The sequence below is a fragment of the Lytechinus variegatus genome, chromosome 5, assembly GCF_018143015.1.
Source record: "Lytechinus variegatus isolate NC3 chromosome 5, Lvar_3.0, whole genome shotgun sequence".
NCBI lineage: Eukaryota > Metazoa > Echinodermata > Echinoidea > Temnopleuroida > Toxopneustidae > Lytechinus > Lytechinus variegatus.
This window is the reverse complement of record NC_054744.1, coordinates 30,983,748-31,127,926: the sequence shown is the minus strand read 5'-3', so window position 1 is coordinate 31,127,926 and position 144,179 is coordinate 30,983,748. Positions and strand designations below refer to the sequence as shown.

Sequence of the window (144,179 nt, the reverse complement as noted above, 5' to 3'; positions counted from 1 at the left end):
ATTTGGAATTGAATGTTTTTATTTTTTACTGAAAGACCAATGTTGGTGCCAACTTTTATGAGCACTGGCCAAAACCTGAGGTAGTATTTTCATCCCAAGGAGTTTTCCTGCATTTTGGCCATGATATACAGTAGGCCTACAGTTTAACCATGGCATTAAAAAAAAGTGTCAAAAATTAATATTTATTTCTGGGGCTAGTTTTGAGCTCAACAGCCCAAATTTGCTACATTGTATAATGATTAACATAGGATCCTATGAGAAATTCAGGGCCTCTTTATCAGTTTTTAGGTTTAGGACTAATAGGGTGTTTTGGGGGGCACATAAGCCAGAGCCCCTATGAAAATTTTTCCTGCTTCCTTCTACATGTAATAATGTTGGCCCCTGGGATATCTTTCCCATTCCATCTGAGAGAAGAATTGATGCCCTCCTGCCCTTTAGCAGATGTGACCCTAATAAATGATGGCAGGAAATATGATATTTCCATTGTGAACAAATAATGTGTTTGCACAGGTGGTCTCATAAATATCATCAGTGAACTGTAAATCCAATTCTGTAATACATTGCCACAGCACTGGCCATTTTCAGAAAACAAATTCACATGTTTGAATTCCATTTTGTGTACATGTACATGTATGTCAATAGGCCTACAGTTTTAAAGGTCAAGTCCACCTCAGAAAAATGTTAATTTGAATCAATAGAGAAAAATCAGACAAGCACAATGCTGAAGATGTCATCAAAATCGGATGTAAAATAAGAAAGTTATGACATTTCAAAGTTTCCCTTGTTTTTAACAAAATAGTTACATGAACGAGCCAGTTACATCCAAATAAGAGAGTCGATGATGTCACTCACTATTTCTTTTGTTTTTTATTGTTTGAATTATACAATATTTCAATTTTTACGAATTTGATGATTAGGACCCCCTTGCCTGAAGGACAAAATGTTAAAATAATGGAATTCCACGTGTTCAGGGTGGAATGAAACTTCATTTCACATGACAATGACAAGAAAATCAAAATATTTCATATTTCAAACAATAAAAAAAAAGAAATAGTGAGTGAGTGACATCATCAACTCTCTCATTTCGATGTAACTGGCTCGTTCGTATATTTGTTTTGTGAAATAAAGCGAAACTTTATCATGTCATAACTTTCTTATTTTACATCTGATTTTGATGAAATTTTCAGTGTTATGCTTGTTGAATTTTTCTCTTTTTATTCAAATCAAGTTTTTGTTGGGGTGGACTTGTCCTTTAATAGGCCATTAAAAAACAGGCTAGGCCTTAGCACAAGGGGGTGACAGGTGATTTGCCAAAGTGAAAATTGAAGTGTGACAAAAATATTCAGTCAATTGCATGAAATGGTCTTTCATACCCCTTTTATAAACCCAATTATGCGGCTAATAGCAGCATAATTTGGTCGTAAAATTAGAGGAGGACCAGAGTTATCCGCATTATTTTGATGCTGCTATTATCCGCACAATAGCAGCATCGGGACAAGAATTTGAGTTTATGAACGCATTTCCAAATAATGCGGATAATTGCCATGGTGTGGTCACAAGGTCACCCTTTTCCAATACAACCGCATCGGAGGGGGCGTGTCCAGTTGTCATGACGATTATCCGCCTTTTTCAGGACGGGCGCTCGTAAAAATAATGCGGCTTATTTTCTGAGTTTGTGAACGCAATTTTTATTGAATTATCCGCATTACTCTTAGGCGGCTAATTGGAGGATGGGTTTATGAAAAGGGTATGAAATGACCGTCTTTTCGGAAACTGATTCCTTATGATCACGATGCCTCGTACAAATGCCTTCTGAAAATATGTTTCAACTATTCACTTTAAATCCAGAACTACAATGGGGCAACATCATTCGGCAAGTAACAAGGTTTCAATTTTAAAATTTGAATAAAATTCATGTACATGTGGGTTTGGTAAAAAATTCTTTAAAAGCCATCTCATATGATTTATACATCAACAGTAACATTCAAAGAGGGTAGACGGCCCTTGCAAATACCATTTAATACCATGAAAAATCTCCCTACCATATTCCCAGGGAATCATTAAATAACTAAATGCACTGCCATACTGTCTATAAAAGCATGGATGTGAAGGTAATGATCACAAGAATAAGATTTTCTATTTCAATGCATGACCTCTTTCATTCAAAATGGATGAGGTCACCCTTCCATTACATAGAATCCCATAGCCTACTACATGTATTGAAAGAATTGAAAAGCATCACTACCAATGAATAAGCTCTGTTCAAAGTAATCCATGGAGAGACACTGAACAGATTTTCAATATGCAACAAGCTTTTTTTAAAGAGTACATACATGTACATGACACAACTAGGGCCTACACTGCCCGTTACGCAGCGTTGAGAGATTACATGCCAGAGAACATACAGGGTCTACATCCTTGTAAATGTCAGCAGCCTACGTCATCGATATATGTCTCATGAAGACACAAAGACTACACTTTATATTGTACATGTTCATGTATATTCATGTACATGTAGGATGTAGAAGTTGAATTTACAATTTTACTTTTGTGCCCTGTGGTACTCATTGGAAATTCAACCATGGTTCAACCCCAGTGGGGGGGGGGGGGGGGGGCACTTGCTACCTACAACCTACATGTACATGTGATGTAGTTTCTGTTTATGGTAGGTAACTCCCAAATCCGCAGGACAGCGTTTTGCTAGTAAACGGCAAGCTGGTACAGGTATACCAAGTACATATAGGAAACATTTTTAATACGTCTAGTTAACAGGGCTCCACACTAACCTTTTTTTCTACTGGTCCAACCTGTCCATGTCGGACCAGTATATAACCAGTTTTTCAATTTTTTACTGGTCCAAACTTAAAATTTACTGGTCCCTCCAAAAATTGAGGTTATTTAGCTTTCTTTTATTGCCCCATCCCCCCCCCAAAAAAAAAACATAAAAACAAACAGTACACAAACACACACAAAACATAATTTGTGAGAGCCATTTTTTAAGATGCCAAAGTAGTCCAGGATAGGAGAGGCATAACCTCGTTTTTTTTAATATATATTTTGATGGTTTCTTGTCAATTCGAGGGTGCTGATTACGAATCTGGATGATGCCACTCGTGTAACCTTGAGCATTTTCCTCAAATTGGCAAAATCCAATATGGCCGCCAAAATATGCAATTACCCATGAAACTCATAAAATTGTCCGCACATTGGCTGTGAAATGCATGAAATTGTGTGGCAGGAGTGAAATACAATCTTAAAAAAATAATTTTTAACAAAATATTTATTTTCCTGATATTCAAAATGGCTGCCATAGGTCATTGTATACCTTATTATGTACAATATGAATAGGGAAAACTAATTTTCACAAAAATGAGCACTAAACTACAAAAAATCGCGATGTATGAACGAAGTAATATATGAAATCATCATTGCTAACGAGATATATCATTTATAATGTCATATATGGGAACATTGCTGTATTTTGAAATATAAAATAGCCGCCACTGGCCCAAACAGTATTGTGTACAATGGCAATGGGGGCCAAAAAGTTCACAAGAGTGATAACTAAAATGTTTATTATGAAGATTAAACAGGTGGAATACTGACTATAAACATAATTATCAACGACATATATTATTAATATGCTATGTATGTGACGAGTGTTGTATTTTGATATTCAAAATGGCTGCCAAAGGCCCTAAAAGTATTATGCACAATGAGAAATTGGAGAAAAGAAATCACAAGAGCGCTAAAATGCATATTATTGGATACTCTCTAAAAACGTATTTTCTAAATTTTCTGAATATATCATTCAGGTTTCAAGTTTGTGTTAAATACTGTATTTCGACTTTCAAAATGGCCGCCATCGACATTCAACTGTATTATGTACAATGCAAAGTGGGAAACCAATATTCACAGGAGTGAACACCATAAATGTACTTAATAGTGATCTATGAGTAAAATATTGTCTGAAAGCATAATTTCTATTAAGATATATCATTTATTCTGCCGTTATTTTAATGTCTAAATGGCCGCTACAGTCCCCTACGGTATGATGCACGATATGAATGGGAACAAATTATTTCAACAGACTTTGGCTTTGCTTGGTCAAATGGTGATGTATGGGTGGAATGTTGTCTGAAAACATGATTTATAACAAAATGTATCATATCTTATGTAATTTAGGTGATAAATACTGTATTTCAACATTCAAAATGGCTGCCATAGCCCTTTTTTGTGAACATTATTTGTCTCCATCCAAATTGCATATTATACGATAAGTGCCTATGGTGGCCATTTTCAATTCTAAAATGCAGCATTTATCACCTTAATTACACAACATTATGATATATCTCATTAGAAACCATGGATTTAGACAATAATTCACCCTTACAGTTACATGTACATCACAATTCACAATTATATGCAATATTTAGAGTCAAGCAAAGCCAAATTCTGTCAAAATTATATGTCCCATGTTACAATGAACACAATACATGTACTTTAGGACCTACAACATGTATGGCAGCCATTTTGGATTTCAAAGTACAGCATTTATTACCTCCACCATGTCCACGACCAATATGTGATGTATTATCTTTACTCGAACATCACAGTTATCATTTTATGATTCTCACTCTTGTGAAAATTAGTTTCCCTGTTCGCAGGTTACATAATTTAGTAAGAGCTTGTAGAGGTTATTTTGAATGTCAACTTAGGGACGGCGTCCAAACTATCATGGCCGGGATCCTGCAGGATCCCGCTGGCGCCGATCTAGATACGCGCTTGTCTGGAAAATCAGCCCGCTGCGGGATCCTGATCACATCGCGCGCGCTTAAAAGTGCCTTGAAGTGGTTTTCGTCGCGACGCTGCCCGCCGCAAGGCGGTACGCCCCAGGATCCCGAATCTTGGATTTTACCGTCCGCGCGAGCTGGCCTATTACTTTTGCACATGTGTGCTGCACTGTTGATAAACTGAATGCAATATGCATACAACCAATTACACGGTCTGCCTCTTAAAAGTTATGGCTGTGTTGCCTGGTCATGTTGATTTTAGCGGACGAGTCCGAGCCTTGACTTAACGAACTAAAAACGTTCTAACTTCTATCCTTAAACTAAGACGAGGGATCTTTTAGGCTCTAGCTAGGCTACAATATTTTTTAAATAAAACAAAGAAATTGGGTTGCTCGCATATATCTTTGAAACCAAACCTGTTTTCTGGCAATATCTAGTCTAGCTATGTCTTCGTACTGTACTTAAACGTTAAAGTATATTTCTGTCTGGGCCTGGGATCTCTCAGCTCTCAAGATGCGATGCGCAGGTACTAGTAGGTGCGGTGATTATGCTGTGAAGTTAAATCGCCACCACGTGCACGGCAATTTCTTTGTCTAAACTCACTCCCTTGTCACATTTTTTTTACTCTTCATACATGTTATATATCGTGTGGTAATCCAAGCTCGAGTTTGCGGGAGTGAACAACATATCAGAAGATCGTAGATAAACAAATTTGTGTGGTCTCGATCTCGCGGTGTCGATTGCATAATCGTTGATGGGGTGTGACCATGACACAAATGACGTTCTCTGTGACGGTTGCTTGTTTTTCCTTAGAACGAGTCTAAAATGTTTAGATGTTCATACATGTCGCAAATCATTTTTTCATGATACCCCTTTTATACACTGATAATTTCAATTTTCATTCCTTTAGAATTTCTTCACATATTGTACATCCGACCCTGAACCAATTTTTCATGATACCCCTTTTATACACTGATAATTTCAATTTTCATTCCTTTTGAATTTCTTCACATATTGTACATCCGACCCTGAATCAAGAAAACTAAACATAAATGAATTGACGTTCAAGATGATTGAACGCTGGTGTAAAGTTAACAGGAAATTTCCCTGTTGGTTGCGGGTTGACCCCCCCCCCCAAAAAAAAAAAAAAATTGACAAGCCAAAAATAAAGAAAAAAGGTCCTCGGTCGCTCGCCCGTTGTTGGCTCTAAATATATCAATAGACAAATCATTCCACACAATTCTAAAGAGACAAAACAAATAATTACGAACCATTAAAAGTTGAATTTTATGTATTTTATGTCATCAAGCTTTTGCTTTTAGGGGCACCCTAATCATTTAATCTATACGGTACATTCAAGTATGATTTTGTATATATTTTGGTTTGTATATTGATTTTTTAAATGATTGAATAAAATGAATTGAATTGAAAAAATAAATATTTAATTTACATAACATATGGAACGAAGTTTTTCAGGGTGAATTTCCCCCTTTAATTGACAAATGGATATGACCATGGACCTACCATGATTGAAGTCAAATATGTGCAGGACTCCGGACACTAAATAGGACAAAACGTCTTTGCAGGTATTGGCTCATCGAAAAATGCATGCTTCAAACTTCAGAAATAATTAAGAATATATGACATTCATTTCAAACAATAACCTAATCCAGGCCTATACTAAGATCCGGTGAACTTGTAGTTTAAAACCCCCAAGACAATCTACGTGTCTACAATCAGACCAGGAATTGCAGATGTGGGGCAAATCGACAAGCACATACATTTTTAACCTCATAATAGTTCCAATATGCCCGTTTCCACGACACCGTCTATAATAAGGGACCGTATTTTTATTATTTAAGAGGTAAAAAGAGCGAAAGAGATGAAGGGGAGAGGTGTATGGGAGATGGATTGAAAGGGTGAAGATGGAGTAAAGCGGGCCAATCTTATTAGCAATCCTTTTATTACATTACTTTCATACATATTTTTTCACAACCAGAATAATTTCATTTTTAATCATCATCCGACTGCATTATTACTATAGTACCTCACATCATTTTGCCATTATTACGATTGATACCTCGATCACATTATTTTGGAATAGCTACACATGTGGTATGAATAAAAATGCCGTGAACGGCCGCCGTAGAGCAAAATAATGTGACCGAGGTGTATGAGGGAGAATAAACCAAATGCCACGCTTCCCTCAATTTTGCAGTTTTATTTTTGCAGTTTATAGGCCGTCGTGATTAAAGGGATGCTCCGGGCTGGAGATGTTTATGTATCACTAAAAACAATAAAATTCAAATAGCAAAATGCTGAAAATTTGATCAAAATCCGATGAAAAATAAAATTATTATTAAATATTTGCATTATCCTGGTGAAACAGCTCTAGGCTCGTCTTCATGAATATTCATTAGGTGGGCTGATGATGCCACATCCCCACTGTCTTGTTCTTTTGTATTTTATATTATGAAAATTAGGTTTATAAATTCAAAAGTTTTCTACCAAGGACTTAAAAAAACTGATTGTGCACATTAGGTTTTTCATGCTGCAACCATAGAGCTAGCTCCATGCTGCAACGGATTTCATAATAATTGAGACACATCATTTACATATTTATGAAAAATGAAACAATTATGATTTCGTGTAATGACATAAGAAAAAAGAAATTATGTGACATCATCAGCCCACCCAATGTATATTCATGAAAACATGCCTAGAACTGTTCACCAGAATACCGGGGGGGGGGGTAATGCAAATCTTTGACGTTCAATAACTTAGTTATTTGTTATCCGATTCTAATGAAATTTTCAGCATTTTGCTCTGAACTTTATTCTATTCATCTAAATCTAAATATTTTCAGCCTACCAGCGATAAACAGCTAAGCCTTGTACATGATTTTTTTCTAGCGGATGTTGTCCACTATCCAATGGTAGTGACCTCCGCTTAGTACTTTTAAGATAATTTACCAGAATTATACTTGGCTTGAACTCAGGCCCTACGATGGATCATTAATTTTTTGTCTTAACCGGGGACGTGAGACCAGGGACGTCCCTGGTTCGACGATGGGGACTGACCAGGCATGCACAGATTCCACAAAAAATGGACATTCTAAGGTAAGAAACAACACGAAGGCCTATCATGAAAATCATCGGACAGGCCTTTGCAAGGTCACTTTTTATTCTTTCTACATCTTTTTGCCCTAGATTAAAAATTCCATTGCAGGAATGGATCAAAGGAAGGGGGTCACACCCCTTAATTTTGAAGGAAAAATTATACTCCCATTCGAGTGCAAAACTGCGTTCACTTGGGACGGAGGACGTTGCCCCTCCCTTCTCTCTATGTTGAACTTGTCATTTTTTAAGGGATTTTTTTCGGGAGACGAAAATAAAAATGATCTTTATCTTAAGGACAAGTCCACCACAACAAAAGTTGATATGAATAAAAAGAGAAAATTTAAACAAGCATAGCACAGAAAATTTCATCGAAATCGGATGTAGAAAGAAAGTTGTGGCATTTTATAGTTTCACTTAATTTTACGAAACAATTATCTTGGTCGATATGCAAATGAGAAGACTGATGACGTCATCCACTCACTATTTTTTGTATATCATTGTATGAAAATTGAAATATTTAATTTTCCTCATTGTCAACTGAAACAATCAATTCCTCTCTGAAGATGTATTGTCAATACTATATGGTTGGTCCTTATTGTCAAATCTGTTTTAAAATAAAATATTGTATAATTCAAACAAAAAACAATGATGAACATCATCGACTGTCTCATTTGTATGTTACTGAGTTGTGCATGATCACTTTTTCATGTTTTTTTTTGTGACAAACAAGCGAAACTTGAAAATGACATAACTTATTCAACATATATTTTGATGAAATTTTCAGCGTTTTCCTAGTTTGATTTTTCTATATTTATTCAAATCAACAATTTTCTTGGGTGGTCTTGACCTTAAACATCTATTGCAGTACCCTCTTCAAAATCCTCTAACCGTACCTGCGTTGCCCGCATATAGGTTAGAATACTTTAATGGGGTATAGCCCGCCGGTATGACCGCTAGTCATAATGCCCCGCTGCATGGCCAAAGGGTCAGCTATTCATAACGTGTAAGTTACTTTATAACCCAATTTTTGCTAGCCAAAAAGGGAAAGTGGGTCATAGTAATAAGGAGCATAAGTAATAAGGTCTGATATTCATAATGCAAAATGAATCATTTATAATCGACCATGAGGGCCACCACTCTTAAGAATAATCAATAAAGAGGGTCACTGCTCATAATACTAAAAGAGGGGCGCTAAGGAATTTTTATTTAGTCCAACTAATTCGTCAAATTACCAACTCGTCTAATATAAATTTTTCTACCATCAGTTCGTCCAATATCCGCATAGTATAATTGCCATTTCGTCTAATAACCAGTTGGTCCAAAAGCCATTCAGTCTTTATACCAATTGGTCTAAAGTGTTTATTGGGCAAAACGAATGGAAATCAAACGAGTATTATACCAACTGGTCATGAGACGTAATGGTGATTAGACGAAGTTTTGATAGCACATAATCGTTATTTGACCTATAGGCCTAATGCTTGTTGGAAGTAATGTTGATGGACGTGAGTAGATGTGTTGGCAGTGGACGAATCGGCAATTTACCTTTTTTTATTTACCTCCTTTGAAAACTCGATTTCATGACCTGACAAACCGGACATTCTAAACACTTAGTTTTGGTCGTAAATTCTTATTCACATCTAATATATGAGTGGAAATCGTGTGCTATTTTCAAAGGTTTAGACCCCAAAACAGGAACATTCTATATACTTACTGTAAAATATGAATAGGATTGATATCTTGATGCAAGTGGGAAGCCTATAAGCTGACTTTTTTAAAATGTCATGAAAATTTGAGAGTTAAAAGCGCCTTTAGATAAGGAACACACTGAGTAATCCCCCTCCTCCCAAAATATGCTCAAATAAATAATGCGAGCGCGAAGCACGAGCAGAAATTATTGAATCTGTTGACTTGACAATTGTTTCTTAAGAGCAGATTCTTCTAAGGGACGCACCTTAGATACCGGGGGGGGGGGGGCTGGAAGTTTGGGTTCAAGCATTTCTTTTCCTTTGAGTAATTTTCTTATTCCGTTGCGACAATTTGTTTTTGCCACTTTCAGATGATTGATCAGTGGATCATTTTTTTTTTCTTCTACTCTGATGGTGAGTCAAGATTTTTTTTTGCTCATAACAAGAATTTTTTTTTGAAAAAAAAATCCCAGCCCCCCCCCCCGGATATCTACTGGTGTGTCCCTAATTATTCTTCATGCTCACATCAATGGCCAAGTTATCCTCTTCATAATGTCTTTTAAGTATGTGAATAAGAATTTACGGCCAATTGCGTTGTTTAAAATTTTCAGCTAGGTCTGAATAATGAAGTATCCAAAAAGAGCTCACACTTCGACCTTGCATTTATAATTAAAACCTTTTTCGAAATTATATAAAAAACATGTTCAAAGGAAAAAGATATGATGCGAATTCTTTATGGATTGAATTCAAGCTTACTATGATTATGTATTTGGAAGGTTTATGTAAACAATAAGCAAGTTCGGAATTTTGAAAAAAATGTGATATTCAAAAAGTTATTGCATTATTGAATTGAATTCGATTTTTAAAAAAATTGTTTGTATATATTATTTACATGTTATTGTGGATAAATACCTCGATTAAGAGGATAAAAAACTTAGACCTTTTGAGATGTCTTCTTTGGGGGAAATATAAATATAGTTTAAAGGGATGGTCCTAGTTGAACATATTTTTATCGCAATACATAGAGTAGAATTCACTGATCAAAATGCTGAAAATTTCATCAAAATCGGATAACAAATAATTAAGTTATAGAGGTTTAAATTTTAGCAATATTTTGAAAACAGTCCTCACGAATACTCATCAGGTGATCTGATGATGTCACATCATTCTTCACTTTCCGTTTTCTTATGTTATTACATAAAATTATATATTTTTTCATCATTTCATACTTGTGTGAATATGTCTCCCTTATAATTAAATAAATTGCAGCAATAAATATCTAATGCACCAAATCAGTTGTCAAACCAATTTTTCTAGTTCTTGGAGGAAAAAAGTTGAATAAACCTAATTTCATATAATAAAATACAAAAGAACATGTGGAGATGTGACATCAGCCCACATAATGAACATTCATGACGACTGTTTTCACAAAATATGCTAAACTTTAAAATTCAATAACTTTGTTGTCTTATCCGATTTTGATGAAATTTTCGGCATTTTGCTCAGTGAATTTTAATCTATTTATTAGGATATACATACTTTTAGCCCGGACCATCCCTTTAATAGCAATACGACCCCCTACTTTTGCAACTAGCGACCCTTCGATCTAATGGGGACGGAGGAAGGCCTGCGTTATCATACCGCCCCCCCCCCATTATAATTTACCGTCGATCGTGAATCATTTATTTATATATAAACTAATAGATCATGATGATGTTCATGATCGCGCGCTCCAAGCTTCTAGATTTTGCCCTTTATATGCCATCTTGCCCCCTAAAACGTACGTGAATTCTACAAATGTCACCCCATCAGCCCCCTGTATATGTACTTTATCAATGCAAATCTGATCCTTCGTCAGGCCTTCAGACCAACGATCCTTCGTCGACGGGCCTTAGTTATCAATGATCCATCGTAGGGTCTTAGTGAAGACCAATATTGGATGGTGTAATAATGGCAACAATGATAATGGTATGAAATGAGATCTCACAAAAATCGAAAATAAAATAAAATCAATAATAACAAGCATACAAATAAAGATAGGGCCTAAATAAGGCAGTATGGAAGACAATTATGTTTCATATTAAGCACTAAATATATCAGCGATAATATTAGTATTATAGCGGGGTTGCCCTTAATTTTAATTTTACATCTGTTAAAATTACAACTGAACCATTTGGCATATTTTCCAAGTATATGCAAAATAGGAGTGACGATGTAGATGGACTGTGCAACATTCCTGATTAATGGAAAATCATTTCAAAAATCATCTTTATTCACATGCAAAAAGGCAAACATGAATAAGGTGCAAACATTTGACATAAAAGAGGCAAAATGTGTATATAAAGGAAGTCTAAGAAAAATAAATTATTGATCAAGTAGGAAGCATCCAAGGCGATTTTTTTATGTCATTATGAAATAAGGAACATTGAGTAACTCCCCTTCCCAAAAATAATAATAGGTTCAAATAAATAAATAATGCGAGCGCGAAGCACGAGCAGAATGTACAAATTAGTGTCAGTTTGTAGGGGTAATAAAACTTGCATTTAGCGAGTTCAATGAATGTTAAGAAGCGAATAAAGGGCGAATATTATATAACAAAGGTCTTATATAATGAAATGGCACATCTTGGTCATTGCAAAACTAGGAATGTAGTGTACGAGGGTAACAAAAATAGAATACATGATTAAATTTAGGGCGAATTCATGCAGGCCATGCCCAAATCGTGCATGGGCACTAAAATCAAACCCCTCCATCTATGTCTACGTACGTACGTCTGTGCACTTCAGCTGTGTACGTATAGCATGCACGTACACGGTGTACATTCTAATACGCGCATACGATTTCACCTAATTAGTATTCATATTTTCTATTTATAGATAGAGCGCGTATACACAGCTTCGCATGCTTGATGCATACCAGATGCATACACACACGATACACTCGATAGAAAAAACACTATACGTGTAATACATACTAGTAGTATTGCATGTGGAGCACACTCGCAGGGGTCAAGTTGTCGTTGATACTCGATCTCACGTACCCCCCCCCCCTTCCTCATTATGATCACTCGGGTTTTGTCGCCTTTTGAATATTATTTCAAAGTTTTAGATTCATTTGACAGAATATGATCAATTCTATAACTGACTTTACGACGTATTTCGGACACAACGGAATGGGTATCTCCCCCCCCCCCCCGGCTGCTGCTGTCATATTTGAGCGACGCTTTGTTACTTTTGTTTCATTTGCATGCATTTCTTCGATATGATTTGATATTTTGTTAAAATGTTTGCTATGCTTATTTATGGTCTGACCGATCGGCCGAATAGTCCGAAATGTTGATTTTTGTTTTGTTTCATTCGACACAAACCTACTATGATTGATTCTCTTTTTCATGACGGAATGTGGAATTATATAGATGGATATTAAGAATTTTGCGTCGATATATATATACACACCCCAGCCGTACTCCAACTAGCTGAAAATGTATTAAAGAGAGAGAGAGGGGGGGGGGGGGTATATAGAGTGTGCAATATCTTACTATCCTTTTGTTCTCATTTCTTTCTTTATTCTCCTTAATTTCCTTCGTTGTTTTCTTTTTCTATCCCTTTCAACTTTTTAAACTCGTTTTCTCGTCTCCCTATATTTCTCCGAATCGACCTCTTTCTGTCTTTTCGTTATCGTTCCTTCCTTTTCTTTCTCTTCTCCCCCTTTCCAGATTTCTCATCCTTCTTTTTCTATCCCACTTCTTCCCTTTCCTATGTGTCTATCCATTATCCAAATTTACTATGAACTATCTCGTTTGACCATTGATCGTAAACCATTCATACCTCATAATAGTCTGCTTTTTGATAAAGAAACACGGTTCATGTTGTTTGCCTCCCCTCCCCCCCCCCTCCTGTTTCCTGTGAGTATTTTGTCAATTTTTGGAATATATAATCACCGTCATGCAGGTCCTTAGATATTCTATGTACATCAATTTGTATTTTCCCCCTTCCCTGTTTCTTCATATCCCTTTTCCCCCTTATTACGTACGGCTTCCCTGGTCTTCCTATCATTTCCCTGTTTGTCTTGATATGGTAATACGTACGTATTTCCCACTAGTCTTTCAGTATTTATTTGATATATAATTGTGATTTTAATTGTACAATATCTATTTTTATATTCTCAATAATCATGATAATCCAACTGTTATGGTTGCAATGAGTTAATAATTCAATTGAAATTCCAAATGAATTACGTGTATAGGAAAATACATGCAGCAGGCTGAAAAGAACAACATTTAAATACGGAATTAAAGAAAATAAGAAAATCGAATGATGAAGTCATGGAAGGGGCGGGGGAGAGGAGTGCGGGTGCTGTTGTGTATTATTTGATTTTTTTTATACACAACTCTCCCTGGTAAGTATAAAGTGAAAGAAATGTGACATTTCGAAAGTCAAATTTACTTCAGCAGCCCCAGTAAAAAAAAAATCGTTCCCAGGGCCCTGGGAAGAGTAAACCATGTCTGCAATCTTTGAGAAAAGTTGAAAGTAATATAAAATAATATAATTTTTAAGGCATTCCAATTAACAAAATAAAAGAAAAACATGACTGAAACTACACACTAGCACAAATGATCGAAAAATTTGCTGAACAAATTAATGTAAATCAATTATACTAGGCGTTTAAAATGAATGATATAGGCCTAAAACACACGCATGTGAAAAAAGCAGAAAAAACAAAACATGAAGGTGAAAATTGAAACGATGAAAAACTGAGTATGAGTGAAGAATAAACTATCTCTCTGCATAAGAATTATGAGAGAATATTAAAGTAAAATTAAACAATTTAATTTAAAAAAGCAATTCCAAAATAATGATCGAAAACGGTACTTGAAATGAGAAAAAAAAAATACTGAAAATGAAAAACAAAGACCTACCTTGTGAATGAAAGAAAAAAACACATGCATCGGAAAAGAAAAATAAATTTGCAAATACATTTCTGGGAAATATAGGAGAGGGAATAATGTACTATACCAGCGGATTCTGAAAAATGATTAAAGAAAAATAAGATACTTCGGTTAAGGATTTCTAAATTAACAATATAAAAAGGAAAGAAAAATACTGAATACCGTAATGTAAACAGACAATGGTTCATCCAATTGTAATATTTCTTCAAGATCAATACATTTAAAATAAAGGTATACCCAGTGGTTGTGTGTCCGGACAAGTTGGGTGTCAGGACACGTGACTTTTACTCCCAATTTTGAAAAGTTTACAAGCAATGTCTTTGATTTTTTTAAACACAGAGTGTAAGAAAATAATATAGAGAACAAACATTTATGGAGATAAGCACTACTCAACCTATATTTTCGGCTTATTCTTGAGATAAAAAACAAGTCTTCATTTTTGTCAGGTGTTCGGACACCCAACCTCCCATCCTAATGCAAATCATATTGGGTGAAGGAATTGAATTTAAGTTAGGAAACATCGTATAATATTCAAGATATGCGAATCTTAACATAATCATAAACAAAAATATCAATGCTATAATAAAACACAAATATGATATTCAATGTTCGGGAAAGAAAATAGCTGAGTGGAAACGAAATTCTATACATGAATAAAAATAAAAAGAAAATAACAATGCAAACAAATCACGTACGGTACTTATATATTTATCAGGTAATGCAGAAAATAACAGAAAGATCAGACAAATATACACGTATTTATGTTTGGGGAGTAAAAATAATACGAGCAAATCAATTTCATATCGAAAACGATACACTACGAAAATGTTTCAAATCAAAATGGCTATAGAGCGAGCGCACATTTTACTTTTACGCGCGCACATCCAACAAGGGCCGGCGATGCAGATTCAGGATCCTGCGGGAAGACGCTAGCGTCTTCCCGCGGCGCGCCGCTCAAGACGATCTGAGAAGACAGAATCAGCTTCCCGCAGGATCCTGCACCACTTTTTGTGATACGCGCAAACTGATAGCGCGCAATCAGGATCAAGCGGGATGGATGCGGGATCCTGCAGGATCCCGGCCATGATAGTTTGGACGCCGTCCCTCACCTATATGGAAGAAGAAATGCGATGATTAAAAAAAATGTTTTCAAATAGCGTTTTGATGTCATAATACACATATATCACATAAATGACATACGGTATGTACAATTATGTTTTTGTCAGTATTCCACTCGTTTATCTTGATAAATGCATTTTAGCGCTCAATCTTGTCATTTTTGGGGCCCCGGCCATTGCCATTGTACATAATACTCTTTGGGCCAGTGGCGGCTATGTTAGATATCAAATTACAGCAATGTTCCCATATTTGACATAATAAATAATATATCTCATTGGTCATGATGATTTGCATATATATTACTTCGTTCATTACATTGCGATTTTTGCAGTTTAGTGCTTTTTTTTGTAAAAATTAGTTTTCTCTATTCATATTGTACATGATAGTGTTTACAATGGCCTATGGCGGCCATTTTGAATATCAGGAAAATAAATATTTGGTAAAAAATTATTTTTTAAGATTTTATTTCATTCCTGCCACACAATTTCATGCATTTCACAGCCAATGTGCGGACAATTTTATGAGTTTCATGAATAATTTGCATATTTTGGCGGCCATATTGGATTTTGCCAATTTGCGGAAAATGCTCAAGGTTACACGAGTGGCATCATCTAGATTTGTAATCAGCACCCTCAAATTGACAAGAAACTGTCAAAAAATATTGTATAATAAATATAAAAAACAAGGTTTGGTCAATTTTCTATGGGGCCTATCCTGGACTAAAGCCATTTACAATGTATGATTTACAAAAGAGAGTTTGATGTTTTTTACTGGTCCTGTTGGACCAGTAATTCTGACTAGTTCTGAAAAGTTACTGGCCCAACAGCAATTTTTACTGGTCTGGGACTGTCGGGCCGGTGCCAGTGTCACACGCTGAAGTTTATCAGTCTCACCTTTAATATAGAGGACAGATATTACTCAGCTGTCCTTTTTTGGAGACAATGGCAGAGTGGGGATCCAAACCCACAGCCCAGCGATTATGAGTCCTAACTACTGGACCACACATCTTAAAGGTCAAGTCCACCTCAGAAAAATGTTGATTTGAATCAATAGAGAAAAATCAGACAAGCACAATGCTGAAAATTTCATCAAAATCGGATGTAAAATAAGAAAGTTATGACATTTCAAAGTTTCACTTTAACTGGCTCGTTCATATAACTTTTTTTTGAAAATAAGCGAAACTGCAAAATGCCATAACTTTCTTATTTTACATCCGATTTTGATGAAATTTTCAGTGTTATGTTTGTTGAATTTTTCTCTTTTTATTCAAATCAAGTTTTTGTTGGGGTGGACTTGTCCTTTAAGTAACACCTTGCATGTAGTCTGCAAGCACTGACTCATGTCTTGAGTAAAAACTAGACTCCAAAGTCTTGCTTTGGTAGAGCCAGCCACATTACATAGTGAATCTAGTCTCACTACATGTAGTTCAGACCCTGCATTATGAACTACATCATGTGTATGTATGTGAAATTGTGAAAACCATGGGTCTGTGCCTGTAGACTACAATGTAGGAACAACCAGGGAGGAATAGCCTAAATCTTACTGCCAACTTACGTGTCTAGACCTCAATTTCAATTATTTTGGTTCAGTCTTTCTTTTCCCTGATATTGATAATGACATTAAAGAATAAAGGTTACGTTTGACACAGGGACATAATGCTGAATTCGAAAGTAGCTCTCCCCCCTTCTTTTTTTTCTTTTCCTCTCTTTGTTCCTGAATTCATACTTTTTGGTTTGGAATTAGATGACCTTCAGTATTTTATAATCCTCTCATATCTTTTTATAATACATTTTATTGTATTAAAGGGTTGACAACTCTGAATATCCCAGCTATAAAGACTACATGAGGACTGCGTATGTATGTACAGTAAGTCCTGAAGGGCAGTGTCACAATAAAAACAAAACAACAATGCTTTCCTGTCCCATGAACATGTAGGCCTATTGCATTGTTTATTCTAATCTGCAAACAGTTCAGAGCAAAGAAAGACAATGCCCATGAACTGATAAAGGCAGGAAGATGGGTGTAGTATTGTCTGGCCTTGGGTAACCTGGCAAAGCCCAAACTTTGTCTGTAGGCCTACCAAACAATGAAGGACAAAATCGTATTAAACTCTACATACTACTGTACATATCTACCTGTATTTATGTAGGCCTAGGCCTGGCCAACATGTAACTGTACATGTACATGTACATGCATGTCAAAAGGGAATCCAAGGTGGGGTAGTGAAAAAAAAAATTGTAACCAATTTTCTGGTGTAAAACTCAGTTCACAGTCTGTAGTAGGAAAGGAAGATCGATCCCCACGGATGTGGAGGTAAAGTTCCGCTCTCTCCTTCCCTGGCAGCCATATATAGGCAATTAATTTCTCTCAACAATTACATCTTCAAGTATTCTGAAATTGCCAAATAATTATGTACATGCAGGTCAACATGAATGATGTAGAGTGATTCACAAACTTCACTAATGCAACTTCATGGGTGCCATTGCCATACAAGTACATGTACCTTGGCTTCAGGAAGCCTACATGTACATGTACATGTAGTCCTTTGAATCCATAATTATGTCTGTGAATACTGTGAATCATATGATAATTGGAGCATAGTTATTCATATATTTACTGGAACCATTCAATGGCTTCAATTCAACCTGTATTAATCATCACTGGGCACATATGTGAGGCAAATATACTGTACATTGTACATGTAAGTATTTAATTTAGTGTGGTCCAGTGGTTAGAGCATTGGACTCATAATCGCAAGGTTGTGAGTTCGAATCCCAACTCTGCCATTGTCTCCACTTTGATAAAAAGGCCCAAGAGTGATATCTGTCATCTATAACGTCAGCCACTATGACTGATTAACCTAGACGTAAAATGTTTCCAAGGTAATTGGTTATATACCAGCTTGGCGTTTACCAGCAAAAAATGCTGTCCTGCCGAGTTCCTACGGGAGTTACCACAAACAGAAACAGAATTTACATTTTTGTGTCATAGAAGAGTATTATTTCATAATTTTGAAGTGAAAAATTACACAAGTTGAAGGATCATAGTAAAATATGTTTTAAAGTGTAGAGAGCATGGCAAAATCATAAGTGTTCCTGGATTTCATTTCTGTGATTGACAACATAAAGCGCATGGAATTAAGGGTTTATATTTGGCTAATTCAACCCATATACTCATCCATGAATCACTTCATCATCATGTTATCTTAAAACCTGAACTTGTAAAATGTCAACTGATATGCGACCAATACAAGTAGTCTGCATTGCACATACTGTACAGTTAAACGACTATTTTATTTGGCATGTAATCTTCATAAAAGCATTGCGTAAATGGACTTTGAAAGTACAATACTAGTATTTTATTTCATTAAATATTATTTTTATCTAATTTAAACTTAATTTTAATAAATTCTATTCCTGGTGTCAACCATGTCCATGAACAGTGTGATGTTTCCATTGTCCTTCTTTAATCTTGCTCGGAGTGTATGTGTGTCCCCCTCCTCTCCCCTAGCAAAAAAGCAGTTTCGTTTTTACTTTTCCCTTTAAATTCTTCTCTCTTTTTTTCTCCTTTTCAGCAAAAATATGTTACATTTAGCTGTTCAACCATCGCTTCACCCAGGACCCCAGGGTAGGAAGTAAATTATATTTTTTAAGGGCTCTCATTTTTTTCCACATTGGGGTCATTGCAGAATTTTAGGGGCTTTTTCTTTCATTTTAAGGTCTACTTTTTAGGGGTAACTGGCAATTATGCAGTGAAAGCATACCACCATTCTGCCATAGTTGTTTATTGATTTTCTAAACAATCTTGAATATTGTTTGTCACAGATCTTTGGGTGACTCTTGTAAGAATGGTGAACCCAAACATACAATTTGGGGGAATTCTAGTGGCGATTAGGGCTGTCATGAAGGCAAATTTGCACGTCACGTTCACCCTCATGTATTTTTTTGCTGACTTCACACCTCTGAGTATTCCCGGGGGGGGGGGGGCACTTTAGAGTGGATACCATTACAAAAACATGTAAAAAGGATGTCATTTTATAAAGATAGGGTATGTTATGTACTTAACATAATAAGGGTAGACAAAAATGCTTAAAACATGAAAAAGGGTATCTTCATGTATTTCGCTAGGAAAGCTACGGGTTTGGGTCAAATTTGCGAGGGTATAAAAAAGACTAAAATGTTTTCATGATAAAAGGATGTACTTTTTGTCCCAACAGTCAATATTACATGTACATGTTTAGAGTACGATTTGTCCGAGGTGTGGGAGGTGGGGCCGCTGTACTAAACCCAATGATGTAGGTAAAGGTAAAACCGACTACCGACGTCTGTGACATACATGTACATGTAACAATTGATATATCACTGTACTTGTTTAGGGGTTCAATTCAGACAATTCAGGGAATACTTGCCAACAGTATCCTTTTTGTATCCCATATGCCAATACTTGTTAAGGGGCGCATTTTCAGAATAAAGAAAATATGTTAGTTTTGGGTGCTTTTCAAGACCCCATGGTCGCGCATGGTATCCACTCGTCAATGGAAGTGCCCCCCCCCCGATTATTCGCTTGTGTATTCCATCAGGCACCGCACAGACGTTAAATCTACATGTAAAGTCATGCCTTATCAGAATTTCAGTTTATGCCTTTAATTTCTTCAATCTGCAACAACAACTTTCCTGATTTGATATGTTCAATCATTTAACAAAACATAGCATTGAGTTTAGAGATTGGATTCGATAAAATCATTTTTCAATGGAACATCTGTGCCATGAATTATGATGAGTTGCAATAAATTACTGTAATTTGTAAAACTCAAATTACTCTTGATCTACATGTACATTGTTGTATCTACATAAAAGAAAGGAACTTCAAAACAGATCAATCAATCACAACTGGTGTTTGATTGATTTGAATTCGATCTGAACTCTGAGACGGGGTCCTAATATTCACCATTTTAGAATGGCAATTTTACTACAAAAGTACCAACAGTTGTCAGTACACATGTGAACTACACTGTACATACAGTTACAACACATACATGTACATGTACAATGTAACACATAAAACCTTGGATGATGCCAACTGAATCTCATTCATTTCATGTGTACCCAAATACCAAATCAAATGCACAATTCAAATACATCCACTTGTGAACCAAACTTGCATTCAGTGTCAACTAATCTACAATATATGCCAGTAAATACTTCTATAACCTTCTTACCATGGATCAGTCAACCCATGACTTTCAAGGCACCATACATATATTTTTTGGCCCACATTCACAAAGGTGGTAAACTTCAATTTTACCTTGGTAAAAACCACATAATGGAATACAAATTTTGTGTAGGCCCTACATAATTTACCTTTATGTTAGAAAATTTGTTTTTAGTACATAAAAATAAACCTTTTAATATTCATTCCTCAATAGAAATCGGTTATCATTTTACTACATGTAGATCACTATCATTCCATCAACATTCAAGCTGCCCTGTGCCCACATTATCATCAATCATCATCTACATGTACCATCATCGTCATCACCATCATCATTATCATCACCATCATCATCATCATCATCATCTTCTTCTTCTTCTTCAACATCTTCTTCTTCTTCTTCTTCTTCAACATCTTCATCATCATCATCATCATCTTCATCATCATCATCATCATCATCTTCATCATCATCATCATCATCATCATCTTCATCACCATCATCATCATCATCATCATCATCATCATCATCATCATCATCACCCTAATAATCATCATTTTCAATTTTTCATCAGATCAACCAACAATGAAAACCAGTTTGAAATTTATCAACTAAACTTATCATCCAGTTCCCCCTCTGGGTCATTCCATGCCAATTCACCCAATGAATGTGCAATTTTGCACCTGACCGTCTCAGAATTCATTGTAATTTGGTATACATAAAATTCAGCATGGCCCAAGCACAAAACAAAAAAAATTAGTCCAATCGGTCCGTCGGTTCTCGCGCTACGGCCCGCCCTTTTCTCCTTGTTTTGACAAAAATGGGCGTGACCTTCAACTTTCAATGGCCACTGCGTCGTTACGTGTTGACCAATTTTCATGGAACTGGTACCATTTGATAGGAAATTCAGAGAGGAATCCAAAACATGCATCGAATAATGTATTGGAGCAATTTATAAGGTCATGACCTTTGACCTTAACTTTGACCTTGAGTTTGACCCCCGGACAAATAATTTTTTAACTTGATTTTCATGTATGTTAATTATTGGTATGATATTGACAAAATATGTTAAAATCAATGATGATATTTTATTTCTTCACCTTTAAAAACTCTTCCAAAGATACCATGAAATTTCACTCTAGTCCCACACACTGATATTCATGTTAGTAAAGTGTTTACCAGTTACATGATTTCTTCCAATCTTCAGTTACTGCATGCAAACACATGAAAAGAAATTAAGCTTAATCAGTTTACAAATAAAACATTAAACCTTTATGCTCATGAATAGGTATCTGTTTAGGCATTTTATGATTCAGCAATATATATCATACACATATATATATACATGTATATATTTTGATGATAGAAGTGAAGACTTTACTACCATGAATATATATGATATATATTGCTGAACATCAAAATGAATATATATTGATGAACATCAAAAACCGACGGACCGATTGGACTAATTTTTTTTGTTTTGTGCTTGGGCCATGCTGAATTTTATGTATACCAAATTACAACGAATTCTGAGACGGTCGGGTGCAACCACTGGGTGAATCCAGATGGAATGACCCCTCTACATCTTTTGCATGAATAAAAAAAAACGATCTCTGTAAAACTAATAAACATTATCATTATGGAAAGAAAATCATAAAGGTGCCTTGAAATGACAGCTCTACATGTACAAACATGACTCCTTAAACCCATATTCTCAATCTTACCTGTATTATTGCCATCTCCCATATTGTTGACTGGATTTATTGTGAACAAAATAAGAAATATCAGTTCTAAAACTAAAACTTACAAATAAAATGTTTGAGCCATTAATCCATGTGCAAAAAAAGTTATTAAGGACAGAGTCTAATATTTTAAGGACAAGTGCACCCCAACAAAAAAGTTGATTTGAATAAAAGAGAATTTGAAATCCAACAGTTGACTGAAAATATCATCAAAATCGGATGTAAAATAAGAAATTTATGACATTTTAGAATTTCACAAAACATGCACATCCTTGTCCGTATGCAAATGAAGAGACTGATGACGTCATCCACTCACTATTTCTTTGTATTTATTATATGAAATACGAAATATTCTAATTCTTCTCATTGTCAAGTGAAACAATGATTGATTCCTCCCTGAACATATGGAATTTAATAGTACTGTATTGTTTATTGTATGGTTCAGTCAAGTTGGTCCTTATTGTCAAATCTGCAAAAAAAATGATATATTGTAAAATTCAAATAATAAAACACAAAAGAAATAGTGATTGATGGACATCATCACCTGACTCATTTGAATGTCACTGAGTTATGCACATCATTATTTGTGAAAAATAAGCAAGAAAATGCTTAAACTTTCTTATTTTACATTCGATCTTGATGAGATTTTCAGTGCTATGTTAGTTTGATTTTTCTCTTTTTATTCAAAGCAACATTTTTCTGGGGTGGACTTGACATTCAACGACATTAAATGACCTATATACATTTGGGCCATCCAAACAAGCCTGATGAGCTTTCATTTGGTCCACCAATATTTTAAAATGTATATTGCTTTGTATATATTTTGATTTTGTGGAAATAAATGAAATGAAACATTGCTATGCAAAAAATGCAAGTTACTGTACGGGTATCAATCGCTTGACTGTACATCATACACATTTTAAACAAGTGGAACACCTCTGGCGGTCTCGCCTGCATTACGCGATTCTATACATGTACACTCTAACAGCTATTGAATAATTATTCACAAAAGAAAACATTATCAAAATGACCTTTGAACATAATCATGTGACCTACATGTGCAAATAAAACATTCATACTTGATTACCCTTGTCTATTAACTTTCTTAAGTTATGATGCCAATTCAACAAATACCCCCAACACAGCTCAGCCAGAGTTCATTGACCTTAAATTACCTTCAATATTGGTCATGCTACTGAAACGCGCACAGGGTATTCAGTTGGTCAGGTATTGGTGAATGAAAACATTTTTTACAACTACCATACATGTACAAGCCAAGGATGAAGTTGTGTAAAACTATATTAATGTTATTTGGTTTTGGCAGATTCATCATAGGCCTACCGTACTTTGAGGTTAAACACGAAACTAAAAATAGAAGGGATTGTAAAAATACTTATATCTAGGGAACTACATACATGTACCCAAGATTTTCATTTATACTTTCTTAGAACCTTTCATTGACATTCTAAAGCACCATAAATTTAATTTAAATTGGATGAAAATTATGGTGTTTTGTACTGCACTTTCACACTATTGCCTAATCTAATGAAACAGCACTGACATTCTAAGTTGAAGTACAAGAAGAAGCAGATCTGACTTGGCTGGCCATAGCCGACGCGACTACGAAACCAGCAAGCGCGAAGCACGAGCTGGTTCATCTTGGAACACCGACAGGCAACACACTCACACAGATAGTCAAGATGTGTCTTTTTGCATTTTGTTGTAATAGTAGGATGGGGGGTCGGGTGTCCGGACACTTTATATTTTTTAAGCCTTCTTTTTTTGTCATTGGATTAGATCTACACTAAATATATGAAATCAATAGTTGTAATCATCTTCTATTTTGTTCTCTATAATATTTCTGAAGGTTTTGGACTAATAATTGATGAAACTTTGCCAGTACATTTTTCCAAATGACTTTTAGAACTAAAATTGATTGTCCGGACACACGACTGGGTAGCATTTAACCCAGGGAACTCCTGCTCGCATGTACATGTGATTGACCATACTCACCTGACTAGCGTGAAGTATGGTCAAAATAATTCTCTGAATTAATAGTTAAAACAGAAATTAAAGGGGAATGAAACCTTTGAAACAAATAGGCTTGTGTAGAAAAAGAAAATTAAAGAATAAGAATGAAGAAAGTTTGAGATAAATCAGACAAATAATGAGAAAGTTATGAGCATTTGAATATTGCAATCACTAATGCTATGGAGATCCTCCAATTGGCAATGCGACAAGGATGTGTGATGTCACTGATGAACAACTTTCCCTGTGGTGGACTATAAAATACCCTCAAAATGTGTCTTTTTCCTTTTTCTTTATGATGATACAAACTCTTTCCATGATGAATTCTTAAAATATATGTATTACATGTCCTCATGTAGAAAGAACACATGATCTATGTGATAAAAGAGGCAATTCAAGTGAAATATGTACGAAAGTAATGGGGAGAGTGGTTCACAAGTGACATCACACATCTTTGTCGCATTGCCAATTCACTATCTCCATAGCAATAGTGATCGCAATATTCAAATGCTCATATTTTCTCATTATTTGTCAGATTTTTCTCAAACTTTCTCATTTTTTTTTTCTCAAACTTTCTCATTATTTGTCAGATTTTTTGCTCATAACTTTCTCATTATTTGTCAGATTTTTCTCAAACTGAAATACCGGGTATATACTAAAGTAATGGGGAGAGTTGTTCACAAGTGACATCACACATCTTTGTCGCATTGCCAATTTGCTATCTCCATAGCAATAGTGATCGCAATATTCAAATGCTCATAACTTTCTCATTATTTGTCAGATTTTTCTCAAACTTTTGTTGATGTTTCTTTGATTTTTCTGTTTTCACACAAGCTATCTTGTTCCAATGGTTTCATTCTCCTTTAAGCACTTACCACGATTATATGGATGAAGGTCTCCTTCTACCCGTCTCGATTGGCCATTTTTGTTATGAATCGTAACAAAATGGCCGATCGAGACTGGGGTAGAAGGAGAGAACTTTTGAGGTTCCAGTTTGTGCCCAGAATGCCAGATGTCAGGAAACTGCCACTCGTTAGACCTTCATCCATATCGTGGTAAGTGCTTGATTTTTGTTTTAACTATTTATTCGGAGAATTATTTTGACCATACTTCACGCTAGTCAGGTGAGTATGAATTTACACGTATGGTCCTGGGCTCTGGGTTAGGTAGACAGCTGGCAGCCGTCTGTTTCGAGGAGTTTTTTAACATTTTTTAAAAATTTCTCCTCGTACACAGACGGCTCGCTATCGTGCAGCCACCATTAGGGGACTTGCAATGCAAAATCCCCCCGTCGGGGCTTTTCAATTTTTGTCTTTAATGAATAAAAATTTCGAAAATTATAGTGACCAGAGTGCAAATTTATATTCCCTCTTGGCATCAATTGCCAAAAAACGGAGAAAAATGAAGTTAAAAGGAACAAAAACAGTGACTTACCTCGGCTGTCGCGCAAATTCACTTCCCCGTTTTATCCGATCTTAAGTACATAAACATATGGCCATTGAGTCCCCTGTACAGATCGCGCTTGAACTTCGGTCTCTGTATTTGGTGAGTGAAGCCAACGAAGTTCAGCTGAACAACCAACAAAACAGAGACCGAAGCTTTTGGTCTATGTGTTAGGTAGCATTGTGAAAGTGTAGTCCAGACAGTTACATCATGTACGAACTACTTGAACAGGCAACATTGTATGAAAAGAGCATGGATATTGAGGCTGGCAAAGAAAATGAACTGGCAGTCTGGCACCCCATCCTTACAACAATAATACACAGACCAAGACAGAACATTATTTGTCAGACAAAAACATCACCATACAAATGCACCAGCCACCACCAACATTTCTTTTTACTCACTCGTCTGTGTTTGTGCACTGGAAAAGTGGAGAAGGGAGACCGCAATCAAGCAGATAGCAAGAGCGGAGAGAGGCTTCAAATTCAACATTTTTGACGAGTTTATGTATTGCTCTTCTCAGTAAAAATCGGTCGTAATGTTCGAAAATCCAATGATAGAAATATTGCCAGCAAAAGGTGGAAATGTAGGGCAAAATTGCAACTTTCCACGGACAGACTAGCGAGAACGACGATTGCTCAGAAAGAAGGATCGCCCAATAAATCTAGTCTATAAACCAGGCCAGGGCGAGTATTCGAGTTCGTAGGTTCAAATATGACTTTGAGATATAAACTCGGTTAGCAATAATATTTTTCTGATTCTACACATTGGATATAATAATTCTGATAATATTAAGTATTTAAATTTTATTTTGGGTAAATTCAAATGATTTGTATAGTATTCCGTTGAAAAATAAATTAAAGCATCCTCTTTTGAATATCTGTAAAGGTCTCTGAAGTACAACAATATTTTAGCGTGATGACGTCATATTGTAGGTACTTGTAGCCTAGATGACGCTATTGCACATTGACTTCTGTGATTGACTTCAAAGTCATCATAATTTCGCAGCCACTTTGCCAGACTATCCGAAAATCACAAAATACAGTTGTAATAAATGAACTGCAGACCAGTTAGGTCTTCGACATGTAATAATGAGCCAAATGGTGTTATTTACACACTGACAACAATTGATTATGAAACATGGAAAGGAAAAGTGCAAGAAAAAATGAGAAATAAGAATATAAGAATGGGATTGTGGGAATATGAGATGAAAGTTAACAGAACAGTCACTTGCATGGGCAGCGAAAAGAAGATGGTCTCTGTATCATTCTTCCCTTTAATTATTTTCCTTTTGACCTTCTACTTCTACTTCTTCTTTGTTTTCTTTCTTTGTCTTCATCTTCTTTTATTCTGGAGTTTGGAGTCTGGATTAATCTCCCTTTTACAGTAATGGCACTCGGAATTTTAAACTATGTAGCAAAAGGGCAAAAGAACATTTTTTGCGGGGGGGGGGGGAAGGATACAATTTTTTGTGCCCATTTCACAAAATTGAACGCCTAGCTCAAGCTAACATTTTCAATATTCGCCCTACTGACTTGAAAACAGTATTGAAGGACTCTTGTTTGTAGCCGCCCTTAAAAGCTAATTAATTGTTTCATCAAAGAAAATGATGCATGAAGTGCGAGTTGAAAAATTATCCTGAAATGATAACTGGACGTTCTATGCACTTTTTGATGGACAACATGGGTATTTAACGATTGATGCGAGCGAGTAGTGCGAGCTGATTTTCTCTAGCACTTTTTTTTGTAATTTGTATAATGCATGATGTGCATCTCGCTAAAAAAAAATAACGAAAACTCAATTATCATACGAAAAATGATTTGTGCATATTGACATAAACACTTGATTTTTTAAGGCCCAAGCATGGAGATGACGATGATGGGCCCAAGCCAATCTTATTGAACAGAATTGATGTCAGTTAACAGCCACTGCAAGCGCGAAACGCGAGCAAATTTTTGAATTTTTTAAATTTTAGGAGGGGACCACAAACATTTCAGGGGGCGGTCCACGCAGAAAAAAATTGACAAGCAAAAAAAAAAGGTTATCAACCACAAATTTAGGGGGGGGGGACACGCCCCCCCCCCTCCCCGCTTCCGCCGCCTATGCAGCTAGACTGCCGTGCATGCCCTTTAGTTTTATCACTTTCCATTTTCATGGATTTCGTCCGTCTTTGACTGATGCATAGAGATATATATTGACAATAATATACTTCTCTATGGACTGATGCCGTCCGCGCGGCCCGGTAGTGTCAATTTTTTTTTACTTTAAAATTAAACAACCATTCTTTATTCCAAATGAATGAAAATATGGGCAGCTTGAATAAATTAAAGGGGAATCCAACCCAAATAAAAACTTGTTTTTATAAGGAAAAGAAAAATCAGACAAGTTGATAGGTGAAAGTTTGAACAATATTGGACAAACAACAAGAAAGTTATGAATTTTTAAAAGTTGTAAATATTGGTAATCACTATACCCATGGAGACTTCAAATTGGCAGCATATGGGATGTCATAGTGATGTAAGGCAAGGACTACTCTTCCATGTACTCCAATACATATTATGGCTAAAATGTCATTTTTCCCAAAAGTTTTATTTCAAATTATATTTTTCTTTCATGAGGACATAAAACAATATACTACCTGGGTTATATTTAGATTACTGGCCCAGGGGAATGGGTACTTAGGAGAAAACCACAAATCCCTGATAATAAAGTACATGGCCTATGGGAAAGTTGTCCTTGCCCCTTGTCATAATTTACTTACACAGTTGCCAATTTGAAATCTACATAGTTTTAGTGATCTCAATTTTAAAGCAGCTATAACTTTCTCATTGCTTGTCCGATTTCTTTCAAACTTTCACCGTTCTGTTTGATTTATTTTTCTCTTTCCCAACATGACATTTTATGGCCAAGGCTGGATTCCCCTTTAAGCTGCTGGATATAGCCACAGACTTTTTTTTGGCAGCGTGGGTACAAATTACCCCGGCGCGGCATGCACGTTATGAAATGATGATTGCATCATCGATCGATCTAAGGTTCTTTCTTTCGCGTATTCGCGAACAAACGTGCGAGAGGAGCTAGCCAAGGGCAAGGGACACAGTTACAGCTCAGCCTCAGTACAGGCGAGATTGTAGTATAAAGTGCTGTTTTTTAGTTTTTCCGTGTATTTGTGTGATTGATCAAGATGTCTTACTGCAAGTTTAAAGCCTTCCGACTTCGTGATGTCTCTAACAGATTGCAGTGCTGTTCATGGAGGAATTTATTTGTCGCTGATCATCCGACAAAATCATTAATCCATCGAACCACTCTTGTCCGCCACGCCAGCGGAGTCGGCGTGAACGTGAGGACCTCTCCGCTGTTTGCAGGAAGAATGAAACATGACACGAAATCTCATATTTCAAGACGTTTAACGAGCCAAACTAGGACAAATTTTTTCAGTGGACATTTAACAAGTCTTGGTGCACTTGAGCCGAATATAAAGCAGAATGAAAATTCTGTGTGTCCTTCCACTTCCAGATCAAGTAGAGTTTTATCGAGATCGATTTGGAAATGGAATGGTGAGAGGGGGAACAATGGATTGGGAGGAGGAAGATCTGGGAATGGAAATGGGGAGGCATCCAGTGGAGAGGGCTCCGATGGAGACAATGGAAGCCCTGCAGGAGGAGATGGAGCAGAAGATGGAGGGGAGTACCCACCTCCTCCACCAATCGTCTCCTTGACTCCGATGACGATCCCAGAAGACCTTTCTCCAGTGCCACTGATTGCTGTCCCGAGAAATCCAGTCTTTCCTAAATTTATCAAAATAATTGAGGTTTGTATCAGCTTTTGTTTTGATGAGGAGTTCAGACAGTGACTGTGAGTGTAAACATAGTTTAACATCATCTTGAACTGTTTTAGTATGTGTATTTTTGGATGGAAACAAAAGTTCACTTAGTATTCCGCTAACCGGGCTAACCCCTTTTTTTATTTTATTTAATATAATATTTTACAAATGTGGAAAATTTCTTAGAATTTCCTAGAGGCACATATTAAAGTGACAAAAGGTCTCTTGCAGAGAATAGTTGTACTTCATATTTTATTTCAGTCATTACAAACAGAGAAAATACAGTTGAAGTCATAATCACAATAATTTCTTATGATGATGCCTCCTGAAATCAGATCAAGATCTAGACTTTTGGTTGACCAATGTGAAAGAAGAAAGTAAAAAAACTGAAGCTGATGTGCTTCTGACTGATGGCTAGATTTGATTTTTCTTGAACTTTTATATTTACGATAGTAAAGGGATGGTCTGGGCTGAAAATATTTACATCTAGATAAATAGAGTAAAATTCACAGAGCAAAGTGCTGAAATTTTCATCAAAATCGGATAAAGAATAACGAAGTCATTGAATTTTAAAGTGTATCAATATTTTGTGAAAACAGTTATGCACATCGACATGAATATTCATTAAGTGGGCTGATTATATCACATCCCCACTTTCCTATTTCTTAAGTTATTTATACATGAAATCATAATTGTTTCATTTTTTCATAAAGTGATGTGTCTCCATTATGATGAAATAAGTTGTGTTAGTTGAATAATTTGTATAATCAAATTTCATATAATAAAATACAAAAGAACAAGTGGGATATGACATCATCAGCCCACCTAATGAATATCCATGGAGACGTGCCTAGAACTGTTGCACCGGATTAATGAAAATCTTTAAATTTAAATAATTTTGCTATCTGTTGTCTGATTTTGATCAAATTTTCAGCATTTTGCTCTGTGAATTTTACTCTACATGTATTTATTGAGATATAATTATCTCCAGCCTGGACCATCCCTTTAAGTTGTTTATTTTTCTATTTTCTGTCTTGTAGGTGACAAATAAACCTCTGATGGAAATATTGAGGAGAAAGTTAAGATTAGCTCAACCCTATGCAGGAGTTTTTCTGAGAAAAGATGACAAGTGAGTGCCTTCGAATAATGAAAATATATCTTAAATAATTTGGTGCATGATCTATAATCAACAAATTGCATTCTTCTGTTTGATATTGGAAATGGTGATGTGAATCCTGATCAAATTATTGACTGAAATCTGGAACATGACCTGTCATTTATTTTTAGCTATAAACAGAAAAAAATAAATTACCGTTACAAATGACCACCGGCCAGCAGTTCTCTGGACTGGTCATGGTTTTGAGATAAGGATGGATTATCTAAAATTTAGCAAGAATCCAAATCACCATCTTGCCTCATAAACATTTTGCTCAGGCATTAGGATAATAATAAACAAAACGCCCTTGGCTATGCCTGGGGCTTGAAAGCATTTCAAATAAAAGGTACTGTGTGCAGGTAATCCTTACCAATGCCCTAAAAATTGTGCATTATTGAATATCTTTATTTTACTCGACTTGGAAGGAGAGAAGTAAAGCTTGCAGCTTATTGGGGTAAATGTATTAGGCAGACTATGACATGCTAAAAATTATTATATTGTCATCCGATGCTTGTTGTTTCAATAAGTGGTATGAATCACGTTTAGAATGCTTTGTTTAGTATGTTAAATGAAAGAGACCTTTGGATTGTTTTCTGGGGATGGTATAAATGAAACTGAAATAAAATGGCATTGTCTATGGATAAACCATTCGATATTTATGCAAAAGTTTTGATAAGATTTTGTTATTAATAACAAGCTCCAAATTATTCACTTCATTCAGAGACGAGACAGAGATTATTCCCGATCTGGACTCGGTTTATGGTGTCGGAACGTTTGTACAGATTCATGAGATGCAAGACCTTGGGGATCGTCTTCGTTTAGTGCTCATGGGCCATCGTAGGTTTGTACAGTTACCTATTGGTTTGAAAAATATTTTATCAATGAAAGGAAAAGTTTGCCCTGTAGTTAAGTTGGTTTAATCAAAGAAAATTCAGAGAAAATAGTATGGTTGAAGTATGGGCGTAAATCTGAGTTGGGAAGCTATTGTTTCATCCCCCCCCCCCACTTGAATAGCAAGACATCACATAGGGACAGTGATTTTCCGTTTCTAAAAATTGCCTTTTCCGTTTCAGAAAATCTCAAAGTCCGTTTCAGCATGTCTGAAAACGGAAATTCCGTTTCCCCATAGACTTTGTGTACAAGAAAAATTGACAATTCCGTTTACATAGAAAACCAATACGCAACGAGTAGCGATGTCAAAATGCTAGCGCTGCTCAAAATTTGCATCTACCAATGTACTAACATCGCTTTAAAATCCATATTAATCGAAGAGATTCGAGCTCATAAAATATTTAGGGAAACATAATCAACATGAATATATTCTCACCTTTCATATTATTAGCATTATTTTATTGTTAATTGGGATTTTATCGCTGATTTCGGGACTTTCTGGACATCGTTTTGAGCAGTCGACGACTTCCGAATATCCGCCATTTTGGATTTGATGAATCACCATGATCATTATATTATGACCGAACGTAGAGGGCAGCAACACACGGCCGGATTTTGCCTTTTATGCGGACGTAAGTGTAAACTTATTTGGATACGATCGAGTGATGGAGAGGCTCGAGTGTAGTTACGATGTGTTGATTGTCATGATTGTTGTTGCAAAGTGAGATCGTGTTTTTTCAGTTGATATTCGTATTTTGTTGAGGATTTGGGATTAATTTCTGTTGCTATTTTGTGCATTTTGAGAAAAACATGTTTTCCGTGATTTTCCGTTTGAAAAGCCACTTTCCGTTTCAAACAGCCGATTCCGTGAATTCCGTCCGTTTTCCGCGATCGTGGAAAATCACTGTCCCTAATCACAGATATCTGCCGATGTGTTGAAGGTTTGGTTAAATTCATCAAAGAATTATTGTAGTGAATTTTTACACTTTAGTTTAAATTGGTTCTTATTTTTGGTTGTCAAAAAATCACTGTACCTTCATTTACTTCAGCGCAATAAAGCATCACTATTCATGCATAAAGACCTGATTAAATTGGTATACTTACAAACAGCTATGAAATGGATTTTCATTTGTCTGTTTTAGGATTAAGATACTTGGTGTGGCAGAGGAGGTTCAGGAGGCCGCCCCGAAGGCCGCTCCGGAAGCCGCCCCAGGAGTGGATGGTGAGACTCAAGTTGACAAGGCACAGCCATTGGATGAAACCGTTACAGCTTCTGAGGAGGAAGAGCAGACTGAGTTACACCTTGACCAAGTACTCATGGTTGAGGTGGAGAACGTGAAGCATCAGACGTTCAAGACAACAGAGGAAGTCAAGGTAGGATAGAACATGCAATGTCATAATATGATGTTGAAATTTTGTGAACGCTGTGTCCTACGTGCAGCGGAAATCACCCCAATACTCTTCCAAAAGTCAGTCAGAAAATCTATTTTGTTTTAATTGATCCATGGTGTGCTATCTCTTCCATATTCTCTTGGTGGGTGGTGTTGGGAAAGAGGCATAAGAATAACAATGGATTCAAGGGTATTAACCCGTCTTTTGGTGGTGTGGCGGGGGTTGGAGGTATAAAAATAACAATTGATGTAGGTTACTGACCCGACTTTTGGTGGGTGGTGTGTGGGGAGGGGTATAAAAATAACATTGGGTTTAGGGTATCGACCCAACTAGCAGGGGGGGGGATGGAGGACGTTCCTGTATGCTCTCATCCAGAGAGGAGCTTGGAGAAGCCCAGCATGGTATAGAGGTTTTTTTAAAGAAAATATTAATTTTAATAATTTCAAAATCAATTGCATTCTTCAACTGTCTTTTTTCCTCTCAAGGCCCTAACAGCTGAGGTAGTGAAAACCATACGTGACATCATTGCATTGAATCCTCTCTACAGGTGAGTGCTTCTTTCCCCTTGCCTGAGCTTTCTCTGCTAAATTCACTAAGTTGGTTTTTAATATCTGTTTGCAAACCATGGTTTATATAAATTTACGGTAATTTTTGGTCCCGTGTGTGACCAAAATTATGACAAATCTTGACTTTAATTAGTTAGAAATCTCTAAATTTTTAATTTGTATCTAAAGTCAACATTTGTTATATTTTGGGTCACACACATGACGAGGAATGGCCCTCATGCGTTAACGATGAAAGCATGTTTTTACCATGGGGAGCTAAATTGACACTTGTTGCCTAGGTTACCGTATTGATGTGTCCAATGTTTATGTAAATACATGTATATCAAAACAAACAGTGGACTAAATGTTGTAACCAGTAGTGTTATGATAAAATCATGTGCATTCATTGACAGATCTTTTTAAAACTCACATAATTTTTGTATATCATTTCGTTGTTATTTTAGGGAATCTGTCGCCCAGATGATCCAAGCCGGTCAGAGAGTTATAGACAATCCAGTGTATTTGAGTGATCTTGGTAAGTTAAGCTTGATATTGTTAAAGAACAATCTCTCTGTTTATTTGGTTTCATGAAACTTATTTGTTCTTTTAAAATAAAAATAGACTTATGAATAACAGAATCCTGGACTTGGTGTGTGTTTCCACTGTAGATGGTTCCCAGAGCCATTGACCCAAATTGACAAAGGTCATTTTGAATCTGTGGTTTCAAACCATGGTTTATACATATTTCATGCATTGATTGTGCTTAATTCTGCATGTACATTGAGCAACTGTCTAATAATGAGTGCATGCTTTTATCACAGCGCCTAGATTGATGCCTGTTACTTAGGTCACAACATTAATGAGCCCATTAATAATTCTGCTGTTTATGTAGATTAATTTACATAAACATTGGACACATTAGTGCAGCAGCCCTTATTAACAACTGTCAGTGTAGAACCCTGTTGCAAAACTGTGTATTCATTATTGGACTCTTTCTGCATGTAAACTGATTTATTTTACAAAATGTTGAGGGGAGCTGGGGTGCCCCCATTCCCTTTGCCTATTAGGTTAAAACTTGGTGTAAAATTTTCTTACATATACAGTTTAGGCCAGAAGATAGCATACATACAGGAAATTCAAAGTAAAGTTTACACCTGCTAAACATCTTAAAATATACTGTATATGTGCTATATTTGTGCTATCATGAACAAATTAATATCAAACAAATCAGTATGTCATGCCCCTTCATCACATTGCTTTGTCATCAGGAGCTGGAAAATAGTAAGGTGTAATTTTTTTCCCAAAATCTTTATATTCTTGAAAAATTGAAAATAAAAACTTGACAAAAACATTTCATATTTTTGCTAGTTACTTCTCAACACAGACATTTCAGATTACACTTTTTTGTTCAGTGGTGACATATCATGATAGAAAATGTTATATTAATGATAGATTTGGCATTTATATGTTTCTATGAATCAATGTTTGAAATATAATATCAAACAATAGAATATATTTGGCATGAATATTACTTTTTTTTCTTCAAAGAAATTTCAATTTAAATATACTTGAATCCCAACGGCATCCCAATCATGCAAAAGAGCTTCATACGCTTTTTTATTTGATATCAAATTTGTCATGGTAGTATTTATATTTCTGAAAATAGAGTAAAATTTTACGATATTTGGCTAGCGAACAAATTTCACTGAATTCCATGGGTGTATGTAAACTTTTGGCCTAAACTGTATTTATAGGCATCTGGGAGTAACAGTGATGGGTTCAGAGGTAAAAGGCGTTGGAGAACTAGCTGTAGCATTGAGCTTATTGTTCAGTGAGAAAGTTTTGAAGGGAATAGAACCATTAGATTAAACTGTACTTATTTTGGCTGTTCATTTTATTTAACTCTAGGAGCTGCACTGACTGGAGCTGAGCCAGAAGACCTGCAAGAAGTTCTTGAGGAAACTGATGTGAGTGTTGTTTATTTGATCTCACATTTCAATCCGTTCAAGTCCACAATTTATTTATTGTAGTCTGACTCTTCTCTTTTCATCAGAAGGTTGTTGTTTTAATCACAGCCATGACATATTTTTCTTCAACAAGAAGTTTATCCTCATTGTGCTGCACTTGACCGAGGTGAGGTGAATGGGTTCCTGGCAGGATTATTTTCTCCAAGTGCTGGAAGCAGTAGCTGGAGCTAAAGATGGTGTGATATATTATAGGAATAACGCATTCCGCGGAGTTGTTTAGCGAATATGCAGTGTATGCACGAGAGGTTTCTTCTGAGCATGCGCACTCCACACGAGCCGGAGGCGAGTGTGGAGTGTGCATGCGAAGAAGAAACCTCGAGTGCACTGCATATCGCTGAAAAACGACGGGTAAACTGCGTTATTCCTTTTATAAGATGGCTAAGTAATTTCGATCGCAATTTTAAGCACCTTATATGAGAAAGAAATAATGAAATAGATCTAAATCAAATATCAAAAATGTTGAAATTGCACTTAATACCGTGGGTTAGGCAATTTGGGTGCGCGAAATTTGCACGGGCGTGCAGGGATAGACACTTTTCGCGAATGATCAGTTGGTACGCTTTGACCAATCAGCAAGCTGCAAATTATTTAGCCATCTTATAATATACATCATTGAATATGAAACTAGATAAACAGCAATAAAAAATATTAGTATTACAGACAGCCAGCCAATTACACTGTATGCCCTTTGATATCTTTGAGTCAAAAGATGAACTGAGTACTTGTGGCTTTTCCTTTCTTGCAGATTCCAAAACGTCTTCTTCTAGCTCTCAATCTTCTGAAGAAGGAATATGAACTAAGCAAGCTACAGCAAAGACTAGGCAAAGAGGTATAATATAAGCTCTATCATTTGGGAGGGGGGATGTTTGGCAAAGAGTTATGTGTGACTCATGGGGCGTTGCAAGAAACTTTTGATCAATCGCAAGTCTATTTTCAGTCCCTAAATCAATAACATGTCTTGCAATTAATTGTGAATTTATGATTGATTGGTAATGTGCTTCTTAAAACAAGGAGTGTAATCTGATTTGCTACAGCTAGAATTGATCTATTGATAGTAAAATTGCAACATAAAATTTGCATTTGATTGCAAATATTTTCTTGCAGCACCCCCCTTAGAGTCATGCTTAAATGTCAACGGGCTTATGACGTGTTATGCACGATCTTGATTAACATGCAGTACTGCGTGTCTTCATGATAATATGATTTGATTAATGCTTTCACCATATGACTAATAAAAAATGAGTGGTCAGGCACACATCTGCTATATTTGAAAATATATTGAATTCTGTTCATTGTCGTATGTTTTTTTTTTAATACTACTTGCCGTTATCTTGTAACAGGTGGAAGACAAAGTGAAATCAGCTCATAGGAAATACATGTTGCAAGAACAACTGAAGATTATTAAGAAAGAACTTGGTCTGGAGAAGGATGACAAGGACGCTATTGAGGAGAAATTCAGGGAAAGGTTAAAGGTCAGTGCACCATCCTTCTGTTTTCTATGGACAAACATTATTACAAAAACATCTAATAGATTAGGTCATAAGTGCCTTCCGCACATGAGCAGAATAGGTTATTTAAGATGAACCTTCACAGTTGTATTCAACTTCACTGATTAAAATATCGGTTATTTGATGATAAATTTATTCCTTTTAAAATATTCTGTTTTAAATCTAATGGAGAGCAACAAAGTGTTCATAATTGTTGGTATTTTACAGTAGACAAAATAATAGCTGATATGCCAAAAGAAGACAATTCAACAGAAAATTTCTGAAATATATCACTGATGTATTATTCTATTCACTTGGTTGATGCCATGTCTTTCTTCTTCAGAATTTGAATTCCTCATGATATATTTGGAAAGCATTTGCAACTCTTCATGGGAATGTTTATTCGAGAAAAGTTGCTCATGAGCTAACTGTGAAATGACTTATTCTTAGTTCCCAGGAATGGATAGTGAACAAAAGTTTGTGAGAGAAAAGAATAGCTACGATGTTTCTATATTTTTCGTGATTGAAAATGCCTTTTATTGATCATATTATTCTCAATGTGTGTGTTCTTTTATTAGGAAAAGACAGTACCTAAAGTTGTGATGGATGTGATTGAAGAGGAAATGAATAAACTTTCTTTCTTGGATAATCATTCGTCTGAATTCAGGTTTGTTTATTATAGCCTGTTCCATTACTAATCCGATTTTGGGGAAATGAAATTAATAGGATTGTTATAAACATTCCAACTTGTAAAATCTTGAAGGTCAAAGGTCTAAAATAGTGGTATGATTATTAGAATAAAAATTCGAGGCCATATTAAGCCTCCCTGTAGGAATAAAATTGAATTCAATACCAAATTGTATAGATGTCAAAGCAATCTTCTATTGGCTGTGATTTTGAACTGATTAGGACTTTAATCCAAACAAATAGCTTTCAGTAAAGCAGAATTTTGAATTTATTTTTACTCGCATTGTTCTGTAATTTGAATCAGACAATGTTACTTTTGTGAACTTTCATATTTGAATGCAGAATGTGATTTGTTTTAATATCAGGGCCTCGTCTTACAAAGAGTTAGGATAGATCTAATCAATCGCTGGCTCTCCATAGTTACGATTGATCAGATCAATCAAAGGTGCAGGAGAGCTACCTTTGTCCTTTCTCCCTGTAAGTTAGATTTATACCTCTTTTGGCATTTTTCTGAATCATTTCTCCCTATTTTTATTATGCCTCCAGCTGCCAAATAATGGTAGGTGACAGAGGCATTATATTTTCAGGTGTTGTCCAACTTGTCATCCCTTTGCTATTCTCCAATAACTGATAAACTTTAAGCGCATCAGCTTCATTCTTGGCTGTATGTTTATAGAAAGGTCTGAGGGTGTTTCACAAAGAGTTCAGTATGACTTAGAGTCGCACTTCAATTCCAAATGCTCAGAGGACGTGTACTACTGCGTATTATTGAATGAGATAGTGTGATCAGTATCAAGTTTGTGTCGGCTGCGCAAATTTTTTTGACCGCGTCACTTGCTGACTTTTTACTTTCAAGTCTCTCGCAACTTTTGAGACCAAAATTGTGACCCCAAGGTACGCAACATATCATAAGTGCATGCAGACCCAAAATTTCTCAAAACGTGAATTTGTGTACAAATCCAATGCAAGTAGTGTTTTTAGCCAAAATTAATAAAATGTATCATATTTTTTCTTTTGCTGCTGAAAATCAATTAATTTTATCCTGTTTATGGTAAAAATAAAGTCTGACAATTTCCATTCAAAAACAAAAAACAAAAAGTTGAAAAACAAAGAAATGCATAAGTAATTTAGAAAACAATGAAATACATAAAAAATAAATGTGATGTTGACATTTTTTTAAATAGGTTTAATCAGATGCCTATAAAGAGTATGTGAAACAAAAATTAGCATTCTATGGGCATTATTTTTTTAATTAGAGCAAACTTATGATTTTATGCATAAATTAACATAATTAATGAGCAATGAGATTTTTCGCAGAATTTGATATTATTGTTTTGTAGATAATGCCATGGGTAACGTGCATGTCAATTTTTGTCGAGATCACACTGTTGACAGCCGATATCATAAGGGGAAGCTGAATCAGCCCCCCCCCCCCAGTCTTCTTAGGCGTCGAAATAGCCCAGTCTATTTAGGGTTAAATCTTTGTGAAACGTCCCCTGGAGTACTACTTTTCTGCATAGTATTTTTTTTTACCATAATTGTCAAAGTTACCCTAATAGTATGATCTTACTTTAGATCAGTGAGATTATGGACTATCAGTACCCAAATGAATGCTGATTTCCAGATTTTATCAAAATTATCCATTTCTATATTATTCAGGTTAATTTTCAAACAAGGAAAGACAGTCCGAAGGCCGATACATGTCCTTTTCTACAGATGATAGAAATCATGAACTGTCAAAATCAGTCACCAAATAAATTGTACATAAAAAAAAAACGTGCAAGGACTCGTCTAATGACTTGGCTATATACAGTATAATGGAGTTCTTGACACCCCCTTCTCCGAGAAAATTCAAACAAACAAGTAAACAGACAACTCATTAAAGATAACTTTTGTGATTTTCTCTTGTGTTCAGTGTAACAAGGAACTACTTGGATTGGTTAACCACGTTGCCATGGGGACTGTTCAGTGAGGAGAATGTGGATCTAAAGAGAGCAAGGGAAGTTCTGGAGGAGGACCATTATGGGATGGATGATGTAAAGAATAGGATACTGGTATGTATCAGGGAGGGGGTGCAAAATTCATGGTTAGCAGATGAGCTTCTCTCGATGTTTCATGGGGTCAAATAATGTTTGCGATTGTAAAAAATGTCAAAAAATCCCAATATTTACATGTGTGCGCCATAAGTATGCCAAATGTGCGCTTAAGTTCAAAAGCTTTGCCAATTGTTCACAGAGTTTTTTTTTAGTTCTTTGCAAGTTGTAGACAAATGAAAAATGGGTTAAAGGAGGTGAGGGTATGGATGTGGATAAGAGGTTTCCATGGGATGCATAATTACAAGGAAAGGATTTTTTTTTAATATGATCTAAGAATAGCCCTGAGGGCATTTCATCAACAATTTATTGGATCTGACAACTTCTTTCCCAGATTTTGATTGGCTGTTGCTATGGTAACTGTCAGATCATGAAATGCTCCCATGAGCATAAGTATGTGACTGGGAAAGAAGGGGGGGGGGGTAGAATAAGTAATTCACTGTATTACATTATACATGTACTTATAGGCCTATAGTCAACTCCATTGATGTTGCAATTCTGCAAAATGGTCAGTGGAAAAAATCTTTTAAAAAGTGTTGTAAGAGTGATGGAAATGATGATTTTTTTTCTAAGAGCGGTAATACTTATTCACTCGTATTGCACCAATTTTTTTCACTCCTATTTTTGCAGGAATTTGTAGCCGTAAGTCAACTGAAGAAGTCAACGCAAGGGAAGATCTTGTGTTTCTATGGACCCCCTGGTGTAGGCAAGACTAGTATAGCCAAGTCAATAGCAAGAGCACTCAACAGAGAAGTATGCATATTCATTTTTTCATTGTTTGCCTCTAATATAAGGATTAATTTTAGTCAAAAGTTACACATTAAACCATAATTATAATGCTTATTCCTAATATTTATTTTGTAATTATCTATGTTACTGTTTGAATATTTTTTTTTCATTACGACCTTGTAATACATCGCAATTCGGTCTTAGCTGCGATGTTGTCTTGATTTTATCAATAAACCATTTTTCTATCTATCTATCTGTCTCTCTCTATCTATCTAAATAGCAATTGCCATAATCATTACAAAATCTGATTTTAGTTACCTAGATTTTCTTTAGGTGAGTCTCAGGTAATTCCTTAGGCAATCTGTAGTTTTCTTTTTTTCTTTAATCTCTTGATGTTTATCAAGAGAGAGGTATGAATAGAGATAAAGATATAATCTGCTGTATTAAGCTGAAATCATGTTATTTGATTGGCCGAGAGTATGTTCGTCGTAAAATGTCTAGGAGTTGACATTAATGACGAGTTCTGTGAAACTTAGCCATGGACATGCGTGGAGTTCTGTGAAAATGTGTAGTCAACCCAAAACTCTTTGCTATTTTGGAAGGCATGCATATGCTTGACTTATGCAAATTGCTTCATAATAATTTGTATTTTTTCTTCAGTATTTCAGATTTAGTGTTGGAGGAATGACAGATGTTGCTGAAATCAAAGGTCATAGGTGAGTAGGTTAATACATGTAGCTTCTTCAATTACCATTTGGTCTTTTGTTATACAAATTTTGCTTTAGTCCTATTATCATTTGGTTTTAATAATCCTTTCTCGGGCCTATTATCCTGCATGGTCATCAATTTCATGACATTTGTTCTGGTGACAATTGCTTTATTATTAATTCAACACACTAATGGAATGAACAAATTCAACCATGGATTTAACACTATATCCCATCTTAAACCTAACACTAAACCTAACATAATACCCTATTTCAACCCTAAACCTATCTCTGTATATATGAATAAAATGAATAAAGTAGTAAATAAAGTAATAAAATAGATAAAGCCTAGAGCAATTGTCGCTGGAGCAAATGTTACGTCAACGAGGCAGCGAAATTATTGGGAAATGATAGGGGGAGGACTAAAAAATTCATAAAATCACAATTTAATGATCATTTTCACATTTATGTACATTGTTATTGAAAAAGCCCCCAGCTACTCCCTTCCATTCCCAGAAGGTTCCCTGCTCAACATACAGAAAATTTTCTGATTCTGCAGTTTGTGTTCTTGTCCTATTGTAAGAAAAATTTATAGAATTAAAATTGTGAAAATTAGTTTTGGTTGACAAAATTGGTGTGGTTTTTTTTTTCTTCAAATATGAGTCAGTCCAGTTGTGACAAAAGAAGTGTTTTGTGCGTTACCACAGTAATAATGCTACAATATAGTGATATGATATATTTCATTTAACCTATAGCCTTCTGGAACGGGGTGGTCCATGTGAAAAGCATATCAGAATTCGAAACTCAGCATTCAATGTGTTAATCATTGATTTACCATTTATTGTAAAAATCTGCACTCAAAGTGATGTTGTGTACATGTACCGGTACTTAAAAATTTGAGATGTTTTCCCTCATATTGTGTGTTCCTAGGCGGACCTACGTTGGAGCTATGCCTGGAAAGGTCATCCAATGTCTAAAGAAGGTCAAAACTGAAAACCCTCTGATTCTTATTGATGAGGTATGTATTCTAAGATAATAATAGTGATAATGTTTTTGTATAGCGCATAACACATAACAAATAAGTCTCTATGCGCTTGAGAAAACAAGGGAGAGGAAGAGAAGTGTTGATGAATTCATTTTGTTGAGGCTAGGTCAATTAAAAAAAGTATGTTTTAGAGCTGTTTTGAATTTGTTAACTGAATCTTGCTTCTCAAATGTCATTTCTTGCTATTATGATTGGGGATACAGATTTCATAATTGTAATTAAAAGATTAATTCCATTGTTACCAACCACACATAAAAGAGGGAAGGTGATGGGTTGTTTGTAAAGTGAATCCTTACAAAATTACTTTAAACCTATATTTATATACTAATAATTATCTGTTATTGTCTTTGCCATTTTCTTCTATATTGTGACCTGGCTGTTAAAACATCACAAAATAATCTATAGAGGTGTTGTGGCTCAGTGGACTCTGGACTTTGAACCACAAGTTCCAGGGTTCGAATCCCACTGTGGCACTTGCATTCTTTGGCAAGGCATTTATCTACATTTGCCACTCTCCACCCAGGTGTAGTAAATGGGTACCTGGTGGGAAGGAAATCCTTGAATGCTCAAGCATCTTGGCTCCGTAACACAAAGATAAGCGATCAATCGCTAAATGAACTGACCAATCAAGATCAACATTACACGCGCATTTGGCGTAAAATACTGACCAAGAACCAATCAGAAGTTTTATCTCATGTTTGCTATCCATCGCTAATCTTTGTGTTACGGGGCCCAGATCAGGGTAGCTGTGCTAAAGCCAGGGTAGTACATGCAGAGCTTATAAACCAGCTATTCTCAATTACTTTTTTTGAAGCGCCACATTTCTTGTTGAGAATCTGTAATGCTCCACTATCCATTACGCAAACCAGCAATGTATCAGCGGAGGGGGTCCAGAGGCTCCTGGTGGGGCTCGAGGGGCAGAGCCCCCAGATGTTTTGGAATATGAGGCCTTTTAAATTGCCCAGAGGGGCTCTAATTAATATCAACAGAAGAAATACAAATGCCAACAAACTACAAAATATTAATTTTAAAGGAAAAATGACCAGTGACTTTTTCGCAACATAGCAAACCACTATATAATTGCTTGAAGCAAGTGGCGTAATGAGTAAAAAAAAAAGGACTAAGCAAAAATATTGAACTTATCAATACAAAAATCTATATTTTGACATAATATTAAGAAAATAATACAATGTTCCACTCTTTCCCTTTCCTTTTCTCCTAATTTTTCTTGGCCGTGAAACACTTGGGGGGGGGGGGCTCCCAATCTCCATTCCCATCTGTACGCCAGGCTGAAGTTACGTTTCCCGATTTTGCAAGGGCTGAAATTTAGGCGTTGCATTGCACTAACGCCCCAAACTGCCCCCCCCCCCTCTCTCTCTACAACTGACATGCGGTATCATTCATTCAGTTCGTGTTAAGCAAGAGTGCATGCAGGCAATCACGGCAGGCAATACATCTGAGCATACTTGTATTTACCTTACAACTTCGGATTTTAATTGGCTCCGGAAGCAAAGTTTCTGCTTGTAATGTTTATGATCAGGATGTTCTTTGAATAACCAAAACGTATAGGCCCTACTCTGGAAATACAAAATTTCTCGCCGTTGAAATAGAAATCCTACAAACGGGATTTTCATATCACTTGTGTGGCACATAGGCCTAAGTTGTGTACAGCATAGAATAAATAAAAAGGAGAACACCATCGATCTTCCATAATAAGGGGTTATCGAGTGCTAAATTGGACAAAATTTGAGGAAATCAATTAGCTATTAAGTGTCAAGTAAAGAGTTTTTGTTTTCTCTTTGTATTAAAATGATCACCAAATCCTTATTTCCAGGTTACTGTTAGATACATTTTTTTTCCTTATTTTTATACCGGCTCCCAAGCGCCACTCCGCAAGGCTCGGTGCGCCACAAGTGGCGCGTGCGCCACCATTTGAGAATCCCTGTTATAAACATTGTATTGAACACGGTTTAAATATTGCATAGTATTATAATTTTAAAAAAATCTTTTAGAACAGCTGAGGAAACACTAGATTTTAAAGTTATTTAAAATTTTTGAAACTGTCATTTGAGTGGGCCAGAGGTTATTTGTTATTGAATTCATGTGTTGCTGATAAGAAGTTATTAAACAGAGTCCAGGGCCCTGATTCACGAAGGGTTACACCTATGGAAGCTACCATTATGGCTCCTACCATGGGAGCAGGGCTCAGCAGCCAATCACAATCAAGGTTACCATGGTAGTTTACCTTACCTTACCATCGTTCCTTCTCTTAACAGATGTTGGATGTCATGATTTTCCATATTTGTCTGTCCAGTGAATACTTTTCGGGGGGGGATAAAGGTTTGCACCTCTGAGAACATTATTCCTTTTTCCCCATCTCTCTCTTTTTTTAGGTAGATAAGATTGGTCGTGGCTTCCAGGGTGACCCATCCTCTGCACTGCTTGAGTTGCTTGACCCGGAACAGAATTCAAACTTCTTAGATCACTACTTAGATGTTCCTGTAGATATGTCAAAGGTATACTTATTCTTCTTATTGATTTTAATATTTCAATAGAATACAGGTAATTAACTCAAATTAACAGTAAGAAGGCATCAAATTTCATTACACTATTAAATAAAATTGATACAATAGTAGTACTAAGTATTGATTTGAACAGACTCTCATCTTGTCTCTACTATGAGTTTTATTTCTTTTATTTTGTGACATATCTTAAATCAATATTTTTTTTTCTTGTTAGGTGCTTTTTATTTGCACTGCCAACGTGACAGATACCATACCAGAGCCTCTCCGAGACAGGATGGAGATGATTGATGTATCTGGATATGTTGCTCAAGAAAAAGTGGCCATTGCAGAGGTATCTAACTTATTTATGGATAAGAAGTTTATGAATATTGGTTATGGAGGAAAAAATTGAAATGAAAGTTGTCCATTGAGTGAATTTTGTTTTGAAAGGCAGTCATTAAAGAAAGTTTGTTATGAAAATTGTCTCTGGAAGAAATTTAATGTAAAAATTATTCGTTGAAAAAATGTGTGACAGAGTATGAAAACGATTTGCTGTTTAAAGTTAATTGGAGTAAAAAAAATAGTATGTATTGAAAGTCGGTTTCTGTCTCACCTGCGAAGCAAAGTGAGACTATAGGCGCCGCTTTTCCGACGGCGGCGGCGACGGCGGCGGCGGCGGCGGCGTCAACATCAAATCTTAACCTGAGGTTAAGTTTTTGAAATGACATCATAACTTAGAAAGTATATGGACCTAGTTCATGAAACTTGGCCATAAGGTTAATCAAGTATTACTGAACATCCTATTAGAGTTTCATGTCACATGACCAAGGTCAAAGGTCATTTAGGGTCAATGAACTTAGACCATGTTGGAGGAATCAACATCGAAATCTTAACCTGTGGTTAAGTTTTTGCAATGTCATCATAACTTAGAAAATATATGGACCTAGTTCATGAAACTTGGACATAAGGTTAATCAAGTATCACTGAACATCCTGCATGAGTTTCACGTCACATGACCAAGGTCAAAGGTCATTTAGGGTCAATGAACTTTGGCCGAATTGGGGATATCTGTTGAATTCCCATCATAACTTTGAAAGTTTATGGATCTGATTCATGAAACTTGGACATAATAGTAATCAAGCATCACTGAAAATTTTGTGCAAGTTTCAGGTCTCATGATTAAGGTCAAAGGTCATTAGGGTCAATGAACTTTGGCCGAATCGGGGGTATCTGTTGAATTACCATCATAACTTTGGAAGTTTATTGGGCTAGTTCATTAAACTTGGACATTAGAGTAATCAAGTATCACTGAACATCCTGTGCACGTTTCAGGTCACATGACCAAGGTCAAAGGTCAATGAACTTTGGCCGAATTGGGTGTATCTGTTGAATTACCATCATAACTTTGAAAGTTTATGGATCTGATTCATGAAACTTGTACATAAGAGTAATCAAGTATCACTGAATATCCTGTTTGAGTTTCAGGTCACATGATCATGGTCAAAGGTCATGTAAGGTCAATGAACTTTGGCCATGTTGGGGTTTTTTGGTGAATAACCATCATATCTCTGTAAGTTTATTGGTCTAGTTCATAAAAAGTGGACATAAGAGTAACCATGTATCACTGAACATCTTGTGCGAGTTAGAGTAGTATTCAAAGTCAGCACTGCTGCTATATTGAATCGCGTGATGCAGGTGAGACGGCCAGAGGCATTCCACTTGTTGTAGAAAAGAATTTGTTATGAAAATTGTCTATGGAAAGAAGGTTGCTTTGAAGGTTGGTTTTATAAAAAAGAAGACTATTATGAAAGCTAGTTACAGAAAAGTAGTTTGCAGAAGTTAGTGATAAAATTGAAATTTCGAAATTGGTTGGAGATTTTTTTTTTAACCTAATGAGGTGGGTAAAAGAAATATCTTTATTATTGTTTCATGATTGTATTGTATTTTTTATTAAAGCTTTCTCGAAAACGGAGATTTCATTAGCTTAGGCTTTGTATTAGTCTCACATATATTAGTTTGCAAGATTTCTTCTTATTATATGCTAATTTATGAAAATTTTCTATCTCTGATAGAGAAGTTGAAAAGGTCAAAAGGCAGTATCTTCTGTTAAAACCACTACCTGACAGAATGCAATTTACAAGAGTTAATTACAGGACATACCCAGGATGAAATCTACAAAATTCAATCACCACCTGTCAATTATAGTAAATTACACAAGAAATTTACAAGGTTGTTTTTAAAATGCCAGAATGAAATTAACAAGAAAATCAATAACATTTCATCCTGATTGGGAGACACTGAATACAGAAGGCAGATTATGATTCAATATTAAAGTAGGAGAGCAATTTGAACTCTTTACTCTGAGTTTGAGATTCCAGTTTTCCATGTTCTGAAGTGAATATTTTGGTGCTCTGAACTTACACTCTGTTCTTTGGTGGCATGTACAGTAGGTATGATAAAGCAGTTGTAAATTGTGAAGATGTCAAAAAATATATATTTTCATGCAGGTAAAGTTTTGAAAGTAGATGCTCATATTACAGGTTTAATGGGAAGCTTTTCACTTGCACCTACATGTAATTTCATTCTACTGGATTTGCTTTGATTTTCATGACTAACAATATATTTTTGGCAATTCAAAAATTCTTGTCTGAAAATTTTCTGTGAAATTTATGAATTGGGGATTGTTCCTAATTTTTTTTCAAATTTTTTTTTATCCTGGATAACTGGGACCTTCTCTATATCTATGAAATAATAATTATTATGATACTACATAGAATTTGTATTGCACAATTTCCATCTTTAATTAGATGCTTAAGGTGCTTTAGAGCAAATTAATAGAAAGGGGGAAAATACATTGCAGGTTCAAACTACCCATGGATAGACTTCCATGCGTAGATGGTTGTCGTCAAAAGGCACCATGATACAGGTATAAGAGTAATAATAATAATAATAATAATAATGATAATAATAATGATAATAATAATAATAATAATAATAATAATAATAATAATCATAATGATAATAATAATAAATGATAAATAATGATGATGATGATGATGATGATAAGAGTTATATTTACTCAGGGTAGCCACTTCTGTTCCGAAAACTGTCTTCAGTTAAAGAAAAGACCAACGTGTAATATTTAGCCCTTATCCATCCGCTCTATATTTCAGAGATACCTTGTACCCATGGCAAGGGACCATACTGGAATAGAGGATCAGGTTACCATCGATACTGACGCCATGAATCAACTTATCAAGGCTTATTGCAGAGAAAGTGGAGTCAGGAATCTGCAGAAACACATTGAAAAGGTAACGATAGTGATGAGAATATTGAAGAGGTGTTAGCTTGGATATGAATATTGTACAGTGTATGTGCTTGTGGAATAGAGATGAGGCTTACCGTAGAATAAACAAATGAAGGCTTACTGCAGAGTCAGGAATCTACATAAACACATTGAAAAGGTAACGATAGGGATAAGAGTATTGAAAAGGTATTTAATAGTTTGGATATGAATATTTTATGTGCTGGTGGAATAGTGATAAGGGTTTCAGTAGAATCAATTCATCAAGGCTTACTACAAAGAAAGCAGAGTGAGGAATCAACATAAACACATTAAAAAGGTAATGATAGGGATAAGGATATTGAAAAGGTATTAGTTTGGATATGATTTTTGAAAAGGTATAACTTGAATCTGAATATGTGCGTGCTTGTAATAGATAGTGGAATAGAGATCTATTAGCGTTACCGTAAAATCAATTAATCAAGTCTTAATTCAGAGAAAGTGGAGTTTACAGAAACACATTGAAAGGTAATTTGATTTGATTTGATTTGAGAGCATTTATTCCATTCATCATAAAAACAAATACAAGGCACATACAAAGTTTACATAAATTACATGGGAAAATTGCAGATATTACAATGATAAAAATCTGGGAAACAGTTTACTAAAAAGAAAAGAGTGTACATGATTTATAAATGAATGAGGAGGCAACTAGAAAGGGAAAGCCTTATTAGCGCTGCCACCTTTACAAAATCTGGAAACTGAATATATGATATTGTAAAATACATGATGTTATAAATACTGAATACCAGATATAAACATTGAACATAAAAGGGGAAAATACAAATTCTAACACAATGACAATATATATATATCAACGATAATAACTTGAAAAAAAAAATGTGATCATACATTATTTGAATATTTACTGAGAAGTTGGGTTTTATCTCCTTTTAAAAACATTTAATGATGGACTAGATTTAACAGAAAAGGGTAACTTGTTTTAGATAACGGGTCCTTTGTAAAAAAATGCAATTCTTTGCTAAAGAGTTGCCTATTTTGGGTATGTGGAAGTCTGAAGATCCTCGTGTATGATAAGAATGAACATTGGCATTGTAACAACGAGGATATGAATGATAAATGTGCTTGTGATAGCACGTGGAGTAGAGTTATGGGTTACCATAGATACCGGTGCTATGAATCAACTAAATCATGGCTTACTGCAGAGAAAGGAGAGTCAGGAACCAACAGGAACACCTAACATGGAAAATCATTCAGTCAGAATGTAGATGATTTCCTGCAGTCGGTTGTGTTTCTAAGTCCTTAGGCTTATCCACTAAACCACAGCACCTATATGAGTTTTAATAATAAAAGGTAAATGATAGTTTTGGTAACGATATCAAAATGAGTTTGTACAGAATCCAATGCAATGACCACCAAAGTGTCTGTTTGTATAAATAAAACGCATGTGCCAAAGGATTCTGGAAGAAATTGTGTAATTGCTGAGAAATCAGCAAATAAGCACAGGATTCGGGTAGAGCGTCGGGCCCGACGCTCTAAGCAATAATTATACATTGTCCCACGTGCGCTTATCTGTGTTTGGGATCTTCGTTGTGAACATTTTTCAGCGTAGATTTCAAGATTTCACAAAGTTCAGTTCATGTAACTGTACCAGATCTAGATCCTCGATGATATACTGACAATTAAGCCTTGTTTTACAGACTTTCTCATGAAATCAGTGTTTACTGCAACTACTGGAATTTCTCTTTAACTTTTGATTTTCAATTATACGCTTGTGTGATCACTTTATTCAAGTGAAAGTATGAAAAGCATCTCTTGAAGGAATCTTGCACTAAGTACTGTTTATTTCTGCAATTTATTCATTATGATTACACATACATTTACCCCCCCCCCTTCTCTCTATATTTAGTATGATCTGTTATGGTATTAAGATCCCTATCTTGTGAAAGGACAATGGCCTCTGCTAGCTCCTCCATTTTCTGGTCCAACTTTGTGCTAAAATTATGTAAAGCCAAAAATATAGAAAATTTGTTTACATTGCATGTTATGTTTACTGTACTCTTCCTTAATTCATTAATATTGAAGACAATTATCTTATAAATCGTTTCAAGTCAGTATAATTTTAGAGTCAAATTAGCTGATACATTGAACCTCCAATGTTAGAGATTTATGTCACAATTGGCTATCTATAGTTAACCACAAGAATAACCCAACTTCAGAATACAGGCCTTTGTATTTACATTAATGTCTTCTTTTTAGGACATATGTGATTGTATTTGCTTTTACAAAAATTGGAAATAAGTGAAATGAACTTGAATGAAATTCCCTCTTCAATTCTTTCTTCTTGTTTTTAATTTTGTATTAGATCTACCGTAAGGCTGCATACAAGATGGTCCATGATTCTGCAGACTCCATCCATGTAACCACTGAAAACCTTCATGACTTTGTCGGCAAGCCTCTGTTCACCAGTGATAGGATGTATGAGAAGACACCAGTCGGAGTTGTCATGGGTCTCGCCTGGACGTCAATGGGTAATGGAATATCTATATCAGAGTGGATGTTTAAGCTTGCGATACCAGAAATTTTCCACTAGCTTGGGCTTGTGTTGCACAAATCATAGATTGAATATAAGTGAAAGACTAGTGAACGCTTGTTAGAAAATGGAGCTAGATCCTGTGTCATGAAGACTTGTTATAATAGCAGATGCACCATTTCTTAAACAAGTTTCATGAAAGGGTATTGGGTGTTTTATCCAACAAATTATGTTTTTTTTTCTATTCAACATTAACAGTGCTTTTCAACCAAATCCAGAAAATTGTCAGATCCAACAACTTGTCGGACAAAAATGTAGATGGAATGCTGATTGTGCTAAATGGTGCTTTGAATTTTATCCCTTATAAATTTACAGGGGCTCCCTAAATTTACGAGAGTGTACTGCACTTTGCCCCAGGTTGCTACATAAGCACTTGCCCGATTGCTCGGGACAAGTAAAAGTTAGAGTCGGGCAAGTGTTTTGAAGTAAAGGCCAACACTACTTGCCAATTTGGTCATGTCGGGCAAGATCAAATCACTTTGGAAAAAGAAATGCAATAACAAGGTACATCAATTCATGTCAAAAGAGAAAAAAAAGATCAATGGTTTATACTACTACAGTACTTTCTTTTGAAGAGGTAAAACTTTTTTCTTTCAAGGATATTTTTCGGGCAAGTACATTCCAATTATGTATTTACTAGCCTGACAGGGCAAGTGCTTCCTAAAAGTTATGTAGTACCCTGTTTTGCCCTGATGTATATTTTGTGTATGTTCACAATCCTGTTTGTATCTATAAATATATGATGCATCCAAACCCACCGTTCTTGCATTTCAGGTGGGTCAACACTCTACATTGAAACCTGCCTCTCTCGGAGCCCTAATCCTGACTCAAAAGACGTCACCGGGTCCATGCAACTGACTGGTAACCTAGGCAACGTGATGAAAGAGAGTGCAGAGATCGCTTACACTTTCGCCAAGTCGTTCCTTCTTGATCAGCCACCAATAGAGGGCGGGATACCGTTGCAGTCTTCTCAAGTCCATCTTCACGTTCCAGAGGTAATTTTTTTAATTATATTTTATTCTCTTTCTTCATTAAAAATGTACAATACTTATCATACAGTAGTGCATTCCATATGCATACAGCTGTCCACAATTCACTTTCTTTGATTTGAGATTGCCAGGAGAATCACAAATTTTATGTGTACCAATGCAGATAATAATTGCCACCCACCTAGTTATCTAATAAAATACAAGTAACTTGATAATTTAAGGGGGAAAAGATATTACTCAATGACAATACCTAGTTAAATGTACTTAAAAAATCAGAACAAGCAATAACTAGAAAGCAAGTCTGAATATATTGAATGTTTATCTTTATTACCTTATGCAGATTGATGCATATCCTATTAGAGCTATTTAAATAAGTGTGTGGTTTGGCTTTTTTTTCAATGCATCTGAAGTTAAAGCATTTTAGGAGAAATTTGATTCAGTACAGTAATATATCCCAGAATGCTAGACAAATTTCCCCCTGTATTTTTTGTCTTTTGATAGTAGTTATTGCTTCAGCATAACTGCATGTATGATGTCATGCATGATGCGGTATTCTAAATGATATACAGGAGATTGACTGATGAGAATTGGGCAGTGTTGGATGAAGAGGTGCATTTTGATGTAACTAATAAATCCATCACTAATCCTAAGTATGCACTTCTGATTTGTTAAAATGAAGTTGTGTTTGATTGCTACTCTTTCTACAGTAGGTCCCCAGCTCTATTCAAATTTTTGATTTTACAGCCATTGATTTTCAATATTTTAGGGCAAGGCTTTCTTTTCATATGGCACTTGTGTGTATTTTAGCACAAATGGGAAAATAAAAAGGGCACAAAATCTCCAAGGCCATCAAGACAGACATCAAGGCTTGTGAACATGGCATACATAGCCTTCAGGGCCCACCGCGTAGCCAGGATTTCATTTTGGAGGGGCTGGGTGCAGGGAGGGGAAGTTTCCCCCTCCCGCGCGAAGCTTTTGGTGTTTCATAAATTAAAATGAAAAGGAGCCGTCTCTCTTGTCTCTAATATCTATATCAGTTCCAATTCAGTTGACTACATTGTGATTTTGAACCTTGTTTTCAAAAGTGATTGTGAACGCACAAAAAAAGATATTCCTCCCCGCGCAGAGCAATGAAACTCTGAAATTTCAAAGGGCGGACGTTTCATCAAAATTAATGCAAATATCTCAAATACCCCATCGACTCTAATTCAATTGATTTTCTAAGATTATTGAACTTCATTACAAGAAAAGGATGCCTAATTTATTTGACAATCCTGAAGCGCTTCATTTTGAATTATAAACAAACTTAAGTGTCATTCAAAATTTCAAACTGAGGGCGCAAAACAGGACAGGAGATAAAATGTGCAGGGAAATGACATGAAATTTAATAGAATTTGATAAAAAATATTGTATTTTTTTTAATACGACACGAATTTTATACCTTCCTCTTTTTAAATTAGGACCTATTTGCCTCAAAATTATGGTTGTTTAGTAATGAGCTGAAAAGCGGGAGAAGTTGACTTTATGGAGGTGACGGCAGAAAGCCGATCAGACCAGAAGTTGCGCGATCAGTTAAAAAAAAAGATAACTTCATATATTTCGGCCTAACCTTACTCTAATTCCATGCCCTAATGTATACATTTGAACTTTAACTGGCAAGAGACACTTATAGCTGAGGTGGGAAAACAGGGTTAGAGTAAGGGTATGGGGGAAACAATGGAGAACTTCAATATTTTCATTTAACCGCGCGCAGCGCGGAAGCAAAATTCACTTATAAATTTAGAGCAAGAGTGAAGGAGTTTCTCTTTTCAGAAAAAAAAGAATAAAAGTAAAAAAACAAACAAACACAAAGCTACCTTTCTTCCCTTTCCTCCCTTCCCTTTTCCTTTTCTCCTCTCTTTTTTCCTTCTTTTTTTTTCTTTTTCGGGACGTTTTGGGGGGGGGGCGACCGCCCCCACTGCCCCCCCTGGCTACGCGCCTGTCAGGGCCTTGGATGGCTTTGGATTCATTTAAGCCTTGATTTTAGCAGGGATTGATTGGTCATTGTAAAATGACAAAGAAACAATGAACAAGAAAATCTGGTGGGTGGGTGAATTATCATTGATATTACTTTCTCCGTTTAATTAAAAATAATTGTCAATAAATCATGCATTTATTATTAGGGTGCCACACCCAAGGATGGTCCAAGCGCTGGCTGCACCATAGTATCAGCTCTCCTCTCATTGGCTATGGGTCGACCAATCAGACAGAACGTTGCTATGACGGGGGAGGTCTCACTGACGGGCAAGGTTCTACCTGTTGGAGGCATCAAAGAAAAGACTATAGCTGTAAGTTTTATCATGCATTGGCAGAATGGCCTGAATTCACAAAAGTGGTTTTGAATCTGTGGTATAAAACCATGGTTTATGCAGATTCCTATTTATACATTGATTACACTTAATATGGTAATATATATAGCTCAGTAGGTACAGCAGAGGTTTCACATTCTGGTGACACGGGTTCGATTCCCACTTGGTGAGCTAGTGCCCTATGGTAAGGCATTTATTCTCATAACCAGGTCCCTTGAAAATGACCTTTACCCTTCAGTCCTCTGGTTTCTTGCTTACAAGCATTTATGCATTCTTAGCAATCAGGTGAAAGAAATCACCACTGCTAATATATTGAGAGGGTGTCGAATAATGAATGCATGCTTTTATCAAATTAGGCTAAAAAGACTATTGTTACTAACTTCACTCTATTTGTGAGCCCACTGTTTGGATTTGTGAGTCCACTGTGTTAAAGGACAAGTCCACCCCAACAAAAAGTTGACTTTAATAAAAAGAGAAAAATCTAACATGCAAAACTCTGAAAGTTTTATCAATATCAGATGAAAAATAAGAAAGTTATGACATTTGATAATATTGCTTAATTTCATAAAATAGTATTATGCACATCCTAGTCGGTATGCAAATGAGGAGAATGATGATGCCATCCAATCACTATTGCTCTTGTATTCTATTACATGAAATATTCGAATTATTTCCTCATGATTGATGATTGATTCCTCCATGAACATGTGAATTTAGCATTGCTTAATACAATATGAATCAGTCAAGTTGGTCCCCATCGTCAAATCTGTAAAAAATGAAATGTATAATTCAAACAATAAATAACAAAAGAAATAGTGGGTGAGGGTCATCATTGACTGTCTCATTTGCATGTCACTGAGTTGTGCATATCACTGTTTTGTGAAAAATAAGTTTAACTTTGAATTTGAAATGTCATAACTTTCTTATTTGACATCCGATTTTGATGAAATTTTCAGCGTTTGCATTGCAATATGATATGGTAACACAAACATAACAAAGACGTTTGGACAGTAAATCAGAAATATGTATCATCGAACATAAAAATCACATGCAGAAGATGGCTTGTCATTGTAAGCATGAATGCTTGAGCATGACAAACAGGGATGGGGGGTTTTGGTCATGGCAAGATGAACTGAATATCTATAGTTAATTGTTTGAAGATTGTGTGTCTTCCTTTTTCTATGATAATTTAAATCAGAATTTCTGCCTCTAATACAAATAGTAAATGTCCAAATTATTATGCTAATTTTGGTCCAGCTACACATTGTGCAAAGCAAATTTCTTGTACATTTCATTAGTTTTCAGATTTTCATATTTAGATTCAATTTACACAGAAAATTATGTAGTTGACCCAATATTGGTCCGAACCCAAGTAATCAAATCTTGAAATCTAACTTTGTGGGAAGTTTGCCAAGAAATTGGAATTATGACCGTCACAGACATTCAATAATTCTGCATTTTTCTGTTGTTTTAGGCCAAGCGAGCTGGGGTAGATTGCATCATTTTGCCAGCTGAAAACAGGAAGGACTTCTCTGATTTACCAAGCTTCATCACCGAAGGTCTGGAGGTCCATTTTGTTGAGCATTACCGTGACGTCTTTAGCATCGTCTTTCCATGAAGATGAAGAATATTTGAAAACTTTTCAAGACAAAATGAATTCGTACACTTGTTTTCCTCAGCGTAAGTCCATGCAATCTTCGCCCTGTATTGAACACGAAGGGAGAAAATCATCTTTACTGAGGAGTAGAGGTCTATTTTGTTGAGCATTACAGTGATGTCTACAAAACTGCTTGACAGGAGAAGTATTTGACTCCTAAGAAACTCTAAGAAACTCTTCAGGACAGTTAACGCAATATGCACCAATACAAAAGCAAGTGTAAATTTGTAAACTTCACTACATATAGAAAATGAAAGAAGGTCATCGTCATCACCGATGGTCTTCAACTTTGTCTTTCCAGGAAAACGTATGTCTTAAAAAATCTTCTAGACCGTTCAAGTGATGCACTCTCGTGCATCTGATATTCTGTACAACCTTCACTACACAAATAAAATAAAAGAAGAACATCATCTTTGTCAAAGGCCTGGGGCTCCATTTTGTCATTCATTTTCTGGAATGTCTTAAAAATTGTCTTTCCAGGAAATCATTATCTAAAAATCTTCAATACATATGATCAAGCAATACACACTAGTGCAACCAGTGTATATCTGTGCAAATTTCATGAGGTACAGGACATGGACAAAGATCTTCATCTTCACTGGAAGCTGTAAGGTCTACTTTGTTAAGCATTACTTACTATTGTGTTTTCAAAATTGTGTTTACACGGAATGCACTCTGATGCAGCTTAGTGTCAGTCTGTAAACTCTTCACTACTTATTTCATATTTCTTACAGCATCCAGAGAATATCATGTTCTTTGAGTCTTTGCTATCTGATTTCAATTATGTGTTATCTTGTATGGGTTGTTTTCAATTGGAGATATGTAGTATATCAAACAATATGATTTCATACTACTTGTTTTGTGTTTCTATTTTATTTTTACATTGATTGGACATACTGCTTGCAATCATGATCATGCATTTCATTACAAGGTTTATGGGAATTTTTTTTTTTTCATTCTACAATGGTAAATGGTGGAGCTAGGATGTTGAAATAGTGAGGGTGCAGATATTTCTTAGATTTAGCTCTATTAATATATGATCAAGGGACAATTCTCAAAATGTAGAGTGGGACATGCACCCTTTGAGCCCCCGCCTAGATCCGTCATGTAAATGATATACTTGCCAGTTCCCTCACTTTAGATCATTTAGGGGCAGGGTCTGTTTTTCTAAAATGAAATTGACCGTCCTCTTTTTTCTTTCTTTTTTTAAAATGAATATCTGCTCAATTATGATTAATAACTGACTTTGTTATCTCTCCATGTTCAATATATGTCATGGTACTCATTGTTTTGTAACATCGCATTTGTTGAATCTACAAGTAATCTACAATTATTTTGTAACCCATTTGTATGGAACTATTTAAAATAAATATTTCTTTTCACAATTGATATTACCTTATACAGGTATCTCAAGTTTGATGTAAAGAAACAGCATATTATCTTTATATTTGATAAAGGAAACACATTGTCATGTTAGAAAGATGTTCAAAATTTTGCTATTAGAAGAATATTGGGAGATAAGTTTAACTTTAAGCTTAATATGAAATAAAACTTATTAAAATGGTTTCTGTATCGAATGTCATGAGTGTATAAAATTACAATAAACTGGCTATGGAGCTATGATATGTATTATTTGAATTTGTGGAATTTATGTAATTTTTCCTAAAATTATATAGGCCCTGTCACTTCATTTCATGCAACACTTGCGTGGGTGACCATTGTTTGCTACCCTCAGGTCACCCACATGTCACCCACATTGAGAATTTTATGTATCTCGCACACAGGAGCGCACAAAAGTCTGATATGCATTCAGAAAAGTTTTGAACGTGTTTAAAACTTTGTAATTGGTGAGTTGTGGGTGAATGCCTGCAACTCACTAGGCTTGCATGGAATAGTGCGACAGGACTTTCAACAAAACATAAAAGTAAGTTCCCCCGAAATATAATTGTCCAAACTTTTAAACTAATGATTTTTAGCAAATAATTTGGTCACAACCTTCCTACATTCAATGACTTAAACTTCAGTTTAAAAATCAAATTGATACATTAGGTTATGCATGAGTGGGCACACATCAAAACAATGGTCCGTTCTGATAAACCAAAAGGAGTCATTTTTGGATTGACTTTATTATTTAGGCAACTTATTTTCTTAATGAATGTTAAGTGCTTAGAAGAGGAGAAATTGAGGAAGAATGGGAGGAGGAGGAGAAGAAATAAATTGGAGGAGGTAGAGCATCTTATTAACCCAGAGTAGCAAATTCCCTCATGAAAAATATTCCTGCGGGCCCTGCTTGATATGATCATTTTTGTTCGACCTAGTCACAGATATCCTGAAGTTTGTTGTGTTTTATGCCATTTGATAAGCACAACAATTTTTTTTTGTGGGCGTGGTAGTTGATGATATCAAGCCCTTGTAATTTTGAAATTGCTATGTGAGGATTTTTTTTCATCAAAAACATAACTCCAGATATTGCAGCCAAAGTCTGTTGTCAATTGTGATGTAAACCCAAGAGGCAAATGTCATAACATGGTTGAGTGATCACATACTAAAGCAAGATATCTTATATTCACTATTTAATTGAAAATGTGACTTCAGTTGCTTGATGAAAAGTGATGAATTAGAGGATAAATTTATTTTGGACAAAATTTTTAAATTCTAAATGTATCACCCATGGGCAGTGATCCCGGATGGATGCACCCCCCCCCCCCTCCAATTGAATTTCAAATTTTATATAACTGTACAGCCTTTGGAAGAGGATAATCTCATCTCCCCCTTTTTTATTACTTTTTGTGTTATGGGCCCACTTATGGGTTATAGTAATTGTAAGAATAATTAGTCGGGAATGCAAGTTCTCATTCATCATAACGTGTTCAGTATGAAGATGATTAGTAAAAAAAGACTTGAAATACAACTCGCAAGTTGGATTATAGTCCAGTGCCAACAGAATTTCCACTATCTCAAACAGTATGGCCTCCCCTTCAGCGGGTTCATCATTCGCCCAAAGAAGTATATTTATTGATAATTGGAATAATCGAGAGCTGTATTTTCAGTCTTTACTGATTATATTCATATATATTAAAGGGGAAGTTCACCCTGACAAAAAGTTTATTGTAAAAATAGCAGAAAAAATAATAAAAAATATTGCTGAAGGTTTGAGAAAAATTCATCAAATAATTAAAAAGTTATTAGAATTTCAATTATTTGATTTGTGACGTCATATGCGAGCAGCATTCCTACATAGTGAATGGTAAAAAGTCAATGAAATGTCATTTTCTCAGAAAATTGAAAATGGTTTTCTCTGTAACTTTTGTATATCAATAGACAAATCATTTCACACCCAATCATGAATAGAAAACAAAATTAAGTCATCAGGAACCATACAAAATTTGAAATTCATGCATTTTATGTTACATAACACATGGGGCAGCTGCTCGTTTATGACGTCACAAATCCAAAACTTTGAACTCTAATAACTTCCTTACTCTTTAACGGATTTTCCTCAAACCTTCACCAATATTTTTTATTATTTTTTCGGCGATTTTTACAACAAAGTTTTCTTCAGGGTGAACTTCCCCTTTAAATCTTTGAAAAACAACATACATGTACAGAGAGGTGAAAATTGGGGGGGGGGGGGGGATGGAAGGAAAGTAGAGGGTTGGCTTTCATGTGGAGGGGGAGGGAGAGTGTGTGTGTTTGTGACAGAGAGAGAATGAAAACCAAACTCTACCCAAGCCCCCAAGAAATGTTTTTCCTAGTATTAATGTGTATGTAAAGAAAACAGGTAAACGAAGAGTGATTGACTGGGAATGTGTAGGTCAACTTAGAAAAGGGTAATGTTTATAAGTGAGATTTCTTTGTGGGGGGTGTTTGTATATTGCTCTCTATTTTAGCTGAATAGAGGGGATGACTAAAATTGCTCATTGTTCCGGTAGTTACCATCTTGGCAAAAGAAAACCTAAATAAGAAAATGAAATTTGAAAAAAGAAATTAAAAAAAAAAATCTCCAAAAAGGCACTGCCCGGATTTGAACCGGGGATCTCCTGTTTACTAGACAGGCGCTTTAACCAACTAAGCCACAGCGCCGCTCACGTCTGGGGAGGGAATTTACAGTATTCAAACCTTACTCTAAAGGGCAATTCTGGCGTGGGAATTTCTTCGGACTGATTCATTACGTATACAGGTAAGACATGAGTTATACACTTTGATATTTATTGGTAAATGCAAATTTGAACTGTAAAACTATTTTTTATTTCATGATTTTATAGAAAAACATATACGGTATACATATTATTGATAAGTAAGATTTGATACAAATTAATTCCGTCATAAATAAGCTACTTTTGATTTATATAATTTCACCTATAAATTAAATGAACCCTTCCAATTTTATTGTAAACACGACGACTGACCTTGATGTTCTGTACGGCAGCATGATTTGAGCGAAGCGAGATAGCCGAGCCAACAACGATCACAAATACCAATGAATTACCAGTAAAGGTAATTTTTTTTCTGATTGTGAAATGATTAAATGAATTCTAAACTGTTGGTTATTTTGGCATGCCATTATTTTCCCCATAGCTGGCATCCAAGCTGAGCTATTCTATGGCTTCGATATTTTGTCACGTCTTTGAGTTTGAGCTCCGTTGACAAGCTTACCGGTACCTGTGGCTGTGGCTGTGCCGCGGCTTTTGGTTTATCCTCGTCGGGGCGGCCTCGGCTCACCTACTCCTGCGCCGCTGGCGTGGCGGTAGGCATAGACCTTATCGCAAATAGGCCCTAGCCTAGGCTACATCATGATTCACGTAAAGGATTTTTTTAAAAATATTTTACTTTCTTCCTCTTAAAATCAATAAGTTTACAATCACAATTCATATAAATAAAGATTCTTTGCATGTAGGGCCTAGGCTATGTATAGTCGCGTATTACCGGACACTATCATTCATAATTTTCGGACGTGCATATTATTAATATTAGTGCGTACAAAGTCAATTTCGGAGCGCAAGGCTTCCGCAGTTCAATTTCACAGATCAATTCAAAGAACAAGATTGCAAAAACAAGGCGAAAAAATCTAACTCTTACCTTATTTTCTTTAAAATGACAGAAAATTCTTAAAATACCATATACCGGTAGGCCTAACATACCGGTAGTTTTGCATTAACATTTTTACAATTGATCCCAATTGATCTATTTTCTGATGGGAATACGGACCTGATAATTGCCGAAATTCAATCTCTTCCGCTCCATCAATCAGATCGTTGACGGCGAGTTCTCAAGGTACTCGGTACCCCTGCCGTGCGCGAGGTTTACCGTGATAGACAGCCATCAACGATTGACAGCGCATCGATAGAACTTGATGACTGAGTGAGGGTCACGATATGAATGAGCAGTAATACTGGAAAGCGCAATTGAAAAAAAAAAAGAAATTAGCTGGCAAACACAAATTTTTATAAAAGATTTGCTCAGAATCGATATAAGAAAGCACACAAAAACTTAGAATTTACTCATGATATGACATATCATGAAAAAATCACACCAATTCTTTCTTACATCATTATAATCAAGAATATTTTTAGCCGTCCGGCGCGCGTCCGGAATTATGATGTAATTTGTCACGCACGAAAATGATTGTTTTTCGCGGAGGGTATGCGGCAAGTGCAGTGCAAAGAAAACGGTTGGAAAATGTAAAATAATATCATATTCATAATTTTCAGAATATTTGGAATAGCAAGTGATAATTTTTCTTGATTGTATTTCCTCTAGTTGTCATTTTTAAATCACTGAAATAAAGGTGTCCGGCAATAGGATACACTGCCATACAATAAATAAACAAACAAACACTAGAGGTGCACGGCCAATATTGGACTCTTTGGAGACTGTCTCCAATGTGGGAAATTATCTCCAATATCAGAGACTTTTGTAAAGAATTTGGGTATCCAATTTCAGAGCCAGTCTCCAGTTTTGGAGACTAATTTCCTTTGTTTACATTTGCAGCAAGAGGATTACCTTGGCGGCAAATAAAAATGGGATAAGCAGATTCCTCATGAAAAATTACCCCTTTTCACCGTCTACTTTAAAAATTCACCATCTACTTTTCTTTTGATAAGGATTTTTGTTGTCAATCACACACAAAACAAATGGGCTTCTGACCTCAGTGAGACAAAATTTTGGGTGGAAAAAATCATGCTTTTGTTGGTGTTGTTTCTTTTTTCCTTTTGCAAAGGAAGTCTCCAATGTGGGAGATTGTCTCCCCTATTGGAGGGGTGTCTGGAAAAATGAAGACCGGGGACCGGGACACGTATCACACTCGTGTGAAAGCGTTTGTAGTTCACGCACGAAGTGTGTACAAAGCAGTGCAAAGTGTGTACAAAACACGTGCGCGGGTTAGAATGGACTTTGGACCTTGCCCCCTACACATGTTCTCCCATTGACATAACGCATGTCCCCGGTCTTCGATCTTCGTTTTCCAGATCTGTTGTTGGGTGTCTGGAAAACGAAGACAGAAGACCGTGGATCGCATCCGTCTAACTAAAATAAACCATTATTATATTCAGATCAAATTCAGGAATATTCTGATATTGGATATGTAATCAGTTATGATTGGTTGATAAGTTAATGATTAATTGTAAGGATATCGTTATCAGCTAGGGCATAATTAATACATAACAATTATAACGTACAATACACCTCATACTGCGCAATCACGTACAAGCAGTCTCAACTTAACTGCCGTTTGCAACTACCATTGACATTACGCGTGTCCCCGGTCTTCGTTTTCCAGACCTGTTGTTGGGTGTCTGGAAAACGAAGACAGAAGACCGGGGATCGCATCCGTCTAGCTAAAATAAACCATTATTATATTCAGATCAATTCAGGAATATTCTGATATTGGATATGTGATCAGTTATGATTGGTTGATAAGTTAATGATTAATATTGTATGGATATCGTGATGTGAATGATAATTGATTGAGCAATATATCGCGCTCAGCTCAGCTGGCATTAAAATTTTACTACCATTGACATAACACATGTCCCCGGTCTTCGATCTTCGTTTTCCAAACCTGTTGTTGGGTGTCTGGAAAACGAAGACAGAAGACCGGGGATCGCATCCGTCTAGCTAAAATTATATTCAGATCAAATTCAGGAATATTCTGATATTGGATATGTAATCAGTTATGACTGGTTGATGATTAATTGTATGGATATCGTGTCGTGATGTGAATGATAATTGATTGAGCAATATATTGCGCTCAGCTCAGCTGGCATGAAAATTTTACTACCATTGACATAACACATGTCCCCGGTCTTCGATCTTCGTTTTCCAGACCTGTTGTTGGGTGTCTGGAAAACGAAGACAGAAGACCGGGGATCGATCGCGTATAATAATTTGTCTAGCTATAAGATAGGCCTATAATATTCAGCACCAGTTCAAGAATATTTTGATCTTGGATACGTCATCTGCTATGATTGGCTGCGGATAAGTTATGGTTATTTGTGTGAATGGTTCTAGGACAATTACCCCCCGGACAATTACCCCCGGACAATCACCCCCGGACAATTCCCCCCGGACAACTACCCCCCCGAACAACTACCCCCGGACAATAAGCACCCCGAGGACACTTACATGTACCCCCCGGACAATTATCCTTGAGGACAATTACCCACTGGACAATTACCCTCGAGGACAATTATCCCCCGGACAATTACCCCTGCCTGAGAACAATTACGTACAAGCAGTCTCAACTTAACTGCCATTTGCAACTATTTTACTACCATTGACATTACGCGTGTCCCCGGTCTTCGGTCTTCGTTTTCCAAACCTGTTGTTGGGTGTCTGGAAAACGAAGACAGAAGACCGGGGATCGCTTCGATCCGTCTAGCTAAAATAAACCATTATTATATTCAGATCAAATTCAGGAATATTCTGATATTGGATATGTAATCAGTTATAATTGGCTGATAAGTTAATGATTAATTGTATGGATATCGTGATGTGAATGATAATTGATTGAGCAATATATCGCGCTCAGCTGGCATTTGCAATTTTACTACCATTGACATAACACATGTCCCCGGTCTTCGATCTTCGTTTTCCAGACCTGTTGTTGGGTGTCTGGAAAACGAAGACAGAAGACCGGGGATCGATCGCGTATAATTTTGTCTATAGCTAAGATAGGCCTATAACATTCAGCACCAGTTCAAGAATATTTTGATCTTAGATATGTCATCTGCCTTGATTGGCTGCGGATAAGTTATGGTTATTTGTGTGAATGGTTCTAGGACAATTACCCCCAGACAATTACCCCTTGGACAACTACCCCTGGACAATCACCCCCGGACAATTCCCCCCGGACAACTACCCCCCCGAACAACTACCCCCGGACAATAAGCCCCCCGAGGACACTTACCCCCGGACAATTATCCTCAAGGACAATTACCCCCTGGACAATTACCCTGGACAATAAACCCTGAGGACAATTATCCCCCGGACAATTATCCCCCGGACAATTACCCCTGACTGAGGACAATTACGTACAAGCAGTCTCAACTTAACTGCCGTTTGCAACTATTTTACTACCATTGACATTACGCGTGTCCCCGGTCTTCGTTTTCCAAACCTGTTGTTGGGTGTCTGGAAAACGAAGACAGAAGACCGGGGATCGCATCGATCCGTCTAGCTAAAATAAACCATTATTATATTCAGATCAAATTCAGGAATATTCTGATATTGGATATGTAATCAGTTATAATTGGCTGATAAGTTAATGATTAATTGTATGGATATCGTGATGTGAATGATAATTGATTGAGCAATATATCGCGCTCAGCTGGCATTTGCAATTTTACTACCATTGACATAACACATGTCCCCGGTCTTCGATCTTCGTTTTCCAGACCTGTTGTTGGGTGTCTGGAAAACGAAGACAGAAGACCGGGATCGTATATAATTTTGTCTAGCTAAGATAGGCCTATAATATTCAGCACCAGTTCAAGAATATTTTGATCTTGGATACGTCATCTGCTATGATTGGCTGCGGATAAGTTATGGTTATTTGTGTGAATGGTTCTAGGACAATTACCCCCTGGACAATTACCCCCGGACAACTACCCCCCCCCCCCCGACAATTACCCCCGAGGACAATTACCCCCCGGACAACTACCCCCTGGACAATCACCCCAGACAACTACCCCCCGAACAACTACCCCCCGGACAATAAGACCCCCGAGGACAATTATCCTCGAGGACAATTATCCTGGACAATAACCCCCGAGGACAATTACCCCCCGGACAACTACCCCCTGGACAACTACCCCCGACAACTACCCCCCCGAACAACTACCCCCGGACAATAAGCACCCCGAGGACACTTACCCCCCGGATAATTATCATCGAGGACAATTACCCTGGACAATAACCCCCGAGGACAATTATCCCCCGGACAATTTCCCCTGCCTGAGGACAATTACCCCCATAAAATCATCCCTTCTCTCCAGCATTAATGTTAGAAGCGGGACCCTTTTTAAGTTTTGGTCAGTGGCACAGGTTTTTCGAAATATTTTCTACTTTATCTTACCTTGATAATTTTTTATTTCTCTTTGATATTGCTCTTTTTCCTATTCTCTCATTTTCTCTTTTTTTTCCGTTTTTTTTTTTGTTTAGCGGCGCCTTCTGCATCATGAAAAATGGGGGGGGGTCTTGCACCCGAAATCTCCCGTTTGGCTATGCATATATTCATCAGAAAATGTGTAAACTGGCCCTCATACTAAGTTTTCATCAACTGAACACGATTAGTCATAATAATCACAAATAATCACATTTTACAGAGCACTTCAAGAAAAATTAAATTTTAAATTGAAAAAATAATGAAAGCTCGATATCCGAGATAAAATATGTTTTGTATATTAACTTCAAATCTTGATATTTTAAGCTCCATATATGTGAGCGCGAAGCGCGAGCTGAAAATTTTTGGAATTGCATGTATATATTTTAACCTGAAAATTGACTATTCTGGGCAATGTTTGTGAACCTGAACAAGATGCGTATGTAACTAGATAATTACTGCAAGCGCAAAGCGCGAGCAGAAATTGTTATTAACTGTCCTATAGCATTATCGAAAAGGGACCTGTTATAGGACTGTTTATAGGTACCACGAAGACGGTATATATATATTTCAATAAAGCATTTTTTTAACATTCCGACCTAAAAGAATGGTAATTACTTTTTGTATCAATAAAAGGGATAGGTATTAACGAAACAATGGATGCGAGCGCGAAGCGCGAGAGGAAAAAAAGAGATTTCAGACCTAAAAGCGGGACACTATTCATATTTTTGTAAATCATACATAAGATATAGTTAATTGGGTATCATTACTAATGCGATCGTGAAGCGCGAGCAGACAATTATTGATATTATGATGTGAAACTGGATAATTCAAATAAATTTCAAATAAAGAACATGCAGGGTATCGCGCATGTTTTAGATTTAGACCTAGAATCTGGGCTTTCTGAATACATTCTTTAATGGAACATTATAGACAAATAGGAACTTGGCAAATCAAACAATGTGACCACGCAGCGTAAGCTTTAAAAAAATACTGATATGTAGACAATAAAACGGACATTTTACAGAGCACTTAAATTTGTGAATGAAAAAAATATTGAAAGCTCGATGTCCGAGCTAATTATGTTTTGTGTAATAAATTCAAAACTTGCTCCATATCAGCCTACATGTATTGAGCAAGATATGAATCTCATCGAACAGGCAATTCTGGCGCGAAGCGCAAGCAAAGATTATTTTATAGTAACATGAAAGATTTTTTCTGGCAAGTCTTCCCTCACATTATTTCATTCACTCGTCTTCCTCCTCTTATTTTCCACTTATCTTTTCTTCTTCTTTTCCTTTTATCTTTTCTTCTTTCTCCCTTTTTTTTCCTCTGCCAATTTTTTTTCAGGGGGGGGGCACACCAAATCTCAGGGGGGCTCCCAGCTCCCCCCCCTGAGACAGCCACTAGCTGTTGTGTTCTTTAATTTCTTTCTTTTCCCTCTTGTTTTTTCTGTTTTCTATTCAGATTTCATGTTAGCATTTTCGCATCCTGTTTATTTTTGGCTCTTTTCCTTCACTTGTTTATTAGTAGGCCCTATTTCAGGATGATTATTTGTTCACTCCAATTATTGTCCCTTTTCCTTTCTCCTCTTGTTTCTTTATTCTCTTTCCCTCTCTCATTGTTTAATTGTCTCGCCCACAAGAGGTGAAGGCGAGACACTAAGAGATCCAAATGTCGATTCCAAGAGAGGGCTAGCCGATTCTGCGGTGCAAAATAGACCAAAAGCCAATTCTGCATCAGCTTTTGGTTCTGAACCAAAAGCCGATGCACGTGTAAACAGGGTAATTTTCTTCCAAACGCGTACTGAATGTTGATGTCTCGAAATGTACGCGTGGGAACGTCTCGGGTTTAACCGCAAAGTAGTATGCATGCGACGCACTAGTGTTTCATGTTCGCCGACCGTATGGAAAACATTCTACAAGGGCACGCTTCCCACCTGTCTTAGGTCCATGACATTGCTTTCTATCACAATTAGGTTTATTTTATACGGAGCTTTTAAAGGGATAGTCCGGGCTGAAAGTATGTATAGCTTATTGAATAGAGTAGAATTCACTGAGTAAAATACGGAAAATTTCATCAAACTCGAATAAAAAAGTTATTGAATTTTAAAATTTAGCAATGATTTGTGAAAACAGTCGTCATGAATATTCATTAGGTTGGCTGATGATGTCACATCTCCACTTGTTCTTTTGTATTTTAGTATGTGAAATTAGGTTCATTCAAATTTTTTCATCCAAGAACTAGAAAAATTGGATTGGCAACTGATTTAGTGCATCAAATATTTATTGCTGCAACTTATTTCATTATAAGGGAGACATATGCCTATTATTCGCACAAGTATGAAATAATGTAAAAATTATGATTATATTTAATAACATAGGAAAACGGAAAGTGGAGATGTGACAATATCAGCCCACCAAATGAATATTCAAGACGACTGTTTTCACAATATATTGCTAAACTTTAAATTTCAATAACTTAATATTACTTGTTATCCGATTTTGATAAAATTTTCGGCACATTGCTCAGTGAATTCTACTTTTTGTATAAAATATAAATATTTTCAGCCCGGACCATCCCTTTTACATCCCGTTTTAAGTGCCATCGACTTCGTGAGAAACTTAATCATGCCATGTCCACATCCGGGGGGGGGGGGCACTAAGTATATAATGCATAGTGGGTATGTGCCGCGGAGGGGACCCCCATTTTTACACTCGAATTTCTGTTCCAAGGCATAGCATTTTCGTCTTATTAAGAAAAAATATCAAAGAAAGCCGCTCCAAGGCACAGTTTTTTGCCTCGCCCGCGGCACACCCAGTTTTGGTCGAGTGCCCCCCCCCGGGTCCACATAAGCTATTATGACCTTTTATATGTTGACTTGGCGAGATATCGTATCTAGTCATGGCAACAAGTTTTTATAAGTCGACTTGAAGAAAATGAAGTACAATTGCACGAAAACGTGTCCGTATAGCACGCTATGAGTGGTAATTAGCTAGACAAAATCCCCGGTCTTCAGTCTTCGTTTTCCAGACACCCAACAACAGGTCTGGAAAACGAAGATCGAAGACCGGGACGTGCGTTATGTCCCCGGTAGTAAAATTTTCATGCCAGCTGAGCTGAGCGCGATATACATTGCTCAATCAATTGTCATTCACATCACGATATCCATACAGTGGCGTAGCTACGGGGGGGGGCCTGGGGGGGGCACGTGCCCCCCCCCTGAGATTTGGTGTGCCCCCAAGGTGCCCCCCCAGAAAAAATTGGCAGAGCAAAAAAAAAAAGAATAAAGGGAGAAAGAAGAATGAAAAAGGGAAAAGAAGAAGAAAGACAGAAGAAAAATAAAAGGAAAATAAGAGGAGGAAGACGAGTGAATGAAATAATGTGAGGGGAAGACTTGCAATTAAAAAAAATCTTTTCATGTTACTATATAAAATTTTTGCTGGCGCTTCGCGCCATAATTGCCTGTTCAATGGGATTCATATCTTGCTCAATATGCTGATGTGGAGCAAGTTTTGAAGTCAATATGCAAAACACATTTTAGATCGGACATCGAGCTTTCATTATTTTTTTTCTTTAAATTTAAGTGCTCTGTAAAATGTCCGTTTTATGGTCTACATATCAGCATTTTAAGCTCACGCTGCGTGGTCACATTGGTTGATTTGCCAAGTTCATATTGTCTACGTGTATTCCATAATGTTCCATTTAACAAATGTATTCAGAATGCCCAGATTTTAGGTCTAAATATAAAACATGCGCGATAGCGTGCATGTTCTTTATTTAAAATGTACTTAAATTATCCAGTTTTACATCAGAATATCAATAATTGCCTGCTCACGCTTCACGATCGCATTATTAATGATACCCAATTGACTATATCCTATTTATGACTTACAAAATATGAATAGAGTTTCCCGCTTTTAGGTCTAAAATCTCAATTTTCTTCCTCTCGCGCTTCGCGCTCGCATTATTGAAATATATACCGTCTTCGTGGGTGACTGTAAGCAGTCCTTAACAGGTCCCTTTTCGATAATGCTAGAACAGTTGATAAAAATTTCTGTTCGCGCTTGGGGGTACATACGAATCTCGTTCAGGATCACACATAACATTGCCCAGAAAATTAAACTTCAGGAAAAAATACATTAAAGTAAAAAAAAATCGCTCGCGCTTCGCGCTCGCACTTTTTATAAGGCTTATGAGATTATTTTATGTTTATGTTGTTTTATAAGAATAAAACTAACAGGTGACTGATATAGGTGAAGATAATTTCGGGCCCTGTCCCCTATTGGCGAAAGTCGGATCCGCCCTTGTAGACACATACACACCGTAAAAATGGCCGTTGCCCCCCCCTGAAAAAGCAAGGACCCCCCAGTGCCCCCCCCGGGAAAAAAATCCTAGCTACGCCACTGTATCCATACAATTAATCATTAACTTATCAACCAATCATAACTGATTACATATCCAATATCAGAATATTCCTGAATTTGATCTGAATATAATAATGGTTTATTTTAGCTAGACGGATGCGATCCCCCGTCTTCTGTCTTCGTTTTCCAGACACCCAACAACAGGTTTGGAAAACGAAGACCAGGGACACGCGTAATGTCAATGGTAGTTGCAAACGGCAGTTAAGTTGAGACTGCTTGTACAGTATGAGGTGTATTGTATCCAAGTTTTCAGGTTTATGACAGTTTTGAGAACTGCAATGGCTGAATTCCATGGGTAAAATATGTACGTTAATTATAATTGTTATGTATCCGTATTAATTATGTCCTAGCTGATAACGATATTAATAACCATAACTTATCCGCAGCCAATCATAGCAGATGACGTATCCAAGATCAAAATATTCCTGAATTTGATCTGAATATTATAGGCCTATCTTAGCTAGACAAATACGCGATCCCCGGTCTTCTGTCTTCGTTTTCCAGACACCCGACAACAGGTCTGGAAAACGAAGACCGGGGACATGCGTAATGTCAATGGTAGTTGCAAACGGCAGTTAAGTTGAGACTGCTTGTAAAGTATGAGGTGTATTGTATGCAAGTTTTCAATTTTATGACAGTGTTGAGAACTGCAATGGCTGAATTCCATGGGTAAAATATGTACGTTAATTATAATTGTTATGTATCCGTATTAATTATGTCCTAGCTGATAACGATATAAATAACCATAACTTATCCGCAGCCAATCATAGCAGATGACGTATCCAAGATCAAAATATTCCTGAATTTGATCTGAATATTATAGGCCTATCTTAGCTAGACAAATACGCGATCCCCGGTCTTCTGTCTTCGTTTTCCAGACACCCAACAACAGGTCTGGAAAACGAAGATCGAAGACCGGGGACATGCGTTATGTCAATGGTAGTAAAATTTTCGTGCCAGCTGAGCTGAGCGCGATATATTGCTCAATCAATTATCATTCACTCACGATATCCATACAATTAATCATTAACTTATCAACCAATTATAACTGATTACATAATATATCCAATATCAGAATATTCCTGAATTTGATCTTGATATAATAATGGTTTATTTTAGCTAGACGGATGCGATCCCCGGTCTTCTTTCTTCGTTTTCCAGACACCCAACAACAGGTCTGGAAAACGAAGACCGAAGACCGGGGACACGCGTAATGTCAATGGTAGTTGCAAACGGCAGTTAAGTTGAGACTGCTTGTACAGTATGAGGGGTATTGTATGCAAGTTTTCAGTTTTATGACAGTTTTGAGAACTGCAATGGCTGAATTCCATGAGTAAAATATGTACGTTAATTATAATTGTTATGTATCCTTATTATGTCCTAGCTGATAACGATATTAATAACCATAACTTATCCGCAGCCAATCATAGCAGATGACGTATCCAAGATTAAAATATTCCTGAATTTGATCTGAATATTATAGGCCTATCTTAGCTAGACAAATACGCGATCCCCGGTCTTCTGTCTTCGTTTTCCAGACACCCAACAACAGGTCTGGAAAACGAAGATCGAAGACCGGGGACATGCGTTATGTCAATGGTAGTAAAATTTTCATGCCAGCTGAGCTGAGCGCGATATATTGCTCAATCAATTATCATTAATATATATAGTTGAAAACGGCAGTTAAGTTCAGACTGCTTGTACATGATTGCGATATCCATACAATATTAATCATTAACTTATCAACCAATCATAACTGATTACATATCCAATATCAGAATATTCCTGAATTTGATCTGAATATAATAATGGTTTATTTTAGCTAGACGGATGCGATCCCCGGTCTTCTGTCTTCGTTTTCCAGACACCCAACAACAGGTCTGGAAAACGAAGATCGAAGACCGGGGACATGCGTTATGTCAATGGGAGAACATGTATAGGGGGCAAGGTCCAAAGTCCATTCTAACCCACGCACGTGTTTTGTACACACTTTGCACTGCTTTGTACACACTTCGTGCGTGAACTACAAACGCTTTCACACGAGTGTGATACGTGTCCCCGGTCTTCGGTCTTCGTTTTCCAGACACCCCCTATTGGAGAGAGTCTCCCATATTTGCCGTGCGCCTCTACTGACAAATAGGATATCAATTGAATTGTTGAATGTGTACGTGATGCCTTTTTTTTTATAGATCTAGGCCTAAACCTTATCGCAAATAGATTCACGCAAAGGATCATGGGATCGCAAAGGGGGCAATAGCGCCGCTATTTTCTGGATGCGACCGCAAGCAGCCGAAAAAGTGTACGATTTCCATAGTGTATCAAAATACGATCGACGCCCGCAGCCAACATTTTGCTAACTTCCAGTAAACGTCATATTTGTTCCAGAGTCTAACATCACTTTTCTTCTTAATCATGGGTGGCAGAGATAGATGTGCTATCTATAGCTGCAAGAATTACCACAGACTTTATGAAAACAAGTGCAATTTTGTTTCATTTTCGCGCACTGTCTGTGCGTATTTTGAGTTGTGCAGCTGTGACTGTGCAAAGTGAAAGTGTGTTTGTATGCACGGACAGCGGGCACTCTCGGCCCAGGGACAGTGTACGCCGGCGTCGCAGTGGAGGAAACTGGTCCCGGAATTCCAAGCAATAATAAAACGATGATCAATAAAACAAACTCTGCAGTAGATTTGATTACTTTATTCTAGTTATATATTTTTGTAATATCAATCGATAGTCAAGAATACACAGAGCTACCAAGTCTCACGCATTGTGCGTGAGACTCACGCATTCAGGGTCCGTCTCACGATCTCACGCATAGCACCCATTTTTCTCACGCATCGGGACCCGACAGAAAAAAAGAGAAAAAGCATTATTCGTCAGATTATACGACTGGCGACCGCCTTCGCGTCTAGCCCGGCACGCGAGACGAATTGAGAGTGCAGTCAGCGCACAGCTAGTACGTGATACGATGAATCGCGTGCGTGCATCGCATAGTTTTGAAGCCCATTTCTCATGCGCGCGAGTGCAAGTACTGGCCGCGCGCGCACAGAGACGTCGAGTCATGAAAATCTCACGCATAACATTTTTTTGAACTTGGCATCTCTGAATACATGTTGCATAAATAATTATCTCAATCATGATTGTATTCAGAGTAGGCCTATAACCCCTATAACCAACAGAGCTGTGTTTTCTTTTTCTCTCCACAGATAAGCTATTGCATATAATTCAGGATCATGGATGGACATTCTGAAGTGTTATTAGTGGCATGCTTAGACAAAATAATGAATTAAATAGAACAAAATTGAGAATAGATGATAGTACATGTATATTGAGAGAAAAATAAGTTTAAAAAAAGAAGAAAGAAATGAGGAAGGTGATCTTTGAGAGAAGTGACTGAATGCCATTAATAGTTGAAGATGTAAATGTTGAAATAAGATTTTTTTGATAAAAAAAATGAAATATATATCATTTATATGAATCAAATATCCATCATCTGGTAAGTTTCGGACAAAAAATGAAATTACAGAGAGGTTGGAGGGATATAGGGCCTATACGGGATCATAAAATGTTTTAAATTCAGGGATTTATTTAATCTTTATCCTGCATGTCATATATATATATATATATATATATATATATATATATACACACACACACACTAGCTTGTTTTTAATATACCAGTACTTTATATTGGTCTCACCCCCCCCCCCCCTTAACAGAGCTTGTATGATCAAACTGTAATTCAAGATCATGGCCAGACATTCTGGATTTATTAGTGGCCTGGTCCCGAGATTTTATAATTCTGCAAAGACAAAATAATGAATTAAATAGACCAAATAATGTGACAAAAGATGAAAGTATAATGAGAGAAAAATAAGTAAAAAAAAAATGAAATGAGGATCGATCGTGATCTGTGAGAGAAATAATTAGTGATGAAATTAATTAAGATGCAACTTTTGAACTAATATTTGTTTTTTTAAAATAATGGAATATACAGTATATCATTTATATGAATGAAATATCCATCAGCTGCTTCAGACAAAATAAAATTTTCTAGAGGTTTATTAGAGGGAGACCATTAGGAATACTAGGTGGCATCATGATTAAATTCAGGGATTTATTTAATCTTTATTCTGCATATCATAGGCCTATATTTCTAAATATACATTTATGTACATATATATCTATATGTATATATATATATATGTATATATATAGCTAGACACTTATTACGAAATCATTTCATTGTTACAAAAGTTAAATCATACTCTCTTATCATTACGTAACTTATGTCATTGATGATATTTTACCCAAAAGCGCAATATACATTCATAACAGCATTTTGCGCACCTAGCAGCAGTTACCCTAGTCCCGCTGAGATCGCACACACTTTAATAAAAACAACTGTCATTCAAACTTGTCACAGTTCACGAATCTTCCCTGAAGAAGGTAGAGGTCTACCGAAAATTTGGAGAGTGAATTAAAGAACTTAATTGTTGGCATTGCAAAAACTGCATTTCTCATGAATTTGTTTCGCATTTATGTACAGTGCATCCCAGAAAAAACGAAACCGAGATTTATCAGTGATTTATCATAACTTAATGACAAATAGACAAGTGACCTAACACTGTAAAGCTTAGAATTTTCTCTTTCATCTGAAATTACTTTATTTTTCATGTACGCATGAGTGAGCAAAAACAATTTGAATAGGGGATACCAAAATGTCACTTGGCGGGCTGTATCTGGGTTTCAAAAGGAAAACCACATTTTCGAAAAGTTCAATATCTGCTCTTTAATTTGATACCTCAATTACAGAAAATGGTCAAGAAATAACAAAGTTCTGGATACTTGAAATAAGGCTTGAATTTCAATAATTTCATAAAATGAAGAGGTTTTACAAGCTAGCGCCAAGACTCACCCGACATTCTGTTTTGTCAACGATCAGCCATGCATTAAGTCTTTTGTTAACAGTGCGATAGCTTCTGTGGGAAACCGGTGAAAACATGTTTATTTAATGAAATTATGGAAATACAAGCATTGTTTCGAGGAAACAGAACTTTTTTACTTCTTGACCATTTTCTGTGATTAAGGTATCAAATAAAAGAGCAGATATTGAACTTTGTAGGAATGTGATTTTCTTTTTGAAATTCAGATACCCCTTGCCAAATGATTTTTTTGTATCCTTTCTTCAAATTGTTTTGCTCACTCATGCGTGAATGAGGAATAATCTAAGTAATTTCAGATAAAAGAGGAGATTCTTAGCTTTACAATGGTAGGTCACTTGTCTATTGTGATTAAGTTATGATAGATTATTGATGAATCTTGGTTTCGTTTTTTATGGGACGCACTGTATATATACCGTACACACACTAGCTTATTTTCAATATACTCTATATTTGGTCTCTCTGGCCGCTCGATCCTCTATTCTCACCCCCCCCCCCCCTCTACAGATCTTGTAATCCCAATGATCAAACTCAAAAGCCTGATTTGCAAAGGACTATATTCCTCCAAATAACAAAAACTAGCTAAATTTACTAGTTATGGAGATAAATTTATTATGTTCTACATTATGATGCTCGTCAATATATTCTTTAATGGAAAAATTGCCTCAGACTCTCTTTGGATTGCCGACGTGCTCTTTTCTAAAGTCTGTCGGCATTGACCCGCAATCACCATGCTCACTTTCCCTACAAAATCTTCCCAAATTTAGCCCAAAAAAACTTTGAAAATATTGAGAGCACTGAGTTCATGATTTCACTGTGCAATCATGATACAAAGATTGTTCTATAAATCCACATTCAAGTATCCAAAATAAAATAATTTCAATACAAATAAATCAGACTTAAAAAAAAGCCTGGATTTTGAGTGACACTACACAAAACATAAGGCATTGTGTGGCTTCCCGAAAGCCGATTCCGCATTTACTCCCTTTTCATTCCCATGATCCTTTGCGGTGACATACACCCTCACGCGACGAACGCTATTTGTGATAAGGTCTATCGCAACCGGCTGTCCATTACTTTGCCAGCACAGTGCCAGACGATTGCCACGGTTAACAGCCGGCAGCCTACACTCACTGGCTGTTGTTAATGATGTTTTCAATTGTATTCTTCTTTCTTTTATCCTCAGAAAAACTTCACATCTTGGGGATTGAGTGCATTTTCCATATTTAATGTTGGGACACAGACAACGAAAAACTTAAAGAAACAAATAGATCTACGGTAAGTTGGATTTTGGATTCAATTTCAATCATGTCAATTATGTATGACTGGGATGATTTATTAACAAATATCTAGTAAGACAAGAATGATCGTTGTTTCTTGGGATTTATTTAAAGATCAAGTCCACCCCAGAAAAATGTTGATTTAATAAATAGAGAAAAATCAAACGAGCATAACTTTAACACTGAAAAATTCATCAAAATCGGATGTATAATGAGAAAGTTATGACATTTCAAACTCAAAGTTTTGCTTATTTTTCACAAAACAGTGATATGCACAACTGAGTGACTAGGCATGAATAACCATTTTTTCTGGTGATTTATTTAACATTTTCTGACATTTTACTATCATCCCCAATTCTGGAGCCAACGCAGGTCAGCAGAACAACCAAAATTCATAGACTGAAGCATTTGGTCTACTGAGTGACATGCAAATGAGACAGACAATGATCTCCCTCACTCACTATTTCTTTTTTTTTTTAATTATACAAATACAATATTTCATTTTTTGCAGATTTTACAATGAGGACCAACTTGACTGAACCATATAGTATTAAACAATGCTGAATTCCACATGTTCAGGGAATAATTTATTGTTGTTTCACTTGACAATGATGAGAAAATTAGAAGTTTTCAGATAATAAAATACAAAGAAATAGTGGATGACGTCATCAGTCTGTCTCCTCATTTGCATACCGAGCAGGATGTGCATATGTTTTGTAAAATAGAGCGAAACTTTTAAATGTAATAACTTTATTTTACATCCGATTTTTGATGAAATTTTTTTCAGTGTTATCTTTACCTTTACCCGAGATTCTGGAAGAGTGCTGTGGATCCCAGCAGTCAGCCTTCCAGTTCTGTGCCATTTTCATCCATCTCAATGATTGGTGTGGTGTCTGCTCAGTGTTGTTTTGGCTCAGATCTCTATCTTATATAAGGGGTTTGTTACTTATATGGTGAGCAGAACCGCTGGTCTGCCCACTCCGTGTCCAGTCTAATCTTGAAGCTATTCACATTCTGAGCTGTAACTACTTCTTCGGGGAATGAGTTCCAGTCATTTATGACCCGCTGGCTGAATGAATCTTGCCTCAGTTTGGTCAAGCATCTGGGTTTAGAAAGCTTCAGACTGTGACCTCTTGTATTGCCTGCTGAAGGTTCAAAGAAGGCATCACTTGGGATGCATTAAAATCCATGAACAATTTTGTACACTTGGATCATGTCTCCACGACGTCTGCAGTACTGAAAGGATAGGAGGTTGAGTGCCTTCAGTCTCTCTGTGTATGAGTGATTCCTAATAGCATAGATCATTTTGGTTGCTCTCTTTTGAACTTTCTCTATGGATTTAGCATCACTGTTGAATCTGGGTTACCATATAGAGTTGCCATAATCCAAGATGGGTCTGGCAAGTCCTTTGAAGAGTCTTGGGATTGTAAATTTATCTCTGCATTCAAAACTATGTCGTATACATGAGAGTACGTCATTGGCCTTATATTTGTTGAATTTTCTTTAAAAAAAAAAACAATTTGTTGTTGGGGTGGACTTGTCCTTTTTCTGATTTATCTGTATTAGTGAGTGGAGCCAACATACCTGTAGTTCAATAGAACAAACAAAATAACAGACTGAAGCTTTTGGTCTAAATATTTTTTATATGATTCATGTGGAATAAAGTTTTAAAGTTCATGAAAATTAGGAATGACTTGATTAATTTCTAAACTGTATACATGTATACATGTATGCCACCCCCGAACCAACAATAGTCGACCAAAATGAATATTGGTATTTTCATTTAGCTTGAAAATTCATTTCCTAAGCTTTAAATGATACATAATATGTTAAAATTGACCAACAATAACGGTTAACCATTACAAGTACTTGATTGAATGCAGAGGAAATTCCACAAAGAGCTTAAACAATAAGGAGAAAACAAGGTTTGAAGTTCGAGGTTCACTCAATCATGATAATGCATATTATCTCATGAAACTTCCAAGCAGTCCGAAAAAGTAGTGCCCAAGAAACTCCTTATCTTTTCTTTAACGCAACTTCACGACTTATATGTAAAGGCTTTTTTTAAATCATAAAAGTTTCATCATGCTTCACATTTCAAGTTATCAAAAGATGTATATGTTTTACTTACTGGGGGGGGGGTCATAGCAGCTTCATGTATTCCTATAGTAATTTAATATTGCATTGACTTATCTTTCAGATAAGCTATTTCTTTAATTTTGAGTTTTTTTAGACTACATGTAAATTACTATTTTGGCTATTGACAGAGAACCTAACAACCTGGTGACTTATTGGAGGTTTGGGGTGGTAGGTCACATATGATATTCAAATTTGCTTTAAAAGGGTTTCTGTAATGTCCATGGACACATGTTGGAATTTGAAATAATCCTAGTTTAAATACTTAAAGGATTCTAGCCAAAATTAAGAAAGTAAAGTTAATTAGCTTTAACACGAAATTGAAGATGCGTGTGTGTTTTAGTCCTACGTCATATAATTTTCTGATATTTCTATTCTTAGAGTAAATTTGAACCTAAAATAAAAATTTCCTATTCATCCATATTTACTAAAATAATTAAATTGTGATTTGTTTCTGAATATCTTTAGACCAGTTCATAGTTATCATATGGGGCAATTTTGGTCAAATGACCTTTCATTAATAATTGCATGTAAAATCAAATGCACCACAGTCTGCTTGCGTGAGTGGCTGTATAATAGAAAACATACAGTTCAACAAATCCACACTTTAAATATTTTGAACTTGAAAAAATAAAGCAAATAGGCTAAAACCATGTAATATTACAGTTTTAAGTACATGTAGTGTAAGTATTATTCTTAATTGACCATGCAGTGTTCCAACTTACCCCATACCATGTTCCAACTAAAACTTACCCCATATTGGGGTAAGTTGGAATATTTGCGATGGTCTTGTTCAAGGTGGATTTTTTTTCAGTAACCATAATAGATAAAATTTTTAGGAGTACATCTGAAGCCCTTAGATATATGCTTCAAGCTGATATATTGATTGTTTCTTGAATAAGATTTATTTGGATTTTACAGCCTTCTGTAAAAAATGTTCCAACTAACCCCAGTCTCCCCTATGGGGTCGCTACACAAATGGTTTTGTTGTGTGTACATAGCAGTCTTTAAAAAATATGGAGCAAATTGCAATGCAAAATGTCCCTCTATTGATTTAATGCCATTTTCTTTATTTTTTTCGAAATAAGTTGTTATTAAACACTATTATATTGAGCTTCCCCTTTAAATAATGGCCTCTTTGTGCCCTGAGTTTTAAGAGTGTTCATATTCCATCATTAAGATGGATCTCATCCAGGATTCACAGATTATCAATACCGGTACTGTAGGCTCATTTACGCATGATTGGAAAGCCCTTTGAAGGAATTCATTAAAGCTAAATTTCATTTTGATAGGCCCGCAGGTAGTGAAGATAGTGAAGTTTCAGAGAAAGCTTTGATATGGTTTTTAGTGAGTATCTTTTACGTGAAAAGTCCTACATGAAGTGACTATACCAGAATATTAAAGTGCTTTGAGTTTGATATTAACCCAATGACATAAAAAAGCTTATATATCTGTGACAAAGCAAATTTACCCCTGAAAGAAAATACTCTAAATTTAGGAGATACTAATGAAATAAGGAGAACTTTTCACAAGGATTTCTCGAAGGTCATATGGATTTAAAGCAAAATATGAGAAGAATGCAATATCCCTGTGCATGTTTCCTATAAATGCAAGACTTCTGTTTGCTGTATAGGCCTAATATTTACACAAGAACTGTATCTGTTTCAGGCAGGGGGGGGATGATTGAAGTGAACTGTCAGGTATTTTGAGGCCAGTGTCCAGTCTTACAAAGAGTTGCGATTGATCTGATCATGGAAATTCATCATTGTCATAATTCTTCCAACTTGACATTTGCATTATAATGCTATTTGTAATCAAAGAGGAAGCACGCCTATCATTTCTAGAAAACATTTTGAACAAACGTGCAGTTTAGATGTTGACGTTGCTGGCTTTCCATACTGTACTTGTGGTTGATCAGTTTGGTTGATCAGATGAAGTGCACCTTGTCTTTGTAAGACGGGGTCCTGATTAACGAGTTCTCATAATTGACAGACCTGTGCTGTTATGATTGGATGGGTAACAAAAGTATCTATGGCTACACTCACTCTCTCTCTCTCTTCATATGCTCTAATCAAAAGTACACTTCATTATGGTAATATAAAAAGTGCATGATGTCATCAACATGTTTATTTCAAGAACTGTCTAGGTTGTTTCTGTATATTTGTCAGGGACAGATTGTCCCTCTGAACTGTAATTAGATACGTTGATACATGTATTAGTATTATGATTTGAAAAATTATTAATTGTCATTGTAGAAACAATGATTTGTTTATAATTCATTTACATATAATTTTGACATTCATTTATCAATGATATACTGGTTGGCAAATGGTTTTCAGCAAATCTCCTCTGCATATTGCAAACTGCAAAGCCATGACACTGAATATGGGGTAAAGGGGACTCTGCAAGGCTTGGCAGAAAGTGTTTACACTTTGTTTAACTTTTTTATGTTTTCAGAAAAAGAAAAGTTTGTAATCAAATTCAACTTTATTTCAACCAATCAGGAAGAGGCATTTGATTTTTACTACATTTACATTGTAACACTGTAAGTACATGTACATACCTTTCTGCAACAGTCCCTATGCCAGGTACTCATTCAGATGCAATATCTGGGGCCCGTTTTATATTGGGACTTGCAACTGTTCTAACTTTGCCATTATGGCAACTACCATGGTAACAGGACTCAGCAGCCAATCATAATCAAGGTTACCATGGTACATGTAGTTGTCATTATGGCAAAGTTACAACATTTGCAAGTCCTTTGTGAAACAGGCCCCTGAAGTGAGAAGGGAGTTTTCATCTACCTTTTTCTGTTAAAAGTATTTTGAAAAAATGTTCAATCTCTTGGCTCCCACAAAACAATAGTTTGCAATTAATTTGAATTGAGGATATTTCATCCAAAATCAAACCAATCAGTTTTTGCATTTAATTGCAATTTATTTGCAATTATAGTCACAACTGCAGTGTTTTCATTTTTCACTTTCTGTTCGTACCAATAAATGTCTTTTCTATGTACATGTAAATGCAAATTAGCAACCTGCCTGGTAAATTGTTTGTGACACAAGCATCCCCCGATTGTCATGAAATATTCATGATTACAAGGGATGGAGTGTGTAGATTGAGCACCTGTGTGTGATAGACATTGATGTCTGCAGTATTCGAACTGTCAGAAAATGTGTAGCTAAAAGGACCCGCAGGGAAGGTGATGCACTTTGTTGTTGCATTCAGATTATTTGGTCTGTTTAAATACTGTACCTGTGATACTGCTTCTGGGAGCAATTGTTTGATACAAGATGACTTTAATGAACATAAAGCTGAATAAAACAGAATAATCAACTCAATACATGTAGATGGATCAAGTGTAAATAATTTGCCATGTGACGGGCAGAAACAAGTATTATACTTCTCAGTACTTTATAATACTTGAAAAGTGTTTTCCAAATATACTCTGCAGTGTAGCCTCCATACATTTACGTGTGCGTCCTATAAGAATTATATTTTCCCATGTGTGCTTGTTTATCTGTGTTTATATTTTTACCATTTTGAATGTTGAAAGAAAGCAAAATGCGTCCATTTCTTAAATTTTTATTTGTTTTTGATAATCTGAACTTAGTTTGGACTCTTAACATGTAGCCAGAACTATACTTGTATCATGTTCTCACTTTTTTGTAAAGAAAATGTATGTGTCAGACTAGAATATATATGCAGAAGTCAGGCACAGTCTTTTTTTCATAAAAGGCAAATGAATTAGCATTTTGCCAAAGATTGTCAGTGAAGCTTGTAGTTTGAGGAATAAAGTGCTTCGCAGGGGAGCTTCCCTGGAAAAGCCCCTCTGGATCAATTTTCACAGGGGCTTGTTTCATTTCTGTCTTGCTCTAGTCTTATAATCAGACACATTTTCACAGACATGGTGTTTCTATCTGGCTCTCGTCTTTTGATCAGACACATTTTTCACTTTGTGTGTCTGTCTGGTTTTAGTCTTATGATCAGCCACAATATCTGGCTCTAGTCTTATGATCAGACACATTTTCACAGATGTGGTGTGTGTGTGTGTGTATTTGAGTTTTGTCAGACGTATATCAATCAGATATGATTAGTTGCGTCTGGGCCCGACCTTTAAGATCACCATCCGAAAGACGTGACCAGGACTCGAACCTCGAGCCTCCGCATCAATTTGTAACTTCCTCACAGCTTGGATTACAGGCGCACGCCACAACGCCCAGTGGTGTTTTATCTGGCTCTAGTCTTATGATCAGACACATTTTCAAAGACGCATTTCTATCTGGCTCTATCTGGTGTTTTTGTCATGCTCTAGTCTTATGATCAGACATATTTGTGTTTCAATCTGGCTCTAGTCTTATGATCAGACACATTGTCACAGACATCGTGTTTTTGTCTGTCCCTAGTCTTTAATCAGACAGATTTCACAGACTTGGTGCGATCTGGCTCTAGTCTTGTGATCAGACACATTTTCTCAGACACAGTGTTTCTATCTGGCTCTAGTCTTTTGAACAGACACATTTTCACTGATGTGGTGTTTCTATCTGGCTCTAGTCTTATGAACCGACACATTTTCACAGATGTGGTGTTTTTATCTGGCTCTATTCTTATGATCAGACATATTTGTGTTTCAATATGGCTCTAGTCTTATGATCAGACACATTTTCACAGACACAGTGTTTCTAGCTGGCTCTAGTCTTTTGAACAGACACATTTTCACTGATGTGGTGTTTCTATCTGGCTCTAGTCTTATGAACAGACACATTTTCACTATGTGGTGTTTTATCTGGCTCTAGTCTTATGATCAGACACATGGACACAGACGTGGTGTTTCTATATGGCTCTATTCTGGCTCTTAATATCTGACACATGGACACATACTCGGAATTTCTATCTGGCTCTAGTCTTGTGATCAGACACAAGGACACAGACTTGGTGTTTCTATCTGGCTCTAGTCTTATGATCAGACACACTTTCAGGATGAATTTCAGATGAAATACTGAAGCGATCATCAATACCAGGCCTGTGAATTTTTTTTTTTTTTACTTACTTCACTTGCTGCAACCTTTTAGACCATTAGACCGGCAAACCAATTTGTGCACTTATTTCCACTTTTCTCCATTGAACTAGTAATTCTCATCCATTCATGATACATGGCTCTTTGTTATTTAACTTGAAATCCTCAGGGTTTCAAGCCTTTCATGTAGTAATACCTTGGGGGGGAGGTGCAGCATTGCGTGTGTATTGCTGGATTGTTGGAATGTTGGCCTGACAGTGCTACACTATTGCAAGCAAGCGATGAATAGGCTCGCCATCGAGTACGTTCATCTCTCGCATACGGTGCTCGCACTTGACAAGTTTTGGTAGGGCTTTGGAACTGAGATGTATCGTAACAGGGGGCCTTGCAAGCGGGGCTGATCTGAGCGGCTTCTGAATTGAACTTGTGTCATTCAGAGTATCTAGAGAACTGAAAATTAGGTCTGAAAAGGGGGTCATCAAAGTGGCACATCCCTGTACCAACAATATATGTGAGTGCCCCCCACCCGGTTCACACAATATTGCTGTAGTCACATTTCCATGATATGCATCAGCACCCCTCAGTAGGTTCTCATGCCTTTCATGTGGTAATGCCATTGAGATTCTTTGGCTTGACAAACCAGGATGTGCCTACTCCTCCACCCCTCAGCTCGCATCTTGATCAGCCTCAGGGTTTCATGCCTTTCATGTTGTAATGCCATTGAGATTCTTTGGCTTGACAGACCAGGATGTGCCTACTCCTCCACCCCTCAGCTCGCATCTTGATCAGCCTCAGGCTCTCATGCCTTTCATGTTGTAATGCCATTGAGATTCTTTGGCTTGACAGACCAGGATGTGCCTACTCCGCCAAGCCCCATTGAGAATATCCCGATAAGTTCTTGAAAAGCTTTAGGGTCTCATGCCTAGCTTTCATGCTGTAATCATATCATAGAAACTTTGAAGGTTGTATTCATTGTGATAAAGGATCTTGGTGGACTTAAATACAAAGGGTGTACCTTCTCTCTGTTTTCTTCTTGACAAACAGCTAAAAACCTGCACACTCCAACCAAGGGAGCGCCAGACAGTTTAACCATGGAGCTACATGTTCTAGAAGCTCCATGGTTTAATCACATTTATTTCAGTGAGTGGAGCCAGACAATAGCCGGCCCCTCGCCGACGCTATATAACCCGTGCGCAGCAGTGTCATTGCTCATTGCCTGACGAAGTCTAGCAGCTTGCAGACGAAACGTCGCTTTCCTCCTACGTTTGATACATCGTGAGACAACTGGTTATTTCTTCTACTTTTTCCTTCACCACGATGAACCTCTTCCACTTCATATTTGTCAGTGATGTTAATTAGTCAACAAACTTGATATAAAGTTATCCAAACTTTGAGAATTTGGGCCAATTAATCAAATCTGTCTGTCTTAATAGAGTCAAACTGATTTTCAGTTTTAAAAACCTCTTTTTTTATTTTCTTAACGATTCCTTGGCTCAAAATGAAGATGAAATATTCAATGAAAGTTTAATCTGATGAAATGAATCTGATGTTGGAAGTTTAGAGGGGGACTTGTTATATTAGTCTGCAAACGCAGACACTGATTGAAACTGTGATCAACAAGTGGGTCTTGAGATTGATAGATTGATAGATAGACAGACAGACAGACAGACAGACAGACAGACAGACAGACAGACAGACAGACAGACAGACTGACTGACTGACTGACTGACTGACTGACTGACTGATAGATTGATAGATTGATAGATAGATTGATAGATAGATAAAATGGTTTATTAAAAGATCATCGCAGCCAAAGGCCGAATTGTGATCAATTTTACAAACATGCAAGTTTCATATAAAGTTCTCATACAAAGTATCGTAACATTTTCTTAAAATGATACACGAACCTATTATTTATACTACATGTATGTGATCTTAGAAAATAAAAGTCAGTGGAGAAAAAGAATGCAGTGATAGGTAAGCCAAAAGAAAGAAGTAAACTAGAAAAATGTAAATGGAAGTTGTGAAGATGTGAGGGAATAAATGGAGAGAAAGGAAAAGAGAGGAGAGAAAGGGAGGAGAAACCAGAAGGAAGAAACAAGGAGAAAAGAACAGATCAGGTTCATCACATCTTGACATGTACACACCATATCCTATCACAGATGGTAGCAGGGAAATTGTAATGAGATTAAAAAAACAATAAAACGTTCAATTTTCAACATAGTAAAAAGGTAAAATGATGATAAGACCAAGGAGCTAACAGCTCTATGATAAGACTATAAATACAAATACAACTTGCTGTGTACATGAGATGATCCTTCTACAGACTGCATAAGTCTCAGTCAGGGACATTAGGCTGCATATTAAGACCACTTTCCTCGAATAAAGGGTTTGCACAGCAAACTAGGCATATAGAAGGTCAAGTTTAATTTAAGTACTTGGGCTCCACTTTTATGTGGTGCAAAAAAGAGAAAAGGAAAAGTCAAAAGAAATCTCTGAACATTAAATCCGATTTAAACAAAAAATGAATCAATCAGTGTCAGGAGTTGGAATTATTAGGAATGAAAACCTATTTCCCATGTTTCATTCAGATTTAATGTAACTGTATAATTTCTATAACAAGTTAACCATCAGCCAATCAAATTGAGTGATTTCAGTACCTTCAGACAGACTGTTATTGTTATCAGTTGTAATAAGTTTTTTGAAACAGGCCCCTGCAAATGTTGGTTTTACTACATCCAATTCCCACTTTAATATATTGTACCATATTCTGTAAATAGCAAAACAATGAAAAGCAATCACTCTTTTACTTTATTGATTGTATCAAACCATAAAATTACAAATTGTTTCTATTGCCTACTTTTTTTCTTGTACATGTATGCATGGATGACACTTCCAGTCCATATGAACGTCTAGTCTGTGAGATGCAGACACTAAAATTATTTCATACAAACTTAATATTGCATGAAGGCTGGGGTTTAGCCTAATTTTGTCAGTTTGAGGGGATGTTGATGTCTTGGACAGAAACAGTAAATCAAATTTAGCATTTTAGATTCTCTATTTTGGTATCATGATCTGGAGGGGTCTGTGATTGAAAACTAGCAATGAACACTCAATATGCAGGAAAGAGCCAGAAAAATATATCAAGAGAGTTTGAATAATGTCGAAAGAAAGTGAGCGAAATAAGCTTATTTGAAAGGTCATTGTATTGATTTGTATTCGTTTTTTATAGAGACACTTCAGTTGTCTGTATACCATCCTATATTTGGATACTGTATACACAAATGCAGTTCTTTCATTGCTGAAAAGGTGCATGTTGTTTATAAATGTCACTGCCAGATTGCATTGACTGTTATTCATTGACAAATTTATCAAATTGAACTGGGAATAATCAATTGTATTAGGAGTTATATTCTTTGGAGGCTTTGATGTACAGTAATACCTCGGTCACATTTGCTCGGCAAGTACGGCAAGTCGAAAACAGCCGTTTTAACATTTTTTGTACCAGCTACATGTACATATAGGTGGTTTGAAATAAAATTAGGGCCTAATAAAATGGCTGTTTTCGACTCGCCGTACAGCCGCCGTAGAGCAAATGTGACCGAGGTATTAGAGGGATAAATGTCTAGTATGAAGTTGAGGTACATTGTGCATAAATGTATGATGTCTATAAATCCCCCTTTTTTTCTCTCTCTCTTCCTCCCTGTCCCCTCTCCTGTCTCGATCTCTTCCCATTTCTCACTCCCTCTCTTATCTCCCTCTCTCTTCCTCTTCTTCCTCTCTGTTCCTCTCCTTCCCCTCTCCTGTCTCAATCTCCTCACATCTCTCCCTTTCTCTTCCATCTCTCTCTCTTCTCCTCTCCCCTCTCTGTACCCACTTCTCTCCCTCTCTTCCTTCCCCTATTCTCTCCCTTCCCCTCCCCCTTTCACCCTGTCTCTTCCTCACTCTCATTCCCTTATTCACTTTCTTTCTTTTGCTTTTAAATTTTCTGTCATCTACCACACATGCCATAATTGTAATGACATCCAGTTTTCATTTATTTTATTTGCTCTTTTATCTTATTATTCAGATGATTTTCAGTATGTGAGACCCAGAAACGACCTCTTGCGCCGCACTCATAAACACCCACCGCAGTGCAACACCACCAACCACCAGGGACTCTTCCTGATCATGTAATCCTAACAAGACCCTGACGGACGGCCTTCTTGAGTCGCCCACGTGCATCGAGACGCAGGCATCCACCTTATTACCGGACCCCACCCGATGCCATGTGCCGCTGCTGCTACTCCGCCACATCTCGCACTATCCCCTGTGTCTCCCATTCCGTCTCTCTCTCTCTCCTTCCATCTTCCCCTCAATCTCCACATCATTGCCTCTTCACATCTCATCATGAGCAGGCGAGGCTCACCTCAGGATCGGGGAGCGTATAGCTGATGAAGGTACATCGACAATGACAAATGCTTGAAACCTCTGTCTGCTACTTGCCATAGTGTGTGAATTTCTTACTCAAAGGATGTGCAACTTTTCTTTTCAGGATTCAATTCGAAATGAAACCTGCTGCTTCGCCATTTGTGATGTGGATGATGACGTACATGTGGAATTACAGGTGGACTGTATAAGCAGCAACAAATGTTTTAAAGCCTCTGTCTGTTGCTTACTATGAATTTCATACTCAATCAGCAGATTTTGTGGATGTGTCAGCTTATCTTTTAAAATTTCAATTCAACTTGAAACCTGTAGCTTCACTGTATGTTGTGTGGATGAAAGCGACTATGGAATTACTTGGAAATTATTTACTTCTCTTTCAGTCATCACGGCCGTACTTTGGGTAAGTATTGAAAGGTCTTCAATATATATGTTTGTATGTATATGGTAGATTCTTTCACACCATAATAATATGAAGAAATACACTTCATAGCTGGAGTATCAAAACCAGAACTCAAAATTTTAAAGATGAATCATAGAATAGAAAGTGTGATTTTAGTATTATGACGTTAAAAGTGGCAACATTCTTTTGCCTGGAAACCGTTCCCTGCAGGAATTAGCATACTGTTTTCAGACAATGAGGCTGCCGCCACTGCCACTTTCTAAAATACAGCTTGTTGCTTTTAGCTGTACTCATTATTTTTTACACTTTGAGATTCAAAAGTTTGTTAATCATTCCAGTGATGATATTGCGCTGTTACCGATATGTTTTCAGGGTGATCTTCACATTCAAACTATCTTAAGAAGATGTGAATATACATGCATCTAATGCCTGCTTTTCCTTTTTTTTATTTATGATAATGACATTCATCATATTATTATCCATTTGAACATGCTGGTATCATGGAGTTGAACATACATATATGTACATTCAATGACTGTTTTTTTTTTTTGTGATCAAGTGCATCTACAATGTACATTAACTTTCTTGATGCAATAACATTCTTTGTTTTACATAGATTAACATCTGGGCAGTTCCACGGTTACAGAGTGACATTCAGAGGCAACTTTTTTGCATTCAAACAAAGATATCACCCATACATGTATTTGAATAGTTATTTGCAAAGAAATGGTACCTGACAGTACATGTAGTTGGTGAAACCCACTTTTCAAAATAATAGAATTCATTATTTTGATCCACTGAATTAATGAGATATGAATATTCATAATCATAGTTACGGAGTGACGCAAAATGGACATGCATATTTGAGGAGAAAACATATTGCTCAAACTCTGTTAATTTTGAATTGCTATCATGATTTTGATTTATTGATTAGATTTTATGTTGTTCTAGCTTTAATGCTGCATTGCATTAGAAATTTGATGTATTATTTCATTAATTACGACTTAAAGGAGAATGAAACTGTTTGAACAAGATAGCTTGTGTGAAAACAGAAAAATTAAAGAAACAGATCAACGAAAGTTTAAGAAAAATCGGACAAATAATGAGAAAGTTATGAGCATTTGAATATTGCGATCACTAATGCTATGGAGAAAGCAAATTGGCAATGCGACAAAGATGTGTGATGTCACTTGTGAACAAGTCTCACCATTACTTTAGTATATATTTCACTTGAATTGCCTCTTTTATCACATCTATCCATAAATCATGTGTTCTTTCTACATGAGGGCATGTAATACATATTTTTTAAGAATACATCATGGATAAAGAGTTTGTATCATCATAAGAAAAAGCAAAATAGACATTTTTAGGGTATTTTATAGTCCACCAACGGGAAAGTTGTTCATCAGTGACATCACACATCCTTGTCGCATTGCCAATGTGAGGATCTCCATAGCATTAGTGATTGCAATATTCAAATGCTCATAACTTTCTCACTATTTGTCCGATTTTTCTCAAACTTTCTTTATTTTTATTCTTTGATTTTTCTGTTTCTACACAAGCCTATTTGTTCCAAAGGTTTCATTCCCCTTTAAATGGTAAACCCATACCCGGTTACGGAGTGACGGTTACGGAATGACTTGAGAAATATCCACTCACGGGCAGCATATAAGGAACTTATATTTTAAAATTTTTGTTTGATTTGATGTAAAATCATGACATTCAGATTATCCTAAAGAAAATTTCACAAAACAAGCAGTACATGTAGTTTTCTGTTAAATTGAAATTAAGTAAGTAAAAAACACGATATGTAGTCCCATGTGTAGAATTTCGCGTTTGGTTCGAATTCTCCTATAAGGAGATGCGTAAGAAAAAAAATTCAATTCAATTCAATGTAAATAAAACATTTATTTTCTTCCATTTCAGTACATTTTTCATAACATAAATTCACACATAAATCAATTTGTTAAAAAAAAAAAAATATCTATATATAAATATGTACATATTAGGTTTAAGGAAGAAGGCGTATACCCTAAAAGCTGAGGCTTGTGGCGGGATACGCCTGTAGACAAAAATACAATACAATACACAATACAAAGAAAAGGGGCAGAGAAAAGAAAAAGAAAAAAAAAAAGAAAAGGAAAGTGAACAAGAGAGGGAGACGTGAGCGGGGAGGCGGGCAAGAATTACGAAATAAAATAGAATGCTCAACAAAATATCAGTGGGGGCAAAGTATAAATGCCGCAACAACAATTTGTCCATGGTTCATGTTATCATGTTTGAAGTCAAAGGAAACGTAAGAAGGGAAATATTTATATATATATAACGACAGAAGCAATTTTTTCATTTTATATTTAAAGCTGATTGTCGACAAAGATTTTTTTATGTAATCCGGAATTTCATTCCATATTTTGGGGCCAGTATAACGAATGTTGTGTTGGAAGATTATTTTTCTATGTTTGGGAATGAATATTTGATTATTTGAACGGGTATCAAAATGATGTATGTTGGAAACATGTGTAAATGAATCACGAAATTTTTGTGGAATTTGAGAATTTAAACATCTGTAGAGAAAATGACATTGTTGAAGTTTTTTGATGTCTTCTCGTTTCAACAATTTTAGGGAATGAAACAAATTCGTGGTATTTGCTGGTGGTATACTGACGTCTGGAGAAATAATACGTACAATTTTATTTTGAAGGGAACATAATTTTTTAAGATGGGTTTGATATGTGTTAGCCCAGACTAAATTACAGTAATAAAAATATGGCAGGATTAAAGAGCAATACAATGTACGTAATACAGTTTTAGGCAAATAAAAACTTAGACGATATATTATTCCAATATTTTTTGCAACTTTGTCCTCAATTTCATTTATGTGATGTATCCATGTTAAATTACTATCAATGATAACGCCAAGAAACCTAGTATTTTCAACTCTGGGAATTATTTGATTGTTAAGCTTCACCACTACATGATTAAGATCAATACGCCTTGTAGAGTTACGGAATATAATGTAGTTGCATTTCTTATAGTTAATGGTAAGCTTGTTCGCACAAAACCATTTACAAACATTTGTTAGTTCAGTATTTACAGTTTCACATAAGTGATAAAGATTTTTATCAGAATAAACAATATTGGTATCGTCGGCATACATAATAAAGGAAAGGAGATTTGACGAACGATAAATGTCATTAATAAATAAAATAAACAAAAGTGGGCCAAGTAATGACCCTTGTGGTACTCCACATTCAATTGTCCTAAGTTCAGACTGAATGGAGTTATAAATTGTGCATTGTTTACGATTTGAGAGGTAACTAGAAAAAAGGTCTAGGGCAGTTCCACGAATACCATAGTTATCTAGTTTTGATAAAAGTATTTTATGATTAATAGTGTCAAACGCTTTAGACAAGTCAATAAATATCCCTATTGCAAATGAGTCGTGCTCAAAGGAGTCAATTACTGTATTTGTTAATTCAAGAAGAGCTAGTTCTGTTGAGTGGTCACTACGAAATCCGTATTGAGATTCAAAAAGACACTTGTTATTTTCAAGAAAACTATACGTCCTTTTATAAATGATCTTTTCCAATATTTTAGAAAAAACAGCACTGATATGGGTCTATAATTACCAATTTGCTCTTTGTCACCAGTTTTAAATATTGGAGAAACTCGAGCAATTTTCATTTTGTCAGGAAATACCCCAGAGGTTAACGATAAATTGAATATATGACATAAAGGTTCGCTTATTAGTTCGATTACAAGTTTAACAATCTTAGGTGAGCATTCATCAAGACCCGGAGTTTTATTGTTATCGAAACGCATGACAATGTTACATATTTCACGTTGGCTTACTGGATTTAAAAACAAAGATTTTGAATTTGGTTCAGATAGATAAGTTCTGAAATCTGTATCATTTTGAGGAGTGATATTGGCTAACTTTGGACCTATTTCAACGAAAAAATTATTAAAAGTATTTGCTATTTGGAACAGGTCTGTCGACCGACCTTCATCACAAACTATGGTGTTGGAGGTTAATTTTCTTCTTTTATTTAATATTGACTTGATCATTTGCCATGTACGGTTTATATTATTTTTATATTCTTCAAATTTGGATTTATAATAATGTTTTTTAGTCTGCCGTTTCAAATAGTTCACTTGTTTAAGAGAATCCTTGTATTGACTTTCATTTCTAACTGTTGGTTTATGGATATATTTTTTATATAGATTGTTTTTATGTCGAATAGATTGAAGCAAACCATCGGTCATCCAACATTTCAGTTTAATTTTCTTACTGGGTGTTTTTTTTATGGAAAATTGTTATTATACAATGTAGTAAATTTAGTTATGAATATGTCATATGATTGATTAGCATCCTGCATATTAAAAATTTCGTCTCAATTTGAATTTTCGATTTGATTTTTAAATTTCGCAATATTTTGTGTTGTAAAAGATCTACGGAGTACGTTATGATTTGCCGTTTTAGTTTTAATAACATTCATGTAAGTTACATGAAATATTGGCAAGTGATCTGACACGTCAGAGTATATCACTCCAGCTTTAGTATCTAAGTCAAATTGATTTGTCAGAAAATTATCTAAAAGGGTGGCACTTGTCTTAGTAATTCTTGTGGGCCTGTGAATTACAGGGGGAAAAAATTACTGAAAAGACAGTTCACAAAGTTCTTAGATTGAGAATTTGAGTTGTGTTTTAAAATATCTATGTTTAAGTCGCCCGTCAAAAATACCCTTTTATTTTCCCTGGAAATACGAATCAAAAGGCTATCAAACTCCTCAATAAATGAATTAACGTCCAACGATGGGGCTCTATACAAGGTTCCTACAATTATATTTTTCCCTGAGCACTGTTCCAGTTCGATGAATAAAGAATCGCACGTTGCTTCGCTTAAATTAAGGTCAGTGCGTACTAAGAAATTAAAAGAATCATGAATATACATTCCAACTCCACCACCTCTGGAATACTTCCTATTATTGCAAACGAACGAGTAGTTAGGCATATAAACAAGAGGACTTTCGAATCTTAGCCAGGTTTCGGATATGGCAATTATATCAAATGTAAATTTTAAAGAGTTAAGACAGCTTGAAATGTCATCAAAAGAATTCAAAAGACTTCTAGCATTAAAGTGAATGCTTGAAAATTTACCGCCGCTCGGGACAGCAATATTTTCAAAGTTTGCATTAAATTCTTCATAACAATAGTACCGAGACTCATTTGAACTCTCAGTATAGAACTGGAAGTCCGGGTCGACATCGTCATTTGGGACAATGCTTTCATGTGCTAAAAAAGGATCAAAATGTAAATGAGAAATTCTATCAAAATTGTCTTCTAAGCGTTCAGCGGATATTACGTCATCGAGCTCGTTATCATTCAACTGGTTGAAAGGAAATAAGTGTTCAAGACAGTGTTTACAACAAGAAAAATATTCGTTCCAGTCATGGCTCCGACACATTTGCTTACACATGTAACAATATATTCGATTATGTACTAGGTCACTAGATTCTTGTATAGGTTCACTCGTCATTAAAGTAAAAATTCGTCGCTTTATCATGTAGGAATTTCAATCCAGACTGATACCTAATTTGACAAATGTCATTAAAGTACATTAGGTTATGTGCTATGTGTATTGTAGTTTTGGCTATGGGAAAGATAACAAAACCTGTGCAAATTGTTGTTGCAAATTGAATGAGTACAAACAAAATGAATACATACATTGTAGCTAATTGTGCTCTTCTTTTGTATAATGATATTCTATATGAGTTTTGATAAAAAAAATTGATCCAGATTTGAAATAGAGCCAATATAAAAATGTCCACTTTTGCTCGGAACTGCCCATCTCCACAATTGATTTTATGTATTAGTAATACCCAATTACAAAAACAAATGTTGACATGAGCGGTGATGATTTTCTCGGCTCCACGACCGCTCCAACAATGCTCGGGCGGTGTGACCAGGCCTTAAACGATAATCCTCCGTGGCCAGGTCCATGGGTGTAAATAATATGATGTTGTTTTTTCAATATCATACAAAACAGACACTACAATTTCAAGTTCTGGGTGAGAATAAAAAATATGGTATCATCTGCAAATAGGATAAAAGATAATAAGGGGGAGGTTTTCGATATATCATTGACACATAATAGGAAAAGGAGCGGCCCCAAAATTGACCCCTGCGTCACACCACATTCCACAATTTTAAAGGTTGAATCTATTCCATTAAATGTAAAAGATTGTAAATCATGAATAAATGACGGACATGCATTGTAGACTCACTCAAATATTGAATTTTCTTGAGGGTTTAATTTTAATTTTATCGACTCTGGTACCCAAATTATGAGTTGGGCATAAAATTTGTGAAACTGTTTGGTATACTGTTCCTAATCCAAACCATTCATAATGAGCTTTATAATTTATATTGAAATTTCACCAATATTTATGAATTAGAAACTGGTTTTGGGCTTAAAAAAAAATGTATCACTCCAGCAGAAGAATTTGCCATATACATGTAACTTCAAAGACAAGTGTAATATAAATCCCATTGTTATGCGTTCGATTCCAAAAATGTGTTATGCATAAATTACAAAAGTTACAGAGCTCTTCTTTGTATTATAAAAACCTTCCTGCCAATATAATACCCATAAAGTGACCTTGTAACTTTTTTAGACTTCCATTTTAGGGTTTGGTAAAGGGTGGTCCATATGCAAAATAAATATATTAAAGCTAAGACCCCCCCCCACCCTTTCCTTTTCTATCCCTTGATATTTTCATTCATTGTCTGGCTATGAAATTCTCTTTTAAAGTACGATCATTTTTTACTGTGCAATACTTAATGTTTTGTTATTGAATGGATTGATGGTTGCAATTCAGTAATAATACATTCATGTATATTTTATGAAAAGAATAAATTTATTCATAAGCATTTCCAATTACATGTACAACGATGCTTTGAAGGCTTTGGAACACGTACACTGTACATATTCACCTTTCCATGATTCATTATCTTTCTGTCATACTTCAACATCCAAGCTTTGCAAGTGAGCCGAGCAGACATAATCAACTTTATGATTATAATAATCGAGGCAAGAGAAGTTAAGACAAGACAGTACGTGTGTGATTGGATTGGCTCTAATTTGAAATGCATGACCGTCCCATAGTGATTACAAGTTACCTTTTACATTAATTGCCTATTATGTGGTAAAAAATTACAATGCAGGTTTTAATGAAATGACTTTCCATTATTCATTAATTTGATTGAGAAAATTGGCTTCTGAATGGAGGGCCAAAGAGTATATACATTGCTAGGCAATTCATATAGAAATTCAGCAGCTGCTTATTGTAGCTTTTATTTTTTTCCCTTTTGAATTGAATGAAATAATATTCATTGTACAAAAGACAGAGAATTCAACTTCAAATTTTGGAAATTGAAATTGACCCATGCATTACCCGATCGATGATCTGTATCTAATCTCCATTTTTTATGAAAAGAATAAACTTGGTTTTATTTCTGTCTGATCTCATATTTAGCTAATCCGGCCCGAAGGGCAAGATGAGCTTATGCCGTGGTGTGTCATCTGTTGTCTGTCCACAATTTCAAAATGCTACTACTTCGCCATTTCAAGTCTGATTTCAATTCTGTTTGCTTTATATGATAGCACTAGGTGGGGCATTCAAAACTTCTACACAGAATTTTGAAATTCATTAAATATGCTAATTTATGCGCATTTTTCAAAATTCACAAAAAATGCTTCTTCTTCTTAATATGTTGACCGATTTTGATTATTTGGCTTCCATCTGGTAGAGCTTCATGAGGTTCACCAATCTTCTACACAGAATTTTGAAATTTTGACCAGAACAGTTTTTATGCTAATTTATGCATATTTTTAAAAATTCACATAAAATGCTTCTTCTTTATTTGTTGACTGATTTTTATTTTTTGGCTTCCATCTGGTAGAGCTTCATGAGGTTCACCAATCTTCTACACAGAATTTTGACATTTTGACCAGAACAATTTTTATGCTTATTTATGCGAAATTAATTTATGCATATTTTTAAAAATTCACATAAAATGCTTCTTCTTTATTTGTTGACAGATTTTGATTTTTTTTCTTCCATCTGGTAGAGCTTCATGAGGTTCACCAATCTTCTACACAGAATTTTGAAATTTTGACTAGAACATTTTACATGCTAATTTATTCGAAATTAATTTATGTTTTAAAAATTTCACATAAAATGCTTTTTCTTCTTTAATTTTTGACTGATTTTTACTTTTTTTCTTCTTCCATCTTGTAGAACTTCATGAGGCCCACCAAACTTCTATATAGAATTTTGAAAATTTTCAGTAGAAAATTATTTATGCTCATTTATGCGAAATGTATTCATAAATCACAGAAAATTCCTCTTCTTTATTTGTAGACAGATGTTGATATTTTTTCTTCCATCTGGTAGAACTTCATGAGGCCCACTAAGCTTCTACACAGAATTTTGAATTTTTTCAGTAGAAAATTATTTATGCTCATTTAATATGCAAAATTTATTCATAAATCACAAAAAAAAGTTTTTTCTTCTTCATTTGTTGATCAATTACAGTTTTGTTTGCTTTATATGATAGCTCGAGGTGGTGATACAAAATTTAAACATAGAATTTTGGAACTCATTGAATCTGCTATTTATTCATATATTTTTCAAAACTCACAAAAATTGTTTACTTATTTCTTGATTGATTTTGGTTATTTTTGTTCCATCTGAGAGCTACATTAGGTTCACCATGGTTCTACACAGAGTTAAGAAACTTTGACTAGATAATAATTAATACTTTATTCATACATGTAGATCATAAAAAATGCTTCTATGTCATTTCTTCATCAATTTCAATTCTATATCCTCAATTTATGTCACCAATGTAATTCACTACAGTGTCAACTGGGCTGAAATTCAAATTGTGTTAAATTGTGTTGTGAGATGCCGGATGAGCTCCACATCATTGATGTGCTGGTCTAAATTCATGGACGGGATTCTGGAATAATGTGGCTTACACTGAATTGTTGGGTCAGAGGTCTTGTTTCCCTCTCGCAGGCACTGCACTGACTTACCATGACAGTAAACTGCACTACACTTACACGTATTTCCGCACAGCAGTATTTACATAAATAGTTATACATGTACATGAATGCAAGTTCTATTGCTGAGGCGCATCTAATCCAGACTTTCTGAGGGTAAAGTCATAAAGGGGTATATTTATTTGACATCTCTCTTTCATTACTGTTGACTGAATTGAATAACAATTAAATTGCAGCTACATGTATCTACCCTCATTAATGTATTAAAATCACAAGTATAAAAAAGATACAGGCCTGCATACTTTGAATAGATTCACATTTCTGAGCAGAGTACACAGAGTATTCACGAGATAAAGTTCTCAGGAAAATTGCATCTTTTTTGAGATTTGAAAAGAAGCAAAGACCGTATTTTATCACATCATGATCAAATTATCTTTTTAGAGTGTTGCTTAACAGCAAGTAAAAGGAAAAATTAAAGTGATGATAGGGACAATTTTGCCGTAAAATGCCATCTCATCACTTTTTCACTTTGCTTTTGATAAATAAATATTTGATGTAGGCCCTAGCTGGTTTGTTAAATATGATCTTCATCTTTGTACTGTATTCTTTCACCCATTATCAAAGGTGCAGCTTGTTCTCATCCAGGGTGATACATGTACTTATTGACTTTTCATCCCTTGGAATTATTTACTTGAATCCCTGGACCTTGATATACAAACAGACTATATACTTCATTCTTTCATTGAACTACATTGTTCACATCCATTCTAAGACCTTCAGATCATCTAATAGACTGGTCCTCATTCGTAGATTGCACACTTGCCATATTACGTGTAGAGCACATTCTTTCTCAAGTTTTTCATGTCAAGTTTTCTGAAAGCTGGAGGTCCCTCATTTTGCTATTATTTATAACTTCTGTGGTAATGAGTGTGTTATTTTTTCTATGGAAATCATGGCTAAGTTATTGAGTAAGTATACAGCACTATCATGTACATGTATATGGCTTGTGTGTATTGCTTCCACTTTAATATTTCAGTAAGTTTTTGTTTCTAATTGTTGGAAGTGCCAAGAAAAGAGAATTGATGAGAATGTAAATTTTCTGTTCATTATCTTTATAATGAGTACAATATTGAAGAAAATTTGAGGCTGTCTATTTTTTCTTGCATTTTCTTTTCCTTTTGTTTTTCTCTTCACAGGTGATGAAATCTTATCTCCAGCATTCTTTGGGATTTTTGTGAGCCAATGCACTGCCCAATGTGCCATATAAGCAAGAAACAGAGACAAGGCCTGATGGCGCTTTCGGTTGTGGCACTGATCTTTGCCATCTTAGCATGGTACTACGTCACCCAGCATGGTCGCATGGCTGTGCAACATGTGGGACCGATCAAGTTCTATCCAGAGACTCATGAACTGTACGTCCTCAACGGGACCCATGATGTAGTCTTCAAGGCGTGGCTGGGCACCCCCTTGCCCCATCCCATCTACCCTCTAGACTGCACCCGGCAGTTCCAGACGTCGGACTCCATCTGCATCAACTGGGTGGACATGGAGACTGCGAGCAAGGTCGACAAGGAGTATGCAAGAATGGAGGTCACAGTCCAACCGCCAGAGGACAGTCTGCACTGCATAACTGTCGAATGGACATCCTTTATGCTTGACTTTGCTCCCATGGATTGCATCTCACTGACAGATGCCCACTGGTTTGGTGGCGCGAGCCTGTATCGCCAGCTCTGGCCCTTGGACGATACTTCCATTCCAATGCAACCATACATCATGAGAGACATTCTAGTCAGGCCTGATAGGCATGATGTTTGGGGCTCCGTTCTGGAGAACTATTGGTTGTCTTCCACGGGAGTTGCAGTATTTGTAGACAAGGATGTTCCGCTCCACGTTGGTTTTAATCAGGATTTTTCCCAGAAGTTGTGTTTGAAGTCCGAGTACCTCAACTCTCCTTACCAGAACCAGCAACTCAAGTACCCTCACCTCAAGTATACAGTGTGTTACAGTGAAGACATCAAAACAGTTCACCAACAGGTCTACAACAGATGGTTCCTCAAACCTCTTGGCATTCCTGATGAGCGCATGATCAAGTCCCCTATATGGTCAACGTGGGCACGCTACAAGACCTTTGTCAACGAAACACAGGTCCTAGACTTTGCAGAAGAAATAGTCCAACACAACCTGTCCAACAGCCAGATTGAAATAGATGATAAATACACAACTTCTTATGGTGCATATGATTTCAACCAGACAAAGTTCCCTGATGCCGCAGGGATGATTGGAAAGCTGAAAGAAAAAGGATTCAGGGTAACATCTTGGATTCACCCTTTTACAAACCTAGAGTCTCCAAATTTTAGAGTAGGAATTAACAATGGGTTCTGGGTAAGAGATGTAACAAACTCCGTGCCTGCTCTCGTGAAATGGTGGCAGGGAGAAGGAGCCATCTTGGATGTCACAGACAACAGGTCAAGACAGTGGTACCTGAACAACCTTCAGTCCATGCGTACGGCTTACGGTCTTGACTCCTTCAAGTTTGATGCCGGTGAAGCAGATTTCTTCCCAGTCTACTTCAACGTGACATCCCAGGAGTTCTGGAATCCCAACGAGTACTGCACCCAGTATGCTCAACTTGTGTCAGAGTTGGGAGGTATGATTGAGGTGAGATGCGGGCACCAGACCCAGAACCTGCCCATCTTTGTGCGCATGTTCGACAAGGAGTCCTCCTGGAGCAATGACAACGGTCTGAAGACCATGATTCCCTCTGCCCTTACCCAAGGTATCCTAGGATATCCCTTCATCCTACCTGACATGATCGGAGGAAACGCGTATGGAGGAGATGGTGTCTTTGACAGCACCAACCTGAAGGACCTGCCTGAGAGGGAGCTGTTCATACGGTGGATGGAGTTGACTGCCTATCTTCCAGCCATGCAGTTCTCCATTGCACCATGGCAGTACAGTGATGCAGATGCTGACGATGGGGTCTCCATCGTGGATGTTTCCAGGGAAATGATTCGCATTCATGAAGAGGAAGTGACTCCCCTCATCATTAGATATGCTCAGGAGGCAGTAGCTGAAGGTAGGCATTCATTTTTGGCTTGAAACCAATACAGGTACAAGTTAGTTCTCTTGCCTCCATTCCCCACCCCCTCCCCCCTCCCCTCAAAAGAAACATACATGAACATGTTAATAAAGTAAGGCTTTTAGTGACAGTGTAATGTGTACTTGCATAATTTCTTCTCCACCTTCTCCCTTATCTCTCAATTTCAATATCTATATTTTTCTTCACTTCACTTTAATACGGATCAAATTTAATAATTAAATTTCTAATGCAATGTTAGAATTTGATACGTAAGTAAAAGCTCATTGATTGATGAAATGCTCAATACCAATTATAAATTTCTCCTCCTCTCTACCCCCCCCCCCCCCCCTCTCCCTCTCTCTCTCTGTCATTCAACCATGCTTGCTTATTTCCTTGTTTTGTTTAGGATTTTATAACTTCTTCTGAATAGCCTTGGGAGCCATCCTGATACGTTCATTGGTTATGATTTATTAATGGATTAAATTTCTAAAAGTGCATGTCACCTTTATAGAGATGATTCAGAGTGACTCAGAGTAATCTACATGTATGTGTTTACTCTGCCAATATTTTTCAACTATTTCTTGATTTTTTAAATCTTTTGAAGTGCTTCTTACACGTAGCTGGCAAAAAATTAAAAATGTGCTTGAATTATGATAATAGAGGGGGGAAAATGGGAAATTAACTATGTCTGTAGATGAATATTCAGGAATTCAATGGAATGTCCCCTAAATGTTCTTTTGGTTATAAAAACACACACACACACCCTGACAAAAAGTTTATGGTAAAAATAGCAGAAAAAATAATAAAAAATATTGCCGAAGGTTTGAGAAAAATTCATCAAATAATTAAAAAGTTATTAGAATTTCAATTATTTGATTTGTGACGTCATATGCAAGCAGCATTCCTACAATTACATAACACATGGGGCAGCTGCTCGTTTATGACGTCACACTTCCAAAATTTTGAACTCTAATAACTTTCTTACTCTTTAACGGATTTTCCTCAAACCTTCACCAATATTTTTTACTATTTTTTCTGCTATTTTTACAACAAAGTGTTCTTCAGGGTGATAAAAAACACACTGCCGCTTTAATACAGTACTTTAATACAGTGAAGACATTCTTGAGAGTTTACAAGATGAATACTGTTCTTTGATCCCCAGGTTACCCAATCATCAGGCCGCTCTGGTGGCTGGACCCTAAGCATGAAGATGCCCTGACCTGTGATTCAGAGTTCCTCATAGGTGATGCAGTCCTGGTGGCCCCAATCCTGGAACCCCACGCACGATCGAGGGATATCTTCTTACCCAAGGGACGCTGGAAGGACACCCTCCGTGGGAACAAGATTGTTGAAGGACCACGTTGGCTTCGGGACTATGCCATCCAGCTTGATGAAATTGCCACATTCTACCACATGGAGGATGAGTAAAAGTATCTATAACCACTATGTCTAATTCCCAGATTGTCTTAAATGATGATTGCCAAGTTTATTTGATTCACTTTGCAGGGTGCTACATATTAACTTTTTAGAAGCACTTGTCCTGTCAGGCAAGTAAATTTTTAATTGGTTGGAATATACTTGCCCGAAAATCTATTTCACGTGAAAAAAAGTTTTACATCTTCAAAATGAAAATATTGCAGTTTTATAAAGCATTGACTTCTTTTCTCTCTTTTGACATAACTGATCATGTACCTTCTTCTTGCAGCTTTTTTTACAAAGTGATTTTATCTTGCCTACCATCACCAAAGTTAGGTTCGATATATAATATCGACCCTAATTTTGGTAATTCTACTTTGAGAATTTTGCCCGCCCGATTCAGGCAAGTAGTTTTGAATTTTGGTCTTTACTTCAAAACACTTTCTCAACTTTAACTTTTACTTGCCCCGGGCAATCAGGCAAGTGCTTATATAGCACCCTGCACTTTGGTCTAATGTACAATAGTCTACTAGGGTGCTAGTAGTTTCCTGTAATGGTCAAATGTACACTCAATTCAATTGATTTTCCTTAGTTTGTATAATCAACTACTTAGTCCATAATCTTGGGTGCATTTCATCAAAAAGTTTGTCCAACAAGTTGTCAGGTCTGACAACTCTCCTTGATTGGCTGAGAGGCACTGTTACCATAGTAACTGTTGGATAAAACAGTACTTGTTAGATATTAAAGTCCTTTCATGAAACGCTCCCCTGTCTGATAAACTGGTGTTTAACCAAGTGGAAATTAGACAAAGTGGGCTAAGTGGCAATTCTATGCAGTTCTTGACAGATCTGGGGAGTGTTTCACAAAGATTTAAGTATGATTTATGCCTCATTTAAATGCTGACGCGTACAAGATGTGCAACGCGCAATCTTATTGATCAATACGCATCAGTGCGCATCCTCTTCGCATGATCTGACCAATGTGGTCATGCCTTTTATACTGCATGCCAATAGACATTTAAGCGCAACTCTAAGTCATACTTAAATCTTTGTGAAACATTCCCCGGTTGTTTACAATGAGGTGAATTAAAATAGGCTTTAGACAAAATAGAATTAGACCGCCGGGGATAATACCAAATTGACTCTAGACAGGCGATCAGGAATAGTATGCCTAAATGGCTTAGACAACAAAATTTGATATACATGTAGCCTGCATGTACATGTAGGTGGCACTTTAGATAAACTTGGAATAGACCATATAATAATGGCCCAAATTGGTTTTTGCAAAAGCTATTGTTTCATTTGAATCTACTGTTGAAACTGCTGTTTAAACTGTAGGTTCTAAAAACCAACGTTTGTGAAATGAAAATTTTAGAAACCGTGGTTTTTTAAAAACACCACGGTCTCTGAAACCACCTTTGTGTATTCGGGCCAATAATCTTTGGAATAACAAGAATTAGACAGGGGATGAAACCAAGTAGACAAATTTGAATGAGATCTCATAGGATAACAACTTAATTGGCCATAGATGATTTGGGTATAGCCTTGGTGGCATGGGTGCGTCGTGGTCGAGTGGTTCTGACTCGCCTTATAACCAAAGGGGTGTGGGTTCGAATCGTAGCCATGGCATGTTTTCCTTCAGCAAGAAATTTGTCCACACTGTGCTGCACTCGACCCAGGTGAGGTGAATGGGTACCCGGCAGGAGTAATTCCTTGCATGCACTGAGTGCTGGTGATGGTGGCTCGAGCTAAAGTCGGGGTAATGATAGCAGCGCTTTGTATCCTCTGGCAAAAAGTGCTTTATAAATCAAGCTATTATTATTATCATTATTATGGGCTCAAATGCACTTTGGATAAATTGTGATTAGACTTTGGAGGATGAAACCAAACAGGCTTTAGACAAAGGCGAATGAGATCAAATGCACTTTTGGACACACTTGAATTATACCTTGAGACCAAATTGGCCTGAGACCAAGTGCGATTAGACTAAATGGGCTTAAAATGAGGATCAGACAGAGCGGCTATTTACCTGTGAAAGAAGTTTCTGAAGGTAGATCGAGTGTGGCGAAGAGTTGGCTCTATGGGGTATAGGGTTATTGATTTCCCTTGGGGGTGAAGATGATGAATATATGCATGGTTAATAATGGAAGGCATGTGATCAATCATAGCAGGATAGCTGCATCATACCTGTGCCGGCCGCAAGGGAAATGTTGTTAGCTCAGTCACATCTTTCGGATTGTGAGGTCAAAACATTTATTTCAATGTGTAAGTAATGCATTGTTTTTACATTAGGCATCGCTGCCACATTACCAGTTGTAAAAGGGCCTCTGTTGGCGCTAACAACGTTTCTGTTCAGTCGGTACTGATCAATTGCCTTCCATTAAGACACCTTTTTCAAAAGTTGTCTCTTTTCTTACACTAATCTTGCAATCAGCTTTCCTGGCAAATCATCACAATCTCCATATGTAGACAAAACAATGGAAAGTGCAGGAAAGCTGCAATGAAAAGATGCATACATGTACAACATATATAATCCTTCTTGAACGATTCCTGCTGAAAATGGGGCACACCTTTTGACAAATGAAGGTTAATTGACATTACTTGTCTGTATGTGTTGGCACTAATTTAACACCGTAAATATTGATATTTTCATGACTGTATTTTCAGTTTCCATTTGTTGGAAGTGAAGGGAGGATTTCCAAATTGTATATGTTAAACTAGACATTTCAATTTGTCTTTTGCATATATTTTTTGGAACTGCTCATAATCCTCATACAGTTTTTTTAGGGATAATTTTAGGGATAAAGTCGAGTTGAGTCAGTCAAGTCACTGTACAAATATAAACGAGAATAATGTTATAGAATCATGACATGATTGATAACATCCCTGGCATGTACACCATCTTGTCTCACACTTAATTGTTGCCGTCTCTACAGCAGCTTTATATCCTTAAACTATAGAGGGCACTAGTGATCAATGAAAACTGGAAGTATTTAGTACTCGTAGTAGTATATGTATCACATCACCTGTTATGATCATTTCATCTCTTTTTCATGTCCCCCTTTCCAATCTCCCCCACTCTCTCTCTCCCTCCTTATCTCTTTATACTTCTTTTTCTCTCCCCCTTTCATTTTCCTTTACCTCCAAAAAAAAATGTCACATGCTTGCCTTTAGGGAGCTCTTCCATCTACTCTTTCTCATATCCTTTATTAAGGAATCATATCAATTACATCTCTTTCACATTGCATAAATATACTATGTTGATCTATGCTTTTAGTTGCTGAATAATTCTACATTATTGTTTACTTTACTTTATGCCTTTCATGATGCAGTTTGCTTTCTTCTTTATTTTGGCTGAGAAGTAAAAGCTCTCTTTATCAAGTTGCCTTTTCACTTTGTGCAATCTCTTCTGTTAATTTTATATTCTATGTGCTCTCATATTCAGCATGCAGGAGTGCATTCTGTGGTAGGGTTCACCAACTTTACTTTTGAGTTCTGTATATTAACAAAAAATATACCTTTAATTCAGGATTAAGTTGTTCATGTTTCCTCTGTTTGTTAAAGTTAGATAAACTTATCAGTAAGTGTAGGTACTTTTACTTTTTTTTTACAAAAGAGATGATTCCATATTGCTTGTTCTTGATTTATATTCACTTACTGCTATCATTTGCAGAATTGCCTTAAACTTCATTTTGGTGCTTTCAAACTACTTATCCATTGCTTCCTATGATGGTTCTTATCTTTTGTTACATTTAAACATTTTTTTTTTCAAATTTGTCTAAATATGAAATGAATATGATGAGTATTATTCAAAGGTCAAGTCCACCCTACTGACAAGTTGATTTGAACAAAAATAGACAAATTAGACAAGCATAGCTCTGAAAATGTAATTAAAATTACATGTAAAGTGACAAAGTTATCACATTTTTAAGTTTTGTTTATTCTTACCATAAAGTTGTATGCACACACTGGTAGTATGCAAGTAAGAGAGCTGATGATGTCATACACTTAGTATTTATCTTGTTCTACATTTTCAAAATTTCTCTTCCAGTATAAATGTATCACTTTGTTTGATTCCTTTTGGAAAATTTGAAATTATCTTTATTTTGATTTAGTGGAAATCTTCTTTATCATCATTTTTAAAAATAAAATGAGATATGTAAAAATTTCATGAAACACAGTTTATGAAAGCATCAACTCCGTCATGTATGTCGATGATGATGCACAGCATTTTTATAGCGCCATATATCTGTCAAAGACATTCAAAGACCACTACACCAGGGTTCCCCCTACTCTTATTCGAATAGTGTAGTTGGTTCTTACCATGCAAGGTGGTGACTCTCCTCTACATGGGGCCTCCATTTAATCTGAGGGACGAATCCGATTATTTTCCACTGTAACATAGCCTGCATCTATGAAACAAGGGAGAGACATTTACACAAAATGCACTGGCTTCAGTCATCCACCGAGGGTGGACTCGAACCCACAATCTTTGGTTCGACGTGCAGACACTTTACCGACTGAGCCAACTTCGCTCTCAAACATTTACCAACATGGAATGCCATAAACTTTGCTTTTTTGTACGAATTTTGATGAAACTTTTAGTGGTATGTAGTCTCTTTTTGTCAAATTGCATTGTTAATGGGGGATGGACATTAACTATTGGTGGTGAAAAGCCTTTCGAACAAAATGTATATATTGCTCACTGGGGATGTAATAGTTTTTACCACTCAAGTGAAGCTATCTTATCAAATGAAAATTTGATTAAAGCTCTGTTGGGATAATATATAGAATTATCTGTGATCCATTCGATTGGTTGTTGTTGGGGGTTTTTTACAGCTTTTTTTTCAAGTTAATTACATTTTATGGTAAAACATGTTCAAGGGTTAGAGTCGATGAGTGTGTATGCAAGTCATGTGCTCATGTTTCAATTTTCATGTATGCAGTGGGGTAAACCCGTTTTATGATTACATGACTGTTGGCCAACATGTGAATAATTCCCTGTACCTTCATGATCATTATCATGTTGTAACATCTACGCTTAAAATGAATAATTACATAACTCTCATACATGGCCATACGCAGACATTTTTTCCTGGGGGAGGGGGCAAGACACATAGATATCTTTCAAGAAACTGGAATGCAAGGGAGCAAACCGACTGAGCTTATCTTTGGGACATTTTCCGTTTTTCAAATTAAAATTGAAGGATTTTCTACACACTTTTTATTTTGTGCCAATTTGCATTAAAAAAAATCTGTTTTCACTTTTTTAGGGGGGGGGGGGGGGGAAACTGCCCCTGAAGCATATGGCCATGCACTTATACACATCTCCTGTTTATATTTACAGAATGTAGTTCTTTGACATTTTTTCTATAACATGACCTCTATCTTTATGTAGACTGTGTCTACAATCTTCATTATTGTAGCATTTACCGATTATAGAATTCATGTATTTGAGTATGATATGAACAATGATTATATTGACATTTACACAGCTTTGTCCCTTAAAAGCATGTACGTCATTGTTTTTCCCATGCTGTTATCTAAATTACAATTGCTAATTGAAATTTGCACCATATGTCATAATGTCATTATGAACAAGCTATTTATATATCTAGTTTCTTTGATGCAGAAAATTATTTTTTAAATACTTGGAGTTGTTTTTGTAGACCTTCTTATATTGACATTTGTACTATAAGTGAATGTCATGACCAAGCTACACTGCCAAAACTCTGGTGTTGATTGGTGTACAGAGGATAATGCCAATAGTTTTGCTTTGGTGTTTAATTGTTCGTGTAAGTTCAACACAAGGTATTACAACACCTTTGGTACTTACATTTACTTACACTCTTGGTGTTATATTAAATCTTAAGTGTGTAATTTCAACACCATGATGTGTGGTTATCTCAAGAGGTTTCAGATTTAACACCCAGTTTTTAGAGTGTATTGTTTTAGCCTGATCTCTCATAGGCGTATCTATGTATTGGAAGTTGTATTCATGAGCCTATAATTTCTTTTTGTTATTTCATAAATGTAAATTGTACTATTTTACTTTTGTATGACATGTGTGGATACATGTATTCTGTATGCCAAATTTTAATTCAATTTTACATTCAAATTTAGGTCACATGCTGGATCATGTTATATCAATCAATTTATTTCTAAATATGTTTGCATGTGTGTTGAATGAATTATGAGTACTTGCCAATTAAGGATTTCACTAGCTGCTCTAGTCTGAATAAATGGAGACAACAAGATTTGCAAACTAGAAATATTTAGTACCTGAAAAGGCTGTTTGTTTTCTTTGCTTGACTTGATGGATCTCTTATGAATTATTAATTGGGGCAAAGCCTGCCGCTTAATTTACAACCCAGCTCCCACCAGTATACAAATCATTTTGCCATTGATTTGAGGGTTCAAATGAGTCAAAATCAACTTATTTGCAATTGGGAGTAATAAATTGGAGGAATACAAAAATCACAATTCTGCTAGAATCTGCTTTGCTGCAAGACTTTTGGTTTAAAAAAAATAACAGCTTTGTCATGGAGGTAATGGCAAAATTGATATGACTTCACTACAATTTTGATTCAAATCTGCACTTTTATTCCTGAAGGGAGGCTTGTAACAGACTGGTTGTAGTATTTTATTATTCACGCCACTATGTTTGGAACCGCATACATTCGTAATATTCCAAAGGTTCGTTATTCCGAAGGTTCGTATTTCCGAAGGTTCGTAATTCCGAAGGTTCGTTAATCCGAAAAAGAAATGAGGTTCGTAATTCCGAAGGTTCGTTAGTACGAAAACTAAATGATTATCTAACCTTATTTAGTTTTCGGACTATCAAACCTTCGGAACAACGAACCTTATTTTGTTTTTGGATTATTAACCTTCAGAATAATGAACCTTCGGAATAACGCCACAAATTTTTGGATTAACGAACCCTTTTACGCTTTCGGATTAACGAACATCAAAGTATAGGCAATTTACGTGTTTCGGAATTACAAACCTTCGGAATAAAGAATCCTCGGAATTACAAAGTGTAACCGTTTGGAACTTGGATCTTAAAGTTTGGAGTGTTCATATCAAATGCTATTACATTTTTTTTTCTTTCACCATTGGATATCAAACTAATCATTGTGTCCAAGGCTTAAGATAAATCAAAGTATTATGTATGTGCAAACCTTTAACATTCAATTTTTTAACGATTCATTTTTTCATGATTTAAAATAAATATAATTATGCTGATAGAGGGGAAAATGGGTATGAAGAACCATTAAGACAAAAAAAAAGATATGTTTAGTTTCGATTTAAAAAATAAAATTTTGGCTGGTGATTAAATTCCAAAACACTTGAAATCTGAAAAAAAATATTGCCAAGATGTCCCTTAATATATTTAAAGTTTTCCTCTCTACACTGCTGATATTATATATCTTCATGCACTTAATCCTTCTCTGTTTTTTAGAGAAAGCTATTTTGGTATAGACGTCAAATGAAACTAAAGGGAGAGTCAGAGATGGGGGTCATTCACACTGACTCATAAAACTTGTTATACAGTCGAGTAGAATTGCATGATTTAGCAAAAAAAAATTATTGTATATGGGAATCCTCACAGGCCTATTGTTTTCATTCCGTTAAATAGGGTCCACATTATGGGACACATATATAAGTCCCCTTACCCTGATTTTGACAACATGTCCTTATAAAATTACCTCTACTGTTAAGGTTTTTATTGTCTCACCTGCGAAGCAAAGTGAGACTATAGGCGCCGCTTTTCCGACGGCGGCGGCGGCGTCAACATCAAATCTTAACCTGAGGTTAAGTTTTTGAAATGACATCATAACTTAGAAAGTATATGGACCTAGTTCATGAAACTTGGCCATAAGGTTAATCAAGTATTACTGAACATCCTATTAGAGTTTCATGTCACATGACCAAGGTCAAAGGTCATTTAGGGTCAATGAACTTAGACCATGTTGGAGGAATCAACATCGAAATCTTAACCTGTGGTTAAGTTTTTGAAATGTCATCATAACTTAGAAAATATATGAACCTAGTTCATGAAACTTGGACATAAGTTTAATCAAGTATCACTGAACATCCTGCATGAGTTTCACGTCACATGACCAAGGTCAAAGGTCATTTAGGGTCAATGAACTTTGGCCGAATTGGGGATATCTGTTGAATTCCCATCATAACTTTGAAAGTTTATGGATCTGATTCATGAAACTTGGACATAATAGTAATCAAGCATCACTGAAAATTTTGTGCAAGTTTCAGGTCTCATGATTAAGGTCAAAGGTCATTTAGGGTCAATGAACTTTGGCCGAATCGGGGGTATCAGTTGAATTACCATCATAACTTTGATAGTTTATTGGTCTAGCTAGTTCATTAAACTTGGACATTAGAGTAATCAAGTATCACTGAACATCCTGTGCACGTTTCAGGTCACATGACCAAGGTCAAAGGTCAATGAACTTTGGCCGAATTGGGTGTATCTGTTGAATTACCATCATAACTTTGAAAGTTTATGGATCTGATTCATGAAACTTGTACATAAGAGTAATCAAATATCACTGAATATCCTGTTTGAGTTTCAGGTCACATGATCAAGGTCAAAGGTCATGTAAGGTCAATGAACTTTGGCCATGTTGGGGTTTTTTGGTGAATAACCATCATATCTCTGTAAGTTTATTGGTCTAGTTCATAAAAAGTGGACATAAGAGTAACCATGTATCACTGAACATCTTGTGCGAGTTAGAGTAGTATTCAAAGTCAGCACTGCTGCTATATTGAACCGCGTGATGCAGGTGAGACGGCCAGAGGCATTCCACTTGTTTTATTTTTTATCATATCCCAGATTATTTTGAACCTGTCTTTCTCTTTAAAAGTAATCGGGGGATCATTTAACAAAACAAAGAGACTTTCACTGATTATTTGCTGTAAGCTGTTTGCTGAAACCTAAAGTATTTCCGCGAAAATCATTGATTTTTGTCTCGCCCACCAGAGGTTAAGGCGAGACTTAGGAATCCAAATGTCGTCCGTCCGTCACAAACCTATACATAACTCAACAACCGTAAGTCGCCTTTCAACCCCGCTTTCAACCAAACTTGGATAGTAGATGGACTTGGAGGACCTGCATGTTATGCTGCAGTCGGAGGTCACATGGTAAGGTCATAGGTCATTTTCAGGTCAACGTTATTTTAAAGTTTACATGAAGACTCTTATGTCACCTAACTCCGCAACGGTGAGTCACCTTTCAACCAAACTTGGATGGTGGATGGACTTGGGGGACCTGCATCTTACGCTGCAGTCGGAGGTCACATAGTAAGGTTATGGGTAATTTTCAGGTCAATGTTAAAGTTTTCATGGAAGAGTCTTATGACACCTAACTAGGCAACCGGAAGTCACTTTTCAACCAAACTTGGATGGTAGGTGGACTTGGGGACCTCCGACTGCAGGTCCCCCAAGTCCATGGTTAGGTCAAAGGTCATTTTAGGTCAATGTTAAAGTTTACATGCATGCATGCAACCGTAAGTCACTTTTCAACAAAACTTGGATGGTAGATGTACTTAGGCGTCCTGCATGTTATGCTGCAGTCAGAGGTCACATGGTAAGGTAAACGGTCATTTTCAGGTCAACATTAAAGTTTACGTGCAAGGCTCTTATGACAAGTGTTATTCCATCCCAGACTTTTCGCGATTAAGTTTAGATACAATTCTGTTGCGTGCCCTCGCAAATCACGATATTTCTGGTTATTTTCATAAGTGGGCGAGACACAAAATCGCTTTTGCATGTGTTTCATAAAATACTTCCCTGGTGATAACCACCTTGTTATTCTTATCAGATTTGTTTGGGGTAGAACAGCCCCCCCCCCCCCATTTATTCCTGCTGAGATAAAAAGAACAATTCCCCCTCGTTTCAGGAGGAGTATTGCATGACACATAATTATGATAATTACCTTTTCACTTTTTAATAGACAACTGAATTCCTTGGTTGGGAGTAAGTACGTCAGTGAAAATCACCGACGAAACCTTTGGCGAAACACTTCCCTGAACAACAATTGGTTCATTTTCTGCGCCCCCTCATTTATGGAATCATCTATCAATGAATGATCACAGTGATAGTGTAAATAAACACATATTTTAGAAGCAGACACGACCATATATTTTTATTTTATTTTTTGTTATTTGTCAGAGAGAAAATGTCAAATGACAAAAGCAGTCGTAACCTTGTTTTCACACGTTTGAGTTTTTCATTTTAGTGGCATAAGTGTTGGACCGCTCCCGTGCTCTCCAATACAAAATATATTGCCTTTTGAAAAGCCGGAAAAATTAGTAGTTTCAACTCTAATGGGGCATTGCAAGAAAACTTGCGATCAATTGCAAGTCTACTTTCGTTCCCGAAATTAAGCATATGCCGTGCAATTAATTAGAAATTTGCGATTGATTGCTAATCTGCTCCATGAAACAAGGAGTGTAATCTGATTTGCTTTAGTTAAAAGTGATCAATCAATTGTAAAATTGCAACAGAATATTTGCGATTGATTGCAGATATTTTCTTGCAGCACCCCTTATGAACCCTTTCAATTAATTTTTTAAAAAGCTGAATGGTTCTTTGAGCATGTTTTTCGGTCATTTTACTCGTAGGAAATTAATGAGAGAACCACATGGTCAAAGTTTTATTTATGCATAAAATTCAACAAAGTTGTGAGTGGATTTGTATGTGGAGCGGTATCCAGCACCCCACAGCATTCATAATTTAATTTGAAGAAAAAAAATTGTCATGATGTCTATTCTTACAGCATGGTCATTTTGAAATATAAATGCTCTCTGGTATATGCAGTATTATAAACATAATGAATGGTGGCTGTACTTGTTTTTGGGGTGGTAGATCAGCAAGAACAGCACAAGTTTAGTACGTTTCAATAGTGTTCTTGTTGTTTGTGAATTTAATCATATTTTGATTTTCGTTAACATACTTTGCCGACCAAATTTTAAAAGATATCAGACCATTATATCACTCCTCGGTAAAAATACAATCTTGTGTTATTTTTTTCTCTGCCAAAGATCACGCAATCAAACTGTTACACAACAAAGGGGACAATAAACATAAACCGCAAACAACTACGAATTTTCTACGTTGCGTTACCATGTTCACTATAATTATACCAGTGAGCCAAAAAAAAAGAGATAACAATAAATAGGGGACAGCTGGCTTAGTGGGCAAAGATTCTACAATAAAGCTGAGAGCGAGCGAGCGAAAATTTATATCTTTTTAACACAAAATCTGATATGACAAATTTGACATAATATTCAGAAAATAATATGACTCCTTTTCCTTTCCCGAGTCCCTTTTCTCTCATTTTTTCTTGGTCGTGAAAAGTTTCAGGGTCCATAGCTCACCCACGCCCCCCCGGTCAGCACAGTACAAATCGATGATCATTCATTCCATTCCATTCCTTGTTTTTATTTGGCAATAAGTCATAATTGACTATTTTTGCCACTCACTGTATAAAGAGTTGGGTAACAATTTTATTGAATAATATCATTTTCATTTTTTTTTTCTATTTTTTTTCTTTCCTTTTTTTCAATCATTTTTTGTATATTCGTTCCTTTTTTTCTATTAAAAAACGAACAAAACAAAACATTTAATACTATAAGGTCGTTGATCGATGATCCATGTGGTATTATATGAAAGAAAATCATTCTAAAAGGGGGGGGGGCTAACATTTTAACAGGTTTTCTGTATATACTCTGAATTCTCAGTGTACCAAGCATCATTTGTGATATGTTTGTGTTTTTTTTCTTTACAATTCAATTAATCTCAGTGGCCTAGCTAAGATAATTTTCTTGGGTTTTATTGACCCGTAAAATACGTAAAGACAGAGGAAGAAAAGATTTATGAGATCAAGAAGTGATAAGATATGGAAAATGAACTGATTTGGAATGACTGAAAGAGAGACAGGCAAAGAAAGAAGAGCCCCTCCCACACCCGTACCAGAGTTACGGGGTTGCGACTGTCCCGTCGGTGGATTCAGGTCCATCAACATCTTGAGGATTGATCTTTCCAGGGGACAAACGCCTTTAACCTACCTAACGTGGAAAATAAAAAGGGGCCCTTGTGGGAGGAAGCCCTTCCTCCTCCTTGTGACCCTCAGTCAGTCGATGGACACTTGTCTGTATATAGAAAGAGCTTCAAACATGAAATCCAGCGATATACAAAAAGAGAAGTGTCAATACATTTGGGTGGTTATTTTATTATTTTAATTTTGTTTCTATTACTTTTAATATATATATCCACGTCATTTTTTCTTAACTATTAAATTATCCTTTCTTCTCTCCCTCTTCCGCAAAGAAAAATGAAAGAAGAGAACCCCAGCAAGATATGGGGAGATGTCTCCTCTTTTTTCCCTTTCTTAAAGTCAAGGCTTTAACAAATGTAAAATATTCTATCACATGCATAATGTTTTGTTTTCAGTTTGCTTTTTACCAGACGCTCTATATTATTTTCAACCATGTTTAATTTATACAACACCAGCAGTTGTTAAAGTGCCTTATTTTCCATCATGCTGTTTTGTGAAGAAAGAATGTTCCATTTCTGAATGATTTTCCATTTTTACTGCGTCTTTTTGTTTTTGTTTAAGGGACTTTCCCCCCAGCAGTCACCGGCAGTCTGCGTCACTCACCGGTTACCGAATCACACTCCTTCACACCTCGTTGATATGTCATGACGTCATTTAATCAACACCTCCACCCCTCTCTTCCTGGGTAAAGTTCCTGTGACTTTACCATGGGTATAACCCGATATCACCCTGATTGGTCAAAGAGGGGTAATCTTTCACCCCTTCGTTAATTGGACCAATTTGAGAGTAGACTTTAATTTCCAGTGTAGGCCTCTAACTCTGCCTAGGCGCACACGTTTGAATTTATTTTTTTTTCAAAAGACCCCCACATGACTGTTCTGTGGGAAAAACATTTCTGTGCAATTTGTGGAGTCAGCGGCAAAACCAATTAGACTTTCTATATAATTTTGGGTTGGGACGTGCACACAATAAAACGATGTTTAACATTTTATACTACAGTCTTTACTCTATGAACCTTACTGTAGTTGTTTAATCAGTTTAAACAACCATGCTTTTTTTTTCTTTTGAGAATCAAATATTAAAAAATAAATAAACTTTGTGGTTTAAATTTTTAAACACTTGTTTTAACCGTATAAACATGATAAACAACTACTGTTAGGTTCAGATAATAAACAGAGTTGGATTTTAAACAATGCTAAAATGCATTGTACTTGCTTTTATCTCTATACCACTATCAAAAGCAAATCTATTTTTTTATTCGTGTTAAAAGGGTTTGTCGACTTGGCCCTAAAGCCCTGGGCCCCGTCTTATAAGGAGTTGCGATTGATCCAATCAATCTAAACTATGGAAAGCCAGCAAAGTCAACATATAAAATGCTTGTTTGTTAAAAAAAATTCTAGATATGAATGTATAACCATAAATTCATTGATTTCTTGACAATTTGGTGTGTTCTCTTTTGAATGTAATGGACATTTTACAAATTCCCTGTATAAAAAAATGACACTGATGGATTTCCACGGAGTTACGATTGATTGGATCAATCGTATAACTCTTTGTGAGACGGGACCCATATATTTAGAACAACCTTGTTCTTGCATGGCATCAATTCAGATTTTTTTTGTCATTTTCACTTTTCGGCTGCATTTATTTCAAATGACGTTAGGCATAACATAGCTATCATTGTATGCAAAAGATTTGAACAAAGTAATTTGCAGTAAATATAAGTCATATGCCGCCCTTTCATACGGTCTGTGAACAAGTCTCTTGATGTCAGAATTTCAGGAAAATGTATTCAGTCTAAAGAATTTGTGAAATACTTGCAGGCGCGGATCCAGGAGGGGGCCGAGCCGGCCCCGGCCCCCTATTTTTTGACAACCTGCAGAAAAAAGTGTACTCTTTACCTTGATAGAAACTACGAAAAACAGAAAGAAAGGTAAGAAAGAGGTATTTTACCCATGATCTGTAATTTACAGCCTCGTATCGACCGGCCTGACCCCGAAAGGATACCCCAAAAAAGGTGAGGGGAAGAATTTGAAAATAGACTTTATATAAAATTATTCGCTCGCGCTTCGCGCTCGCATTGCCTGCGTAATGAATCCCATTCAAGAGGGTTAAATGACACTAATGTATAACCAATATACAATATATCCAGTTCTGATATCAATTTGCACACAATTTTTTAGCTCGCACATCAAGCTTTCATTATTTTGTGTGATTTACACAAATTGTTAATGTGTATCAAAATGTTCAGCTTGCGCTGCGCGCTCGCATTGTTTGATTTGTGAGAAACCTATGCTCTTTGGAAATTCTTACCAAAATTTGTAAAAATGCTCCTTTATCATGTCAGTATATCAAAAAATTAAGCTCATGCTTCGTGCTCGCATTTAATTGTTTGAGACACACAGCTTGTTTATTTAAATAAAACGCGCTTAGACTGTTCATTTTTTCAGGTCGGAATATCAGAAATTTTGAACTCGCGCTTCGCACTCTCATGATTTAATTTGTGATACTTGTATCCCTTCATTAATCACTAAAACAGTCCTAATTGAGTCACTTTTCACGTTACTATATGATAAAATTTCGGCTCGCGCTTCGCGCTCGCATTGTTTAGTCGGATACTTAACTTTGTTCATGATTATAAAAACTGCTCTAAATCTTCAGTTCTAAGGACATTAAATATCAAAGATTTTCAGCCCGCGCTTCGCGCTCGCATTGTATATTAAGACCACATGAGATACCTTATATTGTTTATAGCAATAAAAACTAACATATACTTAAAACTTCAGTCTTTAGTTAGGACTACCCCCTGAAAAACCAACAACAAAAAAAGCCAGATTGTAGCGGCCAATCAAAAAAATGTTGATCAAAATATTTTTCGGCCCCCCCCCCCTATTGGCGAAAGCTGGATCCGCCCCTGACTAAGGGGTCTTTATTGATCCAGAGTTGAAATGGAATTGCCACATTGATAAACTTTGTGCTAAAACCAGTAAATGAGTAGATTCCCTTGATCGGCTTCGTTCATTTTTGAATGAGGATAGTCTGAAATTATTTTACCGTTCAGTAATTTTGCCACTGTTTGGTTTGGTTGCAAAAAAAAAAATAGAGCCTGCACAATACTACTAAAAATAAGTCTGTACAAAAAATATGTCTAACCATACTGTTCATCATATTTTAAACTGGGAATCACTCAAATCAAGGCGTATTAGACATATTCTTTCAGTGGTTTATAAGAGTGTGAACGTTCTTAGTACGCCTTACTTGAAAATACATTTCAGTACTCATCTCATAAATATTTCCTCCGTTCTGATGAAAATCTGTCTCTTCCAATACCACTGACTGAATACTGTAGAAGAATGTTGTCATACAGGGGTACGTCATATTGTAATGAATTGCCACGTGATGCTAAATTTTCTGTTTCTTTTAGTTCTTTTAATAACTCACTTAATAACCACATCTTAACTTGAGTCTGACTGTACACTATTCTCTGTTTTTTTTTGTTCAATTACTATTATATTGAGGTGTAGAGTGAGTTGACGTTGGGATGGGTGGGGGTTAGTTTGATTCTTATTGTCTTGGTATTTTATTTTCATATTGTGTATTATTTATATTTGTGTAATTTTTGTTTAAGCTATGATGAGGACCCCTCGGTGGACCAGGTGAGCACCATGATTGATGCTGCTGAGTTGGGCCATCCTCCCGTTTTCATTTATGAATTTCACATGTATCATTTTATTTATATTGTTGTTTGTTTTTAATGGAAACGAATTCAATTCAATTCATTTCAAAGTCAGGGGCGGTGGCGGGAAGTTGAAAGTGAAGGGCACAATAAAAAAAGGCACCTTTTCTTTCGAGAAGGGCACTTACTATCTTAAAACAAGGAAAAATGACTTATAGACAGTGGCGTAATGGGCGAAAATTTTGATGAGGCTAGATTTGTCGTATCACGTAAATTTGTAAGAAGTTGTGAGCGAGCGAAGCGAGCAAGCAAAAATTTGACATGTTTTTATAACAAAAATCCAATTTTGTGATAGACTTTTAATCTAATATTCAAAAAAATGATATCATATTTCATCCATCTCTCTTTCCTTTTCCCTTTTTTTTTTATCTTGGTCGTGAATATTTTCTATACGTTTCTGCTTATCTACCCCACTGACATGACTCATGAAGCCTAAGGCACGTAGGATTATACTTACAAGTTTTATAGTAACATAACATGTTTTCTTGTTTCAAAGGGGCACTCGCTATAGTTAAAACGTAAAATGGGTCTTTCTCCGAACACGTTCGTGTGGGGGCACTTTTCTTGGGTAATACAGATAGGGCACTTACAAGAAGGCAAGGTGGCAATTGCTCACAAATAAAACTGGTCCTTCTCAGGTGAAAGGGGCACAGAATACGTTTCGTAAGGGGATATTTTTCGGTAAAAATTGGCAATGATAACACTTGCTAACACATAAATCGGGTCCTTCTCATGTGAAAGGGGCACAGAACACGTTAGTAAAGGGACATTTTTTCGGTAAAAATTGGCAATGATAACACTTTCTAACACATAAATCGGGTCCTTCTCATGTGAAAGGGGAACAGAACACGTTCGTAGGGGGGCATTTTTCGGTAAAAATTGGTAATGTAACACTTGTTAACGCATCAATCGGGTCCTCAGGAACACGTTCGAGAGGGAGGCAGTTTTGCTTTTTAAAAAAAATGGCACTTACAAGAGCGGGCCCATAATGGTTTGCATATTTATAGGACTTATCTCTCTTAGGGCATTTTCACACGTGAATCTTGAATCATCATTGACAATGATTGCAAAACTGTGATTTGAATTCCAATTCCCGAGCGAAGGTGGTATGTGTCATTGGTGACTTGTCAATCAAAGCAATGTGAAGCATCGGGTCTTGTGAGACATATCCGACCATTTACCTGTATTTTTTATATTAAATGAAACTGATTTGCTATCAAAGAATCAACAGAGGGCTAATACCTTTAAACGTAAAATTACTGATGATGGTGTGAAAAACTTACAAAGAGAACTATATAATACTGATTGGTCATCGTTATATAATTGCAATGAAGTTAATGGTGCATATGACATATTCTTAAGTAACTTTTGTAGTTTGTATAATAAACATCTTCCCATGAATTTGAAAAAGAATAAAAATACTTTGATACGTAAACCATGGATTACTCCTGCATTATTAAAACATATCAAACAGAAAAATGCATTATATAAAAAATTCCTTAACAATCGATCATTTTTTAATGAAACAAAGTACAAAAAACATAGAAATATGACTAATAATATATTGCGTCATGCTAAAAAAAAGTATTTCTGTGATAAATTGTCAAAAAATAAAAACAATATCAAGGGTACATGGTCTATAATAAACAAACTACTCTGTAAGCGCAAACATAGTCTACCAAAATATATTACATGTAATAATAACAAAATTTATAATCCACAGCATATCGCCAATGAATTTAATTGTTATTTTGTAAATTGTTGTACCAATATTTTAAGATCGTCTGAGAATATTGCTGAAACTAATGATTATAATGTATACTTAAATAACTCATTTAATAACTCACTATTTTTAAAACCTATTACTGAATCGGAGATTGTAGAAATAACCAAATCACTAAAAAAGGGTTATTCATGTGGATTCGACAGTATTAATATAAACATTGTAAAAAGAATCATATATTCCATTGTAAAACCTCTGTGCTATATATTTAATATGTCTATATCATCAGGTAATGTTCCAGATAAATTGAAAATTGCGAAGATCGTCCCTGTTTATAAGAAAGAAGACCCCCATTTTTGCAAAAACTATAGACCGATTTCAATTTTACCCAGCTTCTCAAAAATTCTAGAAAAATGTATATATAATCGTTTATACTCATTCCTAATGCTTAATAACATACTAACTGAAAGCCAGTACGGATTTAGAAGTAACCATTCCACATGTCATGCTTTAATAGATCTTCAGGATAAAGTAGTATCAGCATTGAACACTAATAAGTTTGGAGTAGGAATATTCATTGACCTTTCTAAGGCATTCGATATAGTAAATCACAATATTTTATTATCCAAATTACAATATTATGGTGTACGTGGGCTTCCATATTTATGGTTTAAAGATTACTTATACAATCGTTACCAATTTACACATTTTCAGAATACATCATCTACTTATAGCTTAGTTAAACATGGAGTTCCACAAGGTTCAATACTCGGTCCATTACTTTTTCTTATTTATTCTAATGATATTGTAATGTCATCCAGTAAACTCAAGTTCATTATGTATGCAGATGATACAACACTTTTTTACACTCAACCTGATTTTGAAAATATAAATGAAAACATAAATTCTGAATTAAAACATGTATCCCGATGGTTTAAAGCAAACAAACTGGTGGTAAACATAAATAAATCCTCATTCATCTCTTTTTCATAACAAATTTAATGCTAGTAATATATGTAATGATCTCGCTCTAAGTATTGATTCCAATCAGCTATCTAAATCTCAAGTTGTTTGCTTTTTAGGGGTTCAGGTCGATGAAAATATGAATTGGGATTCACATGTAAACTACATAAATAAGAAAGTATCAAAATGTACTGGAATTATGTACAAGTTAAGAAGTTACCTTCCTAAATCTGCCTTATTCTATATTTATAATTCTTTGATATTATCACATATTATTTATTGTATTGCTGTTTGGGGTAACTGTAGTAAGACCAAGTTAGATAAACTCTATAAATTACAAAAAAGAGCAATTCGTATATGTACCAGCAGTCATTATCTTTCACCCTCTGCACCTTTATTTCATAAAATGAATACTTTGAATATTTTTCATCTTTATCAATATCAAGTAGCAATATTAGGGTTTTTCTACTTCACAAAAAAGTTGCCAAACAAGATTAATAAAATGTTTTGTATTAATAATACTGTACACTATCACAACACACGTATGAGTAGTTTATTTCATTTATGGAAAGTAGGAAAAACCTTTGTACAAAAAGCTATACGTTTTAATTTCCCCTTAATCTGGAACTCTGTACCTAATTTTGTTCGGTCATGCAAATCTCTATCCCTCTTTAAAAGAAGATTAAAACAATACTTTACTTCAAAATATGTCTAATTTAGCAGCTTTGCTACAATTTTATATCCACACTATGGATTTTCTCAAACACGTGTTACTTATCATTTTTTGTATATACATGTATCCTTCAACCTTTATGTCACCTTTGTTTTTTATGTATATATATTTGTTTTTATTATAATATGCAAAGTATAGCCTCCACATAAGCATTTGATAGTTAAGGAGACTTTATCTCACAGGGCCATTGCTGGCTTTATTTTAAGTCTTCCTATTTCATTTCTTCTATGACCATATAGGCCAAATTATATCATTGTATCTATTGTAAGTTATTTTTGTATGATTTATTCGTTCTATTATTAATCTGTATACTTGATGTGTATATTTGATGCAAATATGTACTCATTGTTTTTAGAGATGAAATAAATACGAACTGAACTGAACTGAACTGAATTCGTGATTGTGATTAGCGTTCGTAATTCTAATCATGTTCTAGTTTGGATTCACACGTGCTAAAAAATCGTCATTAGCCTTATTTTTCACTGGAATCAAATTCAAATTGTGATTTTTTTTACCATGTGAAAGGGCGGTAAGTTTTTTTTTTCGATTTCGATTTTCGTTTGGTAAATAATAAAGTTCATGATTACCACCTCCCGGTTTGATGAACAAAAATACCGCTCCATGTTTGCCTCTAATTTCCACATACGTCAATCCATTCCCGATTTCAAACAAAATGTTGACAGGCTGGAGGTTCACGCAATTTGCGAGACAATTTCTATTGAATTGATGTGCTGTTGTTTGTATTTATTTCCATATAAAAATAAAACATATACATGTACATGCTCAATTTAACATAGATCATATCATAGGATGGCCAATTTCAGCGGTATTTATATAATACCACTGTTCTTCCATGGGGTCCTTTAAAACATAAATACATGTAGAACAAATCTACAAAAATATACACAAAACTGAATTGAATACATGACAAGATAGAAAATCACCCCAGCCCACCCATCCATTAAAAAAAACTGCAACAACAGTCCAAACAATTATGGAAAACCGAGATACAATTGAATATTGGATTTAAAGGACTGAATCGTTGAACTAGACGACAAATGAATTGGTAATTTGTTATAAACAGGGGCGGATCCAGGATTTCCAAAAGTGGGGGGGGTGGGCAAATTTTTCGGAGGAAAATTTTGACATGCAAAAATAAAAAATGAACCACAAATATTTAAGATTAAATATCAAATATATATTATTTCGTACCCGAAAAAAAATAGATAAGCAAAAAAAAGGAAAAAAGTCTTCACTTTCTCTTTTAATATCATTTTTGCATTACAAATTCTAATTTTGCTTTTCAAACGTGCCCCCTGTGCCCCCCCCCCCCCCGATCCTCCAGTGAAGTGTAGCTCTTCTATACAAAAATGTCCGTTTACAGCTGTTTGACTTTGGTTTTGGGAGACTTACGTGACTTTCTGTAAGGGTATGTTTTACGAGAAATTGTGTTTTCATATAATCAGGTGCAAAATTATTCAATGTATACTCCTCTATTTCTCATACCCGGTAGACGAACATCGGGGGAAGTTGAATGAAGGGGTACTCTAGGCTAAAATTAACATGATTTGAACAGATAAAGAAAAATCAGACGAACACAACAATGAACATTTCATCAAAGTCGGACAAGGTATACAAAGTTATAACACTAAAGATTTGCATTATTTCAGTGAAACGCTTCGGTGTATGTCCTCATGAATATTCAATGAGCAAACTGATGCTGTCACATCCCCACTTGTTCTTTTATATTTCATTATCAGAAATTATGTTGTTAAAATTTTGTACACCGAGAACTAAAAGAAACCGGCTTTGACAACTGATTTACTGCATATGACATTGATTGCATGCTGCAACTTATTTTATTATAAGGGAGACGTATCATACACACACTTTTATGAAAAATAATCATGATATAACTCATGATTTAATGTAATAACACAAGAAAAGGGAAAGTGGCATCATCGACATTCATGACGACGTGCATAAAACTGTTTTCACAAAATGTTGCTAAACTTTGAAGTTCAATATCTTTTTTTTTTTATAATACTTTGATGAAATTTTCTGTATTTTCCTCAGTGAATATCACTGTATATAATTATTTTCAGCATGGAGTAGGCCTACCCCTTTAACTTCAGTTCGTGACCCAATACTGATAGATACCATCCGGGTTCCTATCCCAGTGGTATAACTGTCATGAAATCGATATCCTGACTCTGTGAAGTGATTTGAACCCCTGACCTTCCAGTAAGTCTTGAAGTTGTGTCATTTTCACGCCGCCAGCGCAAAGATGGCCCAGAGCTGCGAGCCAAATACGCCAGGGGCACTTCAAAACCACATAATTCACTCGACTCCGGTTAGACTGGGAGATTGGCCAAAAACTATATAGTAAAAGTGTGAATTATGCGGTTTTTGCCACAAAATAATTGCTTGATGACGATAAGGGGGTATGAGGGTCGGCTCCGGAAGATATCCAAAGTTAGCAGCTTGTTTTAGGCCTCTGTGGACACAGAAGAAAAAAAGTATGAAGTTTGCAGACAAACCCGAGTTACTTTAGCGAAAGGCCGAGACGAACAACCTTCACACATGCTCTGAAATTGGCTAATAATAAATTGGGATTAAATAGTAAGTTCATCCTGCCCAAATAATTAATATTGTAAAAATAGCGCAAATATAAAAAAAAATTATGCTGAAGGTTTGAGGAAAATCGATCAAAGATGAAAAAAAGTTATTAGAATTTTTATTTTGTTAAACTGTGCGGGCAGCTCTGCTCTCCCACATATCGTATCATAAAAATATGAAATTTAAATTTGTCGAAAATGTTTTTTATCGTTCCTTCAGTATAACATCAGACATAGGCCTATTATTTCACAGGGGCCGCGGAAAGGTTTTCAAAGTGGGTGGGGGCGCTGACCATGCAAAAAATCACAATAGTATGGTAATTTTTGCGTTATTGTAAACGGTTTTGGAAAAAAGTTGGGGGGCTGAAGCCCCTCCCTCGGTTCCGCGGCCCCTGTTTCACACCTGCTTCTGAAAGAAGTCATTACGAACCACTACATTCTAAAAGTTATATTGGGTAAAAGTGCTCCATGAGGGTAATTATTTTTTCAACCAACATTGGGCATTTCTTTTGGGAATCTTAATTTATACACTCAGTGTGATGAAAATTTTGCCCATTCTAAGGTAATTGCTGCTTATGTTTTTAACCTTTAACTGGGCAAAATGCTTCCCGCATTGGGTAAAACACTACCCCAAATTGGTTGGACACATAATTACCCTCGTGGTGGTAAAAATTTTACCCAATATTTTTTACAGTGTAGAAAATCGAAATTTATGCATTTTATATTATGGAGCAGCTGGTCGTATATGACGCCACAAATCAAATAATTAAAATTCTAATAACTGTCTTAATCTCTGATGGATTTTCCTCAACCTTCACCAATAATTTTTTTCTGGTTATATTTCTACAACAAACTTTTCGTCAGGGTGATCTTTCCTTCCCCTTTAAGGGATCGCAGCTAGTTAGTTAAATAAATCCAAATGTTACTTTGAATTCATATCTTTGCCTGCGGGTGCATCTCTCGATTCCAATCCTTGGTTTCCATCTTCATGTGATAAAAGTTCAGAGCATCTCATTCTCTTTCTGCTAACATTGGTTGACTTCCCACATCTTGATACTCCAAACGAGATGAGGTCAGTAACCACACGTCCTCCTCCGGAGAACAAACATATTCTTATTTGCCATGGTTACGGTTCGCGCATCGGAACCGAAACGACCCATCCTATCAGTCATTCGGTTACTATCGCTGTCATGTTGTTAATTGATGTTTATTAGCAACTAAGATTTCTCTCTTGATTCTTGCATTCCTAAATCATTAGTAGAAAATACAGAAAATTGCCACTGAGAGTGGAAAGTTTTAGGAAACGGATTTATAAACTCAATTACTTTGGATTCCTTGAACTTTTAGTGTAATGCGGTTGTTTCCAACTGCTTGTAAAACTGTATAAAGAATAAACAGATAAATGGTTTTCGGAAGCCAAGCGACGTAAGGAGGATACCAGAACACATGTGTTTATTGAAAATCCATGCCAAATGACAAAGGGTATCTGGGATGTCTTTGTCGAAAATTGGTAAAACCGGAATAGCGGTTTTGTCCAAAGTTCAAACTGACGAAAAATAGCAAATATGTTGTTTGTCAAGAATCAAGGACTTTTTCCTTTTCTCTTTCATTTTCTTGATCATCAAGAAAATGAAAGAGAAATGAAAAAAAGGTGGAATAGGATCAGACATTACTTTATTTTCTGAATACTATGTCACTGAAATCTATCACAAAATAAGGTTTTAATATAAACAATAGTTTACTACTGCTCCCTGCGATAATGCTGGTCAGAATTAAAAAGATTCACGATAATCGTGTTTTTTTTTTTTTTGGGGGGGGGGGGGGTGTTACGGCCCAAAGCCTCCCATCTCTACACCAGTGCCGCCAATTTCGATAATCAGGGGTGGCATCGGGTTATAGTAATGAGGGGGTGTGGGGGGGGGGGCAAGCCTGCTTTTATTCCTCCATCAATATACCTGTCATTTCAATGCTCTCCTTTCTTCTTTTTTTTCTTACTCCTTTTCTTATTTTTCTGCTAATCTTTTAGCACTAAAATTATATAGGGACTCAGTGGTCCCTATGATTACGTTGTACGATGTGATTTAATGTGGGGAGAAATAAACTAACAAACTAAATTAAAAGACTATAGTTTTACAAGTTATAACCATGGAGCTATATAACGAATCTTGTGATAGTTTGCTAATAAAATCAAGAAAACAAACACTTATAGCATTGGGCTCACATGGCAGTATACATTAGAGCCATTCGGACAAAGTACGCATACAGGCTACCCTAAAGAGAAATGCGTGTTCTCGGGTTGAACTTTAATAGGATGTAGATTGATATTACATACTGTTTGAATGTGTGAATCATTTGAAAAAAGTACCTAGAATGTGACTATTCGCGAACATTTCCCGAGATACAAGATATTTGAAGTAAACAGACCCACTTTTATTGCACTCTTCGCCTCAGTCATGCATGGGGAAATTAAAAACATTTGTTTTCATCATGGATTCTACTAGTTTTTCATACTTCTCAGTTCCGAGTTCATGAACTATTAAACCACAAACCGTATGGATTCACGGACGGCGGTAGCTAGCCACTGAGTAGCGTACCATGGGTCGCGGCATGGGGGGGGGGCACCAGCAAAAAAATAAGTCACTTAGTGCTTCGCGCGCTAAGTTGCCAGGTATACCTAATAGAGACATATTTAGAAAGGTGCCATTAAACGGATATAATGCGATCGTTAAGCGCGAGCTGAAAATTTTTTATATTTAGACCTAAAAAGGGACATTATAAGCAATTTTTTTGTATTCATGATACATAACTGTCTCTCTAAACAAACGGTACGAGAGCGAAGCGCGAGTTTTAATTTTTTTTGGTACAGACCCCAAACAGGGACATTGTAAGGACTGCCAAGCACTTGCTGATTATGTTAGAGTTACTTTTAAACACATGAAGCACTTGTGGTCATTTTAATCATGATTAAAATACGCATCTCCTGCACTAATCAAATATCGCAAGCGCAAAGCGCGAGCTCAAAATTAAGGAAATTCAGACCTGAAGAAGGGCATTCTAAGGCTTGTTTGTAAGGATTCACTATAAACCCACACGTAAATCATTAAACAAATTAATGACGCGAACGCGTAGTGCGAGCTGAAAATTTTTGATATTCAGATCAGAAAAAGGGACATTTTTAGGGACCGATTTGAGGTATTAACGAAGAGCAGACCAAACCACTAATGCGAACGTAAGCACGGACAGGAAATGTTTTATATTAAGACCTTAAAATTGGGCAATCAGTCTAAGTAGTCAAGGAAAAGAAGCAAATGTCACTTCATAAAACCATAATTACTCGAAGTGCGATGAAATATATTTGGTGTGTATTGACTTGAAAACGGGGGGGGGGGGGGGGGGGGGTTGTAGCACCAGGAACAATGAAGATAGGCCCTGAGCAATTACGTTTTATAAAGTTATGAAAAAAATGTTTCTTATAATATAACATTATAATGAACAATAACTTCTTCTTTCCCACTACGCTTCTCTTCTTTTTCTACTTTCCCGTTTGTTTTGTTTTTTTTTTGGGGGGGGGGGGTGGGTGGGGGCACGTGCCCCCCTCCGTAGTTACGCCACTGGCGGCAGCGTATTTCGATGGGAGGGAGGGGATACTATGTTTTTATATTCTTCTTCGATCCTTTCTAAAAGATCCAAACTAGCATATAACATTGAAAATTTCATCAATATCGGACATAAAGTAAGACAGTAATGACATGATTCTGAAATCTCGCTTGTTTCCTGAAACATTTGTATGCAGAATGTAGTGATGCGAAAGAGTCGATTATGTCAGTCACTCATCTATTGTTTCCTTTGTATTTCATTGTAAGAATTAAACGATATATGTATTTTTTTGCAGATTTAATATTAAATGGGGTACTCCAGGCTGAAAATATTATGATTTGAACAAAAAGAAATCAGACAAACAAAACACTGAAAATTTGATCAAAATCGGACAAGGAATAAAAAAGTTGTGAAATATTAACCCGCTTCTTAAAGATTTGCATTATTCCAGTGAAACAGTTCTAGGCATGTCTTCATGAATATCCAAATGAGCAAACTTATGATGTCGTATCCCCACTTGTTATTTTGTATTTCATTACAATTGGGTTTATTCTTTTTTTCCCTTTTAGAACTAAAGCAATTGGATTGACAACTGATTTAGTGCATTAGATATTCATTGCTGCATAAGGGAAAAAAAAATCACATTGTAATGTAATCTACTATTACCAATGGTCGAGTCTAAAATCTCAATGTCGAGTTTGAAGTATTATCAAAAAGAGGTTGAGCAACTTTTGCAATAGAGACTATAATGTTGACTTCCTAACATTTGTCTCGCAGACTGCTCTTATTTGAAATATATCACGTACGGCTTTTAACGTCGGTCCAGTTCGATTGCTCTGCTGCTTTGTAAATACTGTGTATTCATGAATCCGATTTGTGACGAAATGAAACGCAGCGACAACAGGTGAATTTTAAACGTTATAGTGTCAATGCTTGCGATGGACAGATGCTATCTTTTCACAAATTTACAAAAGCCTTGTCGAGTTTAACCATTCAATCATCAGTCTGACCTAGCTAATAAAATGCATAACAAAACAAAATGAGCACAATTTGCCCCAGGTTCAAGGCTTGCATAAAAATGGAAAACAGAAGAGGATCTCGGAAGGGATGGGGGGGGGGGGGGACGAGCCCTTGCCCAATTCTTGTGCACCCCCCCTTCATGCCCTTGATGACAAGTGCACACCTTTTTGACGTGATACCCCCTCCTCATTCTTTCCTTTGTTTTCCTAATCATATTTTCTAATTTGTTCAAAAGTTATACAGTAATCTTCCTCTGCCTATCTTCCTCATGTGTATATTCTCCTCCCAATCTCATTCTTAATTGCTCTCTCTTTCTCTCTTACAACACAAACCATCAGGGGCGGTGCCTGTGCATGTTGGGAGGGGGGGGGGGGTCAAGACGAACTATTTTTCTCAATCGTAATGCAGGGGTGATATAATTACATGACTCTTACCCCTTTCCTTCTCTCTTTGATGTGCTCTTCTTTACATGTATGGCGCAGTCACACTTCCCCTACGGCGATCTAAAACAGCAGTTGTAACAATTTTGGTACCAGCTACACATAGGTGGTTAGAATAAAGCAGCCGTTTTCGACTCGCGGTACGGCCGCCGTAGGGGAAACGTGATTGCAGCATTTTCTCTCCTCGTGTTGTTAAGTTTTAAAACTACAATATTCGATGAGTACTTAACAAAAATCCTGCCATTTCATTGGTTGAGAGACTTAAAAAACTCTATTTGTAGATGAAAAATATAAGGGTTTGCTGTAATTCAAAGCAAGTTTCAGGATAAAGATCCCAATTTTCATCAGAAATTTGGTCCAGCTTAGTTTACTTCTACTGTGGCAAATTGTTTATAACAAACAAGTGGAATGCCTCTGGCCGTCTCACCTGCATCACGCGGTTCAATATAGCAGCAGTGCTGACTTTGAATACTACTCTAACTCGCACAAGATGTTCAGTGATACATGGTTACTCTTATGTCCACTTTTTATGAACTAGACCAATAAACTTACAGAGATATGATGGTTATTCAACAAAAAACCCCAACATGGCCAAAGTTCATTGACCTTACATGACCTTTGACCTTGATCATGTGACCTGAAACTTGAACAGGATGTTCAGTGATACTTGATTACTCTAATGTCCAAGTTTAATGAACTAGACCAATAAACTTTCAAAGTTATGATGGTAATTCAACAGATACCCCGATTCGGCCAAAGTTCATTGACCCTAAATGACCTTTGACCTTAATTATGAGACCTGAAACTTGCACAAAATTTTCAGTGATGCTTGATTACTATTATGTCCAAGTTTCATGAATCAGATCCATAAACTTTCAAAGTTATGATGGGAATTCAACAGATATCCCCAATTCGGCCAAAGTTCATTGACCCTAAATGACCTTTGACCTTGGTCATGTGACGTGAAACTCATGCAGGATGTTCAGTGATACTTGATTAACCTTATGTCCAAGTTTCATGAACTAGGTCCATATATTTTCTAAGTTATGATGACATTTCAAAAACTTAACCTCAGGTTAAGATTTCGATGTTGAATCCTCCAACATGGTCTAAGTTCATTGACCCTAAATGACCTTTGACCTTGGTCATGTGACATAAAACTCTAATAGGATGTTCAGTAATACTTGATCAACCTTATGGCCAAGTTTTATTAACTAGGTCCATATACTTTCTAAGTTATGACGTCATTTCAAAAACTTAACCTCGGGTTAAGATTTGATGTTGACGCCGCCGTCGCCGTCGGAAAAGCGGCGCCTATAGTCTCACTTTGCTTCGCAGGTGAGACAAAAATACAAAATTAACATCAAAACATTCAAATTTCCTTTCTTAGAGAAGGGATGAATGAACACTCCCAATCTTTAATAATAGTTGTCAACAATATTGCAATCTCTACTCTTCTCTCATTGTTGCATAAATCTTAGAGGCATTTATATTATATACATGTACATCTATCATCATCACAGTGGTCAAGTCATATACATTTTGCTACATCAACTGCCATTTCATTCTCTTCTGCTTGCATGTACAGTGTAGTTATAACATGGCTCAGTACCTAACCGTTGGAACTGTATACAGGGCCAACATTCTAATTCATATAAGATGTAAAAACTAGATTACAAATAACATTAAATAGTACCAGTTTCCTGACAGATTCTGAGGCAGGCATTCCTTTAATAATCATGAAAAAAGAGAGAAATATGTACTTATATGATATATAAACAACAATAAAAGTTAAACATAATGTAGTGTTTCAGAAAGCAGGGTCCCATCTTAGAAAGAGGTACATGTATGATTAATCTAATCAATCTCAACTGTATGGAAATCCATCCATACCATAATTTTTTTTTCTAAAGGAAAACAAAGAGAATCACACGGAGTCTTCAAGAGAACAATGAATGTATAAATATACATCTACATGTATATAATATGATCTAGGAAATATTTTGAACAAATTTGCATGTTAGATGTCGACGTTGATGGCCGTCCGTAGTTGTGGTTGATTGGATCAAATGCAACTCTTTGCAAGACGGGGCCCAGGACTTCACTAATGACTGTTGACCTTCTCATAAATAGGATGCCCAAATTTGTTAGTGGAAGCGAATTTCCTAATTAGTACATGTAGAACTCTAGTCAAATTTGGACAAATTAAATACTTTCTTTGCCTTCAGATTCTTGTTCACAACAAAAAATTACAATGTACATTAGATGTACAAAGATCAGGGTCTGTTTCACAAACACTAGTAATCAATAACAAATGCACAATTTTCATAACTAGTTTACTATCAAGCAATTAAATTTAAAGATTTCAGTAGCTTTGATCTATATTGCAAATTAGTTATCTGAACAATATTGATATAACAGGCCTCAAATTTCGTCTAAAGCTGATGGGAATCAAATTTATTTAACTGATACCAGTCTAACAGTGTATGAAAATTCATGCCTAACCTACAAAGAGCTTTAATGAAAACTACCCCGAGTAGAAGACATACATGTATTTTAATAATTAGGTATGCATGCATCGACCATGAATTCATAAAATTTAAGAATTTAAACGAATCATGCAAGAAAACCATACTTAAAATCCTTTTAAAAATCGATAACTAAAAGGGAAAAACAAATCTAATATTGATGCTTGCCAAAACAACAGATACATGTATGGACCATAAAACCATGGAGCTAACAATACATGTAGCTCTATGATAAAACCTACCTGTACCTGTACGTGCAGTTAGGACTTGTGCAGATGTACATTTACTGTTATGGATGGAACAATCTGTGCAAGAACTCTCAATTTCTCCTCCAAGTACAAAATTTCTAACCAACCAAACCAGATCTGTTTAATAGCAAAATTTGACAAAGTTTGTGCATGTAAATGTGCAATAGATTCATGTACACTGTACATGTGAGACTTGTCAGACCCCCATGCTTTCAAGGAAAACCCATTAAATATGAAATTCATTTAGAAAAGCTTTTAATACACAAGAAAAACAAAATGTGATAGATCTTGTTGAAAATGAATCTTGATTTATGACTGACAAGGCAAATGCCAATTTGAGTGACTCAAGTCATCAAGTAATCTGACTAAAGCCCGCTTATTAAGACCCTCACCGCAGGATCCATGCTGCAAAAGAGATTGAAAAAACTTTGTGGCTCTCTAGTTAAGCAGCACTTGCTATCTATAACAGGAAACGGGGTTAGACTAGGTACGAAGCTCTCTCATTATAAATTGATTGTGAAATGATTAAGAGCTAGTGGTTTTACTGAATTGAGCATTGGTCGAGGCTGTTGGGTTCTGTCAGAGGGAAAATACCAAACCAATGGTTCAATCTGGAGCAAGAAGATGCTTTATGATTTTTAAGTTTGATTAAAACAAATACCCCCACGTTCACTTCTACAATCTACATTCCATCATCCGTGAACATTTTCTGATACCTTTTCACACTCGACAGGCCTACTCTTGAATGAGTATTTTCGGAGCCAAATTTTGTTACACTTTAAAGATCACTGCGCAAACCACCAGCGTCTAGGCAATCAATTTGTCTTACCGTTTAAAGGAAATTAATCTAGTATAGGCTAATATCCTCTTGGAACCAGAGCCAATGATATTTGATTCTTTTCTTTCCAAACTGTAACTAATACTTCCTTTACAAGTTCATACATATATTTCGGCTTATCTACTCATTTCCAAGAACAATCAACTCTACTGCAATATACATGTACGTGGGAAGGGTAATTTGTCACCCACTGTCTCGACACATATACATGTAGGACATTTTCCAAGGTTACATAATTGTATTTCTGTGAATCCGTGCACTGCAATACTGTTGCACAATAAACATTCTTTGCTATGGTAACAGCAAATTGAGGGGTTTATCATACCTGGAACAACTTAGCTAGCACATGCTGATGTACACGTACATGTACATGTATGTTGTAAAGCAAACTATTTCACCATTTAATCTTTTGTATTACAAATCTTAATACCAAAAGAATGAATGATGTCTAAACATAAAAATTGTTTAACACACAATAATTTCTTATATAAATTGAGAAATAGGATTAAATGATAACAGCCTGCCATGTATTTTGGCATATGCTGGCTAAATTAAATGCGACAGCCCCTGTGAGCTTAAACCAGCGGCACGTTCCCAGACCACCCCCCCCCCCCCACTTCCAACTCTTTTCAGTAAACATGAATTGAAAATGATCTTCTTATTGGGACTATGGCATGTTCATCGGCCCCCACTTTGGGGTCAGCTCCCCAACCTGAAACACATAGCATACATGTAATTGACCATTCCGCAAAATAGACCTGTTGATATATTAAACACTGTTCAAAGCCAATTACAGTACATGTAATTGTGTACAGCAGTATCATACATTTTGATGTAGTAATTGCAAAGTGAATGGTGACCTATCAGACTTGTCACACTTTAGTACTTCATAAATCCCTATATCTGTATCGTCATGGACTTACAAGTCTATGGTATCGTCGAGTTCAAGATTTGCTATGGAGTACTCCCTGTATGGTTTCTGTACACTCTAAATTGATGAATATTCTATAAAATGAGGTTAAATTTGATCAAGAGGGCACCCGTTACGCTAGAATACAAAGACTGTACTTGGGGAAGGTCAAAGATTTGGTGCTTTGAAAAATGTAACTAAATAATGTTTGTCATAAAATGAAAAAAAATTTAAAATAGAATCTGGATACACAATGAAGTTTATATGTACATGGAATAACCTTTAACAATTTTTGTCAACATCTTTGAAGCTGAAGCACACTTCAAGAAGCTAAAAGCGCATACATGTACTTATTGTATGTACCCGAGGAAGCCATAAAGTAAGATTTATATTAACTCTCCAGCAAAAATGGTAAAATCTACTCCAGGAATTTAATTGAGTGTAATTCTACACTGACAACTGTTCATGTATTGAGATTGATTATGGAAACCAGAAGTTAATTCATAACTCTCCTTCAAAAACAACAGTAAAATTTGCATTCAGTATTAGACTGACTGTAATTCACCAATGAACATACACATACATGTGCATTTGTAACATTACTCAATACTCCTGGAAAATCCCCTAGGCTCGGCCTGGGTGACGTTACATGTATGCATGCTATCAATGCTGTCTTTCCCCTAGGTTTGAGTACTTACAATTCAACTCAACTACTGTACTGTACAACTAAGCCTACGGTATGAATACAGGAAACAAGTTGCTTATAAATTTGGGTCTAAAGTCCTTTTTTCATAAGAGTTCCCATATTGTTGAACTGAAGTCTATTTACAGTTCAACATGAAATGAAATTCAATGCACAATGGAACTAATGCTCAAATAGTGTGGGATTTTTTTTCTAGCCCTTGAGTCTCAAGGTTGTTACGTGTAAATGTACGTGGATCGAGTCGCAACTCGCAAAAAATGTGATTTGCACAGTATGACTTTATTTTGACCTACAGCAACTCACCCAAGTGTTAAGAATTTATTATAAACAGGTTCTGAAGGGGAGCATTTCAATGAAATAGCTACATGTAGCCAGTGAAAACTGGTCAACTACTTAATCCCTGCATCTGATTGACTCAGAACATTATTAATCAATGAAAATAAGAGACTTTAGAAATGTATTTGATCTATGACACACTCCCCTGAAGAAATTGAAAAAAAAATGCTGATACATGGAGTGGGTGTGAATTGTATAGAATACAGTGCTTGTGAGAAGGGATTTTTTTTTCAAATAAGTTTACCATGAGAAAAAGTGGACTAATATGTCAATGTGCCAATACCTGTAAACAATAAAATGTGTATAAATTTGACAAAATCTTAAGTTTGAGTAAGAAAGAATACAAAAAGAAAAGCATAGGCCTGTGCCCTGTAGTGTTGACATCAGTTTAGTAACGAGCCAAATATTCTGTAAATCACTCTCAAATATAACTTTCAATTGATTTTTCTTTCAAGTGAAACATTTGTTACACTTGAGTACTTGAATGCATAATTGCATGTTACATTAGATGACATTTAAAATAATGTACAGCAACAATTGATCATGGCCATTGTGCAGCATTGTTAAAAAAAGGTAGACAATAGACATCTAAATTAAAATTCGCATAAAATCTGATCTAAAAGAGAAAAAACAAAGAACAAAATAAATGAAGTTTGTATTATAAATTCATTTCCTTCATAAGAACATGTGTGTATGCAGCTCTGCAAATTAAAAATTATATATTTCCTGAACTAATTTAAGCAAACTAATTGCTTGTGAACCCACATTGAATTGCAGAATATATTCTGATATAAAACATATCAACAATACTGTACATTTAATTCAATGCATAGAAACAAATCCTTCAAGAGCTCTTGGTATATTTCCAGAGAAGGGAATCTTGTTCTGAACAATGCACCGTGCAGCCAAACACTGCAGCTTGGTGTAGTTGATGGGTGCAAGATCACAAGACACTTTCAGCAAGTCCAGTGGGGTCTGACCCTCCAAGTTTCGGAAATCACAATGTGCACCATGATCAAGGAGCAACTTCATGATCTCATTGTTGTCCATCTTGCTACCATTTGTTGTGATGGTTGAAGAACCTGGAGCAACGGTGTTTGTGGCAGCAATGTGAAGAGGCGAGTTGCCATTGATGTCTAACACATTAGGGTCGGAACCGCATTCCAGCAAGAATTGCACAACTCTCTTGTCTGGAAAAGTACAGACGGGGTAACGCCCAACGGATGAGGTGGCCTTGTCAACGGCAAGATGCAGGACAGTGAATCCCTTGCTGCCACGCAGTCGGAGTTTCACAAGTTGGTACGTTGCCCGCTTGACCTCTTCCATCTGTTGAGGTGTCGCGCCTTCTCGCTTCGCTATAAGACACATGAGGTGCATGAGAATAAGGAGGGTACGATTGAAGTTTGTGGTCTCCTTTTCTGGTTGAGGACCAAGGGGAAGCTGTTCAGCACCGCGCTTCATCTCGGTGATTCCTTTCATGTATACGACTGCAACATCACTGAAGGGAACATGCTGGTACACGCGTTCACTGTTTCGTTCTGATAGCATGTATGCAAAGAGTTCTGCAAACGACAATAAACTGCTTTGCGTCATAGGATTAAGAGGTTCCAATGCTTCCTGTTGCATTTCTAGCGCATACATCCATAGCATTATACACCTTTCAAAGTTGCCTGAATCTGCGTACACTGCACCACGGTATCGGATGTAGTAGGTCGTGTCAGGATGTGCTGGTCCGAGGATTCTCTCTCGTATCAGTAAAGCTTGCATCCGCATTTCATCTGGATCTCCAACCATATTCTCAAGGTCCTGCCTGTTCTGAGCCTCCACGGTGTACTCGTATGCAGCAACTGGTTTCGCACATTTGTGTTTATGAACCAAATGAACTTTATAAGTGTAACGCAGCTCCATTGCACGTTCCCAGAAACCAATCGCTTGATGCATATCCCTTTTCTTGTCCACAAATGTTGCTCCTACAAGCTCAAGGGCATCAATCTTTTCAGTCCTTGGTAGGTCTTCTGCAGCGAGGTAGTCGACAATGTTCACATGGCCTGCCACTGCGGCAGCTTTGATCGGTGTAATCCCGTATGCATCAGTGTCCATCTTCGCCCTGTGCTTCAACAAGAGTCGCATGATATCCAGACTTCCTGATTCCGCACAGTCATGCAATGCTGTGTTTCCTCTCACACTCTTTCTATTCACATCTGCGCCTAGATGAAGCAAATACTCAGCAATTTTGTAGTGTCCCTTGTAACAGGAAATCATTAGACAAGTGTGTCCATGTCTGTTGGCCAACTCGATATCTGCTCCATGTTGTATAAGATATTTGACAATGTCATAATGACCATCAAAGCAAGCCGCACGAAGAGGGGTTGAGTTTGAGAAGGTGGTGTGATTTACCTTGGCACCGTGTTTGACGAGTGTTGAAACAGTTTGATAATGGCCTGCGGCAGCGGCGCACCAAAGTGGCGGTGCCCCATCAATTGTTTCTCCATCAAACGTTACAGAACCAACTTGTTCTATATCTGCCTTACATTGTTCAATGAAATATGTTACCACATCTATGTGACCGTGTCTGCAAGCGACAATAAGCGGTGTCGTGCTGTCCACAATTTGTGACACAATCCATTTGATCTCTTCCTTGTTGAAGTTCTGAAACCATTTTTTGATGCGGCACAACTTCCCATCCCGAGCAGCGGTAAAGACACTCACTAAATAGAATTTAGGATCACGCGAAGTCGGTGTTTGTTTCTTTGACATTTCTACTCACTCTCAAGAATGCCTCAAATCAAAGTTTACTGCAAAAAACGAGTGGAACATGATATTTATATGGTTCATACTTGCGGTTTTCGAGTCAAGATTTTTGTGATAGCAATGACATGGCTGCCGGTGTCAAAATAAAGAGCGCCATCCCACGTCTTCGATCGAATTAATCCACAATCCAAACGGTAAACTCGAACTGTCATCGCCAGCTCGGATTTGGCACTGCACTCCGAACTGTCACCCGGGACAAAAATGAAGGGGGTGGGGGCTGAAGTGTCGGGATGATATGCGGGAGTGCCTCATTAATTTCTTCGCTTTTTATTCATGTTTCTTATTTCTATTTTCTTAATTTTTCTTTCAGTGAAATTGAATAAGGCCCCCCGTAGGTCTACTGGAAAAAAACAAAAACAAACAAACTGATGAATATATGAGCCCTTTTTATTATTCTGTCACTATTTTGTGGAGAGTTTGAATATTCCACTTATCTTGCCAAGAAAAAAGATAAACTCACTTTCCATTTCTAAAAGAGGAGCTTCTCACTCCCGGGTGTTTTGTGTTTATCTGAAGTTTTGAAGTCAATATACAAAACATGTTCCAGCTCGATAATAGAACTTTCATTATTTTTCCATTTTCTATTTTCCTTTATACTTCATATTTCCTTTCTCTTAACCGCTTAGAGGCAATTTCCGAACTTGCTTTATATGAATTTTTATTATTATTATTATTATTATTCTTTATTTACAAGTTGATTTTTAAAAAATGCTTTGTAAAATATATGGTCTGAAATTCAGACCATATATTTTACAAAGCTTATTCTTTATTTTACAAAGCATTTTTTAAAAATCAACTTGTAAATAAAGAATAAGACTCTGAATATCAATATTTTCTGCTATCGCTGCGCGCTCGGAAAATTTGTTTGTCGGATACCTATTATTTTCATGTATTCCATGAAGTTCTCGAAATATCCCTATATACAGGTACGATTGTCAAAAAGTGTCAGCTGTAGCGCTGCAAGCTCGCACTTTGATTGGTGAGTTATGTATATTAATATTCTTTAGCAACCTATATAAAATTCCATTTCATGACAGTTTATTAAAAATTTCGGCTCGAGATTTTCGCTCGCATTAATTGTTAAAAACATATTACAAAAGTGCTTAACTAATGTCCAGTTTTCAGGCCATAATATAATTAGATTTTGCGCTCTTATAGGCTTATTACATTAATGAATAAGATATTAATGCAATAATTAGATTGTCCCTTTTGGAATATCAACAAGTTTCATCTTAGGAAGAGGAATAGGAAGATAATCATCATTTTCATAATTATAATGTCCTTAGAATGTCCCCGTCCTATGCCAAATCAATAATAATAAAAAAATATCGGCTCTTTGTTATTAAAAAAATATTAGTGCGATCCATATCCCCCTCATAATTTTCCTACAAAGTGATCGAAATATAGAGCTTAAATTGACCCCTTTTCAGATCGCTTTATTCGTTTTCATGATAAAAAATGCTTTCAGAATGCCCAGATTCTAAGTCCGAATTGGTCCGAAATCTGAAACACATGCGCGCAAGATTGATAAGCAAGCACTGAGATAAGCAGCTTGTAATTTAAATCGTCTATAGGTTCAGATAAAAAAGATTCGGGCGCGCTTTTTATGCACTCGCATAATAATAATGTAGGAAGATATCTCAAATAACTCACCCTTTTCATGATTTACAAAACATGAATAGGGTTTGTAGGTCTAAATATCGAATTCTTATCCTATCCTGTTCACGATTACAAAAGGTGCTTGGAAATTGCCACGCATTTTTTTGGTAGAAATGTCAACAATTTTCAAAAGCGCTCGCATTATTTTATGTTACGTCCTCATGTCTAACTGCAAGCAGTCACTTTTCGATGAGATAAAAGCAGGACCGTAGCTAGAGGGGGGGGGGTGTGACACCCCCCCCCCCTCCCCACATTCATCGCAGTCGGCAAAATCATGTACCAGTCGGCAAAATGAAGGATAAAGGGGAGAAAAAGAAAGAGGGAAAGAAAGGAAGAGAAAAAGGAAAAAAAGGAGAGAAGGGGAGAGAAAAAAAGAAAGAAAGAGAGAAAGAAAAAAGAAAGAAAGAAGGAAAGAAAGAAATTAAGAAAGAAAAACATAAAAATAGGGGTACTAACTTCGAAGAAGTTCGACTTGGAGTAAAGACAACCAGTTGGCAAATCCAAGTCCATGTAGCCAGGCTTCGAGCCCTACTAGACGGCAAAATACAAAGGACAAGCAGATAGAGCTATAATAACGCAAAAAGTAAGCCCAGTCCCCCCCCCCAATATAAACAAGCTTATGAGTTTGCAAATTATACCACTTATTGTTGACGATTTAACAAACACATTAGTTTTGTACAATAACGAGGCAAGACTAGGTTAATAAAGATGGGGTGGGATGAATTTCCAAGGTTTAAATTGAATAATCAAAGCCAAAGTATAGTTGGCAATTTATAAAGTGGGCCTATTAAAGTGGCAGAACACTTACACTCTACCAGTCAGCAAGTACTGCCCCGTCTACAACTTGTTGACTTGTCTACAAGTTTGCAGTTGGCAAAAAACACAAAGATGTTTTAACTTATGCTTATATACAAGCTTCTCATGACAGCACCAATAAGTGTTAGATCAACCATTGGAGACCGGCGACTGGACAACCTGCTACTCCTGAACTGTGAAAAGGACCTTACAGATACTGCCGACTTAAATCGCTTGCTAACAACTTGGTCATCAAAACCAAGACGTTAAATATGATATAGAATAGCATACAAGATAAAGGTAACTTCAATAATTTCTGTAACATTTTTAATGACTGAAAGAGATACATGTTAGCAATAGCACTCTTGAAATTTTAGTAGTTGAGACATCTTGCACAGAAGGTCATTTAAAATTAACAAATCTTTGATTTCGATATCATTAATTCATAGGGTTATATCAGTGGCGTAACTACGGGGGCATCGGCTGCCCCCCCCAAAAAAAAAAAACGGGAGAAAAAGAGGGAGAAGAATGAAACATAGTGGGAAAGAAGAAATTATTGGACATTATAATGTTATGTTATATTATATATGTTATGTTTTATTACGTATTTTTCATAACTTTATGAAACATTATTTGCTCAGGGTCTATCTACTCGCATTGTCAGTTTAACGAGATATATAATCATGTTGTACTAAAACGTCCTGTTTTCAAGTCATTGCACCAAATATATTTCATCGCACTTCGAGTTATTATTGTTTTATGTAGTGACATATGCTTCTACTTAAAGTGATTGCCCCATGTCAAGGTCTGCATATGAAAAAAAATTCCTGTCCGTGCTTACGTTCGAATTAGTGGATTGATGAAATATGTCTGCTCTTCATGAATTCCTAAAATCAGTCCTTAAAATGTCTCTTTTTCTAATCTAAATATAAAAAATTTTCAGCTCGCGCTTAGCGCTCGCATCATTTGATTAGTGAAATAAGTATAGTTTTAGTAGATTCCTGCAAACAAGCCTAAGAATGCCCCTCTTCAGATACGAATTTCTTATATCTTCAGCTCGCACTTTGCGCTAGTGAGATGTGTATATGATGATCATGATTACTAATAATGATAATAATAAACAGTTCTTGCATAGCACATATCACAATTATGAATAATGTCTTTATGCACTTCCAAAGGACTTGCATATTATTTGGATACTATGACTATGACTACAAAAAGCTCTTCATGTGTTTGGATGTGATTCTAACAAAATCAGCAATCACTTAGCACTCGCATTAGATGACTATGGTGAGATATGCATACTCTTAATTAATGGATTCTAAAAAAAGAAATAGTCCTTAAAATGTCCCTGTTTAGGGTCAATATATACAAAATTTTCAGTTCGCACTTCGCACTCGCATTATTTTGTTATTGAAATAGATAAGGTCTTCGTAAATTCCTACAAACAAGACTTAAAATGCTTCTCTTCAGGTATGAATTTCCTAAATTTTCAGCTCGCGCTTCGCGCTCACAATATTTGATTAGTCAGATGCGTATTTTAATCATGATAACAATGACTACAAAAAGTGTTTCATGTTTTCTAACAAAATTATCAAGCGCTCTGCACTTAAATTAGATGAGTATGGTGAGATGTTTATTCTCTTATTTGATTCCTAAAAATAGTCCTTAAACTTTTTCTGTTTGGGGTAAATAAAAACAAATATTTCATCTCGCACTTAGCGCTCACATTGTTTGTTTAGGGAGACAGATACGTATTTTTTTTTTTTTAAAGAATTGCTTATCATGTCCATTTTTAGGTCTGAATATCAAAAATTTTCAAAATTTTTGCCGGTACCCCCCCCCCCCCCCCACCATGCCGTGATCCATGGTACGCCACATTAGGTTAAATCATCATACTGCAAGTTAGCAACTACGGCACACCAGCCTTTCTATTTTAATCCAAAATGTTTATTTTTACAGTGCAATTATTTTTCCATGTCTTTGTACAATTTACCTTAAAGTATTCACCAAATGCCACTAATTCAATTCCAAAAGTTCAAAATCTTTTTACATGTGATTATTGTAGGGGGAGCACATCCCCCATCAGACTCCCCTGTGCTCGAATTGGCGCTGTCACGCAATATTTAGTTGGCAAATTTAGCTGGTACACCCCCCAACAAAATGCGTCTGGCTAAGGCCCTGGATCAAAGCGTACATTAAGAATTTCTGCTCGCAGTAATTATTCAATTGCATAATGAAAAAATACATGAAATTAAAAATATATCTATATATGAATATATATAGCGCGCGCTTCGTACTTGCACTATAAACAATTAAGGCTTATGAGAGTATAATATATTTATGTTGATTTTAAAGAATAAAGCTACACTGTTAGAAAAAATAAAAGAAGTTCCTGCAGCAGAGTCTCGAGAACACCTGTAATCTTACCGAATTGCGTAATCTTACAGGAAATTGGTATTTGATGTATGGAATCTTACAAATTTCCTTGAATAAAACACCCTTTTCCCCTTTTTAAACAGACCTGTTCTGTTAAATTGCAGAAAAATTCTTGTTTTATGAATTTACAGAATGATTCTGTTATTGCTTTCTACAAAATCTTCTGTTTATTTTCTGTAAAATCACGGGTTTTTTACCAATTTCCTGTAAGATTACGCAATTCGGTAAGATTACAGGTGTTCTCGAGACTCTGCTGCAGGAACTTCTTTTATTTTTTCTAGCAGTGTATAAAAGTGACTATTAGGACTACCCCTTCAAAAAAAATCAACTTCGAGCGTCCGCTTGGGGAAAATATGGCTGAAAATTCCCCCCCCCCATATTGGCGAAGGCTGGATCCTCCCCTGCACAGGTCATTATTTCATCAACTTAAATAATTATTATCTTACTTATTTTTATCAAGTCCACCCCAACAAAAAGTTGATTTGAAAAAAAGGAGAAAAATCCAACAAGCAAAACACTGATTTTATCAAAATCAGATATAAAATAAGAAAGTTACAACATTTTAAAGTTACGCTTAATTTCACAAAACAGTTATATTCACATCTTGGTCGGTATGCAAATTGACAGGCTGATGACGTCACCCACTCAATATTTCTTTTGTATTTTATTGAGAGAAATGTGAAATATTCTAATGTTTTCCTCATTATCAAGAAATACAACGATTAATCCTCCCTGAACATGTGGAATTAGCATTGTTTGATACCATATGGATCAGTCAAGTTGGTCCTTATTGTCAAATAGATAAAATATGAAATATTGTATAATTCATACAATAAAAAAGTGATGGACATCATCGACTGACTCACCTAGTTGTGCATATCACCGTTTTGTGAAAAATAAGCGAAATTTTAAAATGTCATAACTTTCTTATTTTACATCCGACTTTGATAAAATTTTCAGCACTATTCTAGTTTGATTTTCTTTATTTATTCAAGACAGCATTTTCCTGGGGTGGACTTGACCTTTAAAGAGAAAATAAATAAATGAATGTGCTCTTAAAATTCTACTTATATATTTATGACAGTGTATAATTTACATTTGCAAGATCATCGTTATTATATATACAACCAAATTATGATTTTACTTATTTTGTTGAAAATGAAAAAAAAAGATTTGCATTTGAATTTGAATTATATGGGGCACAATTAAGTATTATTGGTATAGGATAATAATTATGTTCATGTCCATGGGACCTATATGCCGGCCCATGTAGGATAATTGGGCATGGGTGTCCATCGCTTTTCATAGGGGGGGGGGGGTATGGCGCAAATATTGTTCTCTGTCGTGATTTCTTTTCGAGGGTTCGGTGTGTTTATAAGCGAGCGAAACGAGCGAGCCAAAATTTTGGCAGTTTTAATATAAAATCTAATTTTATGATAGACTTTGACATGTTTTTGTTTCAGAATATAATTCATCATACCCCTTTTTTTTCTTTTCTTCTTTCTTTACCGTGAAACATTTTATTGGGGCCCCAGGACCAAGCCCCAATGTCTGTCACAAGTTGGGGGGGGGGGGGTTGTAGCCCATGAGACCAAAGTTTTAGTGTAGGCCTAATGTTAGTTTTATTTCTACAAGAGGTACTTCGGAAGACTAGCGAGCATGAGGCGCAAGCTTAAAATGATCTAAAAAAAATAACCAGTTTGAAGACTCTTATCGGTTTTCATGGTTATTTTCCTTTTATACTCTATTTTAGATTTTATTCTGATTTATTTCGTATGTTTCCTTTTTATCTTTCATTATGAACCTGAATGAAGAAAACTAACAAAAATAATATGATATTCAATAGGCTGGTCAAACTTAGGGTAAAAAAAGGGATACACCCCATGCGCTTGACTGTATATAGGGAAGGGTTAATTTCCAAAAGATAACGTCATATATAAGAACATAACATGAACATTAATGTACATTATGTTCATCTCATTCTGAAGACTGTTTCACCGACAAGTTATCAGGTCTAATATGTTTCCTTGATTCTGATTGGTTGAGAAGCACTGTTACTATGGTAACTGTCGGATAAAACGTCTGCTCCTTTCATGCAACACTCCCCAGGCTTTGTTTTCCAGTGGCGTATCTGGGGGGGGGGG

General features: G+C 36.1%; 3 protein-coding genes, 1 long non-coding RNA gene and 1 other non-coding gene across 5 annotated transcripts; 3 read left to right on the top strand and 2 right to left on the bottom strand.

Moving 5' to 3' along the window:
- Positions 1 to 25,725: 25,725 nt before the first annotated feature.
- On the top strand, positions 25,726 to 26,421 carry LOC121414888. Its single transcript, XR_005969925.1, has 2 exons — positions 25,726 to 25,809; positions 26,261 to 26,421. It is a non-coding gene; the product is annotated as an uncharacterized LOC121414888 (long non-coding RNA).
- Positions 26,422 to 29,118: 2,697 nt separating this feature from the next.
- LOC121415923 (lon protease homolog, mitochondrial-like) lies at positions 29,119 to 57,674 on the top strand. Its single transcript, XM_041609318.1, has 21 exons — positions 29,119 to 29,894; positions 30,947 to 31,035; positions 31,784 to 31,903; positions 33,096 to 33,327; positions 33,831 to 33,892; positions 34,355 to 34,425; positions 35,799 to 35,857; positions 36,663 to 36,746; positions 37,258 to 37,389; positions 37,983 to 38,071; positions 40,007 to 40,145; positions 40,815 to 40,937; positions 41,574 to 41,629; positions 42,551 to 42,638; positions 45,059 to 45,181; positions 45,405 to 45,521; positions 48,343 to 48,480; positions 50,839 to 51,004; positions 51,841 to 52,061; positions 54,218 to 54,382; positions 55,878 to 57,674. The coding sequence occupies exons 1-21, from the start codon at positions 29,268 to 29,270 to the stop codon at positions 56,019 to 56,021; spliced, it is 3,045 nt and encodes a 1,014-aa protein (XP_041465252.1). The 5' UTR covers positions 29,119 to 29,267; the 3' UTR covers positions 56,022 to 57,674.
- A 2,395-nt stretch (positions 57,675 to 60,069) lies between these two features.
- Positions 60,070 to 60,143, bottom strand: TRNAT-AGU. Its single transcript has one exon. It is a non-coding gene; the product is annotated as a tRNA-Thr (tRNA).
- Positions 60,144 to 60,475: 332 nt separating this feature from the next.
- Positions 60,476 to 105,317, top strand: LOC121415922 (myogenesis-regulating glycosidase-like). Its single transcript, XM_041609317.1, has 6 exons — positions 60,476 to 60,557; positions 76,218 to 76,309; positions 87,534 to 88,292; positions 98,559 to 100,438; positions 101,604 to 101,940; positions 102,363 to 105,317. The coding sequence occupies exons 4-5, from the start codon at positions 98,605 to 98,607 to the stop codon at positions 101,867 to 101,869; spliced, it is 2,100 nt and encodes a 699-aa protein (XP_041465251.1). The 5' UTR covers positions 60,476 to 60,557; positions 76,218 to 76,309; positions 87,534 to 88,292; positions 98,559 to 98,604; the 3' UTR covers positions 101,870 to 101,940; positions 102,363 to 105,317.
- A 28,773-nt stretch (positions 105,318 to 134,090) lies between these two features.
- LOC121415921 (protein fem-1 homolog C-like) lies at positions 134,091 to 137,243 on the bottom strand. The gene has a single exon (XM_041609315.1). It carries the CDS (start codon positions 137,086 to 137,088, stop codon positions 135,154 to 135,156), a length of 1,935 nt encoding a protein of 644 aa, XP_041465249.1. The 5' UTR covers positions 137,089 to 137,243; the 3' UTR covers positions 134,091 to 135,153.
- Between the last annotated feature and the right edge of the window lie 6,936 nt (positions 137,244 to 144,179).

Excerpts from the sequence above, each read along its gene's own strand:
- LOC121415923 (XM_041609318.1), top strand. The coding sequence starts at position 29,268 with ATGTCTTACTGCAAGTTTAAAGCCTTCCGACTTCGTGATGTCTCTAAC. Across the intron at positions 40,146-40,814 it reads ATGTAAAGAATAGGATACTG|GAATTTGTAGCCGTAAGTCA; the intron begins GTATGTATCAGG and ends CTATTTTTGCAG. Across the intron at positions 42,639-45,058 it reads CTCTGATTCTTATTGATGAG|GTAGATAAGATTGGTCGTGG; the intron begins GTATGTATTCTA and ends CTCTTTTTTTAG.
- LOC121415922 (XM_041609317.1), top strand. The coding sequence starts at position 98,605 with ATGCACTGCCCAATGTGCCATATAAGCAAGAAACAGAGACAAGGCCTG. Across the intron at positions 100,439-101,603 it reads TCAGGAGGCAGTAGCTGAAG|GTTACCCAATCATCAGGCCG; the intron begins GTAGGCATTCAT and ends TTTGATCCCCAG.
- LOC121415921 (XM_041609315.1), bottom strand. The coding sequence starts at position 137,088 with ATGTCAAAGAAACAAACACCGACTTCGCGTGATCCTAAATTCTATTTA.